Genomic DNA, 136,684 nt, shown 5'->3' with positions numbered 1-136,684 from the left:
TGCAAACACTTGATGTAGTTATTGGCAGATTCAAAGCCCTCTCTCCTCAGCAGCCCCACTGACAGAAGAGAGAAGTCTCTTTCTGATGGTGACAGATCTAGAAAACATGTGGTGAAAAATACTTTGGGACAGTTTGTTCCTCCCTGCCAGGAACTGGGCTGCTCCTCTGAGAGCCCAGACCTTGCTCTCAGAGTTTTACAGTCCACAAATACAAGGCTGCTGCCACCACCCAAGGAAAACAGCCCTAATATAGCAAAACTCTTCATGCTAGGACAAAACTGACAAAGCCAAACAAGTGGAGCAAAAAAAGAGCAGAGATTTCACCCATGACTCCTCCCAAGTCCACTCCTGTACCTCACAGTCACCAGCTTGGCACAGGGGGGCTCATGTCCTGCTAGACACTTTCCAAAGGACCCAGGAAGGAACATTCCTTTTTCAAACCCACAGACATTGATTCAGATGGGGCAAACTGGCAGCTGCTGGCAGGCAGGAAGCACCCGAAAGATACCTGGTACAGCCCTTAAAAGCCTCAAGGTAGGGGGACTTTGGGAGGACACTTCACAACCTGTCGACCTTTCAGCTGATGGGGAAGAGTACTGGAGGGAGTGTACAGGAGGAGCCAGCCAGACTGGAAACTCCAGTAAAGCTGAGGTGGTGAGGACATGATGGTTTTCACAAGAGAGGAATGGGAGAGAAGAGCAGTTTGAAAGTAGTCACACAAAATGGCATTGTAGAAAGTCCTTCCCTGCTCTCTGTGTCACACCCCACTGTGTCCTCACACTGCCTGGCACAAGTCTCCACTTAGAGATGGACTGGTCAGTGTCCCTGTGCCCTCTGTAGCAACGGGGGCAGAGTAAGAGAGCTCCATTACTCCCAGAAATGACATGGACCATCTTCACAGCAGCGTGGGGTACAATGGCACCATCCCTCTGATGTGAACACAGCCATCATTGCCTCAGGCTGGACAGGGATTCACTGAGAAAACACAATGGCAGCTTCTCTGCCATCATCCCTTGAGACTTGATCATCCTCAGCATTCACCCCTTCATGAGAGCCCACTGCATCTCCTTGTGCTACTTTCTTGCCACGCTGCATTTTCCACAGTCAGAGCTGAATTAGAAGCTGGAACCATAAAATCACTAAGGGTGGAAAAGACCTCCCAGGATCATCAAGTCCAACATTAACCCAGTATCACCATGTTCACCACTAAAACACATCCAAAAGTGCCACATCTAAGTGGTGCTGTCAGGAGGACTCACAAAACCTTGCCCAACTTTTCACTTCTTGCAATTCCATTTACCCTCCCTGCTTCTCTGCACATTCAGAAGCATCACCACTTAGGCTGCTTGGAACACTTGTGACCTTTCTGCCACCCTAAGCTAAGTCATTACCATTTCTAAATCCCTGATGGGCTTGACATGTGTGTGTGCTCAGAGCAAGCCGTGCAGTAACAGTCCTGCACTTCTTGCATTCATCAGAAAGTACAGCAGTCACCATCAGAGCGCTGATATGCTGCAGCAAACACCCAGAGCTGGAGATCCCACAGCACAGGTCTTATCACAGCTCTGTTTCAGAAAGCTGCAGTGCTTTGAGCTGTATTTCTGTATGTGCTTGAATTCCCTTTCCTTTGCGTTGCTGAAAGCAATATACATACATCCAGAATAACAATGAAACCAAAGGGATGTGAGGAGCTTCTGTGAGCTTCAGAAATCCTACTAATAAAAAATATTTGAAGAACAATATCAAAATTTAAGAATGTCATGTGAATATTTTTCTCATTCATTCCATCACTACTATGCTCATGGATAAGCATTTATCTTACCAAATAATAAGGCATTTCAAGGCATTTCTAGGCATTTGGAGACAGGCTGGGGGTTGGCACTGCCTTCCCAAAGCAAAGCTGCCAACTGAAAAGTACAAGGTCAGAGCTGTGATATTTTACTGAGGGACAAGGCCTAAAGCCAGGACACATCTTAACTTATCCCCTTTGCTCTCCAGCCACAGAGGTGAGGTTGGAAGGAGTTAAATGTCAGGCAGGCTGGGTGAGGAGCCTCTGTAACACACCCTCCAACACAGATGTCCCTACAAAAAGGTGCCAAGATCATCAGCTGGAGCCCTGCAAAGCCAAGGAGATCTCCCATTTCTCTCACTCCTACACCCTTTGCATTCTCCTCCTTTGTTTTGTACACACAGCCCAGCCCAGGCAGCAAAGAGAGGTGGAAGAGCTCAGAGCCAAAAATGTTTGCAGGGTTTAATTCCACAGCGAACCGTAAATCACAGCAAACCTAAAGCAAAGCAGTTTACCTGTCTCCACTCCGAAAGCATGACTCAAGTGTTGACTTAATTGCACACAGTGGAAGGAGCAGCTTTTCATCTCAGAGGAATGCTACACCGCCCGAACACCGAGTGTTTCCAATGGAGAAGATGCCTCCTGGCTCCCTCTGCCCTTCAGAATCTCACACACACCCTCCTCACCCCACTGAAATGTTCCAAACCACCTCTCCAAAGGATAACACCGAAGGTCTTTGTTTGTTTTGCAAAAAGGACTCAGGATTTCTGCCACAGTTACACAGTGTAAGAAGCATTTGGGGGTTACACGGCCAGCAGGGAGCTATGGCAGCCACGTGGGGATGTTTTTGTTAGCAGGAGAATTACAAAAAACTGACACAAAAGAAAATGTCATATTAAATAGAGTTCACGTCAATGCAGAAGTGGGACAGAAATTCTCAAACACTTTACTTATGGTCTGACTGTTTACAGAAATGTTTTGTTTATGATTTTTCCCAGTCTGTTTACTGGTTTAGATGGAGTGTGCTACTATCCTCAGATCATCAGGTCTCTCTAAATCCTACTCTCATATAAATAGATTCATAGAATCACAGAACAGTTTGGGTTGGAAGAGACCTTAAAGCTCATCTCATTCCAAACCCCTGCCATGGGCAGGGACACCTTTCACTGGGCTGAATAAATAGTTCATGGACTGCAAAATGTCAAATTGTCAGTTCCCTTTTATATTTTGGGAGCTGCCAGAAGTGTCCCCAAGGAGCCTGAACACCCCTGTGGGAGGCCAGCTCCGGTGCCCTGGTGACTCACCTGCCATAAAGGCAATCATTACTCTTTGGTTATCAGTGCTGTCTTTCATTAGGTGGACACAGCTTTTGTTGCTAACACTTCCCTGCCTGTGCAAGGCCTGGGATTCCTAGGACTGATCCTGCCACTGAGTCTGCCTCACCTAATATTTACCTACCAGCAAATTTTCCCAGCACTCCCAGGTTTGCAGCAGCTGCTGGTCCCTCATTTGCAAGGAACACATTGAACTGTGGGGAAGGGCAGCGTCATGGATCTACAGGAGCACCTTTGGAAATCAGGTTCCCTTAGGAGATAAATTGAAAAAAGCTCATGAATGGGATTTATGACTGTGAGAACAGTGAAATTATTGGATTTATGGACAAGTCACTGGACAGATTAATTCACCATAGTTTATAAACTAGGCTGGAATGGAATTAATAGCAGTATCATGCAGCTCAGGGAATGGGAAGGGCAGGAAGATGCCTTGTTTATCACCATGGACAGCTGTGCCAAAGTACCTTTAGAGTAAATGATATTGATGTATACATCTGCATTTAAACCATTTATTGCAGCAGTTAGTCCCATTTAGGAGAGCTGTACATGGCCACAGGAAAAGGAAGCAACAGATGCTGGGATGGGTAGAGCTAAACCTGCTGCTGGCAGAATCCTGTACGAGTCCCATTAAAATTAATGAGCTATTTCTGCTTGAGCAGAAGATAAATTTGACTTGCTAAGCCAGAAATACGTCTACCTGACTTGCTGTATCTTAAGTATCTCCAAGGGTTTTCCCTCCACTTAGATCAAGTCAAGAGCAGTTCTAACCACCAAATAAAGCAATAAAACAATCAAAGGAGTCATTTATTACTGTATGGTCACAATTAAAGACTTAAAGGGTTGCCAGTTCAACAAGTTTCACATTGATTCCAGGCTGAAAAATTATATGAAAATAGAATTAAAAGCAAGATTATGCATAAGATTTAGAAATTAAAGTCCTAGGTTCTTCTGCTTTTTCCAAGGCATTCATTATAACTCTTGGAATTTCAGTATAAAGGAGACAGCTAAATAATTTTACATCAGTTCAACAGTGCTTGGTATTTGGACATCTCACCAATTTGTCTTCAGACTAATTTTGTGCTGAAAGTTTTATTTCACATTTGTTTACCTCATTTCTCCCACTACAGGACAGATTTCTGAGAGTAATTTTTATGCATTTCCATGTTTTAACAAATGTAGGTTTAAGTAGGTGCTCTTATGTTAAATTCCCTGACTTTAAATATTTTGATTCTGGGAGAATGAAAATGTCTTTACCAGAGAGCTGTACAGAAAAGTATATTTAGTCTAAAACACTTATAGGAGGACTTTTTTGGGGGAGGGGACTCTAGAGACTTCTTTTAAAGCTCTGAAAAGCTCATCTATTAACAGTGAATGAGAAGGTCAAAGAAAACATGGTGCATTCATTTCATCAGCCTCTCTCAGTTCAGTGCATCAGTAAACACCATGGATCAGCCACACAATGTTATCATTTATAACTGTGTGAATGATTTTGTGAATCTGACCATTAACATGGAGTTATTGTTGCATGAATGAGAAACAATAACCTAATTGGGGAAACTAATGATGTACTAGACGTGCTGCAATGAAAATATTACATGGAGTGATTATCTCTGTTTGGAAAGAAGAACAGCAGGAGATGGGTCCCAGGGTCCCGCCGCTTTTATCCATTAATGGCTCCTTCTGATGTTTGACAGGATGAGAGGAAACGGCCTCAAGTTCCAGCAGGGGAGGTTCAGATTAGATATTAGAAAAAAATCTTTCACTTAAAGGGTGGTCAGGCATTGGAACAGACTCCCCAGGGAAGTTGTGGAATCAGCATTCCTGGAAGTGTTCAAAAGCCATGTGGATGTGGCAGCAGGGGGCAGGGACAGGGTTTAGTGGTGGACACAGTGCTGGGGTAACAACTGGGCTCAGTGCTCTTGGAGGCTTTTCCACCCTTAGTGACACTGATTCTCTGATCCCAAATTACAGCTGAGCCCAGACCCCAAGCTCCACAACAACTGATCTCCAGGTCAGCAAACTAATTTCTAATCTTAAAAGATCACAGTCCTTAGGCCAAATCATCTGCTGTCAGGAATGCTTGACATGTGTCTCTTCTTTCTTGCACCATTGCCTCTTTCCAGCCCATAGCACTGGGGTATACAGGTTAATTATGGGGGAGGGTTGATGATTAATGTCATAATGGCTCTTTTTAATGTACTTCATCTGTCAACTTAATTCCCTGCAACTGGGATAATCACAATAATCAGATGCAATTGTTCAGATCATTACCTAATTGCAGTTTTTTTCACTGTAGCCAGTTCATGTGACTTTTAAATGTGCAGAAAAAAATGAGAAGTCTGAACTACACCTATATTACAGAAAATTCTACTAGATATAAGAATACCCCACAAGTTTAAACTGCACATGAGAATCTTGTGATTCCAGAGTGTGCAACATGGGTAATCGGGGGTGTTACAAATAATGCACTTTTATTTCTGATCCCAAAGAGTTAAAACTATGCTTCACATAAACACAGTGACATGAGACTTCCCTCCACCTCCACCTGAACAAATCATGCAGAATCAGAAAATGTTCTTGAACTCCTAACATCTCCAGAGCAGATGCTTATGCAGAAAGTATGCAAGGAATTCCTGTGTCTCCCTGGTCCTAATGGACAGCCAGCATTTTTGGCATTAATTTATGATCAGCCAACCTCTTTGAACAGCCAAACATGAAACGAAGAGAACGACACAAACTGAAACTTAGGGCCAGAAAAAAAAATCAAAACAACCCAGACTAGGTAGCAATTTATTAAAAGATTAATTTTTAGATTAAGATATTTCTTAAATGAATAAAAGGATGAACTTGTAAAATCTCATCAAGTGTATTCAAAAAGAGTATTCTTCACCTCTGATTTAGCTTCTTATCAGATCTAGTTTCATTTCATAAGATGAAAGTTAGGAGCACAGTTCAATAAACTGTCACTGAAGAGAGAGGAGCTTTTGAAAAGGATGAAGCAGACCAAATTAAGATGCTGAAGTATCTCAAAATAGAGTAAATACCCTTCAGAGAGGTGGTGATTTAAGCCTGAGATCACACTCTATATCTTACAAAGGGAATAATGAACCTTTGCTTTAAATGCAAAGTAGAACTCAAGTTTATATATAAAAGTACAACTGCCACTTCTGAAATCACACATTTATACACTTGACAGAGTCAAATGCAGCCACATTCCTCTGGCCAGTGGTGTTATTTGGGTTTTGGAAAAGAAAACACCAAGGGGGTATCAGGATGTAGAAGGAACCACACAACCTGCCCACTGAGGAAGTATTTTGTTGGGTTTTGGTGCCTCCTCATCAGCTTTGCAAGCCCGGTGCAGCCAAAGCAGAAAGGCTGAATGACTCATTTCCTTCCTGCTCCTGTTGTCAAGCACCTCAACCATCGAAGCCTTCCCACAGACACATCCCCACTCCGGTCAGAGGAGCCCTGGTTTGTGCAACTGCACACGGATGTGCCTTGGGAACAATTCCCGGAAAGTCACACACAGAGCTGCCCCTGTGCTCTGAGCACTGCTGGTGGGATCCCAGCTCCGAGCCTGTGGGCTGTACAAGAACCAGAGAATACAACTCTGCAATTGCTGACTGGGCTTTGCCTTTGAGTTTGTGGCACCTCGGGCACCTCCCTAAGCTCCCCAGGGCTTTCCTCATCTACCTAGTCTGAATTATGCCATCACCTCTCCTCGTGCCCACCATATGATACTTGAATTGTGAAAACTTCACCCACCTTGCTGTCTCTGGCCACCTGCTTGGTGGAGTAGAAGGGAAGAATCCCCATCAGACATCTATTTTTCTACAGAAATAGGGGGCAGACTCCTGCTTTTTATAGGTGTTGGATCTCCTTTGGATGAAAGGTAAAAAAGGGCTGCTCTGCCAAAACATAAGACAACCCGACAAACCAGCTTTGGCTGCTTAATGAACAGTTTCACTTAAAAGTGTTGAAAGCCTGTGGAGTTTCAGCACACCAACACACCAGGAGGACGTGATGGGACATGCTCTCACTGGTTTATGCCTTGGATTCTTCAATCAGGATGAAGACCTGATGCATTTCATTCCAAGGTGCCAGCTGCAGCTTGGATTAAAATGAGATTTTGAAGGTTTTTTTGCACTTTTTAATGCATCAGGGATAATTCTGTGCTGCTGGGGTGATGCAGGAGTGTGTATTTTTAAGGCCAAGTGCAACCAAAAAAAGGGATTTGCCCATTCCACTGAATACTGGAAAAAATGGAGGAGCCCCCAAATGCAAGCATTTCTTCTTGTATTAGGTAACTGGCTCTTTCCAAGTCAAAATCAGCACTGTAATGAATTTCATGTGAAAGTGTAACACTTTAGATCATACTTTAATTTTTTTAATTGGTTGCTAACAATTTCTGGGTGCTCCTGGAAGGGGGAAAAGTGCTGCCCCTTGAACTTAACAACTATGAAAATAGTGCTTGGCTGCATAAACACAGAGACCTCCGTGTCATTTCAAGGGCTGCAGGTTGTTCCAGTTGGTCACCCATTTTTATTCCTCAAGGCTGCCAGTCCCTAAAGCCCCTGGATCAATGTGTGGATCCTGCCAGACCCTAGTACATGTATTATGTATCCTTGGACATCTTACATGACATGGGAGCAACTGTAGGCAGCATTGTCCTAAGAGCAAAAGCTTCCCTCAGGAGACTTTTCCTTACTCAGAATCTTAAGGAAACTCCTGTGTTAGAAATAAGCCCTAAAATGTTAAAATATAATGTAAGTAGCTCCTAGACTAGCCTGACTAGAGATATGATACAAACACAATCAGCTTAATGGATGGGTTGTTAGGTGTGATTTACTGCAGGGCATAATGGGGAGAAAACCAGTCATTTTGGCACCTCCACACTGGGGCTGTTCCTTGTCTCAGTGCCTGCAGTGAAGGCCAGTTAGATGGCACTAAATGAAGTTAAATGGAAACAGCATGTACCTTGTTTCAGTATTTCCTGGGCACGGTAAAAGGGTACCACTGATTGTGTCCTGCTATCCTGGGCAGGAAAGAAGATGCTGATTTTCTAGGCAGGTCCCAGTTCCTCTGGCTGGTGAACTCACTGCCTTTGATCTGCTGCAGGGTTCACATGAAAAAGCACATACAAGCCTGAGCCAGCTTTATCTTTCCCTACCAGCAAAAATGAAATAATACACTGGGAAAACGAGGTGATAACACAGCTGTGCATTTTGCTGATGACAGACCCTGTGTGCCCTCAGGGGATCCCTCACCACCTCTCACACTCTCCCATCCCAGTGGGATGGATTTTCTTTCTCTCATGCTGAGAGTTATCTTGTCTCCTACAAACACTATTTCCAGTGAGAGTGCTCCCAATCCACAGGAGCTAGGGCACAGTTTGGAGAAATTAAAAATGAGACCAGGCCTTTTTAGTAAATCCAAATCTCTTCTTTTTCATTCTTGTCACCAATGCCAGGTTGCTACAGCTTCATGCCCTCTCCTTGTCCTCTCCTTGCACTCCAGCCCTTTGCAGCACATGACATTGTGTTTCCTGGGATGAATTTATTTATGTCTCAATCTACCCTTGCAAGGGCTTTTGGAAATAGCTCTAGCAAGCCATACTCATGTTGCCCCCAAGTGAATAAACAGCCTCCTTGAGATGATGTTTTGAAACTCAAGAAAGATGTTCTTGATAACTTGTGCAGCCCTAACTCAGCTGGATTTCTGGGTCATTCATCTGTGCCCAAAATCCTGGAAATAAAGGGATGAAAATCCATTTAAACCTACCCTATTCATCACCCTGAAACATTGCCAGGAATGATATTGTTTGGAGCTTGGCCTAAATTAGCAGTTTTCTGGGAGCTGAAAATAACTCAAGGTAAAATGTAAAAAGCTTTTCTCCTGATGTTCTTTTTAGAGGGGTTGGGATTAATTTTCCATCTCAGGTGGCAGTTCCTCATTGCTCTGCACTTTACTGGAGGTAGATTTTGAATCTCCTCTATCTTCTTCTCCAAATATTCAGACCTCACCCCATCCTTCATCAGCTGAGGGCCTTGCTCAGCACATCCTCACATTACAGACTCCTGGAGCACAGACAGGCATGGAAGAATAATTTGCATTTTTCCCTCTAGCTGATTCACCTGATTCACTCACCCAAACCAGGAGAGCAGGGGAATATGTGCAAACCCATCCAGCCTGACAGTTTGCTGACAGGAGGTTGAAAAAAAACTTGCCAGATAAAAAGAAAAAAAGGAGTTTAATTCCTTGTGTACAAGATTACAGGAGAAGAGGGATAACCTGGTAAAGTACTGAGGCACTGGCACAGCACAAGACAGGCCCAAGCCGTGGTTTTCTGACAGCCAGAGCTTGGATGAATGAGCCCAGACAGGTAAATCACAAGGGCATAAAAGGGTGATCTCAGACAGGAGGTCCCAAGGGTGGCGTGGAAAGCAGAAAGAACAGACTGAAAGTTTCTCCTTTTCTGAGGTTTACTTTTGTATTTATAGAAATCCTGGCTGCTGTGTAGAAAGAACTTCCAAAAGGACTGAAACCCAGAAGGGGAGAAAGAACCATATTTCCTACTAAAAAGTGTCAATCATTGGGTTATTCCCAGCAGCATAAATTAGCTGTTGTGGAGTTCTGCCATGGCATGCCAGATTGCTTCCAGGACAGAAGAGGCTCACACAAACCTAATCCATGTGTGTGTAGATATATATATACACACACACATATTTAAACCTAGAATCTGCAGTGCAGGTCTGGGGTACAGATATCTCCCCAGTGATGACCCTGAAGGGTGGATGAACACTATTAAACATCAGTTAAACATTTTTCTACAGAAAAATCTTTTAAGATCTGGAGAGATGAAAACTGTGATCCATCACCAGGTGCCAAGAAATGGATTTCTATCAAAACTAGCACTGAGTAGAGTCTTTATGATCACAGAGGAAAGTATTCTGGAGTATGAAAATGCTAACCTTATTATTTAATTTGGGGACAAAAGGTATATGTGTAAGAAGAAGCCAAATACTGGCTTGTAAATCTATTTCATTGTTAGTTTTCATAGACTACTTACAAATAATTGATGGAACTCCATATAATCATGAAAGCACAAAATGAGAATCTCTGATTTTAACAAAAGATGTCACTGGGTTAAATTGTTTTGGGTTAGAGGTAATAACTTTTGAGAAAAGGAGGTTATGCTCTGTAATGCAGAGCTCTCTGACCCAGGGATCTGGGAACATGTCAGTGGAGTGGGAGCCCCTTGTTCTGCTCTGCCTGAGAGTAACATTGTCCCACCTACACTCTATCCTCCAGCTGGATCTCTGTGGAGGGGAGTGGCAATGATCCCAGGATCTCTGTGTGGAGTGTGAATGATCCCAGGAGCTCTGTGTGGAGTGTGAATGATCCCAGGAGCTCTGTGTGGAGTGTGAATGATCCCAGGAGCTCTGTGTGGAGTGTGAATGATCCCAGCATCTCTGTGTGGGGTGTGAATGATCCCAGGAGCTCTGTGTGGAGTGTGAATTATCCCAGGAGCTCTGCATGAAGCGGTTTCATGGAGGATCCTAGGATCTCTGTGTGGAGTGGTTTCATGGAGGATCCCAGGATCTCTGTGTGTAGTGTGAATGATCCCAGGAGCTCTGCATGGAGCTGTTTCCTGGAGGATCCCAGGATCTCTGTGTGGAGTGTGAATGATCCCAGGATCTCTGTGTGGAGTGTGAATGATCCCAGGAGCTCTACATGAAGCGGTTTCATGGAGGATCCCAGGATCTCTGTGTGGAGGCGTAGCCCATTTCCAGTTTAATTAGAGTGATGTATCTGCCCAGAGACTGCCAAAAAGGGATGACTGGCCCCTTTGTGTATGCATTTTCCACATGCTTCTCCTACTTGTTGGGTGTGTCTGGTTTGTAAATCCCATGTGGCCTGAGTGAAATTACAGTGTAAGTATTTCAGCAGAAGCACGGCAATACCCACTGACATGTTTTAGAGAGGGACAGACTTCTAGGTACAGGAAAGAAGTACAGGAAACAAAGAAATGCTTAAAGTCAGGAAATATAAACTGGAAGCAAGTTGGAAATAGTTGACTCATGACAGGAAAGAGTCACAAAATAACCCCACACAAAATAATGAAAAATATCCATGTGGAACTGCCAGTTGCAGGTTATTTCAAACTGTCTTCAGGAGAACTGGAAATGCCCACACCACATCCAGCAATGTCAGATCTGTAAGATATGGATTGTCTCCAAACTAGGACATTTGAAGAAAAAAACAACTTTGGCAGGACAGAGAAGCAGTGCATTGGGAGAAGCTTTTAGAAACTGAGCTCTTTGGCACTTTTCACCTGAAAGGTTATTTCTCCATTTTCCATATCTGAAAATTTTAGTTGGGTTTTAAAGTCATTTGTGGATGCTGGTTTTAGCTCTTCTTCAAGAAGAAGGAGTTACTTCCATGGTAACATGCAAAGGAGAACCACATTACACTGATACCTGTTTGGCTGCATCTGCAGTAATTACAAGATAATAAATAGTTTTGCCAGTGAAAAACATTTTACCCAATACACTTGTAAGAGAATATGCCAGATTGCATAGATGGAAATATTTATGCCTGCTCAGTTGCCTAATCAAAACAAAGATTTAATGCAATGTTTGTTTTTAAAGGCTTCCCTGAAAACATGGAAATCTTAACGGGACCACTGGAGGGCAGCAATGTCAAAGTGAATCATCTATCACCACACTTTTGGGAATTTGTAACACCTCCCCCCAAAAAAACTGAGCCAAAAATATACATAATTAGAAATTATTTTCCTCTAGAGCAAAAGGCAGCACTGCAATGTCAGTTCCCTTGCTTTTCCACATATAAAGAATGCCACCCAAAGCTTGTAGGACTTGTTGCCAGAAAACAGTAAAAATACCAAAAACTATGTGGAATGTTGATGTATTCTGAACCCCAAGAATTTGTGGGGTTTTTTTAACCATGTAAATATCAAGACTATTTTAAATTTATTTATATAAATTTGAATTATATTTGCATTTGAGCTATGTATCAGTACATATTTCTAAATTAATCCACACTGTTTTATTAACACAATGTGGGGCAAACCTTTGATTTTTATTTTTAAGAGCATCCTAAATTTCACCATTTAGGATGAAGCCTTTCAAATACCAAGTGAATGGAATCACTGTAATGAGTGCTTCCTCTCTAAAGAAGTCCACTGACATTAGTGAAGATTTTGGGATCACTAGGAAGATAAGTGTATGAACTTTTTCACAGTCATTGAAAGAATGCTATTCCAGTGTTTGCACATTTAAGGAATACATGTTCACAATAATTTAAGATTATAGTCAGACACAATAACCCATTGGTTATAAATATAGAAATAATAAGAAATATACTGTCTGACTTACAGACCCAGGACATAACATCTATCTATATTTTTGATGAAAGAGGAGTGAGGTAAATAAAACTGATATGGAGCTTGATATTTTTGTAAGAAATGTAAGATACAGTTCCACTGTGCAATTTTTTTATGTGCACATAACCTCCTGCTCAGTAATTGAGCTCCCTGTTTGCATTTAAATCACATCCAGCTAGTTTATATGCAAAAATGTTCTGTTATTGTCAGTCTTGGAATGGAGAAAGAAAAAGCTGGGCTTGTCCTATCATAGTTTCATTTGGTACCTGGATGGCTGAACAAATCACCTCCAGGACTCTGATTTTGTTAGATTACAATGGGAAGGACTTTTTCTGGACATGTTGCTACCAGAAGAAAGAAGGGGTTTGGACAATACCTGAACCTTGAAAAGTCCCCAGAGGATAACAAGGAATGCATGGGGACCACCTGGGGAGTATGACCAAAATAAATACAGAAAAGCAATATGATCCTGACAAGACAGGAAGACTGCTGTAAAAAGTGGAATAATCTGTTTTTTAGCAGAACTTATGATTCCTCTAAGGTCTGTGACAGGCATTTGGGTATATTTTATTTCACATTAGCTTGTGCCTGGTTCTGTAGATTGACAGCCCGTTAGCTGATGGAGCAGGTTCTGGAGAGTTCAGTTTCAAATTAGTTTCCTCCAAGAAAAATCCCCCTGTGCTCCACACTGGAACAAGTGCCAAGGTGGGGCCCTTGGGAGTCTGTTCAGGTCCACACACCCAATCCAAACCTAAAACACACTGTAAAATTCAACCTTACATGGTACAGAGGGGAAATCCAAGGTAAAACACCTGGTAGAAAGTGTGTACATTTACACATATAAATATTTATACCTGTATATTCATACCTATAAATGTAGGATAAAGTTGCTGTTTGGGGATTTTTTCCCATTCCCTATATGCATGAGTCTCTCTTCAGCCTTTGGAACTTAAATATCTTCTAATGATGATAAAGAGGATGATATAGATGCAAATTGTTCTTAATGTTCATAATATTTATACGAAAATGTGTGTGTGACATATAGATATGTGAATTAAACAGTTTTACAGCAAGAACTGCGGCATTTATTTTTTAAGTTTATCTGAGTAAATGATGATGGCATAAAAATAGAAATCTAAGGAAAAATATCCCATTGCCATATGGGAAACAATTGTGCATTGCTCTGGAACAGCGGTTTACACCCCTCCTTCTGATCCTGCAGTTGGCTTCTGGGCAGATGGATCTCACCTTCACTTCCAGATTTTATGGACTGTAGTTTGAAAAACAAAATCCGGCTTCTAAGCTGAGATGATGTGCTTGGCAAGTTACTGAAAGACAGTAAAGATGAAAGTACAGAAAGTTTTTTCCACAGTCTGTTTTCATGTGCTTCTATATACTGTTTTAAACAAAAACATCTGCTTTACTGTCACCATTTTAAAGGCTGGGAAAGAATTATTTTTTTAAATGCTGGATTTTACTAACATTCCAGTTAGCAAACAGATGTTAAAATCAATTGTAATAGCACATGATAAGAAAAGTTGGACTTCTAATATGAAAACGTGTTAAAATGTGCATGCAGTGAATCTTAGAGGTGAAAACCTACAAGCCTGCACAGAAACAAAATTGTTTGAGAGCACAAATTGAAACAAGGAGCAGCTGAGGGAGCTCAGCCTGGAGAAATGGAGGCCATGGGAGACCTTCTGGTTCTGCACAACTCCCTGACAGGAGGGTGCAGCCAGGTGGGGGCCAGGCTCTGCTCCCAGGGAATAAGGGCAGGACCAGAGGAAATAGTCTTGAGTTGCACCAGGGAAGGTTTAGATTGAATATTAGGGAAAATATCTTTGCCAAAGGGTTCATCAAGCATTGGAATAGGCTGCTCAAGGCAGTGGTGGAATCACCATCCCTTGGAAGCCTTCAAAGTGTGCATGTGGCATCACTTGGTGACAGGGTTTAGTGGTGATCTCAGCAGTGCTGGAGTAATGGTAGGACTTGATCTTAGAGATCTTTTTCAACCTTTGTGGTTCTGTGATTCTGTGAAAGCTGTGAATCTTTTCTTCTGGAAATCACAGGTAGCTGATCCTATCCTTCTCAGACATCTGTGATTTCTCTACCTAAATCTTTGAAACAGGGTATTTCAGACTTGCCAAGCTTTTTCTTGGGCAAGCTCCCCTTTTTCATGGGTAAATTAAAACCACAGCAGTGCCTCTGGCTTTAATTTGGTGTTTTATTCCAAACACAGACTTTGGTGAGATGAGGACCTAAAGCTTGTGACACCCTGTAGTCTCAAGCCCACGTGCCACATGCCTAAAAAAGAAGTTGAATTTAAACCACCCCCATGACTGCCGTGGGGTTTACACCCACAGCTTTTGGCTTATCTGCTGGTGGAACGCCTGTTGGTAAATTCCAATTATTTTTGCCATAGTTACTTTTCATTCAGGGTGTAACATTGCCCAACTCGTCCAAAACCCTGTAGAGCCAAATGACCCTGATAGTGATGGAGAAGTCTGCGGGCCACAGTCAGGTTCCTTCAGTCTGAGCAAAAAGAGTGGAGGAAGGGGAGAAAAAAGAAAGAATAAAAAGGCAGCAGGACAAGGAGAAAATCTACACCGGGATGGTTTCTATGGAAAATATCACCGGATTCAGCAGAGCCTGTTGTTAGCAACCAGTGTACACAGCCAGGGCTCCGCAGGCAGAGCGGGGAGATGGATGGGTTGGGGCTGATGATGAATATTCCCATCTCCCAGCCCGGTTCCAGCGTTAGGGATGAGCCCAGCCTGCTCGTCCCGCGTGTGGGCAATCAGGACAGGATTTAACCTCTTCCCTCAGCTCCAGCCCGCGGTCTGCACAGCGCCGGAGGGGCGAGTAATCCCCCAAAGTCCAAACCCCCTTCGCAGGTTTCAAGTCAACATTTTATCTCCTATTAATTCACAAAGCTACTCGTCCTTAAAAGAGCACAAATCCATGGCAGGGAAGAGACGGGGTACGAGCCCCTCAGAGACTCGGAGTGCCGCATTCAGCCCCCGAGAGCGCCGGCGGGCTCTGAGGGGCGATGGCGCCGGGGAAGGGAAGGGGGCACAGCCATTACCCCGCCGAGCTCTGAGGGGCGATGGCGCCGGGGAAGGGAAGGGGGCACCGCCATTACCCCGCCGAGCTCTGAGGGGCGATGGCGCCGGGGAAGGGAAGGGGGCACAGCCATTACCCCGACGGGCTCTGAGGGGCGATGGCGCCGGGGAAGGGAAGGGGGCACTGCCATTACCCCGCCGGGCTCTGAGGGGCGATGGCGCCGGGGAAGGGAAGGGGGCACTGCCATTACCCCGCCGGGCTCTGAGGGGCGATGGCGCCGGGGAAGGGAAGGGGGCACCGCCATTACCCCGCCAGGCCGTGCCCGGCCCGCCCGCACGGTCACTCGGCAACGGCGGCTCCGGGAAGCTGAGGAGGGGCCGGGCCGGGCACGGCTGAGGAGAGTCCGAATATCGACACACCGGATCACAGCGCCGGGCTGGACATAGCTGAAGAGAGCCTCAGCCCAGAGGATCTCGGCACCGGGCTGGTCATGGCTGAGGGGAGCCCCAGCCCCGACCCCCAGGTAACGTAGCAGCGCTGGGCAGCGCAGGCACAAATAGCGTAGCCCCCCGTAGGACCACAGCCCTGCACACAGACCCTGAAAACAGCATCAAAGACCTGCACTTACCCTTGGGACACACAGACACACACATTGACAGACCCCCCCTGAAACCATCAGCTTCACACACAGACCACCCTGCAGTCAGCTTCACACACAGAGCCTGCCATGAGCAGCCACGCAAACACACACCCACGGCTTCACACGGACCCCGCTGCAAACAGCCTCTCACATCCGTGCACATTAAGTACCCCTGCAAACAGCCTCACACACACAGCCCTGCACACACAGGCCCTATACAAACAGCCTCACACACACACAGCACTGCACACACAACCCTCCATACAGCCTCACACACACACAGCCCTGCACACACAACCCTCCATACAAACAGCCTCACACACACACACACAGCCCTGCACACACAACCCTCCATACAGCCTCACACACACACAGACCTGCACACACAACCCTCCATACAGCCTCACACACACACACACAGACCTGCACACACAACCCTCCATACAGCCTCACACACACACACAGCCCTGCACACACAACCCTCCATACAGCCTCACACACACACACACAGACCTGCACACACAACCCTCCATACAGCCTCACACACACACACAGACCTGCACACACAACCCTCCATACAGCCTCACACACACACACAGCCCTGCACACACAACCCCCATACAAACAGCCTCACACACACACAACCCCCTGCACACACAACCCTCCATACAAACAGCCTCACACACACACAACCCCCTGCACACACCCTGGGGCACAAACACGTGCCCTGCACAAGGACTGACACACACACATATTCTCTGTACAGCGCTCATATCTCCTTCCTGCACACAGCCCCAATTCACACAGCCCCATCCCTGCACAAACCATCACACACACTTGCACACAGAGAACTGTGTCTATCACCATCAGCTACACATCCAGCCAGCCAGCACACACTGTCCCACAGCACACACACACAGACATCCACACCTCACTGTTTGTGTGCAAACACATCCCTTTCCCATTTGCTAATTGCAAATGGCTGTAATTAGCAGTGCTGCAGTGATCTCTTCGCATTCTGTCTCTTGATTTGCACTCTAAACATCCTCATTTTCTTTCCCAGGATATCTCCCATGTGCTGGCTAGTGCCTTTAAGGACCTGTACACTGGAGATGTTTTTGAGGTGGATATGGCAACAAACTGGATTAAGTCCCAAGGAGGAGACAGTGTTTATCAAGATAGTTACACAGATGAGCTAGAGAAGGTACAAGTCCAAACCAAGTCAGAGTTTGGTGTTCATTAGTCGCTACTTAGATCTTCTGTAAAATAAAATTTAAAGGCAGATATTGATCCTACAATTGACATTTTAATGGAAATTTACTTGAGCACAGTTTCCCACAGAACCTTTCACATGATCCTTCATGATACTGTTACCTCTAGTTGGCTTTTCAGACAGAGTACAACCAGTAAAAGCTGTAGCCCTTTAAAAGCCTACTGTACTGGCTGAAAACTTTTCCCTGTACCTGCTGGTGGCCCAGGTTTCTTATCTTGTCATCACTCCAAAAGCTGTTGTCAGTGTATAAAAATAGAGACTGATGCTGGGTGATTTGAGCCACAGGCGTTTTTTTCTGTTTTGTGCTATCATGGAATGACAGTGTTTTAGCAGGTCTGTTGATGCTTGTAAAGTAGTGATGTTTTACTAATATGTCTGTGTTTACCTCTGAAAGACAAACAGAAAACATCTGCCTGTAACAGCTCAAATTTCTCTCTATTCACCCATGCCTGTGGCAGCTTCTGGCTGAGTATAAGAGCCGACTGACTGAAGCTGACAAAGCAGAAGAGGAGATCATTCAGGCCCAGGCCCGAGCAAAAGCTGAAGAGGAAAGGATTCTAAACGAGATGAAGATTGATGCAGGGGAAGATTTCCACAAACTGGGGCTGCCACCAGGTGAGGATTCTGGAGTGTTGCTCCCAGAACCTGTTTATGGTACCTGGACACCAATTTCTGGTTGGTTTTACATTAACAGAGCAGCTTTAAAAGATTTTGTGCAGAGCTTCAAGTACAGTAACATCTGTTTAACATTGAGAAATTAAATCAGGTCATGTCCAAGGTAATAAATTTGGATTAAGGGGTTCCACCTAAATATTGCGAGCATACATACCTTGATATATAGCAGCAACAAACAGATTAAATATTTCTCCAATGGGTGCTTAGCTGGGTTTGAACTGAATTTAGAATTGTGGAGATGCATGTCCAAATCTTCAGATTAAAATACCAGATTATTTTCTATAATACTATTTTCTATAAATATACATAAAATATTCTATATAATATAATAGTATTTTCTATAAAAAATATTACCTGACAGGGATGAGGTGTAAAAATAACATTACTTTTGATTGCTCAAGATAGTGTGTTTTAAGGGGCTATTATTTTGCTTTTTTTCATTGTTTTTTTTTGTTGGCTTTACTTTTGTTTGTTGCAGTGGCATCCTCTTTTCGGTGGATTGTGGATAATGAACTTCTCAGAAAAAATAATTTAATCTGTCCTGAGGATTACATCACTGAGAAATTACCTCTTGCTAAAGCACCAAAAGGTAACTTTTGAAGCAGAAGGTAATTTAGACTTTTTAGAACACTCTGTAATTGAAGTATTGGAGGATGTAGGTGATCTGAGTATATTTTTATAGTTTTCTGCCAAAGCAGAAGGGACTCTAGTATTTTAAACATAGGATTCCACTAAGGACATGTTTTCAAACTTAAATTGGTAAATTCAAAACTACTGAGTTCAGATGTTCTTAAATATGATATTTAATAGTTATTGCACATTGGTTTACAGTTCTTTTCATCTCACACAAAAACTGCATTAGTGTTCTGTCTCCATCCAATTTCATTAGCACAAAAGCTGCAATTACATCTTATATATAGAGAAGGGAAGTAGTTACATTAAAGTAAAAACTATTTTCAGTGAAATAAAATTATGTTCTTTATTTAGGGCTTAAAGTTTTCCAGTTCTGGAAATACATTGATTTTATTTGCACATGAAGATCAGTAAGGAAAACGTTGGATAATGTCAAGACTGCTTATTTTATTTCTGTGTGAGCCAAGATGAAAGGTTTTAGGATCATTGAAATGAAATTTTTCAGTCAAGCCAAAACAAACATTTCAGAGTAATCAACTTAGTCACAAATTTCAGGATTTGTGTTTTGTTTTTTTTTTCTATTGTAACTCCAAACCAAGTGAAAAATCTCACATCCTTTATAAGGTTAACATATCTTTCTGGGAATAATATAACTATACAACCTGTTTAATTAATGCTTCTAAAGCTTTCTTATTAAAGTACTAAGCTTTGTTTATACAAAATAAGTTCTAAACATACATTAAACTCAAGAGGATTTTTGCCAGAAACAAGCCTTAAAATAAACTCATACAACTATGCTTAGACTAAATGTTTGTCATTCATATTTTCCTCTTACAGAATTATTATTTTCTTTGAATTGCAGGAGAATCAGAACCTGGATACCTGAAAGGGGCACGTAAACAACGTGCTTTTTCACTAGACGAGAGTATCTACCTGCCTGGAAGTGTGAAAAGTGTGTCTTCAACTCTGTTCTCAACTCCAGACTCCAGCCTCGAGGCTAAAACCAGGAGTAAGGTACGTTTTACAAGTTAGTTTTGGTCTGTCTGATCTGTTTCTGTTCCTGCTACAAAGGGTGAATATTGACCCATTGTTAATTTGACTCCAGTACTTATTATATTTACTCTGTTAAAAAAGGAGAAATACTGTATTTTCTCTATTTTAATTGCTGCTTAGCTTTAATTATACATGTGCAACTCCCTTTTTTTCTCATCCTCAAAATCACTGTGTGTAATGTTGCACTATGCACTCTTGTTTCTCAAAGAAAACTAAAGCCTCACAGAAGCAAGCTGGGAAAGAGAGTAAGTCCTGGGAAGCAGAGGAGACTCTCTCCAGACTTGAGAAAAGACAGAATTATTTGAAGAACCCACGCTTTTTCCCCCCAAATACTCTGCATGGAGGCAAATCTCTTGTAATTTCTCAAGAAAAAGTGGAAGAAATCATAGCCAGAAGAAAAGCACAAGATACCAAAGGGTATGCAGTGTGTACAGTTACTGGATTCTGAGCTGGAGCACACAGAGCTCTGCTATAGAATTGCTGTGGATTTACCCAGAGATATTTTGAGCAAAATTTCTTGCATAGTCTCTTAATAACAAAGTATGTCTGTATGATTATTTTGATTTTGCCCAAGGATACATTTTGCAATTTCTCAGTTTTATCAGTATTTAGAGAACCAGGCAGTAAGATAATGTCTCCTTTTTTTTAATCTTTCAGTGATACCTCATTTGTTCCTGTATTTTTTGCCAATCCACCTTCTGTCCTGTTTTTGTATGATAAAGCCGGGCAGGTTTATGAGGTGAGAAGGTTCTTTGTAGAGAATTAATTCTGCCTTCCTGAAGAATTATGTCCTATCATGATCTGTATATTTTACCCAATCTTTAGCCTTTCTGAATTTTAATAAAAGTGTGAGTTTTTTTCTGTATATTGAATTTATGACCCTTTAACTTCCTTGAAGATACTCCTTCCCACCTGCCACTGACATACAAACCAGTGAAGACTAAATGGGTTCTTCTTGGTCTCTGCTTTGTTTTAATTCAGCCTCTATTGAATAAACAGGGATTTTGGGGGTTGATTGTGATAATGAAGTAGTTACTCCTAGAAGTAGCAGTAGTAGCAGAGAATTGCAGATATTTTCATGAGTGATGATAAATTCAGTGGAGCATATTGTTTTCTTTTTAAATGAAGATGACTGTAGAGGTACGGAACATCACTTCAACAGGTCAACATGTAAGACTTATCCCCCCTTCTACTTCAGTATTTTTCATTTGGCCAGGTAAGGGTTCTTTTTCTACCTTTAAAATGTTAACAGATAAAAAAATCTATTTTACCTGCTCTAACAAAGATTTTCCAGAAATGTTCTGTTTGGTTCTGTTATCCATAGCACTCAGCTCTTTAGAAACTGAAAGCTGGTTTAGGGCCATTCACATGCAACTCATAAGCAGATTGAAATGGTCTAATGAAGAATTCAGGAAGGCTAGATTAAAGTGTTCATTGTTAGACTGAAATGTCTGTGGAATACCTAGATCAAGTCTTACCCAAAATTCATCTAGGAACAGATGTAGTTCAGAACAGAACCGAAAAAATCAGGAGGAGGGGGCAGGAAATAACACACTGCAATAAAGAAGGATAAGTTAGAGGAAAGTTAAGAAAATTATCTTTGCTACAGTAGGAAAACAGGAAACCAGGAACCAGGAACCAGACACTGGGATAGATTGCCTAAGGAGATTGTGATACCCCAGGAACTGGAGGAATATTTAGAAGTTAGATGCCTCCATGGAAGCTCTTTTGTCTTGTGGTAAAGCAAAACTGGGTAATGTCTCTAAGTTTCTCCTCACTGTTTTCTGTGTTTTTGAGGAGTATATTTCAGACAAAGCAATATTTGAGCTCCCTGGAACATGTGCACATTCCCAGATTGCACTGCCAGGCCTCTTGTGCTCATCCATTTTTATCAGCTTGACTTAGGCAATAAATTGGGGGAGTTTACAGGCACCTTTCCAGAGGAAGATGTGATCATAAATACTACTGCCAATTTGGGGAAGTTTTGTTTTCTTTTTTTTAATTTTCTGCCTTTTTTTGTTTTTATTTTTCTCCCCAAGGAAAATATCCAGGAAAGGGAGGAATGATTGCTCCTGGGATGGCATGCCAGTATACAGTCCAGTTTATTCCTGAATGTCTGGGAGACTATGAAGATCATATATTTGTGGAGAGTCAAGTATCAGAACCTTTTGTCATCCCAATCCAAGCTAAAGTATCACTTCCAGTATTAACATGTCAGTAGTGTCCAAATACTAAATTTCTCTAAAATTAAGCAGACTTGGGTTTTTTTATTTGACTGTCTTCAATTTTGTGTCACAAAACAAATGTGGAAAAAAATTTGCAGTACAGTTTCTGCACTTTGATGTCTATCTCATTTTCACTTCTTGTAGATTTATTAGTTATTAAAATGTAATCCTGTTGGATTTTTTCTCAATTATTTGTTTTTACCATCCTGGGCTCTTTTTATCACTATATTAGAGAAGTGAGTAGGGGCCACATTCCTAGGTTTGTGTTTTGTTGATTCCTGAACTCCCAATTATAATTACTAATTCTAAATATTATGGAATTATGATTTAATTATAACCGTTTGATGCTATTAATTAACGTTCATGGAATGTGAAAATAATTATATATGGATATGGCATACCTGCACCTCTCAGATATCTAACCTCAGCTGTAACAAACAGGATTACTTTTGCAAAAATTTGCTTTTTTTGTAAATTCAGCTTTCCTGTTACACTGAGCTTTTCTAAAAAAAAATTGCCTTTTTATCATTCAATAATCTTTAAGGAGGAAAGATCATCTTACATCCTTAAAATGTAAGATGAATGTAGAAATATATATCTCACACTGTGCAACTTCGAAATGGAAAGAATTTGAGGGGGTTTAGGATTGCAAAACCTGGCATGTTCTCATGCAGAAATGTCTGTAAAGAATTATTTAATCAGCAGCCTTTGCTGTCTCTGGAGTCTGATTTTTCTGTTTTACTCCTTGCAGTGCCTGACATTATAGACTGTGGTTCCTGCCTTGTTGGAGGAATAAAAGCAACAGCAGTTTTGTGCAGAAATGAGGGAGTTAGGACTGGGAAGTTCTCTATAATGCCAAAGAGAGCCTGGCCAGCTCCTGATTCAGGGGTGAGTGATTTAGAAGGGAGGTACTGGACCCACCAGGTGCCCTGGTGTGAAGGTTTTTGAGCCAGTCGTGGTGTATTAGCACAGAAGTCATAAGGCCTTGCTGGAGACATCTGCATTGTGCCATTTTGTCAGGAATTCACCTTTATCCTGGAGACCAATCTCCCTGGACAGTTGTACCTTCTTGTGCTCTGGTTTTCCCGTGGAAGAGGTTGTCTTCCTCAGGGGAGAGGTAAACTGAGGCTTAGACAAGGGAAAGGAAACCTGGATCAAACTTTAACCTTGCCCTTGAAGCAAATAGAAATGCCATCAGTTTTAGCATTGCTTGAGGTAATTTCCTCTCCCTCCTCAACAAAAGCTGGTCCCTTACTGACCTTGCTGCACCTGTAGCAAACCAATTCAGAACTGCTCTCTCTGTAGTTCCCCAGCACAAACCAGGGCCTAAGTGGGATGGACAAAGAAAATAAAGTGGGACAGGTAGACTGGCATTTTTAGTGCTGGAGAGAGAGCAGATGGGCCAAGTTGTCCCTCCAGAAACTTTACAGTTCCAACTCAAAGTGAATTTAAGCATGGAGAAACAAATAGAGCCCCTCTCTCAGGCAGAGCTGTTCTGCTGTGAACATGAATATTAGGACTTCTGACACTGTCATTTATCTTCAGAGACTGCACTTTCCCTCCTACTTTCACCAAGATCATTATAAAGCAGAGAGGTTTTTTATTCTTTTTTTAATTAAGCCATATTTATGAGCCACACTCTTCTGAGATGTGTAAAAAATGTATGGTAAGAGGTAAAACAGTGATTTAGTATACTGTTGGTTTCAGGTAAATATTTGTTTTAAACACAGAAACCTGATCAATTTAATTTATTTATATTTTTTTTTCTTTTTTTGTTCTAATACCTTAGGTGGCTGCCAGTGCTGATTTTGTGATACAGGATCCTTTTGCAATCCAGCCTGCTGTTTTGGAGGTAGCTCCAGGGCAGAATGCAACAGTAGAGGTTAGTGCCAACTGCTGTAGAAAGGTTTTTTACTTCACCAAATAAATCAACAAGCAAGATTATTTTAGAACACCTGGATGGACCTTGCAAGTTTGGGTTTATGTGAGCATGAAATGACTCTGTTTCTTGCAAGTGTTACTTTTAATTACTAATCACTAAAACTGTCCTTCAGGGAATATTTGCAAATTGAAGTGTATTACTTCAATTATAAAAGTAGGGGAGAGAAATCAGTTACAGACCTTGCTATTTCCCTTCTCTCTTTCAGGTAGTATTTTTTCCTTCTTTGCCAGAAGCCTCACAGCAAACATTCACCATTTTGTGTGATGATTATCCAATCAGTCATGTTACAGTCACAGGTTTGTTTCTCAAACCTTTCTAATTCCATAGATGCTCCGATAATGTGAGTGGTGATTGTTGGCATGAAGTGATGAGTAACATTTTATGTCATTGGATTAAGCAAATACTGTGTCCCCTGCTGGCAATTTTTTTTTGTACAGTTATTACTGCTCCTTCCCAGTGTGTGGAATACACTGGATTCAGAAAACACTGAGCTCTTAACCTTTGGTAGGCAAAAATCCAAATGTAAAATGTCACCAAGTCGCAAAAAAGAAAAGGTGCTGAGGTGCAGCTCATCTCTTTTACTTTTCTGTCAATGAGATAACTTGACAGACTATGAAACATGAGGTGTAACAGGGCAGAAATGAACCACATTTGGTGCATATCTTAGATGAGGGTGTTCAGGAGACGTGGGCAGTCTTTGGATTAGCTAATGAAACCAGTTCAAATTCTTGTAAATTTTGGTGCTTGTACTGTAATATGAGTGCTATAACATGAAACTTGGTTTGTCATCTATTGAATCTCTTTATTATATGTATTTGTTTTGGATTTTTTTTAATACTTCATTTGCTGCTAATTTTAACATACTGCTCAAAACATCTGGGAGCCAGATTGGCAATCACTGTAAACACCCTGCTCACTTCAGTGAAACCATGCTGATGTAATTGAGCTGAGGATGTGACCCTGAAATCCCTATCTATGAAAATGATGAACAGAGGGTCTTTGTTAATACATATTGATAAACACAACATCAGGAAGATATTGTACAATGAACACATTGGAGTTCTGAAACTTGAGGAAACAGATATAATCAATATAGGCCATTAATTACATTCGCTATTGATGATGTGAACTATGTTAATAGTTGGAATCATAAACAGCAATATCTAATTATTTCTTCCAGGGGTTGGAGAGTCGATTGCACTGGAGCTTTTGTTTGTCACAGGTGGAGAAAGCAAAGCTCAGCTGGGTGAAGTCACTGATGCAACAGCACAGCATCTCATACGATTTGAGCCCCAAAACCCACACACCACTACGGAGAAAATACTGGTTATAAAGAACTCCACGTAGGTAACTGCTATTAGAGTAATGCTCTGCAATGTGGGCATACTGGTAGGGATCTCATTTGTCATACTCTGCTCTCTCAAGCTGGAGAAACCTTCATGGCCTTGATAAACTTTTTGCAGAATCTTTGCTTCTTTTTGCTCCTTATTGTTTGGTAATTGTTTTGGTAAAGGTTCAAGGAATGTTGTACATTGTTCGAGCATTATGGCAACTATTAGCCAAGGTCAATACATTTGCTTCAATAGAGATAAATCTACAAAAAACTCATAAATATATGTGGTTGCAGGAAATACTTACAGGGTGATCCAGGTGAGACTTATCAAACTTTAATGTCTGCTATATATACTTGTGCAACTGAGATAAGCACTCTTTTCCTTTCATAGTGCAGGGAATAGATGCCTCCAAGGGTACAATTCTGACTGTAGACACTTCCCATGGAAAAGTCATAATACATCCTGGACTCTACTGGATCAAAATGAGAGCCCAGTGTAATTAACTCACATTAAAACTCTCACATTGTTCCTACTACTGAGTCCGTACAGATTTAAATATAAATTCAATTTGAAGTCAACAAATGTGTCCTTATGGACAATTACACCATACTGAACATAGTGGCATCCTGATTTTGCTCAGAATCTTTAAAAGAGATAACTTTAACAGAGATACACTTGTGCATGATTGCAGCAGATAGAGGCTGTAGATCATCAAAGCAGTGAGAAGGTCAGTGCTGGGTTTAGGACCATTAATGTAAATTGCTGTTTTCAAGCAGTGAATATCTGGCATTTTATTTTGTGGCCTGGAAATCACTTGTGCATAATGCCAGCATAGGCTGATGTTTGGGTAAAGAAAGTATGACTGGTGAGCTGGATATTGTAAACTGACAGAAGATGTAACTGTGCCAATTTCCACATTTTCTCTGTGCTGTAATCACCACAGCACTCCCTGCACATCTGGTGTCAGCATTTGTATAAAACAAAGCTGGCCAGGCTGAAAGTAAACTCCATAGAAGTAGGAAGAAGAAACCTTTCTGCTACAGACAGTGATACAAGAAATTGTAAGTAATTGTACCAGTGAACTTTCAAATTCCAGTGTCCTTCCTCCATCTTATTAAGGCAGAATTTTTTAAATCAGCATGAGCAAGATTCTCAAACCCATGAAGACATTCCATGGAATACACTTCTGCTGAAACAACCTAGTTAAGCAACCTTTTCTGGATTGCATGACTATAATTTTTGCTGGAGCCATTGTGTTTGTTGACATGTTAAAGACCACATCTTGCATTTGGATTAAATTCAGAATGTGATGTAGGTCATCATCAGTGATCCAGGGCAAATGTACTGGTGTCAGCAGGAAAAGTCCTGTTCATCCCAGATCTTTGAAAGAAGAATTGTAGAGTTTCTAAAAGCTGGATTACATGACAAGTTCAAATAAGGCAAGAAAGTGTTAAGATATCATACATATTTATAGAATTTACTTACACATATTAGTATGCTCTTTGTATGATTTTTATACTCTGACTTCTATGCTGGCTGAGCAGTTTTGTGGCTCACAAAAACTGGTAAATCAAATCCCTGTAAAGAGAGGAATTTCTGATCTGGAAAAAGGATCTTAACATCTTCTTAATATATTTTACTCAAAAATGTATGATTTTTTAAATCATAGCTTTTCTGTTGTTTATTGATTTCTTTGCAGCCACATAGAACTTCCCTTCTTCTGGCAGATAACAAAGCCTAATCTAAAACCATTAATACCAGAAGAAACTGCAGACTTTACACAGGTCAAACACAATCAAGACCCAGAATCGGCCTTCTCCCTAAATCCTGAGCATGGAGTTTTGCTTCCCCGTGCAGATCATGAGTTTATTCTCTCTTACACTCCACAGGAGGTATGGCTTGTGATTCCTTCCTATCTACAAACTCCAGCTGTGTATTTTTATTCATGTCATAAAATCCTTGCTGTGCAACTTTTCTAAATTAAGTTTAATTAGCTGGTACTATGCTTTGATAAACAATGTTCAAAATGTAGAAAGTTACTGAAAGAAAACATGTTTTGACTGCAAAATGTGAGACAGTTTCTCATCTCATGTAATTCTGGGGACTGACTGGGCACAGTTAATTTTATACTGAAATTGTGGACACATCCTGATACTGCAGCTGTGTTGGCTGGTGAAGTTACCATCCTCACCCCTCTATCAGCTCCTCTACCAGCTCCTGAGACATCTCCCCCTCCTTGGAGGGATGTGCCTTCAACCTACTCCAGCCTAAATAAGTTGGTTAACAAACACTGATTATTTAAACTGTTTCCAGCTGTAGTTTTTTTTGGCCTGAAATAGGTCCTATGAACAGCTGAGTGGTGAATTAAGGGGATGGTAGGAGCCTTTGGCAGAGAAATGCTGTGTGCAGCTGTGGGTGAAGAGGGGTGCAGGGATGTTGGAATGCAGTTCTCCTAGGGACTCTTCTCTCAGTTTCTGCTCCCCTGCCCCTGTAAATAAGGAGCATGAGCTCACTGTATTTAGAGAAACTTGATCCAAATAAAACCCAAGAGTGGGAATGTCCCATGCTGTGTTGATTGACAGACATAAGAAATACCCCAAATACGTATGGAAGAAAAATTACCTGGCTTTTAAAAATAACTAGTTCATAGAATGTATATTGAATAAAATACGCATCAAAATTAATATCTGTCTACAAACAGGTGAAGCTTTTGCATAGCCCTTCAGATTTAAGTCCTGCCTCTGTGTTTCTTTCCCCCACTCTCCATTAGAATACAGAAGGCGTTCTCTTCCCATGATGGAAAAACCATATTTCTTACTCAAGATCAGATTGATGGTTAATTAAACTGAATACTCTGGAGCAGTTTGAAGAAACTTCTCAATTAGTACAGCAGTACTGTGCTTAATTTGGGGAGCCTTAGCAGATGCTTGTGTGTAGTATGCAATATACAGGGGAAATAATAACAGGCATGTCAAAAATGAGTATTTTTCTTGGAACCATATACCATGAGATCAGAATCTGGCTTAATGTTTTGCAGTCAAACATATTTTCTTTCAGTAACTCCAGAGTTTGAATATTGTTTATCAGAGATTAGTGCTGTGATGCTGATCATTTATCCTTTACATGTAGACCACTTTTCCATCCTTTTTTGATCTTCAACATAAATGTTTACTTGACACTAAAATCCTTTTCTCCTTCATCTTTGCAGCTGAAGAGTTATCACAGTGTTATTCAGATGGTATTGAGAGACATCCCAGAATCACCTTGGTAAGCTGAGAAACATTTCTTAGTAAGATATGTAGCCACAATTTATCTGTGCTATTACATTAAGTTACTGGGATTTTTCTTCTTTCTGGTGATGATGGGTTGACAAGTATAAAGAATATTATCTGCACAAGTACTTGTGGTACAAAGAGCATCTCTGATATCCTCCCCCATGCCCAGACACATGCCTGGTCCTAGCTTTTCCTCTTGTGGAAAAAGATAATACTGCCATTTTGTCTGCTTATTTTCCTGGGTTTCCTGTTATTACTCTTTGTCACAGCAATATATGACTTATATAATTCTTCATGGACACACTGGGACAACTAGAATACCTTAAAGTACAATGAAATTTTTAATTGGCTGAGCTAACTGTTCTTGGGCAGTCTGTACTTGAGAAACTTGCAGTGGTTAACAGCTTTGATCTGGCAGTTAAACACTGTTTTAACATACTCAATGATTCTACCATATTTCCTCCCAAAGTTTAGTAGAAGAGGGGATGCTTCAAAACATCCCAGAATGCAGGGTACAAGATGTCATAGCACTGGAAATAGAAGTTAAAGGTGCAACAGAACCATTTCATCTTCTTCTGGAACCATATGCCATTATTGTCCCTGGAGAAAATTTCATTGGTGCAAATGTCAAGAAAACATTTAAGGTTTGTGTGCTTTCGGCTTCACTGCTGTCATGTGGTTTGTGTCACTAGATGTCATAGGTGTTATTAGAAGATATCAGACAGTCAGTGTTATTTTAGTTTTCCTGAAATGTTTTTAAAGGAGGCCATGACTCCAGGAGGGTCTGCACTGAAATGCCCTACCCAGCCTGCTCAGTCCTACGCTCCAGGCAACAGCCTTTGTTCCTTTTTCATCTCTCCTGTTTGATACCACAGAGTTTGACCCTTCTCAATGTTTTTCTGGGTCACTAACCTGTTGCTTATCACTTTGTCACTCCTGTAGTGTAAAAGTTTTCCAGCTGGGAGGAATAGTCAATGGATGATTAAATTAGTTCATAGCTGAGGCACTATTCATGCAAAGAGCTACAGGAAGCACAGAAGAGCTACAAAAATCACATATGCTGCAGCTTACTAGATGTTATTCTTTCCTCCAGATTCTGGTAATTTCTCTTTGTCCATTCTGGGACAGAATGCTGCTGCAATTGTCCCCTCACACAGCACCCCCTTCACTACAGCTCAGAATCCTTTTGATCTTAGACTCACTAGGGAAAAGAAAAAGGCCTGTTAGCAAGAGCCAGGCAGGAAGACATTTCCCAGTTAATGGTTTTCCCATTTTTTCTTAGAGATCCGGTTAATCAGCATTTGGTTTTATGATTTCTCTTCCTAGAGTTTATTTTTTCAATTTAAGGCAGCCATTTCATACTTTCCAGTAATCTAGTATAGCTACACACGTGAGAGAGGCAATTAAGCCACTTACTGTTGATATAACAGCATCCTTTGCAGTTTCCAATTGTTTTTTTAGTCTTAAAAAGATAAGAATTTGAACTGTGCTTAGAGATAATTGTGCTTCAGAGAACAAATTTATTTGCTGTAATTAAGAAATAATGTTTTGACTAGATTTGAAGAGCAGGCCAAACATTTCAAGAGCTTGCATCTCCCTCACAAACAGAGCCTTCGGCAAAAAAAAAAAATAAAAAAAAATCTGCACTCAGTTTATGTTTAGAAATTAGAAATTTAGTTTCAGTTTATATTTAGAAATTCTGTTACATTTTTTAAAAATGGGGGGGAAAGTGTAAGAGTCTCAAATATGATAATGTTCTTGGAATGAATTGTTAATGGATTCTCTTCAGTTTTGAGGGATCACCTTCACCCACGTGAAGGAGACATTGTTAAATAAATGATGACTCAAAACCTAGCTTGCAGTGTATCAGTGCTCTCAGCAAATTGACTTGTTGCTATGAAAGCTTCGAGTGCATTAATTGTCTCATTGATTTTAATTGTTTCAGCTGTGGAATTACAGCAAAACATTGATCAAGTACACATGGGAGACAATCACAGCCTGTGAGATAATGGAAGTTGAACCTCGTACTGGTGTCATAGGTAAGGTTTCTGTGACTTGGAAGCAGTAATTAATGAAAGACATGACAGTAATTGATTATATCTATTTATCACAGTCACAGAGTACTATAATGCAAACTGAAAAATTACCTGATCCCCAGCCTACTGGAGCTATCAGGAGACTTAATTTGATTCCAACACACTTGAAGCAGGTGGTTTCTTACAAAAATGTGAAAGAGGAGCCTGATACTTTCTCTTCTAGATGTGAAAAAATGCTGTGAATTTGAACTGGCAATTTCTGGAAGCAAACCTGGGGTCATCAGCCGTAACCTGCAGTGTTATGTTGAGCCGTGTCCAGAGCCAGTTGTGCTGCATGTTGAGGCTGCTTTTAAGGTAAAGAACCTTGCAGTTCTGCAGGAGGATGAGCTGTGTGGCCTGGCATTGTCCAGATAAAGCTTTTTTGCCTCTCAATGGCTTGAGAAATCTTAAGTAGTTACAAACAGGAGTTATTTTTGCTGTAGTGACTATTGAGTCTGTGTTGATATTCGCATGACAGGCAGAATTTTTCTGCATTACACAGTGCATTTGCTTTCTGATATTCTCTGTGAAATCAAATGTTAATCCTAGAGAATATATGTTTCTTAATGAGGCAGTTTTGGCAGAGGTGTCCATTCTGATGTCTGTTTCCTGCTGTCCTAGGGTCCATTTCTTTGTATTGATGTCCCATCACTCCAGTTTGGTTTGACTAAGCAGGGTGAGACTGTGTCAAGAACCTTTGAGATTAAAAATCTCTGTCAGGTTCCAGCACAGTGGAGGATGCAGGAAAGCCAGGTTTTTCTAGCTGAAAGGAATGAAGAGGTAAGTCACTACTACAGCTGGCTGTATTCTGTCCTTCGCTATTTTATTTTTCCTGTTTAGGAGTTATATTATTCATTCCAGCTATCAGAAGTTCTAATTTTTATGACTTCTTACAAAACTAGTCCTGCACAATTTCATAAGTGCATGAATTCTTTTGAGATTGAATGTTTCTTTACATTTTTTCTCTATTTCCCTTTATTACAAATCCCCTGCCAGCCTGATCCAAAGAGATATGGAGTATTTCCTGAATGACAGTGATTTCAGCTGCTGCTGATATAAGTAAGAGTTTAAGGCTTTAGTAGAGCTGAGATTGCTGAGCAGTCCTTCCACACACCCACATCAGCATCTTGGATGAGAATCTGAGCCCCCACTCCTCACTGATCTCTTCCTGTTTCCACCCTCCCAACCCTCCTTCCTTACCCTTCTGCCCAAGAGCCTTTCCCACTGGTGGCACCTTGCTGCTGCCTGGGAGCAGGTGCTACTGCTGAGGCTGATTGCTTCTCCTTCATGTTCCCTGTCAGTCCATGCACAGCTGACCTTGCTGTGCCCTTGCCTCTGACTGCCCTTCTCTCAGAAGCAAAGCCCTACCTCCTTATGAAGCCAGGCTTTCACAAAGCTGTCACTGTGCTTTCTGACATCAACCCAGGTGGGACTCGAGGGACAGAGAGAAAGGATAGATCTGAGGAAAAATTAGACACTTGGAAGCAATAATTAAATTGTGTAGCTTCAACATTTTACTCTTGTTTGCACATGCCAAAAAAATTTAAATTCCTTGTCTCTTCTCCCAGGTATCCACCTTCAGCATCCAGCCATCAGCTGGAGAAATACCTCCTTTGGGTCTATGCAGAGTTTCAGTTCAGTTCACAGCATTGCAGTGCCAGCGTCTCCAGACAGTGCTGGAACTGGAGGTAGAAAATGGAAAAGGAAGGTAAGGAAGAAAAGCAGCATTTGTTTTCTTTTTCCTGAGGTTCACATCTGGTTTTCACTTCAGGTAGTTTTCTCTTCTACAACAAAAATATGAACTCAGAGTGGGGTTGTGTAACCTATCAATGAACTATCAAATTTCTAATATTGCTAAATAAACATAAACATCATTCTTCCCAGCATGCTGTTTTATTTCTAGCACGTTTCATTAACAATAACAATAGACCATCTGTGTGTTTGTTTCCAGTCATCTTCCTGTTTTTGTTGAAGTTCAGACCCCCCAGGCATGCCTGATATCTAGTCATCTAGTATTCACTGAAATTTATACTGGAATTCCTGTAAAAGCAACCAGCAAACTTTTTAACCAGACACTGCTGCCAGCAAAATACTTATGGGGAAAGGTAAATGCTCTTCTAATGGGTGAAGCATACAGCAGGGATGGAAATTCAGTAGGAATACAAATAATGACTATTCTTAAAAGCTTTTCTGATGTATCTTTTGAGTAGTCATTACTGTTTACTGGCTTGGGAGCAGAACTTTAGACCAACCTTTATTAAAAGACAATTTACCAGTTGATGTCATTATGTTCTTACTGTCTGTGGATCCCTGGGAGAATGGGTGAGCAAATGTGAGGGGTCATAGGATGTAAACCTACCAGAGTATTAAACAAAGTACCATTTAAGGTACTTTAAGGCATTTTAAGGTTTGCACTTAATTTAGTAAAACAAAGAAATTATGGTGCTTTTGAATTGTGTCTGAATTCTGGTTAAATTTCACATTCTGACTGGGATTCAGCGTGCAGAGTAGGAGCCCTGAATTTAGTGTCAGTATTAAAGCTGTCTTCTGAACTCTCTTTTCGTTCAGTCTCAATTTCAGTCAATGGAAATTTGTCAGTGCCTTGGTCATTCAGATCTCATCTGACATCTGGGGTTCAGCTCAATTGCCTACATAAAGCACTCAGTGCCACCCAGAGTGTCCTCAGGTGCCCAAGGCATCCTAGCAGAGCATGTGCATGGTATAGTACCTACAGGAAAACACTTTGGAGCACTTGGAGCCTAGGAGGAATATGTAGAGCATTTTTCCTGATATGTGATGTTGATGTGTGAACAGATGAGTGGAAGCTCTGGGTACTTTCCATGCTGGCCACTTAGGGAAGGTGCCAACACCAGGATTGTCTCTCCCCCACCTCTGTTGTGTAGAGAGATGGGGCACATCTGGGATCCTGCTCTGATATCAGATAATTTGGCTTCACCCTGGAAAGGTTTGAGACTGTGAGGGATGGCAGTGACTGCTCCCAGCCCAGAAACCTCAGCTGGGCACCTGCATGTACTTGGAGTGAATGTAGGCATCAGGATCTTATCACCCACTGGGAGTTTTAAAGCCAGTCTTGACAAACTGTAGGTGTTGCTGCCTGAAAGTGTCCTAAGCCTGAGAATAGCTTGGTCTGTTTAGAAGAGACAATGTGAGAGAACCAGCATGAGCTGAACATCCTTTCTTTTTGGCAGCTCATTGGAAGCCAGGCAGCTTCCTGCTCCATCGTGGTGTCCCCCACCAGCGGCATCTTAGGCCCAAATGAAGAGAAGGAATTCTGCATACAGCTGTCATCTAACACTGTGGTAAATTTACAAACTGATGCACTTCCATAAAACAGCAACGCTGGCTTTTTCATCTCACCTCCATCTGCCAGAAGGAAAGAGTCCTATGTACAAAACCACGTGGTCTTTTCCCCATACAATATCTCTGAAATGTCTTTGCTTTAGAGGTACTAGAGTTGAAGACAAGAATTGAAGAAGTGCACATGGTGTGCAATTTCTACCCTAACTCATAAATTTATATCTCAGCTGTTCCTGTTTTCTTCCTTTCTTGAAGTCCTTACAATTGCTATTAATGCTTATCACTCTTCTTGGAGCTTACAGATCCTCACTTTGGATTATCTGGAATGATAAGGAGCAGAGTGGCATATATAGTGTATATTTGGTTTTCTGAATGCAGCTAGGCTTATAATATTATGATATTTGACAACTTAAAAGGGGCTGATGGGACTGAGAATCTGCAAAATACAGGAATAGAACTTTAAAAACTCCAGGAATTTAGAAAAAGACTTCACAAGGGCATTCAAACAGCTGAGCTAATATGCAGCTAAATACAGGATCTTCCTGTAGTTATGGTGTCTTAGTCCCATTACAGTCACTGGAGACTTAGGTTTCATTTATTTCCTTAGAAGTAGGTTTTTAGTACTATCAGAGTTCATATTTAAAATTATGTATCTGTGGCACTTGGGAACATGCTTTTGGGTGGCCTTGGCCGTGCTGGATTAATGTTTGAACTCAATCATCTTAAAAGTCTTTTCCAGCCTAATTGATTCTATGATTCAAGACTTGGAGTGTAGGAATTATGTCAGAAATCAGTAATGGAGCAGTTTTAGGCTCACAGGCAGCTGCAGATACAAAGCTGAGAAACAGCCACAAATTTTTACCTCAGTACTGCCTTCTAAACAGCTCTGATGCTGCAGGAAAATCCACTGAAGACAATTCAGTAAAAATTCTCACAATTCTATCGTTCCAGATTTAATCCAGGGAGGTTTACACATTTTAAAAAAATAAACATTCTAAACAGCCTGCCTTTGCTCTATAGTATATGTCTCATTCACAAGGAAACTTGACTCTTTGCTTTTCAGGGTGAGCTGAAGGACCTCATGCTTTCATGTAGCATAGAAGACATGACTGAACCCCTCTTTCTGAGGATTTCTGGAGAAGTGAAGGGATTACATGTCACCTACGCAGTATCTTCTGGCAATGGAATTGACAGGTAGTATCTGATTTTTATTTTATTTTTCTGATACATAGAATTATAAGAATATTTTGGAATATGCTCATCTTTATATCTTTTCATATGAGTAAATATGTCTTTAATTTGGTAGACTGGCATGTTATACAGGATAAAAATTTGACCCCAAATAAATTTTTATATGGGAAGAAGTGAAACAATGAAAAGCAGAAAATGCTTTTCATGACAAAAATCCTGGACTGCATGCTCCTTTTATGCTGTGCATGACAGCCACATTACATATTGAACATTTTTAAATCTCCTGAAATCATCTATGGCATAAGAAAATAAGACCCATGTCTAAATCCTCCTGTTATTTTTTCTGGCAGTGATGAAGGACAAATGCCACAAAGCCCATGTGAGCTTCTTTTGGACTTTGGGTCTGAAGTTGCATTCAAAGGTGTTGTTAAGCGTCGGCTGATTCTCACAAATACTACTCCAATCAGAGCACCTTTCACACTGGAAGCTGACTATTTTACTGCCTGTGTGCTGCCTCCAGAACAAAAAGCCTGCCCGTGAGTCTTGCTGTTCTGTATAATGACTCAAATACTAATTTAGGTCTGGATTAAACCTGAAATCAGATTTATTTTTTTCATGCTCTTCAAGCTACCTGTTGAAAAGAAGAGGGCCTGTGACAGAACATGCAGCCAGAAAAGCAAAGTCAAGTATGAAAATATCACTTAATTCCTTCAGTGGACAGAAGGTGAAAGCCAGCTGGCTGCCATATTTAGAATGAAATGTGCCAGTCAGACACATCTTTTCACAGCTGGAGTATCTGGTGAAGTCTAAACTGTTAAATTACTTAGTTCCTCAGTTCATTCCTGAGTTTGAAAGCCCACATTGTATAAACATTAGGTCAATCTCTCTCTTGCTTCTTTGCTTTATTCTCTTTTCCCCTCCTTTTCTTTCTCTCTCTTCTTCATCTTTATCTTGCAAACAACAGTATGAAACAAAGTTGCTGATTCTGGTGACAGTTCACCCCCAAAACACTCCCAGCACATGGGATGCAGAATGCTTGCCTCTTTCTCTCCTGCAGTTTTCCAATACCAGTGCAGCAGGCTTTTCTCCCTCAAATCCTTTACCGTACCCTCCCCACTGTGGAAAGCTATAGCACAGCCCATCTGTCATTTCTGACGAGTTGTACTGAAAAATGATAATATTTAGAGCCACATGAGACTGAGGGAGGGAGGAAATGGGAGCACAAAGCTGTGAAGTGTGGATGTATCTTCTGTATCCAAAATAAAACTTGCACATATTGGTACCTTGCCATAGAGTTTGGTATCTGTTCCACAGACAGAGCTTTTCAGCTGTTGAATTAGTGCTTAGGTTTAGAAGAATGCTGTTCTGACAGATTCCATGCAGGCCTAGGTGACTCAGAATGTGGAAAGGCTTTGCTTTTTGTAATTAGTTCTTTGCATGGAAGAGCACATGGCAAACATGGTAAACAGGCAACTGCTAATGGAACAAGAAGTCAACACAAATCTCAACCTATTTATGTCAAATTGAAAGTGTTTTTTCATGTAACCAGTTAGTGCCTTGCATATCCCAAAGAATGCTGGATCAGGTTGTTGGAAGGGTTGTCCTGCTGTAAAATATTCTGGGCAAGCACTAACTCTAAAAAACAAAGTAAGACCCACTGCAGAAGGAAATTTGGGTAAAGTGATATAAATGTGAGCTGTGTAAATGATCCCAGGGTTTCTAAGTCAGTGAGGTTAAGCTGATTAAAGGCAACTAAAACTATGGTCCTATGTATTTTTTGAAAGATTAATTTTGTTCCATTTCCTCAAAATTCATGAAATGCTTCTTTGCTGTGCTCCTTCAGAGTTTGCAGCAGCATTGCTGTCTCAGGGGAAGGGAGCAGCTTTCTACATCCAACCTTCTGCAGGAACTCTGGAGGCTTTCCAGCAGCTCACCATAGAAATAGCAGCCTACAACAACATGTGGGGAGAGTACCAGGATAATCTTGTCTGTAAGGTAGGTGGGGTTTCAGTTTTACCATGGCAGATTTTACCGATTGTATTTCCCAGATGCCTTTTTGTTAGAAATACTTTTTCAGATTTTAGGACTTTTGTAAAAAATTCAGGGTGGATCTTGCTATGCCACTACCCCCAATGACATGTAAGGACCAATTGTTTGGTTTTAGGGGGACATGTTTATTCCTTGGGAGGTTTTTATGTGCCTTGAAAATGACTGGAGTAGTTTTGATTTATAACATCTGTTTGGGAGCTGGCCAGTGCACTGCTTTGCTCTAGCAATACCATAGATTGTGTTGTGTAGAAAAGCAGCAGGAAAGCTGATAAATGCATGAGGGACTGCATTCACCAGCTGAGAAGTGTTGTTAGCATATGAATTAGTGGCTGTCAAAGAAAACTAGTCTGAAGTACTTGAAAATCCAGTTTGCAAAACATAATCTTATAACACGGAGAACAAAAGTGTTATCTTGATTCTAATACCAAATATTCATTTTAATAGGTGGGAGACTTACAGCCTAAATTAATTCCTATGCAAATGACTGTGAAAGGCTGTCCAATCTTCCTGCAGGTGACAGGACCACAACCAGAGCCACCCATTATCAGGTATAATGCAAAATACTGTCAGATAAGTCAAAGAAATAAATACCAGTGGACTGCAGCCAACATACACACCTGCTCCATCTTGTGATATAATGAGAAGGTCAGCAAAGTGACAGTCAAAGTACAGTATCTGCTTCTAGAACATCAGTACATTTTTCTCTGCCAGCACAATTGGAAAATAATCTGTATACTAGACTGCTGAAGTTTGCCAGCAGTCTGTGTTCTGGGCTTGCAATTGTAGAATTTCACCCAGTGCAGTCTCATCTGGCTCTGGAGATGGCACATGGTGGCAGTTCTCATCATCCACAGCTCATTTCTCCCTGGCCCTTCACCTGGACCAGGAGAAATGCAGCCCTGAGGTCAGTAATGGCAGGGGAGGGTTTAATCTCTCTCATACTGCAAATGGCATCTGCACCTCGGGATGAGGGGTAAGGGTTGGTTTTTGGGGAGCCCCAGCACTGAACGTGGTTACTCTGAAATGTCTGAGACAACTGAAAAAAACGGGGGAAATAAGAAAAGAGACGGGTAAAATAAACCAAAATTGTGCTTCTCAGTGTAGGCCATGCCTTACCTGAGAGCCACTCCAGTGCAGCCAGATCAGTTTCCCCTTTTAAACAACTCTTCAGTGATTTCAGACACTTCTGTTCTCTGCATGCACTGACAGCAAGGTTCCCTGTCCAGGTTTGGCACTCAAGTCTCAGGAGAGTCCCCTGTGCTTCGGAGGGTCCAGCTCAACAACCCCACTCCCTTTGGTAAGGGTGGCTTTCATACAGCAAACATTGATGCTTTCTTTGTGTTCCTTATAGAAATAAAAGTAGAAGGACCCATTAACATGTTAATTAACGGGCATACTTTTTTTCCTAATGAAGATGTTTTTAGTGAAAATAATATAAAAGAGAGTGACTCAGTGTGTTGCTAATTTGCAATTGCACATCCCATCTTGATGTAGCTGGGTTTCCCCTCATTGAAATGGTGGGAATTCAGGATTTTCCATCCTGTTTTTTTGAACTTCTCACAACACTAAGCCTGGTCAATCAGATGTGCTACCTGCTTTTTACTGGTATCATCTGGCTCTTCTGTTCAGTCTTTTTAGCTCTGGAGTGAAATGGTAAGCTTTTCAGAGCAAAGTCACTCTTTTATTATTATTATTATTTTTAATTCTACTAAATCTATTTGCGTAAACAAAGTACTCATAATTTATTCTGATTATAGTTTCGGACATAGAAAGTAGCCAAACTATAGCAAGCTCTTAAAACATTTTCATTTACCACAAACATGGGAAACCTAAGAGATACACTTTAATGCAAATCCAGTTGCCAGATACAAATTTGTTACTTGATATTCTGGTACCAACTAAGCCATGAGTCCTCTCACTGACTAGAAATAATTGTCCTTTTTTCCTTTCCCATTCAGATATCCGCCTGGACTTGGAAGTTTATAACCAAGAGCCAGATGATGAAAAGCTGGTGGACCTGTTGGTGCTCTTTGGAGACCCTTTTCCTCCTGCGGACATGGCTGGAAACGGGGCTGCATCAAGTGGTAGCACCTCAGAGTCAGAGGTCGTGTTAAAGCTGGATCCAGCTGCCATTCCCTGTGGAAGCATTTTTCCAGCTTTGGAAGCCACAGATGAGGTCAGCTCTTAGGCTGTTTCTTATACTGCTGCTGAGATACATGATGGGATTTTTGGCATGAAGGGTTGAAAACAATAACAGGAGATAGAACTTGTAACTAAGAGCTGGATTGTTAAAAGAAATGCCAGCTCCTCTCCCAGTCAAACACGCAGTATGTGAGTAGGTGGCTATGGGGATCAGCAATCTGTTTCCAGAGTCAGCTATAAGCAATTAGCTCTCCTTACAAGTGTTTAAAAAGCTAAAGAAATACTATTTAAAATACTGTCACTGACAAACTGTTGTCATTATTACATGAAAGAATTAAAATAACTAAAACTCCTTAATTTGGCTCTGCTTTTCTCGTGGGTGCTTTCTGGTGTCAACATGTGCTGTAGGTAGAGAGTAGAACCTACCCTGCAAATTCCGAATTGCAGCTAATTAGATTACCTATTATTATATATTATTATTATTATAGGTATTTATCCCAGTGGTAAAATTACATTGGTTCTGTTAGAAAATGGTAACATCTATTACTCAAGAAGTTTGATTATAATGTGGCAATTTACTGTCTTGAGGGGCTGGGAGTGACATGGAGAAGGTATCTCCCAGGATATTGTATATTTCTCTGACAAAAGCTTCACGGGGAAGATACTAAAATCACATTTTCTCTGCTTCAGCTCAGCAAGCACAGTTGTTTTGAACACAGCTCTAGCCTTTCTTGTGCACGAAGGGAACAGTGTTGCCCCAGACTGCTAGTTTGTATAATGTGCCAGAGGTGTCACGGTTGGGTGCTTCTCTAGGCAGGGCAGGACCCAAGCATGCACATTTTCCAAGGAATTCAGAAGCAGTTTCAGGAGAGCTGCTCTGTGGATGAGAAAATCAGTGTAAAGGACACATCCACGTGTCCGGCCCTTGTGCCAGAAAGAAACTGGAGCTGGCCATTCTTCCTGACCAGCGCAGCAGTTCCCTGTGCACATCACTCATATTCCCCCCTTGCAGTGTAACAGTTTTAACCATTCCCCACCCCTGTGTCTCTGCAGCCTCCAGGTTCTGACAGCAAAGAGAAGGAAACCAGCAGTCAGGAGTCTACAGGAGAGAAAAATATCTCTGTACTTATCCGACCTCATGAGGGGGTGCCTGCAGACAGCCCCTACTGCACAGCTCCAAGGCAGATAGTAAGCTTTTATATTTTCTTTGGGCTTAGATTTAACACATTTTCTGCAGGGCAGAGGAGACAGAGAATGAGAAGGAGGAAGCTTTGAGTTTGGTTTGAGGTAGACTCTACTAAAGAGTGAAACATCAGGCTGGAAGGCTTTGGAGATGATCATGAGAAGAGTTTGCAAGGTCAACAGAAAGTGTCCTACCTACATCTGAGCAGTGAACTGATGACTGGACTTAAGTGTTAGTTGTACTCCAGAGTGGCATCTCTGGTCTTCTCACTTGAGTTGCCATGGTGAAATGTGGGAGCCATCCAGCCTGAAGCTCTGGAAACATGCAGACCTGGAAATCAGGCTGCTGGGCAAGGAATACTCGGCAGACAACTCTTGGATAAACCATTGTAACCCCCAGTGCTTCACACGTAAGTTGTGCAAATACAGGCACAATCCCATGGGAATATCATAAAGACAAAGCAGCATTGAAGAGATCTACCTATGAGTGACAAGGTTGCCCAAAACATCAGTGTGCCCACTTTAAGTATTTTTTTGCCAAAGGGTTTCAGTTACAAGTTAAAATGAGCTAAAGATTACATAAAAGAAATGATGACAGAAATGAAGCTGCAGTCAGCTCTGAGGTGGCTGAGACTGAGAAAGGTCAGACAAGCAAGTGTCTCGCTGTGGAGGCAGCTTTTGTGGGGTGTAGCCAGCAGCAATATCAGGATTTAACCATAACCTACATAATTCACCTAAAGAAAGCAGAATCTAATCAACTTGTAAATCACAGAAAATCCACTGCAGCTGGCTGTTGTGTTTGATTACATTCCCTGCTGTCATGTAAAATTAAAAAATAGCCAAGACTAAACTGAATTGTAAAATACTTAGTTCACACTTGTAATTCTTCAAAAATTGTTTCATACGTATGTAAGTTGTGGAATAATCACCTGAGGTAGTCAGGGAGTAAGAGTGGGCAGAACTGAGTATTTTTAAAAACAAACAGATGTTACATATGTTTATGTATTTAGAGAGTTGGTCTCTAACTGTGCTTAAACTCTGTTGATGCTAAAAAGTGGCCACAGTGATGTTTGCAGTTGAAGTAATTGTCAGTTTTTCTGTCACATGTTGGCATTTTCATGCAAGCCTGAGCCCGTGCCCGGGGGATTTTGTGCTGCTTGTGCAACTCAGTTTTGGCAGCTGAGTCCCGAGGGTTCTTGTGCAGTCCCCGGCAGGTCCCTGCACTAAACACTCTCTCCCGGCCGCAGGTGGTTCCAGGAGGTGGCAGCAGCGACGTTTACATCTCCTTCACCCCACTCGTCCTTCCTGACACCGAGGCTGAGCTGGGTTGTGAAGCGGTGCTGCTGGGCTTCATGAGCCTGGATGACAAGGTAAACCGACTGTCACAGCAAGGCCAAAGGTAATGGGGAATATCGTTTCCCTTCCTGTAATTTATGTACAGGCTGCTGTTACCTGGCCAGTCTGTGTAAACAGTCCTGTTCCTGCTATCCTGTACATCCTTCCTTAACCAGGACTGTTCATCTGTTGCATTTCTCTTTGAGCTTGGAAGCATTCTGGGGGTGGGAATGTCGCTATCTTCTTGCATTGTCTGGGACAGCAGACCCCAGACAAAAGCCCGGGTTTGAAATGCTGTCACAACATCAGGTTTTAGTGATAACAATAGTTAACAATGGAAGTGAGACTCAGGACTGCTGAGTCCTGTTCCTGGCTCTGCATCCACCTTCCTGTGTTAATTTGGACAACATGTCTCTCCTCTGGGAAACTTCCTCCTCAACAACTGCTGATGTGAGGCTTGAACAGTGTTTTATGAATGGCTCAGCAATTCTCTGACATGAATTGTTGCAAAGGTGCAATGTAACCTAAATGAGTGATAATTTATCCACACCCCTGCCATGGGCAGCGACATCTTTAACCAGAAAAAGTTGTTCCACACCCCATCCAACCTGTCCTTGAATGCTTCCAGAGATGGGACAGCCACAGCTTCTCTGGGGAACCTGTGCCAGGGCCTCACCATCCTCAGGGTGGAGAATCCCAACATCTGACCTAAACCTGCCCTGCATCTGAATCACCCACAGCCATTCAGAGTTCAGCTACTGCTTGGCCTCTGCTGTTCCATCATGTCTTACAAACAGGCACATTGCCAAGCAGAACCCTATTTTGGCTGACAGTCTCTCAGGCTCAAAGCAGCATTTCAGGTTTAGTGCTACCATTTCCCACATGGTTTCTGTTTCCATGTTGCTGTCAGCTTGTGAGGATGGTGCCTAACAAGGTGCGGCGCAGTCATGGCTATGAAGCTCCACCGTTACGGGTGTACATGGAGGCTGTCGTGAGGCATCCCTGGTAAGTCCCACCATGCCCACAGCTGGCACCCTCAGGGAATGGGTCAGCCTGGGACAGGGCTGTGACCAGCCCCGATTCTTTACTCTCAGGTTAGAAGTGGAGATGGATCATGACAGAGGAATGGTGTTCTATTCAGTGGCGAGTGATCTCCTAGCTGCTCGGCCTTTTTACAGAGTAAGTATTTCCCACACCGATGTACTTGGCTGCTTTATATTGCTGTGCTGCTGGGAGAATTCAGAGCAGTGTGCACATGGCTGTGAAAATGTGCTGTGAAGATCCTAATCACCAGTAGGCTCATTTTCTATATTGCACATAGCAAGGGAACAAGAAAAAGCACTACAAGTACTTATTATCCAGGAATAAGAAAAGCTGGGCTCAGACAATGCCTGTTTTATTCAAATTTTTCTTTCATTGTAGGGGAGTTTGTAAGTAGAAAAATAAAGATATAAAGATACAAAGGTATAAAGATATAAAGGTCCAAAAGCAAAATGAGTCACTTCAGTTGCTGTGACTCTTGACATTTGAAAACTTAGACTTTATTACACTATTTTTATTTTGGTTTTTCACTCAAGTGATGTTGAATAACACAGGTAGAAAATACTGGGTTGCTTTGGGGTAAAATACTTCAGATCCCTGCTGGTGCTCCATGACCAGACAGAGCAACACAAACCTCTCCAGGGAGTTTAAACTGACCAGTTCTGAATCATTTCTCCCCCAGGTTTTGACAGATGCAGTAATTACTCAGAGTTTGAAACTCATGAATTGTACCAAGGTTCCTCTGTACTTCAGGCTCTTTCTGTCTACGCCCTCTACACCCTTCAGCTTCTCCATCACAGATCCCGAAAAGAGCACCAAATCATCCCACAGCAAGAAGAAGGAAAGGGAACAGCAACTGCAACATGTACTTTATCCACAGCAAAACATGCTGGTAGGCTCAAAAATAATAATCCTGTGCCAAAATAGAGTTTAGCAGTTGGTGTGTTAGTGTGGCCCAGATGAACCACAGAAAAACACAACCAGCATGGAAGTCTCCCTGTTTCAGGGCAAATGGTGGTGTATTAGCAAATGCTAATTAATGACATTTTGCCTGCTATATTGCAGGTGCAGATTATTTTTTCTGCAAATAATCTTTTATGTTCCTGATGTGCTTTTCCCATCGACTCTGGCTGATAGCAAACTCCTGCAGAAAACCCTGTGGGTTTGGAACACACTTAAATCAATAGCCATATATATATGTTGGACAAATTAAAAGATTTTCAAGGACTGCAGTCTTCCCTCATTTCCTTGAATTAGATGGAGGCAGTGAAAGGAGAGGAAAATTTGATTAGTTTTGGGTGTACAAATTACATTAAAGGAAACAAAGTCCCAGAGCAGAGAATCAGGTAACCTGCAAAGAATGAGTAACTGTTGCCTTTTTGAAGTGTGCTTCTCATTTTATTGTGTTCATTTTGACATGGAGACATACACGTTTCAATTCTGCATGTGTGGGAAGAAAGAGGATTTACATGTTTAAGACAGCTTTGGGAGCATGGTATTTGTATCCTCAGGAACTCAAAACCTTTAGCTTGCTAGAGACTGTTTCTCCCCTGTGGTTCAGAGATCAGCTGTTCACCTTTACACTCCATCTCTGTTTTCTGGATTCATAGGAAATAGCTGTATTTTTTTCTTCAATTGTATTGCTTTGTTCCAGTGGGAATTTGGCTGCTGGCACGACACCTTTGGGTTCCAGTGGGAAAATATGTGCCTGGGCCTTTGTGCAACGTGTACTTTGGATTTCCTGCACACAGTGTCATCTTATGTGATGGTCATCAGAATTCCTCTTCCCACAGGTGAAAGTGTCATTTCACACAACTCTGGAGTTACTTAGGTATCAACATTTGCCAGAGACCCAGCTGCTTCCTGGATGCCAAATGCTCCAGCTGGAGAATGGAGAGAGAAAGCTGAAGTTTAATCAAAATCTGGTCATTGAGCACAGTAACCACACTACCCAGGTAAGGTCAGGACAGGATCTCTGGGCCCTGGGAAAGGGCTGTTTCAGCAGCATCTCTGACTTGGATTAGGGTTTACTCAGCCTTGAATTACAGGCACCTCTGGAGTAAATGGGGTCATCCAGGTAAGATAAATGGCTGTGGGGTTGCTCTCTGCAGGTACTCCCAGGTGGGCTGTGCAGGTTGGGGTCACACCCTGGTGCTGGTCCCAGCTCTCTGCATGGCAGCCTGGGTGACACTCAAAGGGCCACACACCCAGTCACAGGATGACTCTGAGACAGGGGTCAGGGCTGTCTCAGGGAACAAACCATGCCTGAGTCACCAGGCACTGCCTCCTGCAGCACCCAAGGACTTCTGGAAAGGCTCCCAAGTCCACTGAGCACGTGTTCAAAGCCCCATTCCCAGCCTTCAGCATCCCAGTACACTGCAGGCACTTCTATTTTCTTTTCATACCAGGTATTTTTGAGGCGTGACTTGTGTCAGACTGAGCACTATATCTAAGATACAGTCAACTGCATCATAATCTTGGGCAATCTGCACAAACTGGATGACTCACAGTGGGCCATATACAGTCCTGAGGGACCAGGAGATGCTGTAATGTCTGCAGCTCCACAGAAAACCCTAAAAACAAATGAGAACGTTCTCTCCTGTTACTTCATTAAGACCACAGTGTCTGGTTTGAAAACCTGTCCCAAAAAAGTAACACACAAGCAACAACTCAATTCACTCAAGGCTGTAGAATAGAAATTGACTGTAGTGTGAAAAAACACAGAACAATGACTCTTGATTCAGTGGTTGGGGTTAAGAATGATCCAGCTGGAGCAGGAATTATTAAAGCTCTTTAAAAATGAGGTGGGTTTTATTCTCTTTTCCCTTTCCCCTGTTTTGCAGCTGGTCCCAGTGAGTGCCTACCTCACTATTCCAGTCCTGGAGCTCTCCTGTGATATGGTTGATTTCCAGACCTGCTTTGTTGCAAAGACCAAGATAGAACATGTCTTCCTGTATAACCGGAGTGGCTGCAGAAGCTACTGGACTGCTTTGCTGGGTATTCTGCAATTCTGGTTTTGCAATTGGTTTCTTTGTTATAGAGTTTCACTATTCAGTGTTTTTATCAAGACTGTATACACTTACTTGATATAGAGGCAGTATGTGATGATCTTGGGTGCAAATATATATGGTCTGCTCTTATTCTCACTTATGTGGGCTTTTCCCCTCACCTTTTTGATGTTATTGTACCACTACTGATTTCAGCAGTTACTCAACATCTAACTAAAAGATTGAGTCTCAGCCCTCACAATCCTTGAGCATGCTCTGCTCATTTAAATCATCAGTCCTGAGAGGCAGCAAGAAGCAGTGGCTCCTCATGGGTTCAGTTTGAACATGAGCCTAATGCTGTTAGTAACAGATGGGCTCCAGAGGAAAGAAGATTAGGGCCTTATTATTTCAAATGTGGAGAGCACTGATCATTGTTTCCCTTGATTAGAACATGAAAACAGAGTCTGGGCACATGCAGAGAAACTGGTTTCTCTGATAGTGTGAGACATGATTTATTAGGTGCTCAGCAGAGGTGAATTGGCCATGAGTGCTACTTGCTGTACACACACAAAGGGTCTTGTATGGCTTTGTTTAATATTTGCCCCTTCCACTGCAGATGAACAGAAAAGGTCTAAGGCCATGGAAGTGTTTTCCATCCTCCCAAATAAAGGCATTTTGGAGGCACGTGAAGGGGAGGCACCTACCAGAGAGATTCTGCAGATCAGTTTTACTGCAAGGTACAGTTAACAGGACTGAAAATGTGCTGTTGACAGAGAGCTGGGAGTGTTCAGCCTGGAGAAAAGAAGGCTCTAGGGAGCCTCAGAGCCCCTTCCATTGCCTAAAGGGGCTCCAGGAGAGCTGGAGGGGGACTTGGGACAAAGGTGTAGAGTGATGGGACAAGGGGGAATGGCTTCACACTGTCAGAGGGCAGGGTTAGATTGGAAGGAACTTTGGCAGTGTGAGGGTGGTGAGGCCCTGGCACAGGTTGCCCAGAGAAGCCATGGCTGCCCCATCTCTGGAATTATTTCAGGCTAGGCTGGATGAGGCTTTGAGCAACTTGTTCTAGTGTAAGGCTTCCCTGCTCAGGGGGCAGGGGCTTGGAACAAGAGGAGCTTTGCTGTCTCTTCCAACCCAGAACATTCCATGATTCTGTGATGAACCAAAGACTAATTTCTCTGTTCTGATTAGGGAGATACAACTCCTGTAAAAAACAACAAAAAATAATTTTCCATTACAAATTATATTTGGAGGTTATCATATGGTGGCAGGAAGTTAAAATTAGTCTATCTCAGTGAGCTCTGAAAACTGCTGACAGAGAAATTTCAAGCAAACTTGTTGTCCTAACTTCCATCTCCTTGGAACACAATCCAGTGATTTCCATCACTACCGATACCGCAGTGGGATGGAGCCTTGAGCAGCTGCACTAACTGTCCCTACTTAGAGAAGCATGGTGGGTGGACCAGAAGCCTCCCCAGACTTCTGTCTAAATTTTTCTGCAGTTCTTCTGAATATGCCTGAAGCGCTTCTTTTTGTCTGACAAATATGCTAATCAGCATGGTTGAAAATGCCTGGAAATACCAGAAAGCAAAGATGTTGCTGTGTAGCAGCCAGCTCATCTGTGGGGCTCCATAGGAAGAATTCCCAACACCAGCAGAGTGCAATCAATGCGGCATTAGGAGATAATTATATGCAAGATATGAGATGATTTTAATAATTCACCTCCCCAGATCAGTGGTCCTTCTGCAGGGGAATTGTTTTATGAGAAGGAAAGAACAAAGACTGTCTGGCAGAACAGGCATTTGCCTCAGGCCCTTACAACAGCTGGCACTTGGACACAGAGGAAGGGCTCAGGAGCACTGAGTGGCATTAGCCTTGGGCAAATTATGCTCTTCACCTTGGTGCAAAACTAGAGTTGTTGTAACCTTTTTGGTGTTAATTTACAGTTTGGACTCCACTGACTGCCTCTTATCTCAGGGGAGTGACAGAAACTTTTCCCTCCAAACTTCATCTTGGGGAGGAGTTTTCACATCATGACAGTGCAGGTGTTTGCTCCCAGCAGAGCCTCATTTCATTTATTCATCTAAATCAGAATTTCACAAGTATGATGATATTCTCATTCATTCAAACATGAATCCAATGTCTTCAGGCACAGACCTGAACATTATTTTCAAACATCATGTATTGTTCCCATGGAGCACAGCCCTGTGGGCTTGGCACTAACATTAGTGACCTGTGCTTGTGACTTGGAGCATTCTTAGGACACCATTCTCCCCTTTTCATCCCATCCCTAAACACAGGACTGCACATAGCTGTAACTGAACTTTTTGCTGTGCATTTTAGGAGCAACACTGACTATGAAGCTTTTGTGACCATTTCTGGAATGCTGGAAGAGAAGCCTTGCAAGCTGCACCTCAGAGGGCGAGGAGTACACCGTGGGAAGGTGCATTAAGCAGGACAATGTGGGACAAATGTCAAGGTAACAGGCTGGATGCAGACGTGCCATCAGCTGAACCTGTATTTTCATCTACTTCAGTTGTTTTAGTGGGGACTGGAATTTTAGCAGAATAAAAATTTAGGTTATGAGGAAAGAAATTCTCGTGGTACCTTAACCAGCCGTAATCACACTATGCTGTTACTTTTATTGCTGTGATAAGCTTACCTTTAGGCAAAGAACAAGGTTTTAAATTGCAAAGCAGCTGTGTAAGCCCTCTGCAGAGCCCAGAATGCCTTGAATTACAGCTAAAGACTATTCACACCTCAAAGTAGCTTTTGTTTTGCCTCATTTATTTGTTTGACATTAAAATGGACATTGACACATAATAAAAGCAAGAATTGGTGAATAGGCCAGCATTCCCCAGGCTGTTTTCTCAGTGCCTTACATGAAAAGGGGAAGAGCCAACTTTCCCTGAGCTCCTTGGAAAATTACCAACCTGTATGTTTCATCATGTTTGGGCCTTGAGAACATCCCCTTCAGCAACAGAGGGAGGAACCCTTCTTCCTTTTCATTCTTTCCCCCCACATGGTTCCCATTTACTCTCACTTCTCTTTAAATTATTTTAGTATTATTTTAGCAAAAGGTCGCTGGAATTCCCACTTCTGAGTCTGTTAAATTTTCCACTCTCATTAAATAAAAGGCTTTTGTTAATGGCTCATTATCCCCTCTAAGTAATTCAATTTCTTGGCTCTAACACACGGGCCTGTGTGATTGCTGGGTGAGACAGGCTACAGCATGGGATTGTGAAAATATCAAAGAGCTCTAACTCATCATGACCTTCAACTAAAAATCATCATAAAAAGGAAACAAATATATTGCAAGAACCCACTTGTATTATTAAGTGCAAAAACAAAAGTCAGGACAAAGAACATCTGTTTGTTACAAATTTAAAGCAGCAATGAGTACATTTCTTTTTCAAGCTGAGTTTCAGTGATCTTGTTCAGCCAAGTAATAAGGGATGACAAAAGATACAAGATGGAACATGTTTGTATTAGTGCTGAAGGACTGAGATTTCATTGATGTTCATGTAGTGCGTGCAGTAAATGTAATGCTGTAATTTGCTTTATGTTAGGTAAGTAAATATGATTAACAACGAGATTTTCCTTGGAGTCACACAAACTGATACTCAGACATGTATTGTAAAAGAAGGAATGGCCACATCCAAATCCTGGCTTCTAGCAATTCAACAGAACCTTTCAGTTCAGGCATTTCCTGTGGAAATTATGTTCCAGTCCTTCCACTTTCCCCCACTGGAGGCTTCAGAGCAGTTCCAGCAGCAGCAAGCTACAGCCCATCCTCCAGTGTAGGGACAATTTAAGACACAGACAACTTCTGACTGGGCTAGGACAGGCACAGTTATAAAGGCAGGGATGTCAAGTCTTTGCTTCAAAACAAGGTCTGTAAAACTTCTTAAAAAATGGTGAAACCTTTTAAGGAAATGCTGGAAAAGTCTTTTCATGTGGACTGATGTCTTCATTTTGAGTGACTCTTTTTGCCAATTTGTTATACAAAAATACTGTCCCATAAACTACTCCCTCTGGTAATATTCACAGAATAAAGAGATCAATTAAATTAATAATCATTCATAATCACCACACTAGGGCCTGTAGTTAATTTCAGCTGAGCTAATTTCTTATGTCAGGAAGCCATGTGCCAGTTTTGCATTTCCTCACCTTCTTCGCAGAGCTGAATCATTAAATTCTACTTCACAATTTCTGCCTAAAATTTTTAGATCTAATAACAAATCCCAGAACCCACATGATTTCAGTGGAAATCATTTGCTATGCCTAGGAAGGCAGAGAGTGAGCTGTGGTGCTGTTCTGTCAGCACTGGAGCTCACTGCCCCGGGTACTCGAACACAGCCGCTGCGCCCATGCCAGTTCCGATGCACATGGACACGACTCCATACGCTCTGAAATAAAAAACACGTGGAATTAAGGAAAAAGAAAGAGCTCAGGTTTAAAGCATCCAAGGAAAAAACAAAAAGATTACAATAAGTTTGAGGTGTCTACTGCTCTCCTGTTTTGCCAGGAGACCCCCAAGAAATTCAGGTTCAAAGCCATCCATGGGATGGAGAAACCTTAACCCAAATGGAGAGTTACTACCTCAGCCAAGAGACAGAGAAAGCTGAACACAAACTGGTTACCCCTGAGCCTGTGGGAGCTGCACACCCAGCAGGTGTGAGGCCAGTACTGATGCTCAGCACTCACCTCTTCCCCCTGCGCTTCAGTTCGTTGAGCAAAGTGACGACCTGCCTAGCACCAGTACAGCCTAGGGGGTGCCCCAGTGCTATGGCTCCTCCCAGGGGGTTCACCTTCTCCATGGGAATGCCCAGCTTTTCAACACAGTACACAGCCTGGAAAGACACAGGGAATAATTTCATGGAAATGCTCTTGCCTTCCTTAGTTCTCAGCTCAGAGTTCTCAGAGTTTGACCTCCTCCAGGTCAAACTCCAGCTCGGCCATCGTTCTCAGGGGAAAGGAGTGGAACTGATCTAATGCACACAGAAGTGAGCTCAAACTGTCCATCTCAAACTGAGCCCACACACAGACAGACAGACAACCTGACAATAAATCATAGCCCTGGTGAAACAGATGTTGCAAGTTGCTATGAGAGTACAATAGCCAATTCTTACTTAGTGGACCTTTTTTATTTCTTTAATACTAAGCTATATAAGCAATGCCCTGGTCATTCTTATTTGAAGGAAAAGGAAAATAGTCTGCACATGTTACTAACATTTGGCTGAAGATGTACTATGTGGAACAAGTTAAAAATCTTAACCTGAAGACCAAGCTGAAACACACTCAGTTGCCAAGCTGTGTAGCAACACAAAGGTGATGCTCACTCACCTGGCTTGCAAAGGCTTCATTAATTTCATATATATCAATGTCATTCAGAGTCAGACCTATGGGCCAGAAAAGTCAAGAGTTAAAAAGAGATATTTTTGCCTCATGACTATATCAAAGAGAGTAATTGCCTGATAGCTTCCTTCTATGAATTCCTGTTCTACTCCATCTAAAAAAGAGGAACTTCAGCTCCATGTGGAGTATCTACACTTAAACAAGTTCATGTACAACAATGTCTAAAGACTGCAAAATGTCAGCCCATGGCATCGTGTCACTGAGTCTGGCAAGTTTCCTCAGACTAAGTGTGATTTCTCTGCAGAGGGATTAAGGATTGAGGGTGTTTGGAGAGTGTAAAATAAAGCTACAGGTGGGCATGTGACTGCAGCCAGGCCAGGCTAAATCAGCTCATCATCTACAAAACCTGTTTAACCCAGTAGGTGTAGTAAAAAACCTAAATAAGATGATAAAATTATAAAGAACATAAAAAAACCAAACACAAAAACCACCCCCTATACACTGGTCATAATGAACAAGGGAAAACAGCACTAAGAGAACACTAAATCACTTGCCACGTGTCAACTCTTGTTGAGCCTCTGCAGAGATTTACTCCTGAGCTTCTCAAAGGTGAGTGAATGACAATTTACACACCAGTACAAGGGAAAAGCATTTCAACCATCTGAGGGAGGACCTCTTTTAAGGTTTCAGGTTTAACTTCATGGTTCCTGGGGCCAAGAGCTGCACATGCTTGAATAATATAACATTAAATCTCAATCCAAGGAATCTGATTTGCTTGTGCCCAGCACTGCCTGAGTGGCAGGTGGTTCTCACCTGCCTTTTCCACAGCAACAGGGATGGCGTAGGCTGGCCCTATGCCCATCACATCGGGTGGAACCCCCACCACAGCGAAGGACCTGAGCACACCCAGCACCGGCAGGCCCAGCTGTGCTGCCTTGGAGCGTTTTGCCAGGAGAACAGCAGCTGCTCCATCGCTGACCTGGCTGGCATTCCCTGTTGGAAGAGACCTATTAACATGCTTTTTGTTCTAGTGAAGGCAGGGAAACCAGAGGAACAGCACAAATGTAACACTGAGCTGACCTGCTGTAGTGCTTCCATCCTCTTTGAAGGCAGGTTTCAGCTTTGCCAAGCCTTCCAGTGTTGTAGAGGGCCTGATCCCTTCATCTTGGTGCACAGTGATTGTTTTTTTGTTGCCCTCATTATCTGCAACAGTGGTCTTCACTGGAACAATCTCAGTTTTAAATAGTCCCATCTGCTGAGCTTTTGCTGCTCTGGTGAAAAAAAAAGAGTATGAAAGGTTAAAATATTTTGGAGGTGAACTGCAGGAGAACTGAAGGAAAGCAGACCGACAGAGAATGAACTAAGGTGGGATTTGGTACATCATTGCCGAGTGGTGGTCAAGACAAGAGGCAAATTCTTATTTGCATTCATGGGAAGACAAACTTTTTACCTCTACATCAAGATTATGAGCATTGTCCCCAAATCTGGATCACTCATTTCAAAGCAGGAGCCCCATTCTGTTCCCATCAATACCTCTGTGCCTTGACTGACCACCACCAGCCCCCAGCATGAAGTTTTGTTTGTTCAGGGGTACAGCCACATCACAAATGTAAGAGAATAGATGAACCCTGAACTAGCAGCAGTCAACAACTGTCATGACCAGATAGAATACAATTAACTAAACCAGAATTAGCTCAAGCCATGTAGATTTAATCTTTCTTATCAACAAGCTATTTTAAAAGCCTTCAAAGTAGAGCTTATTTAGATTTACCTTCCAGAGGTAAATCCTTCACAGAGAATACAAATTGGAGACTAGAAGCTTGTTTTACCCCTTCATCACTTTGCACTTTTACCAATAAAATGAAAATATTCAATGCTCCCAGGTAAGTGAGAACTGGAGCAAAGTACTGAAGGACAGGTCAGTAACTCCACAGATATCCTGAGACCAAGGCCAGAAAGTCAGCCCTTGCCTCATGTGAGAGTTGGAATCACATTCACATACTCTTTTTGGTTATCAGTTCCATGGCAGTGAGAAAGGCTGGCATGCCAAGTTCCCTGAGCAGCAGGGCCGGAATTTAAAGGTTAACTACCCTGTGCAGTGGTTTCCTGTGTTAGATAAATAATTGGACCAGGCTGATGCTTAAACAGAGCTCTGAAATCAAGTTTAACTCTTTGATGGCAGAAACTTTACCATATCACCTGCCACTGCTCAGGCAGTAGAGTCCTACAGATTCTGGGGTCAGTTGACTTTGGCAGTGATTTAAGCCAAGAGGAAGGTTATCAGACTGGACTCACTCAGAGCCAAACACCTGCAGCAAGGACAAGCCACTCTTCTCACAAGCTCAGCAGTTCACTACAGACAGCCACACTCAACTGTTCCCTCATGGGAGAGGCTCCTGCTGCTGCTGCTCCCACGTTCAGGTTCCAGTGATCCTGAGCCAAAGCCACTGTGAAAATACCTCACCACGCACTCGTCCCAGAAACCTCCCTGAGGTTCTGTCACAGAAACACAAAATGGTTTGGGTTGGAAGGGACCTTAAAGATCATCCAGTTCCACCTCCAGTGCCATGGGCAGGGACTGCTGGATGCTGAAACAAGCAGGGTACTCACTGTTCAGGGTCTGTGTGGCCAGTGATACTTGTGTGAGGTGAGTCACACAATCCCAGTACAGCTCTGGACTCCAGTTCCCTCATCACACACAACCCCGCACAGGCACTGAATTTCAGTCAGACCCCCTCAAGCTTCTTGGCTCATTATCAAGGACTGGAAGGCAACACAAAGGCTGCACTTCACCAGGAAGTAGCAGTGTGTTTTCTAGCTGTGCTTATTTCTTAACTAAAAAGTTCAATCCAAAAGGTCTAACAAAAAAAAACATTTACTTTTGTTGGGAAGCCAAGGCAAAGGCATCTTGCTTCTTCCGGGAAACTCCAAACTTCTCTGCCACATTTTCTGAGGTTATTCTGGGGAAAAAAACATCACAGAGTTAATCCTAGGACACATCTAATGGGGCTGCAGTTGGCTTCTACTAAGATCACACCAGGTACAAGCAGTGGCTTTAGTTTGAAAGCTAACTGCTGCCTTCTCAACTTAGAACTGCTGGCAGGAGCTAATCCTGAATCAAATCTAGGACCAGAACAATGTTCAAATCTGTTCTCCTTGCTCAACAAGCCACTGATCTTAAGACAGATCTTAAATCTTTGATCAGAGTTGGTGATTTCCCCCCATTTCATATCATTAATCTTCCACCACAACCAAGGATGCCAAAGCACACAGCTCCAAGCTCACCACATTTAGGTCAATTTGTAACTATGGTCACTGGGGAGACAGAGCATCTACAAAACCCTTAAACTGTGGGAAGTGGAAACACTTACCCCATAGGAATAAGGCAGTCTCGAGCTTTGGGGTTATCCATCATGTTGGAACTGATATCACCAGGGTTATTGGCACTTCTGAGGGACATTGTTTCCACACTAAGCACAAGAAAAATTTAAATTGCTCCATTAAGACTGATCAAAACTCAATATCCTGACAACATGTTTTCCTATTATCCCACAGAAACACAGCTGCTAATTAGGAACTGGTTAAGGCAGAAGCTCTTTAATCATCAGTTTAAGAATTATCATGAAATGAAAACAGATTGTGATATTCAACTGGTTCTTGCTTCACTAGAACAGGATACCAATGTCAGCAGTTAATTTCTTGTGTTTCCACAGCTAGAAAGGAATTGCTATGATTCTAGCACATTTGTCCTCAAACATAATGAGGTTCAAGGGCTGGAGTTTTCAGTGAGATTGTCAACAGACACAAAAATCTTAAGAATCAGACACTCAGATCTTAAGAACAGGTTGGCAGTAGAAAAAGAAGTATTGAGCAAACCATGGCAAAGAGATTTCAGTGTGTTGCACCATTTGTGTTTCGCAACACAAAGAATTTCAGACATGGATCACACAGGGTGCAATCTTTCACCCACAAATTAATTAACACATTGAAGATCCTCAAATTCACTGCAGAAATACAAAGCTATCACTTTAAGACTCATGAGCTTTTCTAAGATCAATCTAGATTATGAAACCTACAATGGGGAGAGGGTTTGAATTCCACTCTGCACCACAAAAATACCTTCAGGAAGAATAAATAACAAAGAAACTATTCCTGGAAAATTAAAGGCAAGCAGAAAGTAAGACAGCTTGTAGTAAGTGCTATCAGCAGTTTAATCTAGCTCAAAGATGGGACACTCCATCATTGACTTCAGCTACATCTGCTCCTGGAGGAAGCCATAGGAATGGGTTTTAAGTAAGAGAAACCCCAGCTACAGTCTTTTGTGTTTTCATTCAGTGGAAAAGTAAGACTTGAGATAAACCCAGCTCCCAAAAGCTATTTGTAACTTATGTTATGTGTGTCTTCATGGAGAACCCTGCAGGGCAGAGGCCAGACAACTTCCCACAACAAAACCCAGTGTCTGGCATACCCAGGGGTGCAAAAGCCGTCAGTCCCTTTAAGCACAATACCTTGGTGGACATTACTGGGTGCAGTAATAATTAATGAAAGATTAGAGTCATCAAGCTATAAAAAAAAGAGAAACTCAGTATTTTAGCCTCAGGGTTACTGAACAGTTTTGGTTTTTTTATTCCTTCTTCTGAAGTCAATGTGTATATGGTCACTAGTATTTCCCCAAAACCAACCTAACGTTTATATAATCCTCCAAAAAACAAACATTGCTTGTGATATTAGGACTGAAGCACAGAACAGCTCGTCTGTCCAGCACAGTACAGATCCTGTACATCTGCAGAACACTCATTAGCACACGTAGGATATTAATTTCTTCATCCAAGAGAGCTGCTTGTCTTTCAAGAGGCTATTTAATTGGAGATTAGCTAAAAAGCTAATTATGGCAGGCTATTGCACAGGAACAGAGTGTTACCTTCAGGAAGCCTAAGCAAGCACTATGAAAATACTTCCTTACCCACAGGCCAAGCCAATGTCATACGATCCATTTCGGATGCCACCTGTAACAGCAGTGCATAAATATTCTTACTGTCATCAGGAGCAAAAGCATTTCCAGCCCAGCTGCAGTTTCCAAACACCTGAGCACCCACTACAGCCAAATGGGCACTTCCTCACCTTCCTGCCTGCCAGAGTGAGAGCCAGGCCAAGCAGTTGATGGGGCTGAGGACTAACATGGGGCCAGAGAGAACTGGAGGGACCCTTCTGGAAGCTGCCTGATATGGAGGTGATGGTGGAATTTTTTCCCAGAAAACCAAGTCATTTGTCTAGGGATAAACTTGGCCTCAAGGATATAAAAGTATTTAGCTAACACCACACTGAAACTTCCCTACAGCACAAGACATTATCACTGTTTTACTGCTCAGAGAGACTGGAGGACAAGAGGAATGAGCCCTTAGGATGGGACAGGCATCGACTCTGATGCCAGTGCCCACAACACCTACCAGCTATGTTGATAATGGCCTGTAGCCCGGAGGAGCACTGCCGGTTCACACTGGAGCACGGCACCGTCTCTGGAATACCACTGGAAAACAAGACAGTGTTGGCAAAGGCTCAGTGATAAAAAACCAACAACAACCCAAATCTCTAAAGAGTGCATTAATCCATTTGATTAAATTTTAACTCTCAAGTTCCAAGCAGATCCCTTTATCCATTTCTTGATCTATTTGGTCCTGCACCAAGGGAAAGCAAAGTTCAAAGATAATTTCCTCACTTCATCTGCAAGTGACTCAAAGTGCTCTGTCCCCATGGGTCTGTCTTCAGAAGGTGCTCTCTAAGCAAGGCCCTCCCCTGGAGATCCTGAGCTCTGACCAGGCCAGAAACCCTGAAAAGCTCTATAATATTCATAATTATGGCTGGCTGGCTGTGCCTGCACCTCTCTAAAGTGGTAGTTGTGCAGTGATTAACAGAAGCAAACAATGGCAACAGAAACTGACTGAAATATTTGGAATCTAGGATCCATCTCAGTACTGGGCAATGACAGAAAGATCTGAGCCCATCCATAGTTTTGGGACCAGATGCAGAAGAGAGAGGGGCAGCCTCACAGACAGTGCAGCTGGGAGCCCACAAAACATCATGTCCCTTTCAGAGGCCCAACACAGGCAGCACAAACAGATCAGCTTCACCTGCCTCCCTGTCTCTGCCATCAGTGTTCTCTGAGCGCTCGATCAAAGTCCAGTTTCTAGGCAAAAGGTGATTTGTTTTAATTCCTGGGAGTGCATGAGCCTCGCTGCAATCTCCAACCCTGTGCTACTCCATAGCCCAAGGAGGAGAGGAAGAACCTCAGTCTGGCTGAGAGCTTACCTTAGAAACTGTGCAACTCTTGCAATCAAGGCACCAGCTCCAGGCTGCAGCACATTCCCTGAGTGCAAAGACACAATTCCAGTCAATTGGTTGTGTTCCCCTCACAGGCACTGAAGGGATGTTCCCATCACCACAGCCTGGTACTGCTCAGCCCCAGATCAGAGCCCCACCACCAACAGGACAGGCATGAAATCCTAATGCTACACACTAACCCCTTCCAGCCCCACAAGACTTGTGAGCATCCCACATGAGGAGCCTGTCCCACACTGCTGTCCAGACCAGGCGTTTCACCAGGCAGAGGCAGTCACTCACCCACACAGATGTCTCCCAGGACTTCAGGACGGAGGTTGACATCCTGAAGGACAGCTGTCATCACAGCAGCCAGCAGCTCATCGGGTGTTGTGTCCTAAAAGCACAGGGGACCAGCACCATCAGTGAACACCAGTAAGTGCCCTGTCACCAGTTCAGCCTCACACCATTTCAGAGGGCTGGCCAGTGGCACTAAGGCATCTTTACTCCACTTCTCAGCTCACTGTGGTTGTTGTTTTCCTACCACAGCAGAATTACCTGCATGTTTTCACCCCAGGTTTCCTGCAGGTACTGTAACACACATGCTGCTTTCTTTCTCACCTTCCTTGGATTTGTAGGAACGTGCTCTGCAGGGCCTTCAAAGTCACACACAACTACAGAGATTTATGTGACAAGCCGCAGTAAATGGAGCCCCTCCACTGATTTTGTGAAAGAAACAAGGGTGACCCCTCAGCTAGGGGGAAGTACCGCCAGCATGAGGAGACCTGTCTGGAAGGATGACAAGGAACGAGCACCCTTTGGGGTCATCCTGGCACCCTGCTCTTTCCCAGGACTCTGTGGATGCCACCCAGGGAGGAGCAGGTTCCAGAAGGGTGGCAGGTCCGTGCCAAGCTGTGCAGTGAGGGACACGCCGGGGCTGCTCCGTGTGCCAAGGCAGGTGACAGGACTGCGATGGCTCCCTGGGCTGCCGGGGGAGCTGGGGACCCCTCGGGACAATGCCCCTTTAGGGGATCCACTGGCGCTGCCACCCCCAGCCTTAAAACCATCATCCAGCGTCCAGATTTGGACTCTTCCAGAGCAGAGCAGCTCCGGGGCGGTGTCTGGGCGGCAAGCAGCGGTGCAGCACCCAGGAGTGCAAGGAGGGGAGCCGAAGAAGGGGGAAGCCGTTTCCCAACGGGGATGCCAAGCACCTGTGGGGACCTGCAGGAGAGGCAGGATCCCCGGCCCGTACCTTGAAGCCGCCGCGGCGGGCGCGGCCGATAGCGGTCCTGCGGCCGTGCACCACCACCACGTCGTCGGGGCTGCTGGCCCGCGGAGGACCCCCGGCGCAGGGCACGGCCCTGGGGGCGGCCCCCGGGCCCGGTGCGGCCCCGGCCAAGTGCCCGAGCACCAGCTGCGCCCGCCGCGCCGCCGCCGCCATCTTGTCACCGCACCGGGCCGCTCTTCTGCATGGCCCCGCCCCTTCATTTGCATACGGAAACGAGCGTCTTGGTGGTATGACCACGCCCCCTAATTTACATATCAGAGAGCGGGGGTAATGCGTGTTCATTTGCATACCCCGCCTCTCAATTTGCATGACCACGCCCCACCAAACCGCGCTCCGCCGCCGCGGCCAAGCAATTAACCGGGATAAAGGAAAAATTAAATGGGAAGGGAAAAAAGGGATAAAAGGAGGGGAAAAGGGAAAAAAAGGAAATGAGGAGGGAAGGGAAGGGAAGGGAAGGGAAGGGAAGGGAAGGGAAGGGAAGGGAAGGGAAGGGAAGGGAAGGGAAGGGAAGGGAAGGGAAGGGAAGGGAAGGGAAGGGAAGGGAAGGGAAGGGAAGGGAAGGGAAGGGAAGGGAAGGGAAGGGAAGGGAAGGGAAGGGAAGGGAAGGGAAGGGAAGGGAAGGGAAGGGAAGGGAAGGGAAGGGAAGGGAAGGGAAGGGAAGGGAAGGGAAGGGAAGGGAAGGGAAGGGAAGGGTGAAAAAAGGGGGAAAAGGAGGGAAACAGGGAGGAAAAGGAGGGAAGAGGGAGGAAAGGGGGAGGGAAGAGGGAGGAAAGGGGGAGGGAAAGAGGGGAAGGGGGAAAAGAAAGGGGAAAAAGATAAAGGATAGAGAAAATGGAGAAATAGGGGGAGCAGTGGGAAAATGAAGATGAAATAGAAACAAAGAAAAATACTCAAAATTTTAAAATAAAAAATAAAAATAAATAAAAATTAAGTTTAGAAGCACAAAGGTCTGTGCATTCAGAGTCCAAGGTGGAGTGTCAGGACACAGGGACACGCAGAAACACCGGCTCAGAGAGCTGCACAGATCCATCTGTTCCAGAAAAACCCAAAACTGTCAAATCTTTGTCACCCCCCACCCCCAGTGCCCCCGGGATGGTCACACCAAGTGCCCCCTGTGCCCCCCACCCACACTGGGAACTGCCCTTTGGGAAGGGGCTGTGCTGGGGTGCAGGGGACAGGCAATAGAAATGTAGGCTCATGGAATCATTGAGGTTAGAAAAGACCTCCAAGATCATTGAGTCCAACCAAACCACATTCCCAAATGCCATATCCACATGCCTTCTGAACACTTGCAGGGATGGTGATCGCACCACTCTCCTGGACAGCCCGTTCCAATGCCCTGTTCCAGCCCAGCCCCTAAAAAGAATTAATTTCTCTGTGGCAGCACGCAGGGAAAGCCGAAGGGTCCGCTACAGGCAAAATAAAATAAAAACAAACCAAACAAACAGAAAATGACTTTACATGGCAGAATAATTCCATTTGCTTTTCCTAGTTCCATTCTGTACATCAGAAGACTGCAAGGGTTTTACAAACCAGAAAGGCAAAGGCACCTGAGGAGTGTCTCACACGCACACTCACACACACTCACACTCACCACATCCATCCACGGGAGGAGTTAGGTGGCTTGAGGGCCCTGGGAACATTTTGGGGCAGCCAGGAGCCCCCTTTGGCTCTGAAATCTTTGAAAAGAAGGAAAACACCCACCCACCACTGAAGGGCTGAGAAAACCCAAATCAAACAGTTTTAATGAAAGAAGAGAAAACAGCTTAAAAATGGTTTTGATTTTTTTTTTTTTTTTTTTTTTTTAGCTTTGGTGAACACACACTTTGTTACCCTCTTCTACCAAACCTGTTCCCAGACAAGGCTGATTTTTTTTTTCCCTTGTGTTTGTTTCCATCCATCCCATATTACTGACCAGACTGATGGATTTGGTCCTATTCACAGAATAAAATTCTTCATTCCCCTCAGCAAAAGGAGACTCTTTGCCCTCCCTGTGGGGAGCTGCCCATCACCACCATGGCTGACTGACACAACCCCTGGTGCTGCTCCAGCATTGTCCCCCAGCTTCCCTGGAACCTGGCCTGGCAATAAATGGCCTTGGTAGCTTTCAGACAAATTTATAGGGAATTCTTTTAGGTGTTTCTTTTTATTTGCCCTAATACTCACAGTGTTTATTTTTTAAAAACTGAAAGAACTCTTAAAATCTTAACATCTTTGAGTGGTTTGAGTTGGAAGGGACCTTAGAGCTCATCTCATTCCAACCCCTTGCCATGAGGCAGGGACACTTTTTCACTGGACCAGGTTGCTCCAAGCCACATCCAGCCCTGACCCTGAACCCTGTGGGACATCCACAGCCACGCTGGGCAACCTCCTAAATCCTGCTTCTCTGTTCAGAGCTGAGGAAATGGACATGTTCTCACCACACCAGCAGTGCAAAAATCTTGATATCTTCCACATGGAAGAATTCAAGGATGTGTTCACACAAACAACCAATTTGTCACTTTCCTCTTAAGTCTAAGCAACATTTTTCATTTACACTGAAAACCAGCATTAAAATAAACCTGTGTCTGACACACTGGCCTGAGGATGGAACCTCCTGGTACCTGCTTTTTGAACCCTTTGCTGAGTCAGTAGAAACAGCTGATGCAGCAGAAAAGGGGGAGGTGGGATGGTACAATTGATTTATCCCAAACCCCCCAGGATCTGATAGGTTAATTAATTAACTAGCTTCCAGGGACTCTGTGCGTGCTTCCTGCCCAGGTTTTCCAGCAGGGTAGTGCTGGTCAGAGGCTGTAGCCCAGCTCTGCTTTTGACTGGCTTGTTTTCTCATACAACTTCAAACCTACTGCAGGAAGGAATCTGCTTCCAGCTGCCCTCGAGTGCTGCAGCTTCACTTTCCCAGTCTGAGGCTCCACTGTCCTGCAGCTGCTCCCTTGGACTCCACCACAGAAGTGGTGCTCCCCTTCCCTGTACCTGGGGATGGTCCAAAAGGCACAGAGGAGGAGGTGCCCAGAGGAGGACGCACACAGATTCACAGGCACCAGTCCTCTCTGCCTAATTTTAGGCACTCTCTTGGGTTTTGCAGAGATCCACTGGGCTCTCCCTGCACTTCCAGAACACGATGGCATCCCTCCAGCACAGCAGCACGGGCACGGCTCAGCAGAGCTGCGGCTGTGAGCAGAGCCCTCCTTGCTGAGATTCCCTTCAGCTCCCACCTGAATCCTGACGGCTCCCAGCACAATCTGGCTGCTGCTCAGCCCTGCCCACCGCCAGCACCGCCAGCATTTAAACACCACCACCATCGCTGAACCATCCCTCAGCCCGTGGCAGGGGTCCGGGCATCCGTCCGCGGGTGTACCCGGCAGAGACCTCCTGCACCCCGAGAAGACCCCCTCGTTCCCAGACTCACACACGCACTCACACACACGCCAAGGCAAAGTCAACACGGCTGCAGCATCCTCACACCAGATCCGAGCCGAGCATCACTCCTTGATTGTAACCGCGTAAGGCACAGGACAGTGTGAAACGCCGCCGGCTGCTCCAGCGGGGCTGGTCCCCCTGTCAGCGGGGACCCCCAGGTCCCCCCGACTCCGTGGTCTGAGGATCATCTCCTCCGGCTTGGCTGAAGCCCTGTCTGTTCCTCTGCGAAAGGTGGTGATGGCCGCTGAGCATCCGATGCCCCCGGCGGGGGGACATTTCCCGCTTGCCACGCTTCCCCAGAAGAGCAGTTCCTTGCCGAGGGGGGACGGCCCCGGCACCGCTGGCAGCAGGGAGGTTTAACGTGGTCCAGCAGGCCGGGAAATTCCTCGCTCTCAATTCCCGAGCGCAGCTTGAAAATCCAACAAGGCGGCGGGGCCGGGGCAGCAGCGAGCGAGGAGGGACCCCGGGCCAGCCCCGGGCCAGCTCCGAGCTCCAGCCGGCGCTTCCCATCCCCGCTGCCAGCGCTTCCCATCCCCGCTGCCAGCGCTTCCCATCCCCGCTGCCAGCGCTTCCCATCCCCGCTGCCAGCGCTTCCCATCCCCGCTGCCAGCGCTTCCCATCCCCGCTGCCAGCGCTCAGAGCCCGCAGCTGATGAAAGGGTGTCTCAGCAGGTCCTCGGCCGTCGGCCTCCGCTTCTCCTCCACGAAGATCTGCTTGAGGAAGTTGCGGCAGGAGCTGGAGACGCCGTCGGGGAGCTGGGGGTTGGTCGGCTGCGTGGCGATTTTAAAAATCGCTGCCATGGCCTCGAACTCTGCCCAGGGCGGCTTCTCCGTTAACATCTCCACCACGGTGCAGGCCACGCTCCTGCGAGAACGCCAAGCGCAGGGTGAGGAACTGAGGCGCTGGCCCTGCAGCTCAAATCTAACCAGCTCTGGGATTGCACCTGCCTGAAGGGACTGTGCAGGCAGCGAGCCTGCGGGAGATGGGCACATATCCCTGGAATGTCTGGGACCCTGAAGCTCCCTGGTCACACTGGGCACTCGACTCCCACAGCAGGAGTGAACACACAAGCCTGCCTTACAGCTGATGGCAATTCTGCCCACTTTAACTGGCAGGTACTAAGTTCTACAAAAGCTCAGGGAGATGCTAAATTAGCTAGCAGATACTAAGTCTCATAAAAACTCAGGGAGATGCCAAGTTAACTGGCAGATACTAAGTTCTATAAAAGCTCATTGAGATGCTAAGTAAGCTAGCAGATACTAAGTTCTATAAAAGCTCAGGGAGATGCCAAGTTAACTGGCAGATACTAAGTTCTATAAAAGCTCAGAGAGATACTAAGTTAACTGGCAGATACTAAGTTCTATAAAAGCTCAGGGAGATGCTAAGTTAGCTAGCAGATACTAAGTTCTATAAAAGCTCAGGGAGATACTAAGTTAGCTAGCAGATACTAAGTTCTATAAAAGCTCAGGGAGATACTAAGTTAACTGGCAGACACTAAGTTCTATAAAAGCTCAGGGAGATGCTAAGTTAACTGGCAGATACTGAGTCTCATAAAAGCTCACTGGAGCCTCCCCTGAAGGGAAACCAATGCACAGCTTCAGACAGCACAGTTTCAGCAATGGCATGTAGTTCCCAAGGAAGCTGAGCCAGAATGAAAGATGTTTGCCTACACCCAACTTCCTCTCTGAGGTGTACCTGAGAAGGAACATGTGGGATGAGCAGCAAAGAGCCTGAGAGGTTTCCCTCAGCTTGCTCAGGAATCCTGGCCTCAGCAGAGATACTCTGCCACCTCTATTCATGAACAATCCCAAAAATTTAAACCTATCCTAAACCTATTCGGCCTAAAAAAATTAAAAATTAAACATTTGCCTCCCATCAGCCAGTGCAGGAGGTGCAGGGTACGTGGATGCCCACTAAGGACTTTCTAGGTTTTCCCACCCAATTCCAAGCTCTCTTGGAAGGATTATTTAATGTTGACCCTCTTTGCTTGGGCATCCTCCCACACTGAGAAGACATTGCTTCCTCCTCACATACTGGGAAGATTAGCACTGCCATCCCAACTCCTCCAGGCTCCATCTGTCATCCTCCACAGCTCAACACATTCACAAGCAGCCAATGATTTTGGTTATCTTTGTGCCTGAGCAACATGAAAACATCCAGCAGTAGATTTGGGAATGCCACTGAAGATCCCTGGAGCCTCTGAGCTGAGCTTAGTGAACCCAAAATCAGGGCCACCAAAACTCAACAGGTCTTTTAGTGAGCTTTGTTATCAACCTGCTTTCCAGAATTAAAAGAGCTGGATGTGAGACTCACACAAGACAAGAGCTTCCAAAGGCAAGTGATTCTGAGTGCTCCTGTTTTGGGAACTCAGCTACAAGTTGTTTCCTCTGGATATCTGCACAGTTGATCCTAACATGTATCTTCTATTTTCCATCCTCTGCACTGCTTCCAACTATTAGCTATACCTTTTGCTCCCATTACAGCTTCCCAAAAGGATTGTTTGATTTAAGTAGAAGTGGTGGGGTTTTTTATTGCATTCCTTACCACACATCAGCTTTCCTTCCATAGCCCTCTCCGCTGATAACCTCGGGGCTCATCCAGTATGGTGTTCCTGTGACAGATTTAATCCCAGTCCCAGACATGCAGATGGTCTGGATGCGTTTGCTGGCCCCAAAATCTCCAAGTTTCACATTTCCAGCAGAATCTCTCAGAATATTGGCACCTGGGGTGAGAAGCAAAGACAAGACCCTCAAGAAATGAAGCAGCAACCTGAAGTGGCTACAGTGAGGAGAGCAGGAAGAGCACAGGCCGAAAGCCAGGCAGGAGAGAGCCCAAAGGGGCTGGACTCTGCATTATTTCAAATCCTTCTGTCCTAAGGCAGCAGCTATCCAAGAGACATCCCACCAGTGTCCCCCCATTCAGCAGGTTTGCCAAAACTGAGCAGTGCATGAGGGCCAACAGATCATCCTGCCCACCCACAGACACCAGAAAGGAGCCTCAGACCTCTCCAAACGCCAGAGCCTCTCAGTTCTTGGATATTTTACAACAGATTTTCAGACGTGTAAGGGCACCTAACAATAATACTTGGGAGAGAAAACAGCACAAGATTTTGGTTTCAGCTGCTTGCTCAAGATTTTCATCTTTCAATCTGGTGAAGGGCAGGGGCAAGAATACTTCAAATAGAAGATCCCAGCACTGTGCTGTGCACAAGGATTTGTGCTGGGGCAGGGGGGAGGCTGGGCTGAACAAACCCAAGCAAGCAAGAAGCCTCTCTATCATCCACTGACCTTTAATATCCCTGTGGACAATCATATTGCTGTGTAGGTAGAAGACTCCCTGCAGGATCTGCCTGGTGTACTTCCGTGTGACATTCTCGGTCAGAGCACCGTAAGCTTTTAGCTGGTCCTTTATTGAGCCCTGTTGCAAAGAAACAACACACACCAACTGTAAGGACCAGAGAAACCATCATGTCACAGCCAGTTCTTAAATCTTCCTGACCACTCCGTCTTCCAGCTCAAAAAATACCCCAAACCTTACTTGTAGGAACAGCAGAAATCCACTAAGTGAACAGACCACAGACATGTTCCTGTGTCCCAGATCCCTGCCAACACCACAGACCTTCTTCCCCCTCTAGTGGCTGGAGGGGTGTCACCAACAGCTCACTGAGAAGGATCAAACTGACGAGGAATTCCAACTCAAACGGGAAGATCAACTCGATTAATTAGATTCATAGAATATTTAAGGTAAATAAACCTCTGAGTCCATCCATTCCAATCATTAACCCAGCACTGCCAGGTCCACCACTAAACCATGTTTTTGTGAGCATTTCCAACGATGGTGATTCCACCACTTCCCTGGGCAGCCTATTCTGATGCTTGACAACCCTTTCAGTGAAGAAATTGTTCCTAATACCCAGTCTAAATCTGTGCTGTTGCAACTTGAGGCCACATCCTCTTTTCCTATCACTTGTTACCTGCGAGAAAAGACCAACTCCCACCTGTCTACAGTCTCCTTTCAGGAGAGCAGAGAGCCAGTTCTTTAGGGTCAAGATAATGAGTCAGTCTTTGAAAACCTCCTCCCAAAACTTTGCACAGCAAGGAGAACCTACAGCCATGAGGCACAACCAGCCCCACAAGGGACTGCTCCAACAAGACCACCCAGGGTAGATAATTTGCAAGTCCTTGAATTTCTAACCCAGGCATGCAGGCTCGAACTGGTTTGATGGTATTGATCAAAGAGGAAGGGAAGCAGGGGTGCAGACATTTATCACCTGCTGCAGGTTGATCCCCTTGGTTTTAGCTGTATTTTTGGCTCACTTGGAAATGGATGTGTCTCACTGTGCCAGAGCTGGATTTTAGCAGGGATGAACCAGAGGCAGATTTGGGGTTCACACTCAGCTCTACCTCCTCTATTTAGGTTAGCTGGGAAGTGGGAGGGGAAACTGATCCTGTTTCTGCCTGTCCTGCAGCTCTGGGGTTGATCCAAGATTGCCAGTCCTGTTCTGGGAACAGTGGCTGCTCTGCTCCAAGCCGGCCCCTCAAACTCTATCAGCTTTTCCACATCCACCCATCTCTGCTGCTGCTCTGCCCAGCTACTGCTTTGGCTTTTTTGAGGCTGTTGGTGATCCTGTGGATGGGCCTCTCCTCTTCCTTTCTCAGCACTGCTGAAGCAACCCAAGATGCTCTAAATGATCCCCTCAATATAACCTGTTTGCAGGGAACGTTCCCTCACCACAACCAAAACAGATTTCTTATCCTGCCCTCCCTCACCCTGATGAGGGGATATCAAACAAGAAGGGGAAACTGGCTCTTTAAGGCCTGTGGTCAAATGGACCATTCTGTTTTCCAAGTAGAATTTAAAAAACAAGTTTATGGGCTTGAATAGAATAGGATAGAAACTGCAAAGTCAGCTATAAACTGAGGGCCATCATAAGAATGGCAGCCAAAGGGTGCACCCAAACTCAGCCCTGTGAAGGTTTTGCCAAACTGACTCTCTTAAGCTGAAAGCTTGGCCAGACCCAGCTTTGCAGAGCTGCTGTCCTGCAAGGTTTGGGAACTCCCTCACTCCCATTGGCCTTGGAAATCAGAGTCCTGAGTTCCTTTTGTCAAATGAGCTGTTGTTGCAGCAGCAAAGCCAATCAGTATTTGGTCAGAGCTCAGCTTTATCATTTAAAAAAACAAACACTGAATTTCCAGCTCTGCTGGACACTGCCCCTGCATCAAATGCTGGTTTCCTGGCTGCTAACAAACATCAGCACGCTGTGGAATAAGCAGCAAGGGAACTGCTGGAGTTCCTGGGATTTACTCCTCTGGGTCCATGCCTTGTGTTAGGGCCTGAAGGCAAGATTCCCACAGGGATAGGGGAAGGACAGGGCTTGGAAGGGACTCAGAGGCATGGAAGTCCACCTGATCACTCACATGCAAGATGCATTCAGGGAGCCTCTAGCACATTTACTTAACAACCAAAATTTTTTGCAACCAAATGACTTAATTGTCCCTTCTGACCTTACAAATCTCTGTGTAAACAAGGGTTTATTCTCCCACACTCTGGGAAACAAATCCAGCTGGATAGAAGAGACTTAGGAGAACACATCCTCCAGCAATGTAAATAGCATTATGCTGTTTTACACCATCAGTCTAATGGCTGATGTAATTCACAAGCTCCCCAACACAAAGAGATGCTCAACTCACCCATGTGCATTCTCCAGCCCCTGCTTAAACTCCCTCAAAGCATTCTGATCTTTTTCCCCGTGGTTATTTCATCCTATATCAGCAATGCCACAAACTGAAGCCACTCATGCACAAGAGGATAATGCTGCCCACAAAAAGCTCAACAGAAGAGTAAGTGAATACCACTCTTTTTAATACACACGTGCTGAAAGCCACAAATAATTGGTGACAGCTGTGGGTGGACAGTTGTACTATTAGCTTGTCCTGCAGGGATTTGCAGTAAATACTTAAGGATGGGCTCAGGCCACAGTGTTTGGAGCAAGATCTGGATTGTGTCCCGCACTCACCAAGCTCAGATTCCAGACTGTGAACACACCCTGCCGCAGGATTCAAACCTAAAACCTGCCTGCAAGGCTTTCCATCGCACCCAGTGCTTGTTGAGGGGCTTCACCATGACATCTGACTCACATCCTAAGCTCTCTAAGCCTTAGGGATGCATCCACTGCTTTGGCCTGGTTCATCAGCTATAAAGCAGCTCAGCTGGACAGATACAAATTTCACCAAAGTCCAGGAAACCCTAAATCTGTTTTCTGCCACTCAGGACAATCTCTAGCAGGAACTACACTTACTCCTGGCATGTATTCCACAAAGATAGACAATTTCTTCTCCTCAGGATCCCGCAGGCACCCATAGTACTGCACGATCCTGTCGTGACGGAGAGTCTTCAGCAGCTGAATCTCACATTCTAAAGCATTCACCTCCTGTAACAAACCAGACAGGCTGCCTGATGAAAGGGAATGGTGTCTTTGGGAACATGATACACAAATACAGCTCTGTGCTGAGCACAGCTTTTGTAGCAGCTGTGAAGCTGCCCACAAAGACATGACCACATGAGGCTCAGAAATAAGGACCACTGCCTTAAGGGAAAGGCAAGAATAAAAACAGGGCTTGGCTTTGAGACAGGTTATTATTATTATTATTATTATTATTATTATTATTATTATTATTATTATTACTACTACTTTTGTTTAAGAAGTTTTTCTGGAAGATTTCAACGAAGTCACTGAGTACAATGGAGAGAAGGTGAAGGGAGCAAGAAGGACACAAGTAAAGGAGATCAGGCAGAACTGCAAGAGATATCTGACACAGAGCAGGCCAATGTAACCAAGGAACTGGGAGACAGAGACGTCACCAGAGCACTGTGACTGGTGCCACAAGCCACTCAGAACTACTCCAGGGAGGGAAAACAACACCCTGTCTCCACACACTGTCTTCTGGGGACATGGACACCTCCATCCTCAGCCCACAATTCCCCAAGGTGCTGCAGAAAGTCCTGCCCCTGTACTCACTTTACTTGTCTCCTGGCTGTCAGGGTCGAAAGGCACCTGCTTCACTGACAGCTCCCGCCCGGTGTCAGCATCATAGCAGAGATAAACTTCCCCAAAAGCTCCTCTTCCCAGCAGCTTCCCCAGCCTCCAGTTCACAGGTGCCTGCAGGGCTGCAGGAGAGAGGGGAGGGTTGAGAGAGGAGCAGAGCAGGGAGACTTCAGCATCGGGGTCCACCTGACTCTACAGAGCACAGGGCAGTCAGTGAGCCACTCTCTCCCAGGGATACCAGGACAAAACAGTTTTAACTACCCTGGTGCTATTGGTATGGGGGGAATGTGTCCCAGTCTGCATTAGCATAATGCACAAACAAATCCCAGAAGAGTCCTATTTCATTAAGAGTCTTTCCTCTAGCAACTGTTTTCTTAGCCAACACTGGAATTTCCCTTCTGCTGTGGGAGTGTTTAGCAGAATACAGGATAGCTGCAGCAACCCAGGCAGGACCAGTAAGGAGTTTTATCTCACTGGTCATTTCTAGGATGTTACCCATCACTAAACAGGCCCAAAAAGCACCAGCTTCTATATCATGGGCAGCCTTGCAATAGCAGAGGAACCTGCAAGGCCATTTTGAGGTGCTGGGGTGACAGCAATGTAAACCCAGGAACAGAATTCATCTGCTCCCACACCCCAAGTCTTCTGGGAAGCTTCTGCTGTGTGACCACACTGACAGTCCAACACACAAGCAATCATCTGCAGCCCAGCAAGTGCTGAACACCAGCTGGCCCCACAAAGCTCCCAGACAAAGGCCAAGGGAAGACACAGGGTGTTGTACTAAACCTTTCTCATGAGACAGAAGCTGGTGCCATGTCCCTCATGGTGGGAGTGCAATCAAAGTTTACCCATGGCTGGCTTAGCTGATGTCCAGTAACTCAGCAGGTCACAATAACTCAATTTTGTGCCAAATCCCAGCATTGCTGAGACCTCAGGCGCTCGGGTCTTTGGTTCACTCACAGTTCCTGGCTTTCGTAGGGGAGGTGCTGAAGGCCTGCAGACCCTTTTCACAATTGTTCCAACACTTGGGCCTGTACTCATCATACTGCAAGGTGCTGAGCTTGCTGTCCCCAGTAAAGCTCTTGGTTCTGCTGGAAGGGACGAGCTGGAACAGGTTCTCCTGTGGGAAGTAACTCCTGGGGAAAGTCCTCCGGCCTGAAGGGGAAAAGGGGTGAAGTTACAGCCAGAACACACACACACCAACTTGGATCCACCTGCCACCACCTTCTCACATCACTGCCCAGATCCTCACCTCTTCAAATTGAAGAAAGTGTAATAGAACTGAAGCAAAGCCCTGTGAAGATTTTAAATTCAATTTAAGAGTTGGTAACAGCAGGCATTATATCTAATGCAGAAATTTTCCAGAGGGGTTTGCAACAGTTTAATTACGTCAGGGGGTTTGTTGGTTGTAAATCACAATTAAACACTGAGCAGGCAGAGATTAACATTGAAAATTATCCCTGCCATCCCTTAAGTCCACATGCAAATTACCACACAGCAAGGCCAGACCTGCCTTCACAGGGGTGTCAGTGAGAGATGAAGCTCACTCTGGAAAGCTCAATCTGCTCTCTGCACCTCCTCAGTACATTTTTCCCAAGGGAATTTTTGCCTCCCACTACTTGCAGTCTCATACAGTGAAAGAATGAGCAGGAGAAAGGCTCTGGGCCCCAAAGCTCAGAGCTCACCAGCTGAAAACAGAGAAGCAAACAGATACTGCTTCTCTGAAATTGCTTGGGGATTTCCTACAGCTCAGTGAGAAACCTGCTGTAAAGGTCACAAAAAGCATCCTCAAAAGCAAGCAATTTAGGGGAATAGGAAGGATGCTACTGCCAGGGATGAGAAATGCCAATCATCCCCATGGCTAAATTAAAACAGGAGCTGTAAGCAGAGGACAAGCTGTAGATGCTCAGCGCTCCCCAAGAGCAGAGCCACAGTTCTCACAGAGAACACCCTTCTGAATACACAAGGGAATCCCAAAGCACTTGGTGCTTCTCCCTGTGTTAGAAACCTCTCCTCCCCAAGTCTTTCCAGTCCCAGGCAGTGTCACAAGCAATCAAGGGCTGATCACCTCCCTCCTGGAGCCTCCATCATTTCCTTACCGTCGCTGTAGTCCTTGCGACTTTGGGAGAGATGGTACTGCCTTGGGAAGGTGCCACCTTTCCCAAACCTCTCACAGAACGGGATGTCAAAATCTGGCAGGAGGGAAGAAGACACATTTATCTGAGATCAGCTCAGTATGAAATGCCCAGAGTGTTTCTTATGGGAAACACTGAGTTAGAGGCAAGAAGGAGGTGACAAGGTATTCATTTAAACAACCCTACATACCCCGAGGGTCCCTGTGAAATCTGCTCAATGTCACAAACTCTTCAGTGGAAAATCAGGGTTAGAAAAGCAGAGGTTTAACTGCTGAATTTATGGACCATGGCCCACACTGTTCAAGTGCAAGGCAGGGGATTGACACAGACCATGCTTGGTTTCCAAAGCAGAGCACTAAAACCTCTTATTTGCACTTGGAAAATGCAAAAAAATCAGCGTGGAAACAGGACGGCCAGGCAGGGTCAGGCCTAGACACAGCCACTCCAAAACCTCTGCTCTGATACCATCTATTTCCAGGGAAATATAGAAAATCCAGCACTTGACTAACCAGATAATATCTCCCCTCTTTCTTCTCAGATGTGACTCCTCCCCTCTAAAAGCCAATTTAAACCTCCAGAGCTCCAAACTTTTATATTTACTTGATTAAGTGCTAGAAAGACAGAATATGCAGAAGGGATTAAAAACATCAGAGTTTAGACACTGGATGATGAGAGAGATGGATGGACAAGCAAGATAAGGACATATTTTTTTAATAAAAACCACAGCACAAGAAGCCATTGCTGGTAGCACCAAATAACTTGAGATTAAAATATCTGTCATTCCACCCTCTTCTTTCACCTGCTGTTTTCCCTCCATCCAATTCTAATGACACAGCCCCTTCTGATTGTTTGTTTGTCTTAGCCTGGGGCCAGCAGCCGCTCCTCAGAGGCCATTCCTGGCCTCTGCTGCACTTCAGTGTGATTGCCAAAAAGAGAACATAATGGCTGAAATATGGTCAGCAAGAGGAGCAACAAGGACAGGGCAAGAGGTTCTTGGTGAGCCACGTGTGAACAACGGTGCCCAGAGGTGTCTCAAAGCAAAATGCCACAGGGGAAGCATTAAAACCTTCAGCAACGAGGGCTGACTGCAGCTTCATCTCTGCAGCTCAATCTAGAAATCCTGCCTCAGGCCAGCAATGAGTTATCCTGCCACAGGCTGGCTGCCATTTGCTCATTTTTAATAGAGCAAGTCATTACAATATTACAGAGTTTCCATTATTTAACCAGCTGGATGTTTGTAAGTGATTAAGCAGTAACCTATGATCTGTGTGCATGCACCAATACAGTTTCTCTCACAGCATTTGCACTATTGCAGATTATTATTCATGGTGGAAGAGGTGAAACTCCCTAGAGAGCTGGGGCTTGCTATGTAGGAAGTCCAGATCCTGAAGGGGCAACTCCCAGATGACAAGAGACATGAGCTGATCCTACAAGGCTGTTCCCAGCTTTTCAGCACCTTGCAGTTGTCTGCAAACACAAGAGCACAGCCCCCTCAGCAACATCTTCCAACCCAGATCTCTCAACAGCTTTGCTTGCTTGCATCCATCCACCTCAGGGCCCCAGCTGCCCATTTGGACTCTTGTTGCTGCCAATTAATTGCCAAACCAGTCCCAAAGGTATTGCTGCAGAGTCAAGAAGGGTTAATGAAAACAAGAACAGCCCTGCCTGAGTCTGATGCTCTGGGCCTTTTGATTTTAGAGAACGCTTATGTTTGATCATTGCAGGGTCAATTCTGAAGGGTTACCTAAGCCATGGAGCTGGTTTGCTTGATTGCTTTTAATTACTTTTCATGCAGTGTCAACTCTCTTATAGTCTTCATCCAGCCTCTTTACTATATGTTTTTTATACTTTTCAGCAAATATAAACCACCAAGAGTGCTTACCCATGCAATCAAGACCGTCTTTGGGATGGCTCTTCCTTCCAGGAACAGGGGTTTGGGGAAAGGGAGGGCTGCAAAGGGATTAAAAAGAAAAGGGATTCATTTTTATATCAGAAAGGCTATGGAATTAATAAACTAGGGAAAGGACAGGATAAAACACAAGCTGCACTGATGACTGAGCTCCCATCCTCATCCTGCTCAAGAGCAAAGATTGTTTTTCTGGCTGGATCACAGCTTGTTCCCGTGGCAAATAAAAGGAATGCTGCAAAACCCAGAGTCACAGGCTGAGATTAGGGGGCCAAATCATCACCCCTGTGCATGAGGCAGCACAGAAGGAGATTTCTGTTCACTCAACATCAAGTGTTCAACCACAGACCTCTGCTTCCCATGGGCACTGCTCAGCTGCTGCAGGTGTACACACCAGAGTCCCTCAGCCATGCTCAGTTCACACAGGTTTCCCTTCTCTCCAACATCACCTCCCACCTTCCTCACACTCTGCTCCACCACTGGGAACATGCAGCCTCCCCCCAGACCAGGAGGGAGAGTTGGCATTGGTGCCCTAAAGCTCATGGTCTTTAAACTACAGTGAGACAATGAAAAAACACCACAAGGGCATTTCAGCAATTCAAATTTCACCCCAGGCTCTTAAAGAGTGATTCTGGGCATTTGGGTTTTCTACTCTCCTTTAAAAATATGGGCAGAGTAGAAATCAGCTTTGTAAAGTGCTCTGAAATCTATTCATGTCAAAGCTGATCACTGCTGTGGCAAAGAGGAGTTTGTGGTGCTGTTCCTAACCCTCAGCCTGGTCACTGAGCCTGGTGATTTGCTCTGTCCTCTTGGGCTGATGCCATCCCAAACAACTGGCTACAAGGCCTGTGTCAACTCTTTGCAGGACCAGTCCCATTTATTCCTCTTCCTTGGAATAATACAGCCCTCCTTGTGCCTTTTCCAGCTCCTAGACCCTTACTGAACACATCTGCCCACTTTGCACATGGAATCAGGCCATGCCACTCTCTCACAAACAGAGCTAAAAGCCTAAAGCTCTTCTCTCAGTTCACAGCAGAGTGTTACAAACAGCCCAAGCTCCTTCTGCTGCTCTTCTTGGCAAAATCTGTGCAAAAGCAAAGCTGGGGCAGAGAGGCTGGGAACACAAGGAATCCAGCTTCGATACAGCCATAACAATGAGCAAATACATCACAGGAAATTATTAAAAGCCACAAAAAGGAAATGGATCTTGATGCTGAGACAGATCCAAAGCACACGGAGCTGCAAACCCGAAGCACGCTACACAATCAACCCAACGCAGGCCCGCTGGAACGCAGCCTCGGTGCTGTATGGCAACAGCAACAGGGGAAAAAAATAGAAAATCTTTGATGTAGACAGAAAAAAAAAATAGACTGCTTCCCATAAGGACACTGTGTCTTATCCACAGCTCACCCTGCACAGCAGCAAACGTACGGACTCTGTGCACGTGTGAGCCGGGATCCAGCTCAATGGCACCAGCCACAGAATCGCAGCCTGGGTTAGTACAGCATGTCCCAGTTGCTTCCTGCTGAGCAGCTAAACTTAGTTACTGCTCATCTGGTGTCCTCAGCACCTTGACTGACACGTCTGTGGCTGCTGGCACTGCACAGGGACTGCTGAGTTTGCCAGTGGTCAGTGGAGAGCAGACAGCTTGCCCAGGGAGGAGGAGGCATGGAGAGGCTGATGGAATATTGACCTGGTGACTGCAGAGAGCCAGAGGGGAAGGAGGTGCTGTGAGGGTGATGAAGCACTTGAACAGGTTGCCCAGAGAAATTGTGGATGTCCATCCCTGGAAGAGTTCAAGGCCAGGCTAAATGGAGCACTGAGCAACCTGGGATAGTGGAAGGTGTTGCTGCTCATGACAGGGGATTGGAACTGGATGATCTTTAAGGTCCCTTCCAACCCAACCCATTGTGTGATTTTTGTGAGAATTTTCACCTCAAAAGACAAAAAAGAAAACCTGGTCACACAAAGCTACGTTGTCTTTGTCCAGCTCAGATTACTGCAATTCCAATCATGCCATTGCACAGACATCTGTGCTAGGATCTGGTTTTCAGCGATGAATTTGTTTTGCTCAGGTGCGACCTCATCCCAACAGAAACCTCAGGGTCTGACACTGATGCTGCTGCTCTCCTGCTGTGGAGCAGAGGCTGCAGCTCAGCTTGTGAACACAGTGACACACACAACTCACCTGTCCACAGACCTGTCCAGCGACTGGCAGCTCCCAGACAGCGAGTCATCGGGGCTGATGAAAGCTTCAAGCATCTGACAGAGAAAGAAAAGGGGAAACAATAAAAACATGCACCGTAGCTTTCCAAGCTCCAGAACTAGCAGACCTCTGCAGGGTCATCCATTTATGATGCCTTCTCTGCATTATTGTTCTTTCCAACTGCTGTTTGCTGGTAGGAAAACTGAAGCAAAGGTAATTAACACCCTGATGTTCCAAGCGTGCGGAGAAGTCAGTGAGAATCAAAGTGCCCAAAGTATTTGTGTGAAAAAATAACATTGCTACTAAAGGAAAATATGTATCAGGATACAAATGATGTGCCCAAGGCCAAGTGGATATTGTGTACCACAGCCAGGATTGCAGAGCTGGACTCCTGATTTCCCGAGCTGCCCTGGCACACGAGCCCAGCCTTCCTCTCCGCTGATAAGCGCAGCATCATCAGGGTTTTTGGCTGGAAGAACCGGCTTGGCTCTCACCAGCTCAGTGAGTCAAAAGCTGCATTTGTGTTGCTTCCTGGATGAGACATTGTACTGGCCAGGGTTATTTATAGCTGGTTAGTAACAATAGAGGGTTTGTATGGAGTGGTAAACCCTGGAGCTGTGTGCACTTCCACATGGAGCAGAGCCTGCTCCGTGCCACACTGCGCTGCCAGCGGTGCCACGCTCCCTCCTGGCTGTGGACATCCACCAACCCCTGCTCCACAGCTCACTCCTGGGAAAGCTGAGCAATGAGGGCTAAACACCATGTGCAGCCACACTTTGCTGCTTCCCACATTGTTCCTCCTTCCCCAACAGCCTCCCTTTCCACAGGCTGTTCCCATCAGCCCTCCTCAGCTGGTTGTCATAACAGCTTGTGCTGTTTTGGCCAGGCAGTCCCAACTGCAAAGTGCAATTTTGCTCTGCTTCCTAGCTTTTGTCCCAAAACCTCCTTCAAAATGCACCAAGCCAAAGAGGTGCAAGCATTCAAATAAAACCCACTTGCCACCTCTGCCAGCCATGCCAGGTCTCTTCCAGCAGTTACAGCTGAAACAGACTCATTTCTCAAAAGCATAAAATTGGGAATTGGTGCATGCTCCATACTCAGCCTCTGTTCATCTGCCAGGCTGGTCTCAAGACCACAGTTACATCACAGGCTTGCACAGGGGCATTCCCCAAAAGGCAGCAAGCTCCAGTTTCTGAGTGGTTTTCCGTGAGGCACATATGGAAGCAGCAGTACAAGAACATTCTGAAGGCAAAGCCCATATAGGGAAAAGCATGGCTGCTCAATGAGGAAAGACAAAAAAACCCCAAACCCCTTTTCCCTGCTTTTAATTCACCAGCAAAGGGCTGCAGGCCACCCACAGCGTGATGCTGGGGAAAAGCAAGGAGAGCATCTGGGAACCTTCATCCAGACCAGGCTCAGGGCTCAGAATTAATGGAGCTCCATGAACAGCTGGTGGAGCTGGGCTGATTTACACCCAAGGGGGTCACAGGGACCCTCCCCCTCCACACACACACTTTGTCTTAATCCTCCCCAATGTGTTTTGAAGGCATGTGAAAACAATAGAGAGCCAACTTTTGGCTGCAAGGAGCACACGATACATCTGCACTCTGACGCTGCCAAGACTCACCCGGAGTGACTTCTTACTTTATTAATGGCTGTATAATAAACTGTTGAAAACACAACTTTGCCATGGAAACGCTGGCACAGCCTGCACGCAAATGTGGAGCTGGTGGGTGCTTTTGAGTGTAGGAAAAACACATCTCCCCAGGAACATCCTTGGGGGCCAGCATTGCAGCCTGATGGATCGAGTTTACTACCTTCCAGATGTCCCTCCTGCAAACTCTCTCACTGGTCCCGTGTTTCCAAGAGCTTTGTAAGAATGATATGTGCTCAGGCAGCCCAGCTGACTTCACAGGATCTATACCAAGCTCTTCAGAGCTATAGATGGAGCACAATTGCAAACAGAGAGGGAGGTATAAGCATCTCCCACTGTGGTCCCTTGACACTGCAGTCTCCCTCATTGTGGGTACCAAATTGACTGGAGGATGAGGGACTGCTCAGCACTGAGGAACTTGCTGCTCTTTTATTACTGAGGGACTGGAACATACAATCTCCTTATTAAGAGAGTTAAAAAAAAAAATGGGGGAGGGACAGAGACACAAAACCACAGAGGTTGTGGGCAGAGCCAAGAACTGTAACTGGAGCTCAGGCAGAAACACCACATGGGAAGCAGCCAGAGCTGCTGATATCCCCAGGCTGTTGCAATCGCAGGCAATCGGTTGCTTGGCACATTCCCTCATGGTGCTGGGATCTGGGAATGCTGTGGCCACAAGGGCCTGGCAGCTGGTTCACATGTGTGCCCCAGATCTGTGCTGCTCCAGAGCTACCCGAGGTGCCCGGGCACATTTGCCATCCCCAGAGCAGCTGGCTCTCAGGGCTCCTGGAAATCAGACTTTCCCAGGCATGTCAAGCACCCATTCCTGGAAAAAGCTGGCCCGAGCCCCAAGCACAGGCACTGCCAGGGTTTAACGGTGGGAACAGCTCAGTCAGCGCGGCCTCCTGGCGCCCAGCGCTGCCCCAGCTCCACACACACAGCCCCAGCCCCACTCACGTTCTGCTCCATGGTCTCGGGGATGAACTCGCCCTCGCTGTTGATGCTGGTGTAGGAGCCCTGGCGGGCGATCTGCTGCTGCTCCTCGGGAACGCTGCCCGGCGGCGGAGAGCTGCGCCCGGTGTGCAGGGAGCCTGCGACAGGGACACACACCGGTCAAGGAGGCAACCTACCAATCCAAATCCTTCCCAAAACGCTCTTCCAGCCATCACAGAGCTCCTGGAGATGCTGCTGGGTTTGAGTCCATGAGGATGGGAATGGAGCTAGGGGTGTGATGCTGTTTATGGGCTTCCTCCAAAGCTTTAGCAATGGGGAGAGCTTGTTACTGCGGAACAACATGTAGCAGACTTGACCTTCAACACACCCTGGATCCTTAGAGCTGTCACTGTATCCAGAAAGGAAAGAGCTCTGGGGTTCTGTTGTCATACAGTCAGTCAATCTCAAAGCAAACCACAAACCCCCAACCCACTCCCCTTTGATCCCGACCCTTTGAAGGTCACTGCCTCCTCCAGCCACCTGGGAAACAGCCCGGCTGTGCAACATCAGCGAAACACTTGTTATATGGAAAATGACTTTCACTCAAATACCCTCTTCTCCTCCCTTTCCCTACACGGAAGTAAAGAGGAACACCAGCCCTGAAATCCAAAAACCCCAGGGCAGGAATCACCTATGGGATCTGTTTGTCCCATTTTTGGCCAAGGGAATTGTCTCCCCTGTCTATAACCCCACAGCCCCTACCCTGTGGATCCAATACACAGACAGCAAAGCTTCCACTGGCTCCCTCACAGGGCTCATTTAGCAGAAGGTGATTTTCATTTTGCACCTGGGAGAGAAGCCCACAGCTTCTTTATGAAGATGTTCCATTCCTCCTGTTAATTCCCCCCCATCCACTCTATCCTTCTGCCTTTTCCAGCTTTAGGGATTGCTGCCCTTGCTTGGCCCAGCTGCACAGTCTTGGCTCTGCTTGACTCCCTGCAGTCCCTCCCCTCCATCCCTGTGCTGTCATCACTCCGTGGTAAGGAATTGCTGACGGAGATCCGTGTGGATCCGCGCTGGAGCTTCAGCTGCTCGGCATCGTGAGCTTCCCCACAGCACAACAACTTGTTTTCATGCAGACTTCTGAAAAGCACACATCCTTGAGGAGATAGAAAGCACAAGGAGATGTGTTTCCTCATGTTTTGTATCAATTTTGTGGCACACTCGCCTGCTCCTGGGTTCATTATACCATTTGCTAACAACATGCCCAGGGCTGAGCACAAGAGAAAGGGACTGGGAGGGAGAGTCAACATCATGGGAAATCAACACTGATCTATCAACACAACACTTCTGCCTCTTCTGATGCTATTCTGCATCAGTTACTGTGCCAGATGGATCTCTGGAATAAATCCATCTGCATGATCAACACTTTGAACACAAGTTCCCACCTTTCACTTAAGCAGAAGCACATCAGGAGCTGCAAATGTTAACAGTGTCACACCAGCATTAAAGGTCATTAAATCAGGCCTTTCTGCTGGATTTACACCAAACACACAGATTTGTCTGTCCCATGCTACATTTTCCTTCTGACTGCTTGCTTAGATTGTAAAAATAAAAGTCATATGGCTTTGAGTTACTTTTTTTTCTTCTTCTTCCTATTTTCTCCTTCACAGATTTCCTGCAGGATAAGAACACAGTGAAAAAACTTCAACTGAAGTAATGCCAAGATCAAGAGGAGAGAATCTCTCGAGTGCTGCAGCACTCATAATGAACTGGCTTTCCACCAGCCCTAAAACAAAACCATTTGGGAAGTACAGCATCCTCTCTTTGAAGATAAATAAATAAACTTAACTATTGAGCAGTTTGGGCACCCTGAATAAATCACTGCATCAGCAGCCCCTCGTTTGCTTAGCAGATGCCAATCTGGAATGCAGCACAAGGACATTTGGCTGGCTCTTGCCCCAAAAAGCTGCTGGAGGATTTACTGAGCTCTAACTGCTGTATCAGCTCTGCTGAGCATTTCTGCTACTGCTGCAATGAGGTGAGGGTCTGCTCCTGCACTATTGGGATCTCTTGCTCCAGTGACCCACTTGTTATCCAGAAAGCCTTTGACTATGATTTTACAAAGATCTGTACATGCCCTGTTTGACTCTGAACCTGGGGAGTTAAACCAGATTTATCTCAAGCACAAAGACTTTGCATAATCTCACATTAAGCCTTTGCCTGTAAGAACTACTCCCAGCCACAGATCAGCTGTGTTTGACCTTCCAGAGTCACATTTCCTGCCAAAAACTTTAAAAGGGGGTAAGACACCAGCTATTTCCCAGCAGGTAAGGAAATTAAAGTGCTTAGGTTTTTACATGCATGGAAACTGCTGGAGTGAAGCAGATCCCTTTTCAGCCAGGCTATTTGGGTAGATGTGCTTCCCAAAGTCATTTTTGCAGCTTCACACCTCCAGGAGCACTGGTTGCTGCTGCTTTGCATCCATGCATGCTCTTCCACCTGGGAGAAACATGGGGAGGTGCTGGGAGCAGATCTCTGGAGCTCAGGGTTGATTCCCCACTCCAGCCCTGCTCTGTTAACAAAACCTCAGGCAATCCCAGTGCTGCTGGAGGAGGGGAGGAATGGAAAACTGGGGCCAGAGAAAGAGAGCAACAGTGGTACCTCATGGCAGGCTTAATTCATAGTGGGGAAAATACAAGGCACATTGGATATATAGGATAATGCTGATTAATCCACCCCGAGGCAGAGGAAGAAACAGACAGAAAAGCCCAGATGTGCCTATTTGACACATCACAGATGCTCTTCACACTTGACCTAATACTGAAGAAACAGCAGCAGCACCAGGCAGGGAGAGGAGGCCCCCAAGGGACTGTCCTGGGGTCTGTGGGATTACATGTCAGCTCCAGTGGGGATGGGGCAGGCTGCTGTGCTGGTCAGATCTCAGCAGCTCTGTTTGGGATTGCTGCACTCAGAGTTGGCACTGGCTGAGCATCTGACCTCGGTTACCCTCTGCAGCAAGGTGCTCAGGGAGGGATTCCTGCTCCATGTTACACACACAAATGTAAAGATTTGAGAGGAGAGCACAGAGTGTCCTGAGGACAGAGAACCGGGACAGCACGGACACTCACAGTCACTGCTGGCACCCACTGCGGCCTTCCGTGTTCCCTTCTGATATTTTTATTTAAGAAGTGCCTTTCATGCAGTGCGTGCAGAGCTCGTGGCACGTACAGCCAGCTCCCCTGTGCCAGGCCTGGCTTCCCTCCACCCCCACATTCCCCAGCTTCAGCATTCCCCTGCTCTTCCCAAAACTTCACCGGCCAGCAGCAAGCAGGGGAGAGAAGCCCCCGAGCAGGCAGAGCTGGGGAGGGTTTGCTGGCAGCTGCCACCGCTCACAGCTGCAGCCACGGGGAGCCCAGCCCTGCAATGCTCCAAACAAGGGACACCACGGCAAGATGTGCTGCTCCTCTGAGCCCTGGCAAACACCAGGCTCAGGACAGGGCTGCACAGGAGAGAGAGAGAGACAGAGAGAGAAACCTGCAGGAAATTTCTCTCTCTGGTCCTGGCAAGGGGAGCTGTGAGCAGATGGACCAAAACTCCCTCAATTTCTTCTTTTCCAGTGGGATGCCTACAAGTCTCCCTCCTCTCCTTGCTGATCCTTCTGAGCATGGATTTCTACATTTTGATTTAAGGCAAATTTAGGGCAAATTTTTCAACTAATAAGCAAGACAGAACCTATATTCTGGCTCTCAGGCAACTGGCATGATGCACAAAGATAAATTTTCCTCCTCTTCTCAAAACAGAGCAGGTGTCATCCAACCTAACTCCTGCAACACTCCTGGTTTGGAGAGAGCTGGCAGGCACATGAAGCCATGGCTCAGCAGCCTGGTTTTCCATGATAAAAACCAGTAAATTAAAGGTTTTATTCTGGTAAATGTTTTCACTGAAATGGTGATGCTGGAATGGGGCTGTCAAGTAATTTTTGGATAATGCTCTGAAATGTGTATTTCTTCAAAGTAAATAAAAACAATCCTGAGTTATCTGAAAATCCTGAACCCAGAAAAATTTTCTTTTTTCAGTCCAAGTTCCCTTGTGCTTTCGCTGGCCACCAAAAAACTGGAAGGGGATTTCCACAGAAAAAGTTTATGGGGGAAAAAAAAAAAAAAAAGAAAATATTGACTTTGAATAAGGTTTTTCAGGGACACGGCATGAAGACATTTTCTGCCCAGCAGAAGCAAAAATAGCTAAATCTTCCCCAGAACATCTACCTCCCTTCCAATGTTCTTGTGCCAATTACATACAGTTTTATTATTTTCCGTTGCTGCTTATATGGCAAAGTCAGCAGAAAAACATGAGACATCTCAGAAACACGGAGAACATGACCCTGAACTACCTTTTATTATAAAGACACGTTCAATCTCCTTTTAAAAGTGGTTTCAAGAGAAAAAGCTGAGCTGAGTTAAGAACCTCTTTTGAGAGCAACCACTCTGATGACAGCAGAAGGCAAATACTGTGAAATGCCTTGTGAATACAAGGGAAAAGAGTTTCTCCTACAGAATTCCCAGCCTCTTAGGATGCCTTTTGACTATCCACCAAATTCAGTGAAACCCCCACTCTGGGAAAACAAAACACAGCATCATGAATGTCTGTATTTCCTGACACTGGCTTTTATGCTCCCTTTGAAATGCTGCTCTCCCTTTCAGCTTTCTGCCCAGCTGCTGGACCACCCAGCTCTGACTCAGGAGAGTTAAATGCATCTGCTGGATTGTGAGCACCCCCTAAGAAGAGCTGCAGTAGCTTCCTACAGATAACCCAAAGAGAGGAGTGACCTCCTGTTGTCACTCTGAGGGACTTGTTGAAGCCTCCTCACAAGACTGATGGTTTCTATGGAAAAAGAAACAGGTATGACTGATGCTTGGGCTGGTTACTTCTGCCACCTGACCATGTAAAAGTGCCAAGGACTGGGAGTTTCGCACATTAGCTCCTGAAAATCCCAACATTAGCACACTCTGCACCCCACAGCCAGTGCTGCCCAGTGCTCCTCCTCTGTTACCTTGACTGAAGCAGCACATTAGAGCAGTATAGCACAATTAACATGCATAAATCAGCAGCTCCATTCCTCCACTCTGCTCTTCAAGCATCCCCTCAAAATCCATTTGTGCCTCAGGCTCTCACCCTTGCACAGCTGATCTCTCACCCTCTGCCTTGCCTTGGGGCATTCTTAAGGCAGCAACACCTCACAGTCAGTGGTGCAGAGCTGGTCAGGAACCAGCAGCTCCAGAAGAGGAAGGAGAGGCCAAAGCACGGCATAAAAGTTGGTAGGAAAGTCTTAACTTCACAAGAACCCATCTTCCCACTAGCACAGCTATACATGGAATCAATCCTGCCCATCATGCTCAGGCTCACACGTCAGTGACAGCTCCCAGTGCCACAGCTCTTTGCTCATTAGCAGCCTAACACATACCAAAGAAAAGGGCAGCAGAGAAGCTTTGCTCAAGCACAGTTTCTGCTGAGACTCTGTGCTTTACATGTGCATTTAATTCAGGGTCACCTAGTGACTCTGCCAAACTCTCAAAAACCATGTGAGCTAGGAAGAAAAACAAACAGAAGAAGACAACCTTGGTACATCCAAACACCAGGCTCAAAGAGAGCCCTTGCACATGTGCCACCCACCCCTGGCATCAGTAAGAGCTGGGCATGGCTGCACAAAGGATATGCTGGACCTACCCTAGAAGAGCATTTTCTATACATCTTGTCTGAGATGAAGCCAACCACAGGAGAGGTTATCAGCACAGGCTATGAAGCAGAAGGGATGAGTCCTTGGAGAAAAATACTCTTTTGTTGCACAGAGGAGAGTTTGGAAGTATTTACTGTCATGTAACTACAGAGGACCTTTAGATTTCTCCATGTGTATTTCTGAAGGAGAAGCCTACTTTATTCAAGGCTGTCAGTTCTACAGCTGGCAAGTACTTGCATGAAAATGATTAAGATCTGTAGAAGTTCCCCTATAACCTGCACCCACATCAGCTGTGGGTGTCACACTGTGTAAAATAATCATTCACCCTGCCTGCAGGATGGAATATAATTTTACTCCTGCTATACAGTCCCATGTACTGCTTCACCAGCTCTGCACAAGGCACCCTGCTCTCTACAAAATCCTACAAGGTTCTTCACACAAAAGCTCCTACAGACAGCTGATCAACAGGATTTCAAAAGCTCAGAGTATTTCAGGAAGCAAGGAAAGCACAAACTCAAGACCAGAAAACCAAAGAGGAAACGACACCAGGCTACAAACAAACTCCAGTCCATGCAGGGCTGCAAGAGGAGCTGAGGTGTTTGCCAGCCTGGTTTCAGGGCTTGCCAAGTACTACTTCCAGTGCCTCTGAAGGAAAGGGATGCTCCCCTTCCTCTGGAATGTCACCACTGCAAAATACTGCACACCTGCCCCTGAGAAACCCCAGAAACAGCTACCAGAGATGTCATTTCGCCCACAAGAACAGACTGGTGCCACACAGACACATATTTGGTCTTTATGTGGTGAAGCTGGTCCCAGCCCAGGAGCTAAGGAGCCTGAGCCCACTCAGCTACATCATCCTGCCAGCTGAGAAAGGGGGCCAGACACTGGGAACAACAGCACACAGATAAAGGAAGAACCAGAGGTCCCAAACAGCCTTGGATCCCTATAGATTATCACTCTTCACTTTGATAAAGCTCAGTGGAATCAAATTCTCTGGAAATTTTTATCACTGCATTTCCCACCCCCAAATTACACCCCAGGTCCCCTGTTCTCTTCACCTGCATGCTCAGAGTGACTCTGCTCAGCACAACCTCACCCAACCTGCGGAGTCTCTTCCTCAGGCTGAGGACGAGCAGCAGCTGCACTGAGTTACTGTGGGGGACATCAGTGTGGCCATCCACACTCTAACACCCACAGGGTTGTGACAAAAAAAAGAGGAAGAAGGTGGTGGCCAGGTTGAAATGGCACAGAACACCCCAGCTTCACTCACCTGTCGAATATTTGCGCGTCCTCTCGGAGTCTTTGTACAGGGATCCCATGATATCGCCCATGGATCTGGAGATCCTCATCTCGTGCTGCTTGCTGTTGTTTGGCTGCAGGAGCTGGTGATCAGACAAAGGGAATGATCAGAATTGGCCAGAGCCCTGTGGACACACCATGTGAAACCCTGTATTTGGCTCCCTGTGACCCTATTACCCAAGAACTATTAAAAAAAAAAAAAAAAAAAAAGGAAAGAAAGAAAGAAGACATGCACGTAATCTAGAGTGATCCAAAAACCATTCAAACACATGTCACATCTGCTAATAAAATGGTCTAATAAGATTAAGCTCCCACAGATAATGGTAAATACAGATATTTGACATAAAAGACTATTCCTGAACTCCATTATCTCCAGATAGGTACAGAGACTGATCATGGACTGAAAACACTTGCAATCCCAAAATCAGCACTGCTCCTCTGTGCTCCCTAGACTCCAGTGGCAGCCCAGGCACTGCAGAGGTTCCTCTGTAACAGGGCAGAGGAACAGAGAGAGTGGAAGGTCAGGGAAGACAGGTAAGGGAAGAGCAAAGAAACACATACCCAGCTGGTAACTTGGCAGTGGCCAGGTTTTACTAAGACCACACACTACAGTGAGCTGTGACTTTATGATAATCTTATATATGACCTCGGAACAGCCTGTTCTCACACGCAGGAGCATGGCCACAGGAAGAGATGGACCTGCTCCCAAAGGCAGGCAGGAATCTACCTGGCTCCTCTGCTCTCTGCTGTGCTCCCACAAATTGCCCCATTGCCAGCCAGGGTTTAGGAAACCCCAGCTGATGGCTCAGTTTCTACTCCCTGCACCTCCCAAGCCTCTCTGAAGGAGCTGAGAGGGCTGAGAATGGGGATAAGCACTGTGAGTTTCGAGACTCCCAGTCTCTCCAGTACTTCTAGGAAATAAAAAGAAGAAACAGAGTTGCAACATCTACAAATCCCTTGCTTACAGCCTGTGCTTGGGGCAGCACGACATGTGCTTTGGCAAGACACTCTGTGCAACCGAGGTCAAGCTAACAGGCTTAACTGCAAAACCACTGAGCTCAGGAAAAACTAATAAATAAATAAAGATGGAAAAAATGCAGACAGTTCTGCATGAGGCCGAAGGATTCTTCGGTTTGCTCTTCCCAGCCTTTAGCACTGCTGCAGCACGTGCAGGGAACAGTCCCCACGCTGCCACCCAGCATGGCAAGGACCAGGGCATCACCCTGAATACAGAGGAGAGGTGAAAAGGAATGGTGGCAGCATCTCTAGAAAGAAAGCACAAGGAGTTCTCTCAGGGTTTAACCTTGTTTGAGGGTCAGTCTGGTATTTAACCCTTCACAGGATGCAGGAGGAGCCAGGGCACGCTGAGCTCAGCCCCTGGGCTACTATCACAGGAAGATTTCTGAGCAGCTGAGCCAGAGCAGGGCTGACCCTCCTCATAACCAGCTTGCCCTCTGCTCTGCACCGTCAGGAGACTCTTTTCCACTCCCCAACACAATAACAAGGCATCTCACTCCAGACACAAAAGAGCAGAGAAGGTGAAGGGCTCACATTCGCTTTCTTTGGAGCGCTCACAAGGATCCGCAGGCTCTTCAGGGAAGGGCTCAGCTCCAACTGTTCCATCGCTTTGTCCAAATCTTCCTGGGATTTCAATGGGATCAGGAGCTGGAAGGGATTAAACAAACACCAAAGGATGGCAATGTCACACCTTTGGGTAAACAGAAGGAGCCAGATCCTTACAGGGAGCAGCCTGGGAATCGGGGGATGAGGGAGGAGCCCAAGGAGGCGATGGAAAACGGAGCCCCTTGCCCTCCAGCTTGCTGAGCTCTAACATTTTCTTCCAAGACCTCATTTACCAAGGAACAGACACAAAAAAAATCACAACAAACAACATCTGCGAGGAGAAAGCTTAAAGGTCACACCAGAGATCCAGCTAGTGGGAAAAGGAGAGGGCTGGGATGAAACCTTTGGCTTGCCTGCTACTCTGGGGCTGCTCTGATTCTGCAGGTGGGATCTGCTGCTACCCAGCCCCAAAACAACCCCACACGTTCTTCCTGGGTTGATGGCCACACTGGTGCTCCAATACACCAGTGAGCTGCACCCAAGGATTCACTCTGGCAGATGCTTTGTGCCCTTCCCTACTGCTGATGCTTGTATTCTGCACACTGACACAGCTCCCTGGTGCCTGGCCACCAGGTGAAACCAGGGAACACCCCACAAATAACTCTCTTCCCTTTTGATGTGCAAGGAGTGCATTGCTCTCCTTCCAAGAATCACTTCTTTCACTCCCAGCAGAACAAATTCAGCTTCTGCTCTTTGTAAGAACAGAGAACTACACAGTACCGTGTCTGTCAGGCAGCAAAAAGCCCTGATGTTTTCCTGGGAAGTGGCAGACTATTTCCCTCATACCTCCACGGGGAATTTGACCCTCCCAACCTTGCTGTGTGGTGTACCATGTCCTGCAGACAGCCTGCAAAGCCTCCAACACCCGATACAGCTGCACTTCAGAGGAGCTCTGTGGCCTTCTGCTGCCCTGGGCTAAGATTAAAAGCACAACTTCTTGCCCCTCATTTCGGGATATTCTGCCTAATCTCATACCAAACAGGCCCCAGCCTCTGCAGGTTGCCTCGGGCACTGGATCCAGCCAACACAGCACATGTTATTCTCATGCCTGTGCCAAAGTACACTGGAACTCCACTGACCAAAGGCAGCGAGCAGCCACAGCTCCCAGCAGGCTCTCTCTGGGAGCCACAGCTTCCCAGAACTCCTGAAAAGTGGCTCAGGCCTCCAGGTGATTTGGGCTCCTGCCACCAGCCACAGCAAACCCACCTCAGAGCAGCTGCCACACAAGGTGACCCTCACAAGCCCACTGGGACAGCCCTTTTGATCCCAGGGTGTTGCCAAGGGTTTGGCTGTTGGCCTGTAGGCAAATACACCTCAGACTGTGTGCTCTTGGCCTTATGGCCCAGAAGGCCAGTGACATCCTGGGGTGCATTGGGAAGAGCATTTCCAGCAGGTCAGGGCAGGGATCCTGCCCCTCTGCCCAGCCCTGTGAGGCACATCTGGAGCGCTGTGCCCAGCTGTGGACTCGAGAGAGGCAGGGAGCTCCTGCAGCAGGGACAGCTGAGGCTACAAGGGAGATTAAGGGATTGGAGCATCTCTCTTATGAGGAAAGGCTGAAGGAGCTGGGGCTGCTCCGGCTCAAGAGGAGATGCTGAGAGGGGACCCCATCCCTGTCTGTGCCTGACTGCAGGGAAGGCTCAGAGCAGGGACCAGGCTCTGCTCCTTAGGGGCCAGCAATGGGACAGGAGGAACAGACAAGAATGGATCCCAGGAAGTTTCCCCTGCACTGGAGGCAGAACTTTTTCCCTGTGCAGTGACCAAGCTCTGAACAGATTGCCCAGAGAGGGTGTGGAGTGTCCCTTACTGGGGATATTCAGAGCCATCTGGACACAATCCTGTGCCATGTGCTTCTCTCTCTTCTTGACCTTACTTAAGAAGGGAGATTGGACCAGATGACCCACTGTGGTGCCTTCCAACCTGACCCATTCTGTGATCCTGTGATTTCCTTTCAGCCTTCACTCATATTTGAATGAACAACCTGTATTCCCCACACATCAGACAAAGCTGGTACTGATTATGTCTCCTACATGCAGTGCTCAGCCTGCTCCCTTGAGCAGTAGAGGTGGAGAGATTCCCTTGGGGCACTTAATCTTCTTCAAGTTCACAAAGGCTCTGTCTCAAACAGGCAGGGCTCCTCCTCTACACTCACCCAGACTCAGAATGGTAGAGAGCTGCTCTCCCTTGTTTCATCACCAAACAGAATTTGACTCTGCACTCTAAGCTCAGCCCTTCTGCTCACCCATCCCTTCACTGAGCTCCTCACAAGTGCTTAGAGCAATCCCCCAGCTGCTGCTCTGAACAGAATGTTCTGTAGGTCACTCCATCTCTCTCCAACATCACAACATGAACATGTTTGCGTGCCTCCTTCAGAGGAGCCAAAAACATCAGGGAGAAATTGCCCTCTTGTAAAGGGATTGGAGCCAGTATTTAGCTTGGCTTTACCTATTACCCACATCTGGCAAGAAAATTCTGCTCCATTTGGCTTCCAGACTGTGGCACATACGGATATCAGGAACAGGTATCTGCTAGGCATGAAACTCAAAACAGACTCATGCAGAGCCATGGAAGTAATTGCCAGCATGGATTTCCAGAAACTGGGTTTATTTGAGCTGAAGACTGAGTAGCTGTAATTAACAGCAAAGTTTACCTACATAGAAGTTGCACAAATAGAGTTTATTAGATTTTTTTTCTTGCTTTTAAATAGTACCCTCCCCTGGAGCCTGATGTTTTAGTGGGGAATTTGATGGTCTCGCCACTGCAGGTTGAGAAAGTGAGGGCAAAGGCTGAGGTTTCACCAACTACAGCAGCACTGTCAGACCTCACTCCGTAAGACACCGCAGAAGGCCAAAGAATTGTAGGAAACAGGGTTGGGGAAAAATCTGAGAGGTCAATTAGTTCATCTTCCTGCCCACTGCAGGACCAACTGGCATCAACAATTCTCGACAAATGTTTGTTAAATATGCTTTTATCTCCCCCCTCCCCCCCATAATGGTGCCTCTACCATTTCTCCAGGCTTTAACTCTCCCTGACCTCCAGAATGATGCTGAGGGGCAGCCTTGGAGGAGACAATGGGAGGTCAGAAGAGAAGTGGTGGCACATCGAGGTTCAGTGACCTTCTGCCCAAGGTCACATCACAAGTGGTGTCCGTGCTGCCCCTGGCCAGGCCAGGCTTTGCTGTCCCACTCCTCAGAAAGATGAGCCCAGCCAAGAACTAACACAGACATGCCCCATGGGGGACACCCATGGCCAGGCCCTGCTCTTATCTACACCAGCCCCAGCCTGCTGATTCCGTGGTCCCACCAGGATGTGATTCATGCGTGCCCCTGCTCCACCCAGCTGGCATGCTCATCTCGCTGATCCTGGCCTCAGGACACCTCCTCCACCAGGCCAGGGACTGCCACTCAGTGAGATTTTGCAGGGGCCTGCTGACCTCAGTGTAAATTTGGTCTACAAGGCACCAAAAGCAAGAGAGATGACTGATGGCAGGAAAGAATTACTGCCCAGTTCCCCTGGAGCATAAAGACAGGGTGAAATATTTAACTGCAATGAGTCTGTGGTCATGTTCCCTCTGGAACTTTGGGTGTCATGACACCCAAAACACTGACCCAGGAGCCAGATGCTGGGGTGTCACCACGTGTACACACAGGGTATGTCCCCAGAGACGCCTCTTGTCTGTTTAGAGTGTTTCCACAACAACAACCCTGAGTTACTGCTTCTCAGACATCTTCCCAAAGCTGTGGGTTCTCACGAGGTGGAACTTTAATGTGTAGGAAAACAAAGCACTGGAAGTCATCCCCAGCCCTAAAAAGCCAGGAGTACCCAAAGGCCCACTCATGGACCTGCTATGTGCTGTGCACAGGCCCAGAAAGAGAGTCTCTAACATGGGATAAAATGCATTATTTAAGCTTCTGTTTGCTGTTGTTGTAAAGAAATCCTCTTCCAGTGGGAAGAAACCTGGAATGAAATGAGTCATTCCTGGAGAATTCAATGGCAGGCTTTTCCCCAGAGGGCTGTCAAAGAAGGCCCAAGATTAGAAACCTGACTGCATTCAAAGTCAAAACCCAGTGGAAACACTTTGGTATCATGAGGTACCTATTGTAAAAGAATAGGAACTTTCTTTGTGGGGCAAATCTCTATTGAAACAGAAGGGAGAAAATAATAAATGGGGGGAAAAAAAGAAGGAAGATCTCTTCAGGACCTCTCCATTCATACTTTGATCAAAGGCTGCAGGTCATCTGCAATTAATACTTGAACAAGGCAGCTGTCAGGGCAGATCCAAAAGGATCTGTGTTTAAAAGCCCACCTCTTTGCCATTTGGCCCTCTCCTCCTTCCCAAAGCCAAACCCACCCCAAGAGTCCAGTGGCTCCTGATGCCTCACAAGAAAACACTGAGCACACCAAAACAGATGCCAAGGATTTCCCCCTTCTGCTAGCAGCCCTCCTTTCACACACAGTGCTGGGCTCAAAGAGAAAGTGGAAAAAACACAGAGGCCTGTGTGCTGAATGATGGAGGAGAAAGACCTTCTAGCCTTGAAATGCAAGGATTGCAGAGGAAGGGTTTCTTGGCTGCTTTTATGTGGCCACAGGAGCTGCTGGAGGAACGTTCAGTGATGCACATTTCACTGCGGACCCAGCCACAAGAACGTGCACGTCGTGCTGGGGGTTTGGGCCAGACAAAGTCAGTGCTAGATAAAAGAACACTGTGTGAGCAGCACTGTCCCTCCTGCTCTGCACTTCACGCTCCTGCAGCTGCCCCCGAGGTGGGGAGACTTCACATCCCCGCCTGAGCGAGGGGGATCTTTTGTTCTGGGGAAAAGACAATGTTCCTGTGTAACAGGCCTTACTTGAAATAATTCTGACAAAGGAAAATCCTGGCTTAGAGTCTGAGAATCCATCTCAGCTGTGTCCAGACAACAGCTCTTGTGCAGTCACTAGCCAGGAACCACAAAATAAGGTTATTTTTTTTTTCACATCCAAGTAAAACACATAATCAGGGCCTTCAGAACAAACCTCTGCTCAATTCTGGCTGGCACCAGGCACCCCAAAGCTGCCCCTCAGCAGAAGAGTACCTCATTGTTCACACAGACCAAGTCCATCGTCTGTCCAAAAGCATCCGTGACCTTCTGCACCACCTCCTTGAATTTGACTGGCCTTGGAAACTGGATAATCCTGTACACAAAAGCAAACACAACAACAGCCTCAGTTTAGTAGAAACATACTGGAGTTTGGGATTTGACTGACAGTACAGGAGAAAGGATTTATATTCCATCACGAAGCATAAAGACTGCTCCTTGCTTTTACACTCACAGAAATGCTGCTCCTCTGCCGTGCCCAAAAGGGGACTTGACTACTCTGCAAGAGTATCTACCAAAAATCTTTGTGCAGCTCCTCTGCTCCTCCCTCTAATGTGATGTACAGGTGGAAAAAAAGAAAGTCCAGCAGCCCTCCACTGGAGAAAACCCAGATCAGGCAATGGTCAGTGATTTATCATCTCTATTTTCAGCAAGAGGCTCTGAATAGAGAGGAGGGCTGGAAGTGGGGACAATGCAGTTTGGCATCCTGTGACTCTCCTGTACCATCACACACAGCACTTCTATAGGTATTTACAGCAGGTACCATCTAACCCTAAAATAACACTAATTAAATTTTCTTTGGCTTTAACATGCACCTTGGACCATCAGCCTGTGTCCTGCCCTGTCACAGTCACCAAGCAGAGGTGATTCCATGAAAATGTCAAGCAGGGAAGGGCGGACAAGCTTTAACTCCCAGCCCTATTTTTATGGGACCCATGCCCAAAATCTGGTTATCTTAAGTAAGTGTCATGGACTGCTAATCAAAGGACACATTTCTGTAGAGTTCCAGCTCTACTGAGGTTCAGCAGGGCTCAAGAATTAACAAGAGAAAAGGATCCAGGCATGCACCCAATGTCCCTGGTAAAAGAGGCATTTAATGACTTCCAGCTTGGAACCATTTTGCCTGCGTGCAAATCCCAGGAGCTTCTTGTGGCAAATGGGATGATGAGGCAGGGCTCTTGAATATAAAATGCAGCTGATTTTAGGGGAATGAATCCTGCTGTGAGCTCAGCTGCAGCTGGCTGAAGTCAGCAGGACAGTGGTGGGTGGAAAAGGGAACTTGTCCCTGTACTCACAGGGGACTGGACTAGGTACCTACCTTTTCTCTCCTTCATATTCAAACTTGATCCTGACACTTCGCTGCTGAAAGAAAAAGCAGAGAAGGGTGAGGTCCCAAACTGCATCCTGGATTGACTCACAGACCCAAAGCTGACAGGAGCTCTCAGGGAGACTCTCCTAGCTCCATAAGGCATCTGGTTTATTTAGGCCCAGCTGCCTGGTGGACTCACAGCCTTAGGGGACACTCCACACTGCTGAGGAATGTGCTTGTAAGTGCCTCTGTAAACAAGAAGACACTTGCCTCTACAACTGTTAGTTTTAATAAAATGCATTCATAAGGTGGAAAATAGTCCTAAATTCACTTGGGAGCAAGGCACTATTATCAAAGAGGCCAACATGTTAAGTGTCTGATGTCTGTCCACCTTCAGTGCTTTCCATGGTTTCACCCCAGTACTTTCCTGTTGGAAACCCAAAAAAAAAAGCCCTCAGAGGATGTTTACTAGAACACAGGAGTATTTGGGGTGAAGAATTAAAAAGTAAAAGAGAGCAATCTCTGATGGAAATGGTGACAGTCAGGGATTTTAAAGCCAGCAGTGCTAGGATTGTTGAAGTGCTGGTTGTTATTTTGTTAGGACCTACAAAATGCAAAGTGTACCAGGCCCAATACACAATGCACAGCAAATGCCCACCCTGAAATGACCCATTTCTCACCTCAAGAGAAACCACAAAATTTGCCCAAAGAAGAGCCCGTGGAATCACAGGCACACCGAGCACACAGCTGTGCAGGGACCAGCAAAAAACACTTCTCCCATCCTCTATTTGTGCAATCAAGACCACAAGGAGCCTTTTCATTCCTCTGGCTTCTCAGACCAAGTCTGAGCCAAGCATCCCTCCAGCATCCCTTAGATCATTCCAGGACTTTCCAATGGTCTCCAACACAGATCAAAACCCTCTTTACATCCCAGACCAGGTCTAGTCACCCCACTTAACCAGCATGTTTCCCCCCACAAAGCCCACCAGCCTCCTCAAACAGCTCTCTTCCCATGCAGAGAGAAGTGCTGGCCACCTCCCTCCAAGGTGGAGCCCCAGGGAGGGCTCGGTCCAGCGTCTCACAGGGATAACTCCCAGCTGGGTGGGTGACAGCCCTTCCTGAGCACAGGACTTATCTCTGGGCCTGGGCTGCCAGCGTGTGAAGGCACACTTTCCATCCTCTCAGAGGGAAAGCAGAGCTGCAGTGAAACAGCTTTGTTCCTAACGAGGAAAACGAGCTGGACGGGCGCCCTCCGGTTTGTTTTTAAACTGACAGCTCCTCCAGTTCTGCAAACACCCACCAAAATTCAGGAAGTCAAGGCTGGAGGCGATTCTGTTGAAAGGCTTAAAAACAGATTTGGGGTAAACACGCTGGATCACCCGGAATGCATCCTCATTATCTCTGCTCATGGCATTTTCTGTGTTTCTGGAAGGGCTGGGAAGAACCAGTGCTGGGACAGTCACCAAGTGGGGCACTCCAGCAGTGATACAGGCCTGTGCTAAACAGGCACTTACATCACCTCAGGGGCTACAGCTATTTCTCTAGACCCACAAAGTTTGGACAGCCTCCAGATTCATTTTCAGAACCAGGCCCAACTTTTAAAAATACCGGATTAATTCTAAACCTGTCCAAAATTCAAAAGGAGAAGAGATACCATAACCAACCTAGTACTGAAGGTTAAAATCATTCTGGAGGGACAGGCAAATACAGGTGGGATTGACACCTTGAATTATCTGTGCTGGTAAAGAAACTAAATAGTCTCTTATGTCAATTTTTATTTGCACGTGCCTCTCTAAGCAGGCCTGGCTGGTTCATCCCTTCTGGATGCTGGCAATAAATTGGGTTCACTGACTGTAACACCACAAAATCCTTCTCCAAAGAAGGAGAGAAAAAAAAAAAAAATATCAGGGCAAGGAACTTTCGAGGTTTCTCCTTACAAAAGGGCAGGACGTGGAAGGGGAAGAGCTCACACAGCTCCGGCCTCACTGCAGGAAACCTTTCAAAACACAGGTTTCACTTTCAGCACAGCCCCAAGCATTGCACTGAGCTGGGACGGAGCACACGCTGCCTGCTTGTGCTGAGCAGCACAGATTTCACAGACAAACAAGTTTTGAAAAACAGCTTGTGGCTGGAAAATGTCAGAACACTCATCTAAAGCTCCAGAGAGAGAAGAAAATGAAAAAAAATGAGCCACGACCCTGCTGCATCCTTTTCTTGTACATCAACAACAAGGCTGATGTGCCATGGCCCAATGCCAGCAGAAGGACGCCAGCTGCCCCACACTGCTCTGAGCAGAGCTACAAACACATTGGCTGCAACAGGGGAATGAAAACCCACTTCATTTCTTACTTAGATAACATTTTTCTTTAATATAAAACACACTAACCTCTTGCCTCCCTCAAAGAAACCAAGACCTTTAGCTCACAAGCATTTGGAAGAGGGATAAATTCATATTTATCAGTCTGAGAAGTTGATTACAGTTTAATTTTTCAGGCTTCCCTTGGCTTGCTCATGTTTTTGACCCACAGCTCAAGCTGAATTAATCACTGCTATCAACAACAAATACTTTTTTCCTTTTTTAAAGGAAAAAAAATAGAGTGGGCAGTGCCCAAACTACTAGGAAATCTCAGGGGATGCAAAGCACTTCCTAAATGCTGGAGCAGGCTGTGATTTTTTACACCCATGGAAGTCTGGTTTGCAGCACGGGTTCAAGATTACACAGGGAGCCTGGGGCACTGCCAAGGGCTGGAGCAGAACCTCGTGTGAGTCTGCACCCAGCATCTCAAATGAACACTCAGGGGGAATGCAGGACCAGCACCTTCTCCATCAGGAACTCAGCACAGCGTGCAAATGTTGAGGTGGAAGAGGTGTGGGTGGTGGAGGCTGCTGGGTCCTACTCACTTTTGCCATTTTGTGAGGAATGTGACTCCCCCTTGCACAATCCAGGTTGTTCTGTTCACTGTCCCTGCCATCAGGTGTCACCTGAGGCCAAGGGCAGCCTGTTCTCCTTCAACCAAGAGGTCCTTAGTGGTTGTAGGAGAACAAGTGGAGATATTCAAAGGCTTGTGTTAAATGCAGTGCAGGAGCGGGGTAAGGACAGTCACAGGCACCAGCCTTAAACCTTGAGCTCTGGCAGAGCATTTAAACAGTATTTTCATCAGCACTGTGAGAGCTCAGGCAGGCAATGGAACCAACAAGGGAAACTGAGGCAGGAAGGCAAGAGGGGTTTTGGCTAAGGGTATGAAGAAAAAGCCCAACCTGGGGAGGAGAAGGACCCATGGAGGCCTTATTGCAACATTTCAATATATAAATATATTGAATATATAAGAGGGGGAGAGAGGTTTTACCAGGTCCTGTACTGACTAGATGAGGGCAACAGTTTGCAACAGCAAGAGGCTAGACTGAGATAGGATATAAGGAAGACATTTTCTACCACTGGGTTGATGAGACACTGGAACAGGTTGCCCAGAAAAGCTGTGGATGCCCCATCCCTGGATGGCCCATCAAGGCCAGGTTGGATTGAACCTGGTCTAGTGACAGATGTGCCTGCCCACAGCAGTCTGGCCCTTCAAAAGCCTTCCCAGCCCAAAGCAATCCGTGAATCACTCTCTGAAGCAGAAGAGTGGTAGAGAGAAGCACAGAAGGTGTTTCTGGCCTCCTGGGCTGTATGTGCCGAGCAGCTTTCCCTCTCTGTGTGCGTTTCCGTAGGACGCGGGGCACGGAGGAGCCCACGGCCCCGCCGGCGCCTGCAGACCCTGCTGCAACACAAACAAAACCAGCAACAGCCCCGACAGGAAATACCACAGCCATTCCCTTCGTTTCTACAAGAATTTCTTCTCCAAATTACTTGTACCGGCATTTCCTCCAGCCCTGCAAACAAGTGGTATTTTACTCGTTCTTGCTACATTCCTCCAAAAGGAAAAAGCAAAGCCATTGCTGTGGCCACAAACCCATTACCCTCTTTCCAGGCTTTCCTTGAGGTATTTTTGGCTCTTTCCTCAAAACTTCTGATTTCACAGAGAAAAGACCACAACTGCCAAGCTTAAGAGAGGGAATTCGGATGGGAATTTGGGGAGAAAAGGGGCAACTGCTTTTGCCTCTTGGCTGGGGACCTCGTACCCCAGCGGGCTTGGCCAAGCTCAGCCCTAAGAGCTGGAGCAACAGCCCTGTGTGCTGGTTTAGATTAAGGAAAACGTTGGAAAAAAATGGAAAAAGTGTTTCCAAACGAGGTGAATCATGATCTTCTGCAGAGATCCCTGAAGAGCTGACTGCTGTTTGTAATAAAAGCACACACAGAGAGCAGGAAAACAAGCAGTTAGTCCTAAAATGGAAGCGGTTCTGGAGGAGCAGAAGATGCTGAGCACCCTCTCTGCTGAACAGCCAGGGGGTTGCTCAAATTGGGGTACAGGTCTAAGCTGAGCCTATGGAGAAGGCTGTCTAAGGGCAGAGGCAGGTAGGGAGCAAGCAGAGGAGCCAGCCCTGCACCTCCATGTCTGTCTGTGTCGCCAAAACAACTAAAACTGGTGCTCTGGAAAATCCCAGACTAGCACAAATTCAAAGATTCCCCCCATCATGTCCTTTCCTCCTCCTAAACTCTGCTGCCATCAGAAATGCGTGCAGACCCCATTTCTGCGGCTTGCTTTAGATCTGCTCCTGTCAAATCTAACCAGAGGGCAGCTCTGTCCATGCTGACACACCACGAGGATGCGGCCTTTAGAGCACTTCTTCCACCCAAATCCACAGCTGCCTCACAAACCAACTGGGACAAAGCCTCTGACTTCAGAATTAACCCTTTTGTGGTCAAGAAAGGCAGGAGAAATCATCACAAGGGGCCTCCTATTCCCTTTGGTGCTGCTCATTCCGGCCTTGCTCATATCTACCCACAAGACCCTGAGCACTTATTTTGCCTCAGTTTCCCCCCCTGGGTAATACGGGGTAATGAAAAACACCCAGTTTTGCATGCCACAGGGTAATCAGAGGGATTGTTTTCACTTCTCTCATTTTTTACTGGCTGGATTAGGAAACAATGAGAAAACCCCGCGGAGCCGCACAGGCATTAGCGTTTACTCCCTTTGTACAAAGCCACAAAGCGGTGGGATTCCTCCTCAACTCCTGGCTCTGGCTAAGAGGAATCAGCACCACAGGCCCAGGCTGAGGGGACTCCCACACTTCCCCAAGGTGCAGGTTTGCATCAGCCCTGCGCTCGCCCCTGCCCTCGGCAGCGGGACGTTCCTCACACGCCAGACAGCTGGAGCGCGGCCCCAGACCGCAAGAGGAGATGACTAATCCACGTCATTGGGAATTATCTGCACAGAACCCCCACGCACGCCGGCTTATTCAGCAATCAGACAGAAAGGGGTTTGTCTGGTATTGCCCCCTTCTCATTGCAGGGGCAGAAGGCACAATATATCCCAGCCTCCCTGGAGCCTTGTAGCTTTTTTCCCTCCGAAAGCAAGTCCAGCACCTGAGCAGCTCAGAGGACAGTGGGAAGATGATGTCTAGAAGGTTCACTGCCACCTGTTACAGACATTGCTGTTTCAGACAGCAGCAGGAATCACAGGCTTCAAAATGTTTATCTAAAACCACCCACCTGGCAGGGAATAGCTTTTCTCCAGCTGGATTTCTCACTGGTATCACCCTCTTCACACCCAAGTCAGCTCCACATGTAGACATGGGAAAGCCTCTTAAATCCTTGGGACTCCACTGCCTTTGCCATCTCCAGCCAAGGCTCTCCCAGTCAGTGATGCTCCCCCTTGGCCCCTTGTTTCTGCTCCCCAGGTGGGGAAATCCCTGCAGATCCCCTCACAGAGACTCCCATCTTCCCCCATCCACATCACATCCTCCAAATGTAAAACACGGCTGACAAAGCCAAACTCCTTCCTTAGGCTGCTCGAAGACCCACAGAGAGCCCTACAAAATGATCCAGTATTTTACTGGAATTATGAGCAAGCCTTGTCTTGCATCCAGCTTGCCAAAGAGAGGAGTCCAGGGGTAGTTTACTAAAAGCACAACTTCTAGGACAGTCTGACATTTGATGTACATGGAGAAACACTTCCTACAAATATTTAATTGCCGTGGGAGAACTTGCCATGGTGATTAGGGGGGCAGAGGAGCTGCTGGCTGTCACTGGCAGTGACAGAGGCCCACAGACAAGCAGCTTCATACTGCCAGTTGCCAAGTGCTATTTATAGAAATGAATGGATGTGCACATAAATAGATACAAAATAAATGCCAATTTAATTGCTCTTTTCTCCCTCCATCCTTTTGTTCAGGATTTCCTAATTATTCAAGGTTTCCCATCTTATCCCACTCATCTTTTTCCTTAATGAACACAACGCAGATCTTCATTCTCCTGTTTCCTTCTTCCCCTCTTCAGAGTCATTCCTATGAACAAACTCCCTTGTTCAGTCCAAGAGGTAGCCTGAAAGGATTCCTTCCAGCCAGGCAGAGGATGTACAGGGAATACCAGAGTGATTAAAGGAGGAACAGAAGAATACCAGTGCAGAAGCTGCACTAGGAGTAATGTCAGAATGATCCCTCTGTTCTCAAAGAACGGCTTTAACTCACACGAGGAGGGAAAAGGGTGTCCATGTCTGTCCCTGTAATTCCCACATGGCAGAGAGGCAGGACCATGTGGTGGCTGCCGCACCTGACCAGGATTCAGGAGATTCCAGCTCAGCCATCACATCTGCTGCCAGCTGCCTGGGCAATTCAAGGGAGGAAAATCATCCACGCTGATATAATTTCCAGCCTGTTCTGGAAGGCATTGCACATCCAGAAGGGCAGCCTTTGCCCTAAACTCATTTGTGAGGGAAGAAAATTAAGAAAAGAAAGATTTCTATGAAATTTGCCAAAGGATGTTCATTTCTAAAGATGAACTGAAGCAAAACTATCAATATTTTGGGAAAGAAATATTTTGGAGTGCACACCACCACCACAGGCTGTTTTCTTGTGTGGCCCAGGCCTACCAGGAATACAATCTGGCAGGATTCAATTTTCAACTTGTGTCAAGAGAGCACTAAGGAAGCCCTCCAGGAGACAGGAATGAGATAGCACTTTGGTTGTGTTTCTCTGTGTACCAAAAAACTGCTGCAAGTCACAGAGAACTGCCTAGTTAGCCAACACATTCTTGCTGTGAACTCTGTCTTTCAGTGGAAATTTGGAACACTGACTAAAGGATTCCCATGCCTCAGAAAAAACATTTTTCCACAGAAAAAGAAATATTATCTTATTAATCTACTAACTGAACTCCCAAACCCAAGTAGTTCAATGTGAGCACTATATTTATTATAGCAGGAATCAAACCTCATGAGAGGCACCAACAACGAGATGACCAAGAGGACATTTTATCACCAAAATGCCCTCGTGCCTCATTCCCCCTCCAAGAAGGGAAAGTGTTTAGGGCATCCTTCAGCCCAACTGGCCAACCTAATCACAGCAAAAAAATAAACAGAAAGGGAAAACCAAGTTCCAAAGGAACAACAAATCACAGGCATGACAACAGCATTTCTAAAGCAATCTTTCCCCCTCAATTTCTGTCATAAAAACAAGGAAAAAAAAAAACCCAAACCTAAAAGTGAGCCAAACAGGCTGATTAAGCTTGAGCTACAAAAATGAACTGAGTCCCCACTAATTCCACCTCCTTTGGCCACTCCCCACCTCCCAAACTCGCCGTGCTGCGAGCCAGACGTGTTCCAGCTAGTCCAATTAAGTGAGGCAACAATTCAACATCCTCCAACGCCCTTCATCTCCTGGGGCCTGCTGGTCTGAACCCCCAGCTCCGGATGTGTGTGGAGAACAGGATTCTGACCGTCCACATCTCCCCCATCAGAGAGCTCCGAGCAGCCCTGAGCACGCGGCTACAGCTGCTACACTTATGGATAAAAAGAAAAATCATAAAGGAAGAAGCATCAGTGCTCTAATAAGAAGGAATTTGATTCCTGCCATAATAAAATTAAACACAACTGGCAGCCAACTATTCTAAATCAGAGCACAGCATACCTCCACTGGTGATTTCTAAATGAAGATGCAGAGTGGACAGGCTGTGGTTGTAAATTTGATTGCAAGCTGCCAACTTTATGCAGATAAGAATTCAATCAATGAAAACTATAACTTTATTTTCCACTAGTTAACTGTGTATGTGCTGCATTAACAGCCCAGGTCTCAAAAACGACAGCAGGGACTTTCCCTCGTTGCGCAAAACAAATGTTTTAAGAGGAGCCTGAAAAGCTTTGCTACCCTGAAAGCAACTCAGAGCTGGCTCCACGCGGTCCCCACCCATCACCGTGCACACGATGCTGCCCTCGCAGCCATCCAAAGCTGCGCTGGGTTTTCTGCTCCTCCTGCAGCTGCAGAGAGCCAGCCCCCAGTGTCTCTGGTCAGTTCTGTAAACATCTTGGACTTATTTCAGCATGAGCTGAACACAAACCCAGTGATTCAACTTGGGCAGCTGCTACCGCCAGGACACGCTTTGAAACGAGACGTGCGCACGTGTTTTCGTCTGCATGCGGCTGGGAAGCCCAGAGGGATTTGGGAAGGGATTTTTCCTCTCTGCACCCAGACTTCTTTGCTTGTAGCACAAGTGTCGTTAAAAAATGCATGACGACAGTAAATGACAATTTGTTTTCTTCCTTGCTAGGCATCCAGCGGTTGCAGAGTTGACTGCAAGCTCATTCTAAACCACGGCGCTGGAGGTGGAATTCCAAGTGGATTTGCTGCCATGCCTCTCCAACAGCTTCCCAGTTGTCCTAATCTTTCTCTCCCTTTTTCTCTTGCTGTTTTGACAGCTGAATTCTTTCTTCACAACTTTTGTGTTCGCGTAATATTTGCTCCATACACAAACATGCTATTAAATCCACTTCAGCTATTGTAGCAATGTCAGCAAATAATTTCTGACGTTGCTCAAGGGACAATGTTTTTTGCTCACCAAACAACTCTGAATGTGCAACAGGGCCAAAAGGTTTGGTTTTAGGAGCATAAAGATAAACAGCAGTAATTCATAATTAAACACTTTATATAAGAATGACATTATTCCTCCCCAAAGAGCCTGGGTGTCTACAGCTCAGAATTGGCAGTCTGTCTTTCAAATATCTGAAGTAAAATGTGCACATAATAAATATTGTATTTCATTAACACTGTCAATAGAAAACAATTGACTTATCCAACTACAAAAGCTGCACAGAAACAAGTTCTGCTACTTTCAGAGCTAAACAACAGTTAGAAGTGCCTTGAGGTGGGACTCAAGATTTAAATCCAGTTTCAGGCTCAGTTGTTGTATTTGTGAATAATTTGGGACATTTCTCTTCTCCTCTGTGATATAGGGATGCCTGTAACTTCCTTCCAGCTCTTCAAAAAGAGGCAATAAACTCTCATTACTTGGTAAAATTATGATATTTCCAATGTGCTGAGCACTTGTTAACTTCAGTTCTAACATTTAAGCTCTGCTCCACCAGCATGGCAAGATCTCTGTGGCTGCTGGAGTTTGAGGTGGACTGAAGAAACGATGCATTGCAAGAAACAAACCTGTTTGTTGGAGTGGACGCTGTTTTTATTCCTGTTGTTGTCCAGCAGCCCCCCACACTTGCCCAACGCTGCCAAATCCTTCATAATAGAGTTCAGAGCTTCTTCTTCATCTGCAAGAAAAGAAGAGACAATTGAAGTGTGGAAGACAACCCTGGTGTCAGATGCACAGAGTGAAAAATACAGCACTGCAAATATAAACTTCCAACACAAATGGATCAAAAGACACAATGCCAAGCCTTCCTGCTAAGAGAGGCATTCCAAGAGGCCACCACAGCCTCTCCCAGCCCATTCTGTCTTGAAAATACAGGTTCCTTCATCACAGGTGAGACAGGTGATGAGATCTCATTGTCCCCACCTGAAAGGGCCTGCAAGAAAGCTGGAGAAGGACTCTTGATAAGGGCATGCAGTGATGGGACACCAGAAAATGCCATTAAATGGAAACAGGACAAGTTTAGGCTGGATAAAAGGAAGAAATTTTCCTCTGTGAAGGTGGTGAGGCCTTGGCACACTTGCCCAGAGACGCTGTGGCTGCCCCAGCCCTGGACATGTCCAAGGCCAGGTTGGATGGGTCTTGGAAGAACCAGGGCTAGTGAAAGGTGTCCCTGCCTTTCCTCCCCCTTCACTAAAGGTGCTCAAGAGCCACAACTGACTTCCAAAACCAGAGGCAGTAAGAAACAAGGGGAGAGGGCAAGGAATCCTTGAGAAAAGAGAGAAACTGAGCAATGCTGGGTGGAAGACACTGAGAGCCCTCATGGGATTCCTAATTTCTGCAGTAATGGGAGAACTTTGAGGGACCACTGGATCTGAAACCAATCTCCTCCTTTTCAACACTTTGGCAGCAGTGGTTGTGACCTCTTGGAGTCTTAAAATGCAAAATACCCACCACAAGAACTAAGAACCTTGTCAAGACCTAGGGCAGGGCACACTGGTTAGGAGGGAGTGAGAACCCACTGCGCACTCCGTGCTCGTGATACAGGCAAGGCAAATGTTAGGCACACACAGCTATTAATGTAGAAAATACAAATACAGCTACAAATCTTATTTAAAAAAGAGTGTCTCCCGGGACAGAACCACCCCTGCACCAGGCCAGCCTGCAGATTTAACTCAAAGTCCACAAATATGTGAAATATGACAAAAACCATATGAAATCAGACAGGACTGGACCCAAACACTGAGGATCTTTCCCCAGGGAGGAGCATGTCCTGGATCCTCGTGCTCAGATATAATACCATCTCCTCTTTTTCTGCTCCTCCTGCTGGGTTCTATGAGCACAGACACTATGAAAAAAAACCCCAGATATGTGAGAAAAAGACTTCTTGTGCATGCTCTGCTCCTGGAGTTTATTAAAGAAATAAGGAAGAAAATGTTTAAAATTCAGTCTTATATTTCAGAGCTCAGAAATGAGCTCCAATGCCTACAATTAATTCTTAGGAAAAACCTACATTTTCCTGTTGGAAATGTGTGTATACATATTTAACATAGAAACATATATCTGTACATCAATATTAAAAATATAATTGATAAAAATAATAAAATTCATACCTAAGTACATTAAAATGTAATCCCTTTTGCATTCCATGTTTCCCTAGTTACTAAAAGCACAGGTTTGTTTTTCCAGAGAGGTGGCAGGGAGCACAGGAAAAAACTTAAGAAATATATAATTTTCAGTTCAAGTTCAGGGAAAAATAAAACAAAAAAACCACAACAACAACAAAAAAAGAAACACATCAAAAACATCCCCAAAGCCTGGGTTTGGGGTATTTTTCTTTTGTTGTTGTTGGTTTGGTTTGTTTTGGGTTTTTTTTAAAGGACCTCTGGGACAAGCATAGTTTTCCACACAGATTTTGTAGTAGGAAAGTACCCAACACAGATAAAAAAAGGAAGAAAAACTCTTTTTTCGCCTTTTTTTATTCTTATTTTGTGAAGGTGGAAGGGAACGGGGGAGGGATGAGCTAAAACAAACCCACAAAAACAAAACCCCCTTACGCTGCCCTCCAGGAATTTTCCACCAAAGCTTTAATCTCTACAGCGCCCCTCAGCCCTTTTTTTTTTTTTTTTCCAGCGAGTGACAACAAAAGTTTCCTGAACTGCCTGACACAAAACACAATCTGTATTTCATGGGCCAACAGGGCCAGCAGGCAGACAGAGCCTGGCAGCAAAACCACCCAATTCCCCACCCCTCTCCCACCTCCAAACCTCCCTGGCCATGCCTGGCAGCACCTTCCAGGAGAGGAATCTCTGGTTAACCCACCAGTGCCCTGGTTTATATCACCTTGTTTTCCTCCTCTATCTACACAGCAATCTTGCCAAAACTTTTTTTGTAACAGACTTCCACCAAACACAAGTTGAAAAATTCCTGGTGCTGCAAACCCAGCTCACGGTAAGTCACATTTCTTAGGAAGTCAAGCTAAAAATCTCTGCCAGAAGTGACTTTCTGCATCTCTCCAGACATTGCAAAGCAAGGAGAATCCATTCACTTTCAGTAACTGCTTAAATTCTGCTGGTTTCCAGAAATACCCAACTATCAACTTAATAGCCCTAGAATAAGTGTTGTAAAACTGAGCTCCAGCTGTCCTGAATCAAGTACTGAAGAAAAAAATAGGAAAGAGAAGCTATTTCTTGTATTTGACTGTCAAATCAGCATTTTCCTTCTTTAAACTACTAAAAACCCATGCAAAAGAGCATCCTGTAAAGCATCTGAGGATTTTTAATTACAAAACGTGAGTGCTGATTGTCAAAAAAACAAAAATCCACATCCATGACATCACTGCTACAAAATAAGATAAGGAAACTTCTTCCTGTACAAGCAGGAAAGGTTGTTTGCTGCTGCTGGAGGGTGAAAGATGACTTAAGCACAAGCAGAAATGCCGCATTTCCTTAAACAAACGTATTTCTACGTGCTTAAGTATTTTTCAGCTGCTTTTAACAGTGTGTTTTTACTCCAAGAGAACCAGGATTTCAGGGAGGCAATGACCAAAGCCCCAACTGATCAAAACAAAAACCCCCACAGCAGGCTCTGAAGCAACTTCTGAGCGGCAGCACAATTTGCATCATCGGTTGCAAAACCGACACTTCCCAGTCCTCTCCGGGACAGCTTTGCACAGGGACTGATGCTTTCCAGACTGAACCTCTTGCCCATCCTAATTACCGCTCTTGGGGTCTCCAAGCTGACTCCCAAGAAGGGTGGAGGACTTTGTTCCATGGAAATAGGCAGCCAGCTCAGCCAGTGCAGTCAAAATTCAAACGAGCACTGAAGCTAACTGGATAATTAAATCCAAATGCCACTCCCGAGCCTTTCCAGCAAAAGGGGCGTCACAGGCTGCTCCTTCTCTGTTTGGCTTGGTTTGAGTCAGGAGAGGGTGAAGGATGGATGCCTCAACCTGGGATAAAATGCCAGTTGTCAGGAATCCCGTGCCCAAGGGACAGGAAAAATCCTGTTCTCCTGATCCAGCCCTGGCAGGACCCAAATATTCTCCAGCCTTGTGAGAAGGCAGCACTGAGGCTGCACAGCAAACACCTCCCCAGGCCCTGCCGTGGCTCCAGAACAAAACAGCTGCGAGTTGCACAACACCGATGAAGTATCCTTGGAGCTCAGATGGACTTGGGAGACTCCTGGAAATCTTTGTGCAACGTGAGCAGGTTCCTGCTCCTGAACAACCTCCTGGCCCAGCTCCACTCTGGCATCGTTTTGCACAAATTCACTTAAGGTATTGTGGGCTGACAGGACGAATTGTACAACAAATCCCACTTGATCTCCGACACAACATGTAAACAGGATTATTTCTACCATGGAAGATCAGGACAGAGAAAAGCTGATTACAGAGACAGTAAAAATGAAACATAAAAATAAATTGTGTTTAGTAGGATCCCTTTGTCCCCAATGTCTCTTCTTCCATCCTCAGCTTTCAGCTATTTCCCTTAGTAGGAAACTCTTTTCTTTCTTCTCTACTTTCCACCAACACACTTTATTTTATGCTTTTTAAAACAGCTTCCTGTGACAAAGCTTGTTTGATCACACCGCCAGCCCATCCAAGCAAGGATCAATTCCAACAAAAAATAATAGATGTTTCAAAAGATATTAATTTCCCAGGGGTTTGGGGGTGGGGGGAAATATCCATAGCCACAAAGAAGAGAGGAACACACAGGAGCAGAAAGCCAAGAGCACTCCCAGGATGCAGTGACCAGTGGAGCTCCAGCAGACAGGGTTTATATTTTTAATAAAATACACTCATCCATTTTGGCAGGATCCTATATCAAAAACAGAATGCCTCCTTCTCTCATCAGCTTTTCAGTTCTGAAAGATGTTAAGACTCACAAGTCTCAGGCACTGCCAGTATGAATCTGGGGCATTTGGCTACTTGGCAAGATGAGCCAGGGAGTGAAAGCAAAAAGCCAGCAGATGACACATCTGTGCCCTTCAGAGACACATTTCCACTGCTGCTACTTGGCCTTGGCTCCAGCCTGCGTGAGAGAGAGAGGAACCTGGACTTTCAGACTTAGTACAGCAAGTTCACTGCTCAAAGAGAGAAAAAAGAAAAAAAAAAAAATGAAAATGAGAGAAATAGAAAGCCTGAAGGTCAACAGGGACCACCCAAAACAATTCAAGAGTCAGGAGAGACAGCAAAGGAGGAAGGGACAAAGGAATAATTTAGCTGTGCTCAGATGGTCTAGACACTGCTGTTATTGTTGGCTTCACTAATAGGTCATTGCTAAGAGGCAGCTTATGGTAGTTCCATGAAGCTGCTTCCATCAACACCAGAAAAAAAAACAAAACAACAACTACTAGCAGCTGGATGAAGATGCAGCACAGGAAAGCCTGCAGAAGTAAAGCAGAGTCCTGTGAAACATGGTGAGTTCTGATCTGGGCCCCTCTCACACACACCAGGCACAACCAGGGCTGGGAAGAGCAGGGGAAAAGTCCTGGGCGTTGCAGGAGGGAAGAATCGTGTCCTGTGAGTCATTCCTGAGCAAGGCTGGAGCAGCATGCAGCTCCAGGGCCCTGCATGCACTTGGATCCAGAGAAAAACCACAGATGTGGCCACTGGTGGTCACTGAAGATCCCACTGTGCTTTTCAGAGCCGTGATGCTGATGGTGCCTTTGCCTGTGTAAACTCCAGCAGCACCCTCCACCAGCAGCATCCACCTCTCCTGAAGGTGATGCAGCCACTGGGGATGTCCCCAGGCAGAGGGAACAGCTCTCTGAAAGCTGAGAGGGGGATGAAGAGAGGATGGGGAGCCACACAGAAACTGTCTCCTTCAGTAAAAGCCCTTTCAGTGGGCAAGGCTTTGAATATATAGTGACAAAAACACTGAAATGCAATAAAACACAGTGGAAATAAATATGGAGCCACATGATGATGGCTGAAAATGATGAATTTGGTCTGAAGAGAAATCAGCCTTTCATTCTAGCTGTATTTTTTTTTTTTTTTTTGAAAATACACAATTTTTGGTTTGACTGGTGTACAACATTTATCACTTACCAAAGGGAACCTGAACTGAAAGACTCACTCCCCTGGCATCACTCAGTTCCTGCAAAGGGCTGCCCCTGTCCTGACAGAATTTCAGCTGCACTGTCACAAGGAAAGGGAGATGGGCTGAGTTTTGTTTCTCATTTGCTGGACAGAAACCTGAGACAGACAAAAGCCTTGCTCAAGACCACATGAGTTTGCAGCCAGAGCTAAACACATTAAAAGAGCTTAAATTCAGAGAGGACTTCACTTGATCTGGGCCTTCCTAGCTGTATGCAAAGGGCACAGCAATTCATTTAGCAGCCTCCACATCCCAACCTTGACCTGGAATCACACAAAACAGCCTCTTCAGAAAGCCTTGGCTGGAAGAGCTCATGCACTTTTTCCAGTAACCCCTCTTTGCAATAAATATCTCAATTCCAGTTTGAGTAATGAGTTTGCTTTGTTTTCTATTAATTAGATCTTGATATCCCTGTCTCTTAGAGACCCTCCTTTTAATAGACATTCCCCATCTTCTCCAGGTACTCACAGACTATGATTTCATCTCCTTTAAACCCCACTTCATTTAAATAAATGGAAATACACAGCTTCTGCCACTAGAGTGATACTTCATTCATTTCTGCAGCTCTCTCCAGTGTTTGTTTGGGGTTTTTTTTTGAGGTGTTTTTGGTTTGGCTTGGGGGTTTTTGTTTGTTTTTTTATCAAGAGGAGAGATCAAAGAAGCACATAATGTCCAGTGGCCAAAGCACCGTTTCATGTCTGTTTGCTGTGTGAGCAGGGGGTAACAGCAAATTTGGCCCACGTGTTCCAGTGGAAATCCACATCTTTCAGACCAGCAGCCACCTGGTTGCCCACTGCCTTTCCAGAGGGTCAGTGTCAGAGCAGGCCAGGTCTTTCCTGGTCCAGGGAACAGGACAACACCCACCCACGTGTCAAAGAATTTGCTTGTGAAGATAAAAGCTGCCTTTTCTCCAAAAGCCAGAGGGGGAAAAAATCTTGGAAACAAAGAAAAACCCTGACCTGGGGTTTCTTCAGTACCTGCCAAAACCATGAACAGGCAGGGACAGCCACCAGCATCCAGGCCAAGCACAAGACACCAGGGGCCAAGGTAGCAAGCCAGCACTTGATGATCTTAAGGGTCTTTTCTAAAGTAAGTGTTTCTGATTCTTAACAGGAGGGATCAATTAGTAAGTAAATACCATCACTGACTGTCCCAGGCAATACTAGGAAGGAGCTCAGTGAGCCAGAGGCTCAGGAGCCTGACTTGGACCATGACAAAAGCCCCCAAGCAAGCAAAGAAGGGACCCAGACACTCTGACAGGCAGCTACAAATACTGTTGTGTAATTCACCCCCCTTGGAAGGGCTCTCTGGGAATGATCTGTGGCAAGCAGAGTGCTGCCTGCACCCACCTAGTGAGATCCTTCCCATAAATTCAACCCACATGCACAAAGCATTTTTGCCACTGTCTGGAGCTGCGTCCAGGGTCTGATAAAGAGAAAAATTATCCAATTACCCTCCTCCAGAGCAGACTGCAGTGCAGCAGACACACCAGTGGAGCACGTTCTCTTTGCAAGTCAGCAAAGGCTCAGCAGCAGCTGGATCCTGCTGCTGCTCTCCCTCCTGCAACCCCACCCAAGGGATGCCAAGGTCACCCCTGTGCAGGACTCAAGGGCAGGGCACAGCCCAGCAGGTCGAGCAGAGCAATTAGACAGGAGGAAGTGAGGAAAGGCCCTCCTAATATGCTGGACTTCTTGGCAGGAGTTTGCTCACTGATGTCTTGAGCTCAGGACACACAAACTCACGTAGAAATGCTGTGGTGTGCTGGGGGTTCTCCTGTGGGTAAGCACATTTCTTCTTCTCAGAGAATTTTGATGCTAAAGGGTGCACCAGGTGGAGGATATTATTAATCCTCAACCTGACAGATCGATGCTCAACTGCTGGTCTCCATAAATGACATTGGTTTGGATTTTTAATTTCAGTTCTATAGCACAATCAGTAACTGCTTTGTGAAAAGAAACAACCAAACCCATCAGAGGCTTTTGACAGCTAGAGATGTCCGTCACACCAAGTGCCCAACAGAACATCTGTGGGTTTAGGGCACAGTTAGTCTATCCCACAGACCCCTTTTCTTGGGGATAGAGCTGAGTTTCTGCCTCCTATTCCCCCTCTACCCCATGCTAGCCCTCAGGTGATCCATACAGCTATTATTGCATAGCCAAACTGGAGACTGTGTTTAGATCAAAAACAACCCTTCCTTTTATGTCCCCCTGCAAAAGGGCAGAGAAATCAGAGAGCAGGAATGGGCTTGGAGGGGAAGGCAAGAATTTGTTCTAAAAAAGCGAAACCAGTTATTTTAAAAATGATAAATGTGTATCACATGTATAACTAAATCAAATCACCAATGACAGGACTCAAGCAGTCTCCAAAATACACACACAAACAAGCAAACACCCCAATGAAATATAGACATGCTAAGACTCCAATCAATTAATGAGAGCATTGAAAAAACAGCAAAAGAGACTAACCTGGCACAGAAATTCATGTACCATTCGAGAGCCAGGGTGAGATCATGAAGAACTCCAACTGCCCTCTGAATTTCCCCAGGAAAAACCAGAAGCAAAGGCAGAGCTGGGACTGCACTTCAGTTTAGGAGAGGTGAGAGTGATGCCCTTAAAACCCCAAGTGATCAGTACCTCACAAACACCAAAACCAAAGCATTTGGGATGGCAAGTTGTAAAAGTTTCAGTGGCTAGGCCACAAATCATACAAGAAACTTCTCCTGATGAGTTGCGAAGCGCCGTGGCTCAATGCCGATGTTCCCTCGCTCCAGAGGCTTACCAGGGACTTTTGCAATGGAAAAGGACTTGGGATCCAAAAGGTGTTTGGTTTAGCTCAGCAGGGAGGGAAAGCAAGGTTACATCTGTGGTTCACCACAAGCCTCCACTCCCAAAATAGCCATCCCTGACAGCGCTGTGCACAGTAAAATTCCACGGGAGCCTTCCCAGGCTCTGCACACACTGCTCTCCTCCACAGCCCCATCCCTGGGCACATTTAGCACCACAAGTCCCCCATACATCCCCACACGCTTGGAGGGTGGCAAAGCCCAGCTAGGAAGGCAATTTTCCCCCAGGTACAGCTCGTGCCACATCCTGACAGTCATTCTTCCTTCTCTCAGCTCCTGACCTGCAGCAGCTCAGGAGCACAAGCTGTGGAGGTGCAGCCACCTCACAGCCTTCACCCCTTCTTGGGGACAATGTCTGGGTTGAAATTGGGTGGCATTTGGTGGGGGGAAGATTTGCTGAAGAGGGCAGAGTTTGGGGAGACAGCTGCTGCCCCTCACATCCAGGCAGTGACTGGGATGCTGGAACAGGAGACAGGATCTTTGAGCCCAACCATAAACCTACTGCTCGTGACAAACCCCTTGTTTCTTGTCTGCTTTTGCAAATTAAAGTTAGTCCAGGAGATCTGCAAGCAGGGCCTAGACCCTTAAAAACCAAAACTAACCACATTTAAGAAAACTTTTGCATGCCTGTAGCTCTGCTACTCCTCACCACTTCAAAGGTAGCAGGTTTCTCATCCCACAAGAAACTTTCACAACTTTTTCGCTTACTCTGCCCTTTGCTCCACACACACTCATTTTTCTCTAATGGATTAACATAATTGAATTAAACTTGGGCCAATTATTCCAGCAGTTTCCCTGCTAAGCTTAAAATTTGCTCCTTCTGAAGAAGGGCTTATGTGCCTAAAAGGCAGCCTGGTTTTTTCCACCTCTATCATTTGGTCTAATAAAAGATATTACCTCTCCCCACAACCCATACCTCTCTCTTGAGCACACTTGAAAGTAGAAAAATGTTTACCCAGCAAAGAAATGTAACTGGCAAGTTATTTCCCCTGACTGACTCTGATACCTTTGAAGGTTATTTGAGGGATCATAAAGAACTCGTTCTCCCTCCCAGCCCAGCGACTTCCAGCGCTCAAAGCCTCAGCTCAGAGCCCATGAACTCCTAACCTGTTGCTGCAGCAACAGCTGCAACATTCCAGATGTGATACAGGTCCAATCCCACATTCCCCAGGTGCCCAGAGCACCCTAAATTTTAGCCCTGGGTACAACGAGTGCAGTGCCAGGAAAGGGAGAAGGAGACCATGAGCACCTTTTAACCCAGACTCTCTCTGAGTTAAATTATTTTATTATAATATAAAGTGCAGCAATCCAACATGAATTAATTTTTCTTTAAGAGCTCTCAGCACACAAAGAGAAAGATAAGAGCAATAAGGAAGAGAAGAGTGAAAGCATGGTGTACTGAGGAATGAGGAAAACACAGCAAGGGAGGGCTGGGACATCCATGGGACAGGGTCTGCTCTGCCCCCACCTGCTCTAGCAGTTCTCCCTGTTTCAGCAGCCCCCAAAAAACCCAAGGAGCTGGGCTGAATGGCCATGCCAGGCTGTTCAGACAAGCCCTCAGCAAGCTGCTGTGCCTTCTGCCAGCCCAGCCTGCAATCACACACACTCTGTCAAGTCAATACTATAAACACTATCATTCTCCCATCTCCCACACCTCAGATGACCTTTCTGTCGAAGCAAAAGTCACTCCAGCAAAGCACTAAAGACCTAAACCTTTGAGTTGTGTGGATGTACTCTGAGCAGAACAGATCAGCCTTCCTGGAGTTTTTACCATCAGAAACACACATGCATGCACACAGCATTTCATAAGCACAACTGAGAATACTTAAATCATTTTTAAAACAAAAAAGAATAAAAGTTAAGCAACAAACAAGCTGGTGCTTTCTGTACCAACTTCTGCAGGTTTTTTTAATATTACTTTTACTGTGATATTTAAACAGCAATTTTTAATACTTATTGGGCAGGGTTTTTCCACTGTGTTGTGCTGCAGATACAAACATCTTTAAAAGTGTCATAAGCACTCATTTGATCGAATTACAAGGAGTCTTGGGGAGAGGCTGCAGATGGAAATGGACTGTAAGATGAATAAAAAGACTCAATGGCAAGGACTTAGGCTGGTCCCAAGCTGGCACATGCAGAGATTCTGCACCAGCCCTGGGACACACTGCTGCACAGGGCTGGTCCAAGCGCTGCATGACACAGAGACGCCAGAAGTCCCCACTTCCCGTCTTGTGGTCTCCATGCAAGGTCATGCAACTTCCCTAGAACACATCTAGGAGTGAACAGTCCTGTGCTGAACTCTGAGACACTGAGCAGACTGTAAATAGGGTCCTGGAAAAAGCTAGACCTGGAATAGACTGTCAGAGATCACCTCATCCAGCACATCTCCTCTGTAGTCCTTTCCAGAAGGAAATCAATGATGTGACCATAAATTCCCTGCACTTCCCCTGAAAATGCTCCCTCATCCCAATGCATGGAGTAGACAAACACATATAAAAGGGAGAGGGAGAGAAGTGAAACTAATAAACCCTCAAAATTTAGCCCAAATTCCTGTGCATCAGCAGAGCCATTGCGGCAATTCTTTAACTGACAAGCACCACTGAGTGACACTGATGGGGACACACAAGAGTTCAGCCATCTCATCCTGACAGCCAAGCTGCAGACCAGACTCAAGATCACCATCAGTGATCCCATTTGGATACATCCTGGCAGATCTAACCCCACAAAGGTGTGGATGCTGCTGCTGATGAGCCACAGCAGTGACATCTTGGTGAGGGGACATGCACAGCACCTTCCACCCGCACACAAAGTGCAAGCAGAACTCCAAACCTGCACAAGACTCCTCCTGATTCAGCTCCCATTCCCAAAAAAACAGCCACAGTGCCTCTCTTCACTCCAGAATTCCCACAGTTAATGCTGCCCAGGTGCACCCATATTACATTTGAAGCTGTCAGGCTGAAGGCACTTTGAGCAAGTTTTATCAACCACTCTCTGTACAAGAAATCACCAAATTAACAATCTCCTGAGAGCTGGGCTGCAGCCAGCAACACCCTGCTGGTGCCAAGGGTGAGTCTGAACTTTCCTTGTTAAAATAACCCACACTGCCTTGACAAAGCAAAGTGGCTTTTGCCTTCAAAGTGAAAATGTTTCTAAAAAATTTTAGGGTTAGTCACCAGGGATTTTAAACTGAAATTGGTCATTCTTTATATTGAAGAAGCAGATCTGGACTTTCTCTTCCCTTCCCTTTTTTTTTTTTAACCTAGCTTTAAATTAGTTCTCTCCCCACAAAACCTCTCTTCTAGGTAACAGAGAAAGAGCAAAAACAAAACATAAAGCCAGGATGGAGTAAATACCACTCTTCTCCTTTCTTCACAGGAGAGAATAAACACTTAAAGTGTGGTAGTGGCTTCAGTTTTCATTTTCTAAATTCAAACCACTACCCAAACTCTGAATCACATTTCTACAAGGGTTTTTATGAGTGTAATTGGTGACAGGACAATGGGGTATGGCTTCAAACTGACAGAGAGAAGATTTACATTAGCTATTAGGAAGAAATTCTTCCCTGTGAGGGTGGTGGGACCCTGGCACAGGGTGCCCAGAGAAGCTGTGGCTGCTCCTGGATCCCTGGAAGTGTCCAAGGCCAGGCTGGACAGGGCTTGGAACAGCTTTGGATAGTGGAAGGTGTCCCTGCCATGGCAGGGGGTTGGAATGAGATGAGGTTTTAGGTCCCTTCCAGCCCAAACCATTCTGTGATTGTGTGACTCTACACACCTGCAAGAACAAACCCTAAATTTACTGGGATTCCTACACATATATCTTTTTTTTTTTTTTTTTCCTTCTTTAAAGCATCGTTTCAGCCATCCCTGAAAAGTTCTGTGTGAACTTGTGTAAATGCTGCAAATGTGCAAGTGCTCAGCTTCAACCAGGACTCCTCCAAGATCTCCTCTTCTTTCTTGGGTCACCAGGTCAGGAAGGCATTTAAGCACTTCCAGTTTGTCCCAGTTCCTGACATAATGAATTTTCTTTAGCAGAAAGTTCTTATCTATAGAGATAAGATCAAAATCACTATGTACCTCCAGAACTATAAATAACTCCCACTTAATAAATGTTCCCTCAGCACCACAGAGCATCTGATACCCAACTATTCCAACAGAAGAGGGAGAAAGTGGAAGTAATTCAGGTCACCAATTAGAAAAGCAATATATTCAAGCTTTGTCTGAAACAGAAAATTCCTTGGGAGAAGATCTACAGGGAATGAAGATGCTCTGCAGAGAAATACAAGGCACACTCGGGAAGAGACTCAACCTAGAACATCATCCACCAGCTCACACTCAGAATAAGAAGAAAATTTGCCCAATTTTGGCACCACTAAAATGCTAAACATAAATTAGAAATCAATGTAATAGTCAGAGCATCTTAGCAATGTCCCCCAGTCTGTTGCCATGCTTGGTAGTCCCAACCAAAATTACCAGGCTGCAGAAAATTAATTGCTCCAGGGAAATCCAGTTCTTACCCATCTTTCCATCTACATCAGGCCTCCATTCCACCAGTCCCAGACTCTTGTGCCTTATCCTCCTCTCTCAAGCATCCACCCTGTAACAAACATACACAGAGGTTACAGATTAATTTTGACATGACAACATGGCCCACTTTTCACAGAGCCTGTCCCCACCATCACCTGGAAAGGAGGGAAGAGGAGAATCTTTAGTTAGGAACAGAGAGCAGGAATCTGCCTTCCTCTGCACACACCAGAGGTAACACACCACAAACCTGGGACCTTAATGCTTTTGAAATCTTGGAGTAAACACCTTGTACTTCCTTAAGAGCAGAACATTTTAATTACATGGTATTTTTAATGTGTTTTTACATGATTAATGTAACCCTAAAGCAAGACCACCTTTAACACTTCACGTTCTGCAGCTTCTCTGTGGGACAACACTCACTGGAGGAACAGAGTGACAGCAGGACATGGAAAAGCAGTCCTGGATCAAAGCAGAAATCTAGATTTAGGCTTCCAAATGACAGCCAAGGTTCACCAGGGCTAGACCAGCTTTGCTCTAGTTGTATGGGGAAAAAGCTGAGTGCAGGCAGCCCTCAGCAGCAGTGACTGCCCCGTACATCCCTCATGGGAGGTGTGTCCTCCCAGAGTTTCAGCCTTTAATCTCCCCCAACACCAGCTCACAAGTGGGCTCAGTGACTTGCCATCCTGCATTCAGCCAAACTCCTGCACACAGGCTTTTTGGGTTGTTTTTTTTTTTTTGGCCACCAAGAAACTAAAACAGGCCTGAACCTGCTGGAGCCTGTCCTGCTCACTAATGAAAATTTATTTTAGACTGAATGAAGGCAAAATCCACCTAAAGATGGGCACCTTTTAAAGGACACTGTGATTGAAGACAATATCAAATTCCACTTTAGCTGCCTGAAAAGCCCTCAGATTTCTTGGTCATAAATCTGTGTGATAGCACAAGAAAAGGGAGAAACACCTCAAGGACTTTATCAGACTTGCACAGGGAGTAAGATATTCCTGTCCTGCAGGTTGCCCTGAAGTCAATGAGAGCCATGTGCTCCAGGACACTGCCATGGCTCTTGGAGTGTTGAATAGGAGGAATTGGTCAGAAATGGTAGGAAAAGGAACTTTGAAAATCTCCTGGCTTGGTCAAATCAACACAAACACAGCAACAAATCTGAAGAGAACCTGCAATGGCCCCAAGCATGGATTAAAAGGATTTTCTGCAGCTCTGGTGCCTCGGTGTTGGTGAGCAGAGGAATATTTATCCAACCCATTTTGAGAGAGAGGAGCAGGAAGGGAAGGTGATAAGAGAGCAGCAGAGGCTGAGACATCCAGGTGCTCTCGAGAGGAGAGCGTTGTTCCTTCTGCTGCTGCAGCTTCCTCCCAGGACAGCACCACTCAGCCTGAGAGCCCAGGACCACCAGCAACTCTGCTCTCTCCATTTGCAAGACCAAGGAGGAGGCAAGAAGTAACCAAACAGCTTGAATGGTTAAAAATCCTACCTTGAGAAGGAACTGGTCAGTCTATGCAACTCTGAAACAAGAGGGAGCAGAAAACCAGCAAGAAAACAGGGCAAAGAGTCCATCTTATTATAACAAGAGCAGGAAACAGCCCAAACCTTCACTTTTGCTTTCAAAACTGCTGTGACACTTCCAGGAATTAAGCTGCGTGCATAGTTTACACCAAGGGCCACAGGCTGGATTAACTGTAAATTCCTGGGACAGCCCACACTAACTCTCCTATCAGGGCAATAGATTTTTCTAATGTATTTCTGGAGACCTTCCAGACCTTTCCAAACCGTATCTAGTCACAAAAACAAGCGCCTACAGGAACTGTGCAAACGAGCCCTGGAAAAAACAGGTGACCTTTCCATCAGCAGAGCCCTCCCTGTGCTGTTCTCCATCACCTCTGCCACAGCAAACCCCTGAGAGCCCACTGCCCAGCCCTCCTGGGCAAACCAGCCCCTGCACACAGGGCAGGAAATCTCCACAGATACACAAGAGAATGAAGGGTTTTCTGTTTTAGCAGATCTCAGTCCTGAGCACAGCCGGCCTTCAAACTGGACTGCAAACACTGGCGATTTCCGTGGCTTCCCAAAAATACATACCAGCAGCTTCCTGTTACAGAAGGACAAATTCCTGTTTCTAGTACAAATTCTGTCCTATTATTATGTCCCTTAAAAAAAAAAAAGGGAGGGGAAAAATAAGAGGGCAAAAAAAAGTGGAAAATTCTTTTCCTATAGATGCTGTTCCAAGCAGCTTCTCCTCCCGCCAAGCTCCCTGATCAGCTTGGGACACAAAACCAGTGAGCATCTGAAACTGGGCTCTCACTGGCCTCTGCAGCACTCCCACAGCCCACAGAACTCTGTAAACCTACTTGAAATCTCCCTGGTTCTCACTGGAAAGCACCTGCCAAGCAATGAGAGAGCTCAGCAAGGCGTTGGCTCCCAGGGATGCTGGGGCAACGTACTCCAGGTTTGTGTTGTGCATGCAAGAGGCTCTGTCTGCTCCAGTCTGCCCAGGGAACTGCTGGAAGTTACCTCACCTGCAGGAATGGCCAGTATAGATGCTTTCAGCTAGGGGAAAAGCAGTTTTTGATTTGCCTGAGCTGAACTTTGCAGACAGAGTAGCACAACTTCATCACAGCTCCACGAGCGCAGGGTTTGAGTGTCTACGTGAGAGATGTGTGCAAGGTTATTAATCCACTTGGAAAATTAATCCCATCTTTCCCTTTTTCTTCCAGTACTTCTGACTGGGAAGGGATTAAGCAAGACTGAGCTCAGGGGAGACAACACTTCAGCCATGACATGTCTGTGCATCCATGACTCCTGCCTCTGTGGATCTAAGTTACAGAAAGCAAAGCAGGGAAGGAGAGGATGGAGAGGTGTGATTTTCTCTTAGATGCAAGGGAAGACAAAACAAAGTGACCAGCAGATTTACTGTGAAGAATTATGTAGGATGAAGGTTAGGAAAGCAGGAAGAGTGTAGTCCAGCATTTGGAGCTGGAGTCACCTGCAGTCTACTACTGATATATGGGATTTACAGTATCACCTACCCCAAAAAGGGTTGTTCTTACCCCACAGAGGCTCAGCATCCACCATAAAACACAGAGTTCAAGTCAGCAAGTCTTGCCACTGCTGCAGCACAAGCAAGCAGCATCTCCCTCTGCAATTTATCATCCCCAGCCTTCCTGAGAAAGCAGCACCTACTTATTCCTGCCTGAGCACCACTTAGCACTTTGGTTTGAAGGTGTAGGGCACACACTACTGTAAAAAAAAAAAAAGAAAAATAAAGTAATAATAAGCCACAGTTGCCCCTGAAATAGGGCTCGGCTGGAAAGCTACTCAAACTAGCATTGCTAAAATTGGGACTTTCCTTGTTTTTTCAAGCAGCGGGGAACATGTTGGGCTCAGAGAGTTTAACAAGCAAGAGTCAAGCGGAAAAAATCTCTCCTTTTTAAGAGTTGACCACATTAACTTTCAGCAAGTTTCCGGGAGTCCTGCCAGAGCACTGGAGTTTTGTGTACTACGGAACTGTTAAAAATATTATTGTAAATGTTATTTTCAAAAAGCTTCAGAGGCCAGCGCTGGGGTAGTGTTAAAAACAACAGCAAAGCAAATGAGATTGTTTTAATGGTGAGAACACAAATGTATGTGTGCTGATAGCTCAGGCAGCCTGCAGGCTTGGCAAAGAGGGACTCAAAGGCAAAGGGAGAGTGGCTGGAATATTACAGGTTTTCTCTTATCATCCCAACCTCATCCTTATAGTTTTCTCTAGACACTGCAGGACATTCAACCTGGAACCTGGACCCATATTCTGGGATGCACAAAAGAATAGCTAAATTTTGGTGCCACTTCAGACACATAAGACCCTGCCCCCATGGCATTTTCCACTCAGGTTATACAAAGGATATACCATGCAAGGGAAGTAAAAAAATAGCAATTTAAGACCATGCATCTCTGTAGATGTAGCATTTAGGGATATGGCTTAGTCATGGACTTGGCAGTTGTGGGTTAATGGTTGGACTCTGATGTAAAAGGTTCTTTTCCAACCAAAATGATTCTCTGGTTCCATGTTTATGAGCATGGAACTCTCTGCAGACATGTGTCTAACCCGGTTTGCAGGTGTATCTCCCCAGAGAGCTCAAGGGACAAAGTCCATGAGCCAAGATGAGGAGAGCAAAACCTCCCCTGACCAGGCTGCTACTCTGGAAGTGACATGCACAGACCAGCACAGCTCATGGAAGGAGCCAGCCCGTGCCCTGGGAACTACAGCCCACAAAACCAGCAAGCAATTCTGGATCAGTACCCATCAGCTGAGGCTGCATCTCCCCAGTCTGGGGTATGACACCCCAAAACTGCTGAAGAATCTTTCTCACAGCTGCTGTTGAGAGAACAGATCTGTGTTTAAAAGCCATCATGCCCAGTGGAGGATTCCTTCAGTCAGTGACCCAGCCAGGGCAGCTGCACTTGACAGCTGCTTCTGGGGAAAAATCTCCTGAGCCATCCTCTTTGTTCTAGCATGAGGTGTACTGAGAATAAGAGGTTTAGAACCTGTTTGAGTCCTGCTGTTAACATCCATGACAGCCCTTTAAAGAAGCCATTGAGATCTTAAAACAAATCCTCTTCTCAGAAATTACTTTATAAATGAAAAGTTCCAGGCAGCACACTTCAGTAAGTTATCATAGAGTGGTTTGGGTAGAAAAGGATCTTAAAGATGTCCCAGTTCAAGCCCCCTGTCAAGGGCAGGGACACTTTCCACTATCCCAGGGTGTTCCAAGCCCCATCCATCCTGGTCTTAGACACTTCCAGGGATGGAGCAGCCACAGCTTCCCTGAGTACCCTGTGTCAGGGTGCCTCTTCACCCTCACAGGAAAGAATTTCTTCCTAATATCCAATCTAAAGCTCTCCTCCTTCAGTTTAAGACCATCCCCCCCTGTCCTATTACTCCACTTCCATGTAAGAAGTCCCTCTTCAGCTCTCTTGTAGCCCCTTTAGATACTGGAATTTTTCTCAGTCCCTTTTCATGCTTTGCAGTAATATTCTTTTTACAAAAGTCAGTGCAGCAATCAGTAATGTATACTGGCATATTAAGCAGCTTTGATTTTTCCATACAGATCTCAAACTTCTGGAACAATAAAACAAAGAAGCAAATCAAAAGGATTAAAAAGGGCTCTTTTATCAGCAAAGGTCAGACAGCTCAGCCCCATCAGGTCAGAGTAAATCTATTTTACATGTAAGAGACAGGTCAAGCAAAGCAAGTGTCCAGAGAGCACTCTGTTCTCCACCTGTTTGGGTTTTTATTTCTATCAGGGTCTGCACAGCACAGAATTGTGTCTCTACTGAACTTACATTTTTTATAGAGGAACCACTTCCCCCAGCAACTGGTGAAGATGAAAAAATTTGCAGACACCCTGATTACACCCCAAAGCTCACCTCAGTCCCAATGTGCCTAAATCCAAGTTTTCAAATCCTCCACTGAAGTGACCAAGCCTGAAGGATCCTCATCTCCTGCAAGCCTGAACATTCACCTCCCCAGATGAAGCTGAGCCAGGACAATTTACACACACACAGAGCCCTGTCTGTGAGGATGAAGATCTGCAGCTAGGGGAGAGCACTGTCCTGCATCATTCTCCCTTTCACAGGGCAAAATCCTGTCCTCAGATAGTTCTCTGTGCATTTATGAATCAGAGGGAAACCCTGATGCCAGTTACACCTACAGAAACCCTCTGATTCCAATGAACATTCCCTTCTAAGTGAACACAGCAAAGGGAAGGTATTTCTACATATAACACAAAAACCAGTGCAGAAGAATGTTGTCATTTCTTCCTCCTGCAGGTTTTCATTGCCTTATTTTTGTCCTTCTCCTCAAATGACCAACGATTTTGTGGGAGGGAAATTAAAGCAAAACCATGTATCTGGAAAAGTGAAGCTTCAGGCTCTTTCTCCCATGTTTCTGAGAAAAACAGGAAGAAGAAGGAACAGAAACAAAAAAGGAGGAATAGATAGTAAAACCTTCAGGTGAAATAAGCCATCAGGAAAGTGTTTATCTCAGAAAAAAATCTTTCCTAGGAAAAGCAACTGGGAGAAATTCTGGTATCAAAGAGTCTCCATGAATGAAGCTTTACACCAGAGAGCTGCAAAGCCAACGTTGTGCCATGGAGAACCTGTCCTGAGAGCTGGAATCTGTGCCAGGGACGGGGATCCCCAGTTCTCCACGAGGATAATGGCAGGCAGAAACCAACCCCATCTGTGTAGCTTCAACATCTAAGAGTATCAAATGCATAACCAACCTTACGGCTGGTCCAACATGCTCTAGCAGGGATTTTAACAATAAGTGACCAAGCTCTGCACTGGGAAGGAGCAAAATCCATCCCACGCTCTTGGCATGACATCATGGCAGGATCAGGGCTTCGAAGCCACTGTGCCAACTTCCAGACTCACCCCACCTCGTCTCTGATCCACTTTCTGTCCCTTACAACACCCCCCTGAGAGCACAGAGGATAACACGCCTGCACATGCCAGGAGCCATCCCACCAGCCTTTGTAATCCAGCATTTACCCTCAGCCTGCCACAATCGATAGTCCCTCGCAGCCATCCCCCTGCACAGCTTCCTCTCTAACAAGCCACAGCCTCGCCCCCGCAGCCTGGCTGGATTTTATTGATCCCAACCAGACTTTCTGATCGACTGCAAAGCCGAGGGCTCAGCACTAATTGACCACTCTCTGCTCTCTCAGCAGCTGCCTGGTTGATTTGCTCCTTCTCTGTGGGCAAGAAGCACAACCTCCACAGCTCATGGAGAGACCAGGACCTCAACAGCCACCACAAATTTTGACAGGTCCTTTCCTTGCTCGTGCCACTTCTGCCATGAAACTCTGGATTGAGATTTCTCCAGTGGGAGAAAGCAGAGCTCAGTGAGTGCTTGGTGGCAAGCAAAGATGAGAAGCCAGCTGTGGTTTTGGGCAGAAGGACCAGGTTTCTGCACAGCCCCAGGACTGTGCCGGTCCCATGAGCTGCTGGCTCGTGCCTGCCGCCACTGGGGTGGTGATGGGGTTACGAAACAAGCAAGTGGGGCAGCTTGCACAGAGCTTTGCTCTCCTCCTCCTCTGGGCTTGCAGTATCACATGAACTCAAGTGCACTTGCCTTCATGGTGAAAAATGAGCCAAGCACAGTGCAGGAACCAGACTGTGAGCACACAGCCACGTGCTCACAGAACCTTACAGGCCTGCAGAGCTCACGCATTGCCCGAAGCTCAGAGCACTCAGGGTCTCCCAGGTCTGCCTTGCCTCTCCTGCCAGCCCTTCCCCATGCAATTTTCACAAAGCTGTGGCTCTGCAGAGCCTGAGCACAGCCTGTTGCTTGCTGCAGTAAACACAAGGCAGCTTCTTCTCCAGAAGAGTTGCCCAAGCTGTGCCTTCACCCAAGAGTGACCTGCTCCCACAGCAGCTTCTTGCTGCACTCAATTTATTCCCCAAGCACGGTGGAGGGAAGAAAAGATGGCAACACTGAGGAAAAGGCACATCTTGCTTCTAAACCCAGCTCAGGGCATTGCAGAACTTGAGACTGAGAGCATGACAGCTCACCAAAGCCAAGAGCAGTCTGCAGGGGAGGCAGTGGGATGAGTAACTTCCTCTCCTACGATGTCCAGCCTGGTGTGGAGCAATGGAAAGTCACTGTGGGCATTTTGTCCAGCTCAGAGAAAGTCCAACCTGAAAACTTTCAGAAAAGAGAAAGCCATCACCCTTGAGAGGCCATGAACCAACTCTGCACCATCAAGGCAGCTGTACAACACCTCAGAACTGGCAGGCCAGCTGCTCAGCTGCTCCGAAATCAGGTCACTTATTAGGCACAGTGGGAAAGCAGTCAACTACTTTTAGAAGAAAGCTCTGGAGAAATACAGTTCAGTTCAATATTGATTCCCACGGCTCCGTTACAGACAGACAGAATTAATTTCCAGGATGGAAAGAAACATATGCCTACATATCAAAACAAAATACAGAAGCCTTTCCAGTCCTCCGGCTGCATTTCAATGGAAACCAGAAGGCTGTCATGATAGAAAGATTTCAGTTTTCTAATTAATCCTCCCTGCTGAGAGTTTAATGCTGCTAATTGATGAGGAGAGGTGGTGTCCAGACAGAGCTTGCAATTCCTTTTTACATCTTTAGGCCAAGTTCTCTCTATATTAAACAATAATAAGGCAGATTTGCTCCCTGTGTGCTCTGTGCCCTGCCCCAGCTCCCTCCTCCCTAGGAGATGTCTGGTGCAGGGAAGGGAGGCGAAGCCCATGTCAGAGCTCTTTACAAGTGTTGGAAGTTTTCCCGGAAAACGTCATCTGTGATAATGTCACTTCCACAGGACAAGCCAAGAGAAAGACCAGTGGTGCCAGGGACACTGCCTGTACCATGAAACAGATCCTTCATGGATCTAGGAGAGCTTCTCCCATGCAACAGAGCAATTGCTCAGCCAAGAGACGTCCCATAACGCTTCCAAAATCCACACAAAATGTGCCGTGGTGTCGGGAAATGGATCATCAGACCCTGCAGAACAGCCCCTGGGGCCCAACCAAGTGCCACCACCAGCAAAAGACGTCACCCATGCAGAGGAAGGTTGGCTGCTCACCTGCACCAAAGAATGGATCTCATCCTTAGCCCTAAATGTTGACCTCACACTGGTGCTGACCAGGAGACACCTCTGGAGCCAGCAAAGTGATCCCAAGTGCAAAAACCAGCACAGGCTCAGTAGGAGAAGGCAGTTCAGTTCATGTCTGGATAGGACAGTCCTGCTCCCATTCCCTAGGAGAGCACATGCTCTAGCTCTTCCCTGATTTAGTTAAGGGCAGAATTTGTCCCTTTACTCTCAACACTCGCCGATTTCAACCCGAGTGCTCTGAGCTGCAATTGGGGAACGTGAAATAAAATCCAATCCACGTGCACCGTGCTGTGGTTACTAAGCAGCAATAAACCAAGCAATGCTGATGGTCCCCAAGCTCTGGCCTGACACTCCAGCAGTGCTCTGTTTGTCATGGCAATAGCATTTCCACCTGCACCTCTCTGACATCTCCTCTGGGAGCCTTTGCACACCGCTGTCGTAGATCATGGCCAGCAGAGCCCAGGCCAGCTGTGCAGAGGTCCAGCTGGCTGACCTCTCCTTTCCAAAAGGCTTCTATTTTTTTTCCCCCCCCTTATTATTATTAGTTTTCAAGCCACCTACTCCACCATGAAGTAAAATTAGCTTATTCCTAGAATGCTATAAAAAGACAAGCTCATGCCTGCAAGTTAAGGGGAAGGCTCCAAACACGCCAAGAACATCAAGTTAAGAGCTTTTGGCCCTTTTACTACAAAATCCTATTGTTGCAAGCAATTTGTGCACGTGCAGGTTGAGTCACGTGCGTGCAGAGTCCCTCACCTGCACAGGCTGCCTGCTGCTCCTCCACAGAGCCCTGAGCAAACCACTCCTGTCTGCCCAGCAGCCTATTCATAAATACACCCCAGGGAGAAAAGCTGCTGGCCAGCAGGGAGGTGGACGAGATGATCTAACGGGACCTTTTCCATCTCTTAACTTTTCTGCTTAGTCACAGGGTAAATATCTCCCACGTTGTAGAGAAACACGCTGGCTTTGCTCTCCTGCTCGTGGTGGGAGAGCTGCCCGCTGAGATGTTTTGTTTTCCAGATGTTCACAGGATCACAGAACGGCTGTGGTGGGAATGGAGCTCTGGAGATCTCCCAGTCCAAAACTGAAGGAGGCTCACCTAAAGCAGGTTGCACAGGATCACGTCCAGGCAGGTTTTGAATGCCTCCAGAGACAGCTAACAGGGCTTACCCAGGGAAAGTTAAGCATCAGAGGACTTGCATTAGCCTGGTTTTCAGCTTCAGTGAGCTCTGAGGCACCCAAGCAAGTCCCTAATTCCTGTCCCACAGCCATGAGCAGAACAGGAACCTCATTTTTGTCCTGAGTACCATCAGAGTTCTTCTCTGAGCTCTCAAGCCTGCTCCTGTCCAAGGTGGAAAGGCACTTCATTTACTTTTGCAGAAGGCAGGTTGGCAGCCAGCAAACCTCCAGGTCAAGCCTCCTGTGACAGACTGTCAGAAAAAACTCAAAAACCCCAACCACCCAAAAAAGGGAAAAGCAAGGAACCAAAGAGCTTGGGGAGAAGAGGCTCCAATGCAGCTTAGGTGTTTAGGTTTACATGGCAATTTCCATTGGCATTGACTCATGCCACAACAGGCTCCCTTTTGGTTTTAAAATGCCTAAAAAGTGCAAGACTTCCACAAGAGACCATCCTCACACAACCCAGAGAGCACCTGAGAGCCTCAAGGCCACAGATCTGCAAATCTGACCATGCAAGGAGAAAAATATTTCACCATATAAATCATAAAAAGACCCCACACCATAAAAAACAACAAAAACAAACAAACAAACAAAAAAAATCACCAAAAGCCACATAGTCTAAATATCTTTTGCAACGAGAGGAACACCAAGGGATGGGGCAGCATCTCTGGAAAGGTTTCTGCTGACAATGGGATAGTCCTGAGCATTTCAGATTCTCACAGGATTCTGTGTTTTTCATAAGAACCTTGTTCCTGGAGTCACATGATTACATCAGAATCCACACTTCCCCTTTCTTTTCTTTTTTTTTGTTAAAAAGAAGTATTTGCAGATGTCAAAAGTTGAAGACGTGTAAGTCATGTCTGACTTGGTCAAACAAGAAGGAATAGAAACATCTACTTTAAAAGAAATAAATCTGGGTTTTTTTGGTTTTTTTTTTTTTTTTTTGAGGAAAGCATGTGATCCAGGATTCCCTTTCACCAAGAGCATACACTGGAAACCTTAGACTGGACAGGGAATGACTTAATTCTGGGGAGAGGTGGGTTCCTTCAATATCTTTATCTGTAAGTTACAGATGGAAAAAGGCAGCTTTCATAGCAACACCTGCCTAGAAACTACACAGCCCCTTTGGGGTACCCTGATACTGGCTTTCCTAGTCAAAAGAACATTATGCACTGGGGGACAATATCAAGGCACAGAAGTTTTTTAAAAAATGAAATAATAATACAGCAGAGTGTCTTTCCAGATTTTGTTTCCACTTATTTTGTCCAGCATCGAGCAGGGTAAAGCCATGGAATTCAGGTATGCCAGCTCATCAGCTGGCATTCCCTGCTCACCAAAACCAGCAGATTCACAGCTACTGGTGGATCCTGCCCAGCAGAAATTTATCTTATGGCAAAAATTCATCTATAAACAAGGACTTGACCTCCTGAAAAAGCCTGTGTTGGATCTCACAGAGCTCATCCTGTGCTGTTCCTGAGCCTGGGGCAGTGTCACCATGGCATTCCTGACACCTGGGCTGCAGCTGCCCACCACTTCAGAAAAATAAACTTTGGCCACATGTTCAAATACTCACAAGCACCACAAAGAGCAGAAGACCTCAGGTCACATTTATTTCCTATTTTTGCATGGAACAAAACAATTAAGACCTAGAAGACTCAGATCTGTGGCATGCAAGGCCATGCATTGAATACATTATACGCATGGAAAAAAAGGGGTAAAGACTACACTTCTGGTTAAACCAGTGGTCTTTACCCATTCTGTCCAAACTAACCAGCAAAGATGCAGAGAAATTCAGAGGTGGAGGGGAACAGGAAGGGCCTGAGCAGCCGTGATGCTGACAGCAGCTCCTGGCACAGGGTGCTTGTGCAGGCAGCAGCCCAGCCAAGCCCTGGGGGTGGCATCCATCACCCTCAAAGCCTTGGAGCTCAGCCGTGCCATTCCTCGAGCTCCAAGGCTTTGCTTTTCGTCAGCTTTTCATAGAGACAGCAGCAGGACAGCTTCTCCTGCTCGCCGGGCACGCACGGGGCAGAGAAAGGAAACCTCGCTGGCAAAGCCTCTGGTCTCTGCATTATCTCATCTCCGAGATGCCAAGGAAGTGAGCACAAACCTGTTGAGCTGCATTGTTCCTTCTCAGCCCTGGCCGAGGGCTGGGCCATGGAGCTGCTGTGTTCCTGCTGTTCCGAGCACAGACCTGCTCCTCTCCAGCCCATCCTCAGCACAGCAGGACACGCTTCTGCCTGCCCTGGCTGCAGAATTAACCCAGCACAGACCCTGCCTTAGAGGCTGCTTCATGGCTATCAAATTCCTGCACAGTGTGGAACACACCAAAGCCTCGCTCCTCCCAGCCACGCTGAGGATGGGCACACCAAACCCACCGCACCACAAATCTCTTTATCCAAACCATCACCGTCTGCCTGCCCAGGATTTCCCTTCTGTCTGCTCTCAGGTGCCTGTAAATGGTGTCTGGACTTGGGAAGGAAACCACAGAGGCTGCTGCAACCTGGCTGCAGAGGTGTCAGAACACCTGGGGACCTCCTGCCCCCTGCAGCTGTCACAGGGCTCTGAGTCCCTTTGGTGAATGCTTATCTTGCTGCACTTGATTCTCAAGGGTGTCTGTGCTGCTGCCTTTGGACTGCACAGGAAAAACCAGAAAGTGAATAAAATAATAAATATTATATTAATTATAATATTTATAATATTATAATATTTATTGTATAAGTATTTTTAAATAAGAATCAGATTAACCAAACACTAAAACACCTCATGCTAAGACTCTGCTGCATCATCAAAGTTCCCTATTTGAGCAAAGATGGTCAAAAAAATAAAATTAATTTTTTTTTTGTTTGCAGAATTTCCTCTGTACCTCCTTCTTCTTCCCCAGAAAGATTTGATCTAAAAGGAAAATACCACTCATAACATTTCTATCCTTGCTTATTTAAGAGGAGAAACACCACACACGGGTCTGTAGTATTATTAGCACCTTTCCCCTTTTCACACCAAACCACAACTAAATGAAACATGCTACAAAAACTAAACAGACATGGAAGTTACAGGTCCCTTTTTTTCCCATCCCCTTTTTAAAATGAAGTAAGTACTTTCTGAGCCGAGCTCTAAAAACCAGATCACACAGACAAAGAAACGAGTTTGGAAATCCCCCTCCCTCCACCCCCACTGCTATTTGCTAAAGAAACCAGATGCCCAAAGCCAGCCAAAAAATGATCTCAGCCATTCTTAAGAGAGCCTACAGTGCATTTTCATGAGTCATGGAAAGCAACAACTCGTTGCTTTGGTAATGCTAGGTAAGCAACTGGTCATCCATCCCCAACCAGACTTTCAGCACTAAGTCAAAGAGCAGCCTGTGTCTTGACAGATTACGTCAGAGACAGCCCAAAAATAGAGCTTTGCAGCAAGGTACCTTGCAGGAGGTTTTACAGGAGATGCCACAAGTTGTGTCCCATGAAAGCATTAGCACAGCCTTCCGCAGGCAGGATCCCCCAGGTCCTGATCCAGGGGTGTTATCAGTGCTCCACACTTGGAGCAGGCAGGAATGCCTGCTACAGGCAGCAAGTGGAGAGGGGATTAGCAAGAATCCTCTTTGGGCTGGGGACACTCCTGCAGGGGCACCACTCCAAGCCCCTGGTGACACTCCTGAACATGGCCACAAAGGTGGTGATGTCCTGTGATGCAGCCCAGAGCCCTTCAACCATAGCTGGTCCAAGGTTTTGGAAATCCAGCCCAAGACAGGTCAGGGAAGTGCTAGGATCCCCATGCACCAAGGGAAGATCCTGTTCAACACATCCCGTGTCCTTCCACAAACATTTCCCACTTTCATCATCTCCTGGTGACTCTCACAGCAAGCACACAGCCACTGCTGCCTGGGAAGCTCCTTGGTGCTTTGGGACACCAAACTGCACCTCTCTGGCAACACCTGGCCTAAAAAGGCAAGTCAGCTTCCCAAGTGATGATGAACCAGGTACAGGAAGCCTTGCTCCATCTCATCCAAGCTCAGTGTGCCACACCACCTCCCTGGGACAGCCCCATTGGGCTCCTGGAAGGGAAGCTCTCCAGAACAGGATTTCCTGGACACAGACTAAGACTAGAACTAGCTCATTCCCATCCAGAGACGAAAACACGATCTTCAGCACCTTTTGTGCTGAGTCCAAAAGCCAATTGTGAAAACACGTCCTCAGCCCTTACAGCAGACCAGGCTCACACCAGATTTTATTCACATCTGTAGCGCTGAAGGTGAAGTTGCTGAAGTATTAGAATGATTAGATAAACATTTTCTCTTTTTTCTTGTGTCATCAGCCAGGTGTGTTGCGCATGTCTTTAACATTTCAGCTTCTCAGTCTCAGTAAGCACCCCAAATCCAAACAAAAATAGGCAAGAACAGGCATGGTTCCTCAAATCCTTCATCTCAGGCATGTCACAAGAGGAGCAAGCAGAACTCAGCCTAGGCCACCAGTGAAGCAGATCCAGCCAGCAAAGCCACCAGGAGCCATCCTAGCAGAAAACTGAGGACAGGAGTGGGACAGAGCAGCGCTCTGCGCTGTGTGGTTCCACACCCAGGGAGCCCTGATGGTCCCCTCCCAGCCCCAACACCCAGCAGGCTGCAGCAGATGGCAGCACGGCTTCCCTCGGCTGCCACTGCCAGAGGAGGAGCAGCTCCTGGGGTTTAACAGGAGCCAAGTGTGGAGTTTTCCAGTGCAAAGCCAAGAAACTAACCTGACAGGACTTGTCCCATCCTGAGCTCTACCAAAGCTGTTCAGCCACGGCCACCATTCACAAGGAACACACGGAGAGGGCACTAAAATAATACCAAACATTTTCCCTCTGGCACAGCACAGCTCAGGAGCAGCTCAAATGCATCCTGCAACAACATCCAGAGCTGGACCTTGACCCTTTCAGTAGAGCCAATGATGCAATAAGCTAAGCACAGCTCCATAAAGTCTGTTTATCTCTTTTACTTGCTACCAGCACCATCCAAAGAGAAATAACTGGAATATTTTGCATATTTCTCTAATGACTCTTGCTATTCTGCTAGCACCAGCACTGAGGGACTAAGACCAAGGAGCAGCAAGCCAGTGGTTTATTAACCACTAGGTGCTGAGGTTTCCCAAAAGCCACTCTCCAAGAGGAAATCAGCAGGATTCCAGGAGAGGGACCAGAGCTGTAGTTTTGTGCTGAAAGGCAAACAGAAGGCATTGAGTCTGCACTATGAACACTTTCCATCAGCTAGGAAAGCTCTGCAGGAGCTTGGCCCAGCCTGGTATCTTTATTGAAGGATGCTTCATCAAACAAGCCCTGCTCCACAGCCCCACACTGCACCCATGCACAGATCAGTCTCAACAAAAGGAAACCCAAATCTCTGATCTCTGATCTCCAGGTACTGATTATCCATCACTCACATACTCCCAAACCTCTCTGCCCCACAGACCCAGCCCACACACCTCCCTCCCTCCAGCCACATACTCCCACAGCACAGTGACTTGAGGGTTATCACCCCTCTGTAGGTAACACCACCAGCAGCCCCCATCTGCATCCCCCAGCTATAGATAACAGTGTTATCAGCAGCCCTCTGCACTGACCCTGCTGAAGAGGGACAGTTCCCCCCAGGGCACTCCCCAGCTAGTGACAGAGAGGAAGAAGAGAGAGGCTGAAAGGAAGAGGGTATTTAGGAAAGAGTTTCTCTGCACACACTCTCACCTGTTCTGCTGTTCACCTTCACCACCTGTGATAACAGACCTCAGCCTCACACCTTCTCCCCAAGCCATTTAACCCAAATAACCCTTCCTTAACAAATCACTGCCCCAAGCAAGGGAATTCCCCAACCCTTAAATTTGTATCTGGGAAAGATATCGCTGTTATCAAGAGCCAGATGTGCCCCACACCCTGTGTCCACAACCCTCCTGTAGGATCCTCATAGCTTGGGATAGAGCATCCCTGCTGCCAGCTTGCAGAGTAAAAGGTGCAGACAGCCCACTGTGAAGAAATTAAGGATCTGCTAAACTCTTCTGGGCTCTTATTTACCATGGATGGGGCTGCACTATCAGCAGTTCACAACTAGACTGTGATGATTTGACTTCTGCTCAGTACAAAAACCCCAACAACAAGAGGTTGCAGCACAAGAGTACTAAGCAATCCAAGCAATCCACCCTCCTCATCACAACAGACTTCCATGCACATCCACAGAATGGACTTGTTCAGCTGAAAGGGATCTACAGTGATCATCCACTCCAGGACTGCAGGACAAGGACAACTCAACAGGGACAGACCTCATCGGATGTGCCAAAGCAGCAGCATCTTCCTCTGACCCTCTGCACCGGTCCAACGCAGGGTTCACTCTCACACACAGTATCTGTGCTCAGGACAGTCACTTGCCAAGTTTTCAATATTCCCTTGGGGATTTGGGAGCACCTGAAAAGCCACTGTGCATGACACACTTGCACGTGGACAAGACAAACATAACCACGCCAAGACAGGAGCACTCAAAGCACTGCAGGGACCACACGCACCCTTCAGCACTGATGGATTTAAGGCGTTCCTACCTCCATCACAAAGACTTATCTCACAAACTGTTTTTCCAAAGCAACTGTGCAAAGTCTTTTTCTCCATCTAAATCACCCTGCTATCACTCAGATGACTTTTTGTCACTTTAGCACACAAGTCCCTGCCACAGCAGTATTGCAGAGCACCTCTAATCCACCCACCCAGGGCTATTTTATTTTCTTCAAGCAATTTGGTGTTTAATCGCTACCTGAACACTTGACCCATGCTCCCACCCCCCAGGACCTGGCCTGAACACATGCTGTTTACACAGCAGCCCACGCAGGAGCTTGGCCAGCTCCTTCCAGGATCTGGCCGGAGCCGCTGGGCACGGCAGGCTCTGCCAGCCGGACTTTGTCCCAGGCAGCTTCTGAGCCAAAGCCTGGCTCAGCTCCACCCTGGTTCACTGCTGTTACAGCTCGTTCTCCCTGGGCTGCACCATTTCCCAGAATGGAGAGAATAAAATCAAAGGAGCTCTTGCAGAAGTGACAATTTGTTCTGCATAAAATGGTGGCCAGCCTGGGGTTTAACTCAGGAGAGCAGAACCAACAACAGATTTGCATTAAATTCTGAGCCACTCTGTCTCCACTAACACTTATATTAGGATCTTCCAGCATAGAAAAAACGTGCTTGGCGAATGCATCTGGGAGTTGAAACCCCTGTTTTTGAGGGCACAGCTATATATTTCACCTTTGACCTCTAAAAGCCTCAGAAAGCCAAGGTCAAACCCTCTGGGTTCCCCTCACAGATATTCCAAGTGTCCTGGGACCAGAAGCTGGCACCTGGGACCAAACTCAGCAATGACCTGCAGTGGTGTGTGCCCATCCATGATCACAGAGACAGGGATGTAGAGCTGCAGGGGTCCCCATCATGGGCCAGGATGATGCTGCTTTCTCCACCATCCTGGTCTCTGCCTGGCCCCAAGCCCTGTGGCTCCAGGGGATCCTCCTGGTGCAACATCCCCAGTGCCAAAACACAGCAGGGAACCAGGTACCCCCAGGCTGCAGCCCCTCTACAGTGTTCTGTGCTCCTCATGCCCATGCAACAGGTCTGCTGCAGGGAACAGCTCCCCACGGCCTTTGAGGAGCAAGGCATTGATCTTTAAAGGCAATCTTAGCTTTTAATTTCTTGTGTCATTAAAGATGAATTGAGACAGACTGATTGGATCATAGAATCGTTAAGGTTGGAAAAGACCTCTGACATCATTAAGTCCAATCATTAACTCAGCACTGCCAAGTCCACCACTAAACCCTGTCCCCAAGTGCCACACCTGCACTGCTCTTGAACACTTCCAGGGGTGGTGGTTCCACCACTTCCCTGGGCAGCCTGTTCCAATGCCTGACCACCCTTCTGATTTGGGCACCAGCAGCATTTTAGCGACTAACAGGAAGATGACTTGGCTGGACCACATCAGAACTGCAGGGATAGACAGAAAGCAAACAAAAATGCTCACATACCCATGCTCCTGCGTGCTCACCCACACCTTCACAGACAAAAAACCCTTCATCTTGCCTGTCTGATGCTCACCACAGAACTGACCCTATCAGATGAAGGCTCGTGCCACACAGGATAAGGGGCCAGCCTGCAGAGACAGCGTGGTTCAGGCACAACTGAGATGACATTCACCACCTCTGCATCCCACACTGTACTCAGCAAAGGCAGAAAAGGTGATAGAAAGAAGTGCTGAACTGCCCTGGCCTGGGGGTAAAGAGCACCTGCTCCTTGGAGGGACTCACCAAAAACACCTGGTCACCCATTTCCCCTTGTGGAACTTAAATAGCTAAATAAATAAAGCCTGGGGACTGAGGGTGAACATGCCAGGTTCAGTATCAGTGGGCCATCTCTAGCTTTTCCCCCCTGTCTGGGGAAATAATAAAAAATAAAAAAGCTTAAATCCATATTCCACATCTTATGGCTCCACACTGCATTTTCCATCTCCCCTGAGCACAGCTGACATTCTGCACATTTCTGTGCACACTGTGCTTGGCCTGTGCTCTGTGCAAAGAGGGGAGTGGAAGAGACTGAGCCCAGCAGCCTCCTGCTACTGTCAGGCATCAGTGAGCAGCATCCCCTTCTCCCACAGCTCCTCGCTGCGGGAGCCAGGCTGGAAAGGGCTCAGCCACCTCCTGTGAAGGGCTGGCACGTGGGATGCATGTCCCTGTCCTGTGCTGCATCTCATGATCTGAGGAGTCCAGAGATTCACAGAGGGATGAAATGTGCTTCTTTAGGCCAGATGAGCTGCACAGGTTGAACTGTAGTTGAATCTGTCCTTTTTTTCCCCCCCATTTTCTTTCAGGTTTTTCCTTCAGTCTGGAGAGCCAAGGCAGATTCTGAGGAATCGCTCCCTCCTTTCTTCTGCGTGTAGACAGGCTGGTGCACTCCAAAGCCAGCCTGCCTTCCCCGAGCAGTCTAATAAAAGATATCCCTTCTAACAGCAAACCCTGACTCACTTCCCTCTAGCCTCGACCAGCAGGTCTCAGACAGCAGAGCCAGATCCACCAGAACAGAAGATCCTGCCAGCCCTCGCACTCGTTCCCACGTCCATCTGGGGAGAGCGGGGCTGGAAGCACATCCCTTTCCATGCTGCAGCAGCACACTCCATCCCACGGCTCTGCCAGGGAGCCAGACACGCCAGGGGAGCCTCGCCGGCGTCTTCCCAACGGGAAAATTCACAGAGCACCGAGTCCAAGCTGCAGGCTAACATCACAAAGCATCATCAAGCAATAGGAACGCTCTGGACGGGATGGAGCCGCTCCTCTGGCCGCCACCATCGCTGGCTTTTCGTGTCGGAGTCGCTTTGTCTGGGTGAAAATCCAGACCACGTCTCTCTGCGTGAGCAACTTCCCTCACAGGCTCTGACAGCCTCCAGAAATATAAATGCATTGCCCATCAGCACACGTTGAGCAGAGCTGTGAGCTTCTGATGGAGATTAAGGACCCATGGAAAAAATTGTGGCACCAAAACCCGTTCACACGAGGAAAGTATAAAAGGTCCTTTACATCCACATCCCACCAGGCTGGCAGCCCATCCAGCCTCACGTCCTGCCTCAACAGAGGAGCTTTTACAAGCTGAAAACCTTCCCAGGGCAAAGGCTGTGCCCAGCTGTGGAGGTCTGCTCTGATCTGCAAGAGCCCTGGGAAACCTTGAATCCCTGTTTATAATTAATGTCAAATTAGGGGTTCTGGAAATTGGACCATGTGACACGAGAACTGAGACACAGGTAGAGCAAAGCCCCAGATGCAACTGATCTCATGCACCCCTGAGGCTGCTTCCAAGAGCTGCACTCCATGCACAAATCCTGCACAGAGCTTCGTCAAACTGCACATACCAGACTAGAAATAAATCCTGAAAGAAATTTCCTCCAACCATTCACTCTCACCGAAGAAGTGAAAAATCCCTGGAAATCCCTGGGATCACTTAAACCCAGCACAAATCCCAAGCCTCCAAATCCCTAGTGAGCCTCCTGTTTTTGGTTCATGCACCAGCAACTCATGCAAGACCCTTCCCAGAACCAGAAGCAGGTCCGTTCCCAAAAACTACTGGAGTACAAGACAGGAATTGAAGAGGAGGATAAAAGCAGCAGCAGAGGGAGAAGCCTCTCTCGGAGCTGCTCCAGGGCCAGCAAGAGCTGTACCTGGGCATCGTGCACGACCTGCCCCGCTGGTCCACGGCTGCCAGCTCTGCTCCGCTCCTCCCCGCACAGCCAAGGAGGGCAGAGGTTTGGTGCCGGCAGCACAAACCCTTCCTGAGCATCATCCCCACTCGTGGCACAGCCCCACGGCAGCCGCTCGCTCCGTCCAGGTGGAAATCCAGCTTTCCCAGCTCAAGCCTTCCTCCCCGAGCTCATCCCATCCTCACCGCTCCGGGCAGACGGTGCAGGCAGAGCTCTGCAGGAGACTGAGACATGGCCAAGTACCCCCCACCTCCCCCGATGCTTTCCAGGGAGCCGGGACCCAAGTGACCACATCCAGAAACCGCTGCCTGCAAACGCTAATGCATCCCAAAACGGGCATGGGAGTCCAAGCCCGGCGCTCGCTGTCAGCAGCTGCCGCTGGGACAGGCACCCAGCCGGGGAAAGCAGCGAGCCGAGAGCACCGGCACAAGGCAGGGGAGTGCGGGAGCCTCGGGGAAGGTCAGCCCTGCAATCCGCTCCGGACCCACGGACACGGCTCCCCAAACACCGCCGCAGGGACGAGCTGCCGCTTGCAAGACTAGAAAGGAAGGAAGAAAAAGCCACGGAAGCCAGACCCGGCTGCAAAACTCTCGCTGTCAGCACGGCAGACAGTAAAATAATTAAAAGAACGAAACTATTCAGGGAGGCAAGGACCCAGCGCCCGCGGAAAGGAGGGGGCTGAGGACGGACTCACCGGGGTCACCCGCGGAGGGACATGCGGGGCCAGCCGGGGCTGGTGTCACCACCTCGGCTCCCAGCGGCTGGCTCGGCTCGGCACGGCTCGGGGCTGCCCGGGGCGGCGCACAAAAGCGGAGGAAGCGGTGACGCGCGGAGCCGCCGCGGCCAATGGGACGGGGACGGGCCCGGGGGCGGAGCGGCCCCGCCGGGCGCCGAGCGAGCGGGGCCGGGGCGGAACGGAACGGAACGGAACGGGCCCCGCCGCCGGGGGGCGACACCGGGCCGGCTCCGAGCCCCTGGGGCAGCTCCGAGCCCCGGGCCGGCTCCGAGCCCCGGGCCGGCTCCGAGCCCCTGGGGCAGCTCCGAGCCCCTGGGGCAGCTCCGAGCCCCGGGCCGGCTCCGAGCCCCTGGGGCAGCTCCGAGCCCCGGGCCGGCTCCGAGCCCCTGGGGCAGCTCCGAGCCCCTGGGGCAGCTCCGAGCCCCCGGGGCAGCTCCGAGCCCCGGGCCGGCTCCGAGC

At 45.9% G+C, this 136,684-nt stretch overlaps 3 protein-coding genes across 10 annotated transcripts; 1 reads left to right on the top strand and 2 right to left on the bottom strand.

Moving 5' to 3' along the window:
* Positions 1-15,353: 15,353 nt before the first annotated feature.
* DLEC1 (DLEC1 cilia and flagella associated protein) lies at positions 15,354-48,554 on the top strand. Of its 2 annotated transcripts, none has more exons than XM_023921993.2 (38): positions 15,354-16,115; positions 17,296-17,436; positions 17,964-18,120; positions 18,659-18,769; positions 19,676-19,827; positions 20,075-20,283; positions 20,524-20,605; positions 20,995-21,082; positions 21,906-22,079; positions 22,843-22,979; positions 23,881-23,973; positions 24,239-24,329; positions 25,214-25,376; positions 27,067-27,259; positions 28,576-28,634; positions 29,112-29,286; positions 30,588-30,681; positions 30,902-31,032; positions 31,339-31,497; positions 32,286-32,425; positions 32,669-32,822; positions 33,927-34,037; positions 35,099-35,229; positions 35,577-35,762; positions 35,854-35,912; positions 37,070-37,221; positions 37,720-37,823; positions 38,502-38,572; positions 39,234-39,379; positions 40,471-40,605; positions 41,847-41,969; positions 42,845-42,939; positions 43,029-43,113; positions 43,658-43,867; positions 44,769-44,930; positions 45,819-45,972; positions 46,579-46,699; positions 48,303-48,554. In XM_023921993.2, the coding sequence occupies exons 1-38, from the start codon at positions 16,083-16,085 to the stop codon at positions 48,409-48,411; spliced, it is 4,890 nt and encodes a 1,629-aa protein (XP_023777761.2). In that variant the 5' UTR covers positions 15,354-16,082; the 3' UTR covers positions 48,412-48,554. The 2 variants fall into 2 exon arrangements, with proteins under 2 accessions (XP_023777761.2, XP_086722623.1); XM_086866497.1 differs by having other exon boundaries at positions 39,234-39,451.
* Positions 48,555-48,725: 171 nt separating this feature from the next.
* ACAA1 (acetyl-CoA acyltransferase 1) lies at positions 48,726-60,329 on the bottom strand. Of its 2 annotated transcripts, XM_086866568.1 has the most exons (13): positions 60,195-60,329; positions 59,057-59,162; positions 57,936-58,029; positions 57,624-57,681; positions 56,765-56,844; positions 56,281-56,323; positions 54,689-54,787; positions 54,197-54,277; positions 52,398-52,588; positions 52,131-52,310; positions 51,306-51,361; positions 50,667-50,812; positions 48,726-50,368 (listed from the first exon to the last, which is right to left on the bottom strand). In XM_086866568.1, the coding sequence occupies exons 3-13, from the start codon at positions 57,994-57,996 to the stop codon at positions 50,293-50,295; spliced, it is 1,071 nt and encodes a 356-aa protein (XP_086722694.1). In that variant the 5' UTR covers positions 57,997-58,029; positions 59,057-59,162; positions 60,195-60,329; the 3' UTR covers positions 48,726-50,292. The 2 variants fall into 2 exon arrangements, with proteins under 2 accessions (XP_086722694.1, XP_023777673.2); XM_023921905.2 differs by lacking the exon at positions 60,195-60,329 and having other exon boundaries at positions 58,885-59,088.
* Positions 60,330-60,372: 43 nt separating this feature from the next.
* Positions 60,373-136,348, bottom strand: LOC111925531 (mitogen-activated protein kinase kinase kinase 3-like). 6 transcript variants are annotated; one of them, XM_086866521.1, is made up of 18 exons: positions 136,184-136,267; positions 123,026-123,158; positions 115,447-115,526; positions 102,563-102,672; positions 93,050-93,093; positions 91,948-92,047; positions 86,807-86,920; positions 85,227-85,338; positions 78,244-78,377; positions 75,615-75,688; positions 73,403-73,470; positions 71,485-71,577; positions 70,346-70,540; positions 69,359-69,507; positions 68,639-68,770; positions 65,628-65,757; positions 64,885-65,062; positions 60,373-63,204 (listed from the first exon to the last, which is right to left on the bottom strand). In XM_086866521.1, the coding sequence occupies exons 3-18, from the start codon at positions 115,448-115,450 to the stop codon at positions 62,976-62,978; spliced, it is 1,866 nt and encodes a 621-aa protein (XP_086722647.1). In that variant the 5' UTR covers positions 115,451-115,526; positions 123,026-123,158; positions 136,184-136,267; the 3' UTR covers positions 60,373-62,975. The 6 variants fall into 6 exon arrangements, with proteins under 6 accessions (XP_086722647.1, XP_086722639.1, XP_086722662.1 ...); XM_086866513.1 differs by lacking the exon at positions 123,026-123,158 and having other exon boundaries at positions 136,184-136,348; XM_086866536.1 differs by lacking the exon at positions 123,026-123,158 and having other exon boundaries at positions 93,050-93,090; positions 136,184-136,294.
* Positions 136,349-136,684: the final 336 nt, after the last annotated feature.

Source organism: Cyanistes caeruleus, chromosome 1 (genome assembly GCF_971803275.1).
Source record: "Cyanistes caeruleus chromosome 1, bCyaCae1.hap1.1, whole genome shotgun sequence".
In the NCBI taxonomy this organism is placed as follows: Eukaryota; Metazoa; Chordata; class Aves; order Passeriformes; family Paridae; genus Cyanistes; species Cyanistes caeruleus.
Note: the sequence above shows the minus strand (reverse complement) of the source record. Positions and strands in the feature narration are given on the sequence as shown.

Bases quoted from the DNA above. Each gene is read 5' to 3' on its own strand.
- LOC111925531 (XM_086866513.1), bottom strand. The intron at 78,378-85,226 runs GTGAGTGAAGCT...TCCCTGTCGCAG, and splicing joins GACGCGCAAATATTCGACAG to GCTCCCTGCACACCGGGCGC. The intron at 71,578-73,402 runs GTAAGCACTCTT...CCCTCCTGCCAG, and splicing joins AGACGGTCTTGATTGCATGG to ATTTTGACATCCCGTTCTGT.
- ACAA1 (XM_023921905.2), bottom strand. From the start codon at position 59,073: ATGGCGGCGGCGGCGCGGCGGGCGCAGCTGGTGCTCGGGCACTTGGCC. The intron at 56,324-56,764 runs GTAGGTGTTGTG...CTGCTGTTACAG, and splicing joins GGCCATTATCAACATAGCTG to GTGGCATCCGAAATGGATCG. The intron at 51,362-52,130 runs GTGAGAACCACC...TCTGGCCCATAG, and splicing joins TGTTGCTGTGGAAAAGGCAG to GTCTGACTCTGAATGACATT.
- DLEC1 (XM_086866497.1), top strand. From the start codon at position 16,083: ATGGCTGAGGGGAGCCCCAGCCCCGACCCCCAG. The intron at 28,635-29,111 runs GTAAGCTGAGAA...TTCCTCCCAAAG, and splicing joins GACATCCCAGAATCACCTTG to TTTAGTAGAAGAGGGGATGC. The intron at 40,606-41,846 runs GTAAGCTTTTAT...TCCCGGCCGCAG, and splicing joins GCACAGCTCCAAGGCAGATA to GTGGTTCCAGGAGGTGGCAG.